The following is a 142,319-nucleotide window of genomic DNA, read 5'->3' as shown; positions in this document are numbered from 1 at the left end:
TGTGGTTTCCATGACGACTGTTGGCTACGGAGACATGGTCCCCACCACCATCGGGGGGAAAATAGTGGGTTCCTTGTGTGCCATCGCTGGCGTATTAACGATTGCCTTACCAGTGCCCGTCATAGTGTCTAACTTCAATTACTTCTACCACCGGGAGACCGAGGGAGAGGAGCAGGCTCAATATTTGCAAGTAACCAGCTGCCCAAAGATCCCCTCTTCCCCTGACCTAAAGAAAAGCAGAAGTGCCTCTACTATTAGTAAGTCTGATTATATGGAGATCCAGGAAGGTGTAAACAATAGCAATGAGGATTTTAGGGAGGAGAACTTGAAGACAGCCAATTGCACCCTAGCTAACACAAACTATGTGAATATCACCAAAATGCTAACCGATGTCTAGTCGCTAAAATCTAGTCCCGTATTTAAAGCTGAAGTGGAACAATTGCAGATATTGAGTGCTGCTCTGCATTGTAGTTAATACAGTATTTTCTACGGTGTATATTTGGTTCTGCATGGGAAGCAATAGCTGTGTAAGTGACTTTAAACCTTTGATTTCTGCACCAAATAAGCGTCCGTGCAAAAAAAAAAAAACAAACCATTTCGTTGCACTTCTCCCATCCCAGGCTCGTGGGTTTCCAAAGATACGGAGGGGACGGGCACTTCCAGCAGCGGGATGGGGATGGAAGGGGCAGGTCCAGGGCTGAATCCTGGTGCCTGCCCAGGCACAGGGAGCAGCTGGGAAAGGTCAGGCAGGAGTTCCTGGAGGGTGGCTGTGGCTGTGGGGCCGGGCTGCTGGAGGGCTCGGCTCCTGCCCCGGGAGAGCCGAGCGCGAGCGCGGCGCCCGGCTCGTGTTTCATAACTGAAAATGCTGCATGCTGCAATAGTTTCAGCCACTGCAGTGTGCCAGTGTGAGGCCCAGGGGAGGGATAATTAGTGTGACGGCACATTATTTATTAAGTCTTAAATTTTCTATGCGAGGCATCGGGAGGGACGAGTAAATAAATCAAGAGCTTGGAATTTATTTATTTATTTACATGACACTTCCATCATCAATATTTCCAGGATCACCAAAGACACCTCCACTGACACATTGAAAATGAGTTGGAAAAAGCATCTCTTTTTATATCTATATATAAAACTGGAGCAACTATGCTGTGGCCTATAATATATTTATACTGCAGTGAAATTTAACCAGTAATACAGTACAGCTGCATGGATATTTGTTGCATGAATCTGAATATTTAATACACACACAAATATATATTTTCTTAGTAGACTATACAGTATTCATGTTTATAGTGTTTATAGATTCTCCGGTGGCTCGAAGGAGATTCGTGGGAATTAAAAAAATCTCCATTATAGTTAAAAACCGGATGGGGAAGGCGTGTGCTGACAACAGTTGGATAGATAACAATGCAAAGCCTGAGAGATAACAAGGCAGAGCCTGAGTGTCCGAGCATCCAGACACAAGAGCTGACAAATGCATGCCAGGGAAGGTGAGCTGAAAGTTAAACACCTGCGCTCATTATGGGGCGAGTAATTAGTCATTAATCGTGGTGTCAGGAGCAGAAACCACGGCAGATCGGAGAGGGCACGAGGAGCAGGTGGAATAGTAGGTTCCAGCTCTCCTGACTTGTTTGTTCAGCAGTTTTCAGCCGTTCCAGTAGAATTCCTGAGTGTGTGTGTGTGTATAGATATTTAGAGAGCGACTACAGGGCCGAATCCTCAGCAAACAGAGCTCCTGGGGTATCAGGGATGTCCCAGCTCAGGGCTGCTGGGCTGGTGGGACATGGGCTGGAGCAGGGTGGCCTGCCCCTGGAGCCCGTGGGGTCACCAGGGCAAGGTGTGTTTTGGGCTTGAAAGGTCCTTTTCAACCCCCTCAGGGCTGGGGTTTATTCCTTTATAATGGAGTGGGCAGGTGCTGAAGTGGCACCTCTGAGCCTTTGCTTTGCCTTCTTTCAGGGTGTTTGAGAGCAGTGGGTCAGGGTACAGCGAGCCTGAGGTTCTCTCTCTTCTTCACCCCCAGTGTTATTTGGGGATGGGTGAGAGCGGATGGTCCATGGGGAATCTCACCTGCTTTCCCCATCCCTGTGTGGGTTTGCTTGTGTTTTCCCCATTGCTGACAATCCTCAGGGAGAGGTGCCCTGCTCCTCTTCCAGGCCAGGGGAGATGCAGGAAAATCTCTGCCAAGGTCACGGTGGAGCAAAGCCTCCCTGGGCTGTGGAACAGGGTTCACCTGGGGTGAATTTGGGCTGAACTGGGGCGTGATCAGCCCTGAAACATTGCATGAAGGGTGAGCACAAGGAGCCTGGGGAGGGCTCAGCCAGACCCTTCCTTCCTCAGAGAGGAAACCCCTGCTCCTGCCAATAATCCAACTGGTGCTAAAGTATCTACAGCAATGGCTCCAAATGCCACTCCAGAGCAGGATCCACCTTGTGCTGATGGGGCTCCACTTGGCCAGGTGGAATCACTCCTCAGTTTTATTTGACTGATTGATTGATATTGATTGAGGCCTGGCTATAATTAATTCCAAGTGCCCATGGTTTGTGCATGGCAGTCCCTGCTCCTGTGTGGGGCAGAGGACCAGCAGCATGCCAGTGTTGGGATTCAGGGATGCTCAGGTCCCCCGTTTGTTTTTAATTGGATCTCGTTATATTGGGAGTCCTGCACTCCACTTTGCTGTGGTAGCCTGGGAATGGGACACCCTGAGCGCCTTCATGCACACAAAAAAGCCAACACAACCAAAAGCAATAAATCCTGAGTTCTGAAGCTCATCCTGTTGGGTGGGACAGGGCTGGTGAGAGTCACCAACTCGGGCACCATTCCCAGGCAGGTCGGCCAACTTCCATGGATCCAGCTCCTGGTGGCTCTGTGGGGACATGGGCTCACACAGGGGAGCTGCCTGATGGTCTGGGATCCTCTGGGTGCCCTTAGCACCAGGTGATCCCATTCCTGGTCAGGGCTGAGGTGTTTGGCTGGTGGTTTTGCTGCAGGTTCTTTGGAGGATGCTGGTGCTCGGTGAGGCTTTGAGAAGTGTCCAGTTGTTGAACACCCACCGTGGGCTTGGGGTGGTTTGGAGCAGCGTTGGCCAAAGCTCTGGGTGTGTGTTGTGGTGGTTTGGTGAGGAGGAAGGTGAGGTTTTCCTTTGGGCAGGTGGGGTTTTGGGCATGGTGCTCCTGTGGGCCCTCCAGGGCCAGGCGGGAGGGGAGAGCAGATCCATGAGCTGGATCCAAACATCCAAACCCAATCTCCAAGCTGGGGTTTCCTGGGCACATTGGGAGGCTCCACAGCCACACAACAGGGGCAAATGGGGATGAAGAGCAAGAGGCCACACTCCTGTTGTCGCTGAGTGAGGTGATGAGTGTCCCCATGGCAGGGCCAGCACAGCCAGTCCCTCCCTTGGGGCAGCTCTGGCACCTCCTGCCCTGACCCTGGCAGATGTTCCTGGGGAAAACAAGCCCTGGTGGGAGAGCTCTGGGCTGCCCTTGTGTGGGGCACAATGGAAATGCCCAGGCTCAGTGCTCAGGTGTTTGGCTCAGGGTGGGTGAAGGCCATGGCTGGGAGGGATCCGTGGCTGCACAGAGCAGAGGGGTCCAGACTTCTGCCTTACACAGAGAAATGGTTCCCCTACAGCTTTTAATGGGATTTGTGCCTGCAGGTCGGAGCTCTAGTGCTATTTCTAGCTTTGCTTCTGACTCACTGATGTGATCTTGAACCAGTTTTTCAGGAGGAGACTGTGATATTTTTTTCTTTTTTTATTTTTTTTTTCTTAAGGAATATGGTTTGAGAGAGTCTGGGCCTGTTTCTGTGGAGATGCTGAGCATCCCCATCTCCTCCTGACTCTGAGAGGTGCAAAAATGAGCTGCAAAGTGGCTCAGACTGAAGATGCTAAATTAGGGATTGGGAAAGGGGATGGTCCCATAGCTGTGTTAGAGTCCATCAGGCCCCTAAACAGAGGTAGTCTGGTTCCTTTCCTCCTCCTGAGGAGCCATTTCCCTCTCTCCAGGCCTGGAATGGAAGATTGGAGCTCTCTGGCCTGTGGAGGTGCTCCTGCCTTGGCACCCGGAGGAGGCAGCGCCTCTATTTTAGTTTTAGCCACTGTGCCACGGTTTTGGAGAGCTGGAAAGCTGTGATTGCAGAGCGAGTTGTCTCCTAACACCCAGCCTCGTGCCCAAGCCTGCAGGCAGCCCATCAGCCCTTTCAAATCTTCCAGAATATCTGCTGGGGGCAATGGGGTGAGGCTCGTGTGCCAGCTGGATGCGACCAAGTGATTAGGAAAAAATGATCTCTCTGGAGCACGATGTTTTATTGGGAAAATTAATCCCTGCAGTGACTGGGTCAAAGTCCTACAGATCTGAACGCTGAGCTATAAGAAGAAAAGGATCTCTGGATTGTCATTATGAGAGTGTGGCACGTGGGTGTATAAATATGGGCATATTTGTGCATAAATACACAGAAGGAGAGAAAAAGACAGAGGAGGAGGAGGTATTTCAGGAAGGACCTTGCTTTGTTATTAGATAATTCCTGGGTCAGCCCTTGGAACTGCTGCCAAAGCCTTTTCCAGAGCTTGCAATATACTTGGGGATGGATCCAAGGGAAGGAGATGTGGATCTTGCCTTGGGAGTGGAAGCATCCTGGGGGTCTGGTGGCATTCAGCTCCTCACACCCCCTGCAAGCAGCAGCTTTGCAGTGTCTCTGCTCCCAGCCCCAGGTCCTGGCTTGTGCCAGTCACAGTTTCTGTGACAGTGCTGGGAAAGCCAAGCAGGGTTGAAGGGATTTGGGTGAGTTGCAGGTGCTGTGCTGCATCGAGTGGCCTTTGGGGTTATTGTTTGTAATGGTTGGGTTTTTAAGTCTCTTGAACTATGGTGACTTTTGGTCCCAGTGTGGTGGCTCCTTTCTGGAGCCAGGGTGGTGTTATCACAGAATCCTGGAATGGTTTGGGTTGGAGAGACCTCAAAGCTCACCTTGTTCCACCCCCTGCCATGGACAGGGACCCTTTCCACTAGCCCAGGCTGCTCCAAGCCCTGTCCAGCCTGGCCTTGGAACCTTTTCTCAAGATCTTTCCCATGAGACCTTATCCCAAGGTCTGCGTCCTTGGGGGTGTTTATCCATGGGAGTTATCCATGGTGGTCACTCATGGGAGCTGGTCAGTCTGCTGCAGGGGTCAAGCAGGCTGAGGAAAGAAGGAGTCAGCCTCAAACCATTTTGGTTTGCTGTGGCTCTTTCCTCAGCCCCTGGCAGTGTTTGACCTTCTCCATGTGACATGCCTTGGTCCCTCCTGTTGGGGACCAGCTGCTGCCCCTGCCAGGAGCCCCAAGGGGGACAAGGGTTACCCCCAAGCATTGGCCACTGCTCTGCCCTTCCCCAGCCCTGTCAGCACCCCTGGCCTCAGTGTCCCTGGGATGTTTCTGCTGCCCAGAATTCACCCCCCTGCTCAGAAATGGGTGCTCCATCCTGCTCCCATCAGGGACAGAGGGCCCAGCCCAGGGGTGAAGCAGCCCTGGGAGCACAGCACTGACTTACACCCGGGGACAAGATCCCCCAGCCCAGTTATGCATGAGGAGAGATAAATCCCTAATTCATGTTTTTCCTCCAGAGAGGGGGTGGTTTGGCTTGTAGGAGCTGCTGGACATTGTGTAACCACGCCAGGTCCACACACATGGACACACCACATCCTCTCCCCAGCCCTGCCTGGCTGTCCTGAGCTTGGGGTTGGTATTCTGGGGTTTGGTTTTTTTGATTATTATTATTTTTTATTTTTTTTTCTGCTGCCTATAAGATGTAATTATCCATTTGCACTTGCACCCTCACTGTTTGAGACTGTGCTCTTGTCCTCCAATGTCATCCCCGAAGCGCGAGGGGAAAAAATGGGTATTGGATCAACCCTGCATGTGGTGCCTAATTTGAGCAAATCAATAGGAAGAGGAAATCCAAGAAGGACTCATCCTAAGGATGCTGGAGCTGAACCTTTTGTTTCCATGGTTACGGGAGAAATGGGACCAGGAATGGAGAGAGGCCTATAAACTGTTAAAGGAGGACTCGTGGGAATTTCAAGTCATTTAACCATGCATTTGCTAGACACAACTTTAGACACCAGCTGGATCTGAATTGCACAGTGTTTATAGAAATTCCTGCTTTATTGACATCTGGGGGGGTGTGGGAAGGGGCTGGGGGCCCCCGAGTCAATAAGGCTGCCTGTTGTATATAGGTATACAGAGCTGTGTACATACATCTCCAAATGAGCATTTGCTGTCTGGTTTATCATCAGTGTATATAATTTATTCTTCACAGAGTATCACAATTTTTGTAAATATCGGCACTAATTAAGAGAAAATAAATATGTATATTATTGAGGAGTTATTTTGATATCAGTTCTGTGGAGGGTGGGAGAGGAAAAGGACAAGTAATTATGTTTTTGATATGTTTTTCTCTACAACTAAACCCTCTGTGAGAAGAGAAAGAAACAGCCTGTACCAGGGGAAATCAGTTTGTGCTCCACCATCAGCCAGGCTGCAGGAGCAGAGTCCCAAAAACCCCTGGGAGGAAGGAGCTGATGGGCCTTGGTGATGTGTACAGCATCCCCATGGGATTTGCTCCAAAAAAGTTCCAGCGGTGACTCCAGCAGAGGGGAAGGGGCTGGAACCTGGTCAAGGTCACATTCCTCATGGCTCCCCACTCCTGCAGCTTGGATATCAGCCACATCCACGCAGGTAACGGGTTGGGTGGTGCTGGGGGTCAGGCTGCTCTTGGAGAACTCGTGGGCAGCCAGTGGATGGCTTTGGAAAGCAAGTGATCCCTCTTGGAAGAGGGAGAAGCAAACAGACAGGGAACGCGCTGGTAGCACATCATCTGTGGGGTTGTATCCGTGGATCTCTGGGAGGAAATGGGGATGGGATCCCTGGGATGACTTCAGCTGTCCTTGCAGAGGAGTGGTTGGTTCATCCAGCCCCAGGGAGCGACTGCAACAATTTTTTCTCTTGATATTTTGAACACCTTGGGGCAGCAAAGGGCAGGGAAGGTGCTTGGGGCACTTGGTTCTTGTGGTTTGGGGTTTTCTTGGTGCCTTTCACAGGCAACGTGGCTGCTCTGGGCTTCCCTTCTCATGGGCAGAACCCACTCTGTGTGCAGAGGATGGAGGGGAAACACAAGGAGAACAAAGAGATTCTCCTTCTGCCATGGTGGGGTGGCCCTGCTCGGCTCTGGGATGTGGCACCCCCTGGTAACCCAGGGATTAGTGCCAAACCTCCTCCTCAACCATCCCTACCACTCATGGAGGAGCCCCTGGTGTGGCTCAGAGTCAGGCCTTGGGTTCGAGTGTCACTGTGTCACCCAGGGGATGTCATGTCCCATTCCATGCCTCAGTTTCCCTGTCTGTAACACAGTTTGCTAAGCTGGACCCAGCAAATCACAAATCTTAATTCAATATTGGGACAGTGAAAATGCAGAAACGGGTGGCTGAACCCATGGACAGCTCTTGTTGGGGGCAGAAGAGGCGTCCAGGAGCAGCTAAATATGAACATTTACGTGTGGAAAACCATTGGAGTGCACAAAAAGTAACAGAAGTGCTTATGAGCAATGCACCCTGAGGGAAGTGCCACACCATTTGCTGCAGAGCTGAGTGGAAGCAATCCCCAAACTGGGCCACTCTGTGCTCCTCAGCCCCCTCTCCAAGCCCCGGAGAGGCTCCAGCTGGCTCTGGCAGATGCCAAACCCTTCCCTTCTTGGTGTCCTCTTGGCTTGTGGGCTCATAAATGTCTAAGCACAAAGTGGTACCAGGAGTTTGCAGCAGAGGCTGCTCTGCACGGGCTCTCTCAGCGATGGCAGCGGAGGCTGCGAGGCAGACTCGGTAATTATTTTAAATTGCCGGGCTGTCAGCGTGCGGCACCGGCCCTGCCGTGCTCCGAGCGGGCAGGAGATGCCCTCAGGGGTGTGCATCCTCCTCCAGCCGGGCTGCGTGGGCTTTTACTCCGTTCAGAGAGGCCAGGAGGGGCTGGGAGAATCACCCAGACAAGGTGGAGACCTCCCCTCTCCCAGGTGCTCTTCGTCCCCCAGTCTGGCACCTCCCCGCCTGTTGGGGAAGATGAAACAGGAAAGTCTTATAAATATGATTGTCTGGCAAAAGATTTTGAGAATATAGAAACTCTAAGCGAGATTGAAATGAAAGCAAGCTTTGAGATTCCTCAGTTACTGAACAACTGGAAAACAATGGTGTGGCCAGCTGAAGGTGATCCCCTTTTGATGGAAAAACACCCTCTGCTTGCAGACAGCTCCAAGGGTCAGAGCAGACCCTGCCAGCTTGGCAGAAGGGGCCCAAAGAGGAGTTTTTAGGGTTTAAAATGTAACCCAGTGTGGTAATGTAATGATTCTTATAGGCTGTATGGAAATGCTATAGGATTTGTATCTTGTACCAGATTGGTTAGTGAGAATTAGAATATTCAGCACAGAAGATGATTTATTTTATTGTAACGAGAACTTTGCTCTCTTAGCTCTTGCCTTTTGCTCTCTTATGCTTTTACTTCTTTACCCTCTCATCCTCTCTCCCCCTCTCTCTCTCAGTCCTGCTCCAGCTGTGGCTGGCAGCTCCCAGCAGGGCCCTGCACCCAGGCCCTTTGCAATAACCCACAAGTTCCCAGCCCTGGCTGCAGAGATCTCTCATCTCCATCTGTCCCGACCGTGCTACCCCCCGATGCTCCAACACCCGCCTGCAGTCCTGGCCCAACCCCGCCAAGCCTGGCTGGTTCTGCTGTGCTCACTGACCTCATTCCTGACACTTTCCTTTCTCTCTGGCAGCCAAAACGCCACAAAACCTCTCCTGCATCCAATCCAGAGCTCACAGAGACCCCCGAGATGGGCATGGCGATGCTCCCCATCATGCCACCACAAAAGTTGCAGGGGTTCTTCTCCCTGCCAAGGGCTCAAGCCCTCCAAATCCTGCTCATTTCCATCGAGGAAGGAGAGGGATTCAAATGCCAACAAAGCACTACCTCTGTTGCTCTCCTGGAAAGCCTGGGATGCTCAAACCCCATTACAGCCCATCGTGTGTGCCTCAGGGACCAGCAGGAATTTTTAGCCCTCCTGACTGCCTGTCAGCAAATCTGCTTCCATTTGGCAAAGTGGGCACTCGGATCATGAAAGCACTTCCTGGGCTGGAGCTGGAGGAGGCCATTAACCGAGATGCTGAGAGTGGGAAATGGAAAATGATGCCAGAGCCAGGGATGCTGCCGCCCTCCCGGTGGTGCTTGGTGCCTGTCTGAGGTGCTGGGGCTCAGGTAGGAGCTGGTGCTGGGTTGAGCCAGCCCTGCTGCAGTGCTGGTGATTTCAAAGAGCCTTAGCCAGGCAGCTGGGTACAAAACATTTGCAAGGGTGGGCGTGTGAAGTGGGGCCCCCACAGTCTATCTTTAGGTAACCTCTAGGCAAAGGTTTGGAGCTTGCACAGCTCCGAGTTGAACATTTATCCTGCAGCTCTGGAAATCAGGCCAGGTCTCTCTTGCTCCTTCCCACTTCCTCCTTGCTCCTTCTTCTCCCTCCTTTGCATTCGTGCTGGGTGTTGAAAATCCTATTCCTGGGAGCAGCTCTCTCATCTGCACCTCAGCACAGTGTCCAGGGTGGGAGAAAGGGGGGTTAGGCAAAGGAGAGCAACATTTGGGTGTATTAAATATGAATCTTTGGGTGTATTAAATATGAATCTGTGCTTTTACAGAGGCAGAAGTGAGTCTGCTGAGGCCCCACATCTACAAAGCATTAGGGCAGACAAATAAGATCCAAGGACTAAAGCCAGCTGTGCCCAAATATTGGAGCTCTCCCAGTGCTGAGGTCCCTTGTCCCAATGTCACCACAATCTCATGGAGAAGGCACTGGTGCCTTCCTCAGCCTGGAGTGCACAGGTCCTGCTTGGACATCTCAGTGCCCTGAGCCTCCCCGTGCTGGGGACAAGCCACAGTGAGGCTGCCTCATCTTTTTAATCTAAAAAAAATAGTGGGACAATCTGGGCCCAGGGGATCTGGGAAGTTTTCCCCAAAGGCTCAGCAGAAGCTTTGCCCCTCTCCTGCTCTCTGTGGCTGCTGCTGCTGGGGCAAAGCTCGCTCACCAGCCTGCCTGGGCCCAGGAGCTGTGGGTGTTGATCCACCCCAGAATTCCATGATGTTCTTACACAGAGGAGTCTCTGGGAGGTTGTTGGTTTAAAGGATGCCTTGCTGAGTTCACAGGGACCCAAGGGCTCTGCAGAGAAACCCCAGGGCTGGCGAGAGCTCAGAGTTTGTTTTGCTGCTGCTTTCATGCAGCCGAAACCCGCTCCTGGCAAGAGCTGTGCTGGGGTTTGGGGAGCTGGGGATGCCAAGGTCACCCTGCTGCTCACATCCCTGTGGAGCCCAGCCTGGCACAGCCCACCACAGCTACCATCATCCCCCAGCACCTCCAGGGCAGGGTCAGGCCCCAGGGATGGGGTGTTACGCAGCGAGAGGGGAAGGTTTGGGGCAGGCAAGGGAAGCAGAACAAATTTCTTATGCCAGGCACCTGCTCCTCACATCCCCATGGAGCCCAGCCTGGCACAGCTGCCATGCCCTCCCTGCTCCCCCAGCACCTCCAGGGCAGGGTCAGGCCCCAGGGATGGGGTTTTACCCAGTGAGAGGGGAAGGTTTGGGGCAGGCAAGGGAAGCAGAACAAATTTGTTGTGCCAGGCACCTGCTCCCTGCCTGGGCAGAAGTGCCAAGGGCAGCGTTTGAGAGCGGAGCCTTTCCTGCTGAGGAGCGGGCTTGTCTTGCACTGTCCTTTTATCCTTGGCTAATTAAAGGCAAATGTCTGCTGAAGGAATGCAGTTCTTCATAGCTGAGCTTTAATAACTAGAAAGTGGCTGCAAATGCTTGGAGGCAGCTGCAGAAATCCTGGGCAGAAATAGCATTTTTATCTTGCAGCTTACCAGCTTTGGCTGCGGGGATAATAAATTCCTGAGTTGTAGAAGGAGGCAACAGAGGATACAGCCCCGTATTGTCCGAGTTTACAAAAGGATCACTTGGATGGATCAGCTAAACTCCCAACTCCTCCCTGAGCAGGACAGCGGGGATGTCATGGCAGGGGATTGGAACAAGGTGGCCTTTCAGGTCCTTTCCATCCCAAACTGTTCTGTGACTCCATGAAGCCATGGTGAGGGGCCACCACTCCCGGGGGTGCTGTGGGGAAGGGCTTGAGTGAATCATGTCCCAGCAAATAAAGGTTTGCTGCTCTCTGGGTGGCTGGTTCTGGATCCAAGTCCTCTCATCCCAAGGAGGGGTCTGCAGGATCCCATCTGGCAGGAGCATCACCCAGCTCCAGCTGTTGCAGGGGAAGGCGAGGGAGGCTGGTCCCATGTCCCACATGTTGGCTGAGGTGTTTAAGATGGATCCTGTGGAGCTCAAAACCAGGCTGGAAGGTGGAAAGCATGACAGAGGCCTTGCTCCACATCAACCACCCAGCTCAGCTCATGCAGAGCAGCAGAGCCTTAACAAGACCTGGCTTTGTGCATTCCTGGTGGAAGGATTCAGGGAAACGAGCTCAGCTGGTCCATGGATGTTGGTGCAAGAGGTGCCACCCTGCAGAGCCACTCAAGGACTTTATTGTCCCCTAAACCTGGTGTCCCATGCCCACACTGGGGTCTGTGGCAGGGCCCACACTGAGCTCCAGCTGTTGCAGGAGCAGGCGAGGGAGGCTGGTCCCATGTCCCACATGTTGGCTGAGATGTTTAAGATGCCTCCTGTGGAGCTCAAAGCCAGGCTGGAAGGTGGAAAGCATGAAGGGAAGATGGATCACAGCTCCTGCTTTCCCCTTGTGCAGCACCTGCTCTCTGCCCCCTGCCAGCCCTGCACGGTGGGAGCTCTCTGCTCCAAGCCTTGTGTTTTATCCCTGTGGGAGGGCAGGGAGAAGGAGCAGGGCTGGAAGTTGAATTTGCAGCTTCAGCTATCTGAAGCCGAGCAGTCTGGCCTGCTGGGGTCACCTGGGGCTCAGGGTGCTCCATGGAGAGACTGGCACCTCACAGGGATGCAGGGATGAGGCTCCCCTTGGCTGTTGGCCTCCCTCCAGCAACTGCACAGATGGCTGCGACTTCTTCCACTTGCAGACTGGTCTGATCCATGCTCTTGAACATTCACATGCTGGTTATTTCCACTCTGTAAAAGGCAGAAGAATTTAACCCTGAAGGACCTCCATCAAATGAGAAAGAAGGATGCTCTGCACTTGTATAACATCTCCCAGCCAGGCAGCCCACAGCACTTTACTCACAAATGTTTTTAAAGGTTTTGGGTTACTGTAATGCCCTGAAACCCTTAAGGATGAAAAAAACCCTCAGAGCAATGGAACATTTGGTATAACAGGGCATAATTTTATGAAGACAGACACCAAAAAAAAGGATGTGGCATCCAATAAGACTGGCAAGGAGCAGGCACAGAGTAACTATTATTATTCTGATGCTGATGTTGCGTGGCTCTTGCACAGTGCTTTTCATTAGGAGCTCTAAAGTGCTTTAGGAAAGAAGAGACTCAGATGTCTGGGCAGTCTGCAGTGATTTCAGCAGAGGGGGGCAGGCAATGGTCTGATGCAGAAGCTCTTACTGCAGCTCACTGGTTGCAGGGCAAGGAGCTCCTCTGCTCAGCTCCTAATGGCATTTTAGTTATTCTTCAGCTTCCAGAAGTCTCCCCGTGCTCCACACAGGGCTGTGCTCCTGACAAACCAGTGCAGAGCTGGGGGACACCCCTCCCCACGAGCATCCCCTCCCCTCCACCCCCAGCATTCCCATTCCACTGCAATGAATGCAGCAAACACGCCAAAATCCAGCATTTCTCATCCCTGCAACAGCATCCTTCCCACGGTGGGAGGAGGCACGAGGTCCCCGGGGGAGGACACTTGGTGCTCCAGCCCTGAGGGGTTTGTGCTGCGCAAGGACGGACACAAAGGGCATCACAGCGCTCCTGGCACAGCTCTGCGGCACAAAGTCTCCTCTGGTGTTCCTCCCCGCCCTGGCCCGGGGCCAGCAGGGAACAGGAGCTGCCCTCCAGCCTGGCCCTGCGGATCCCTGGCCCCGGACACACCGGGGCAGCAGCAGGGTGGGACACCCTCCGGCACCACAGCCCCTCAGCAGCTCCGTCCTTGCATCCCCCGAGGGCAGCGAGGAGCTGCTGGAGTGCCGCAGGCATCTTTTCTGGAAAATCCTTTCCTTAGGATTGTTTCCTCCTGAGAAGCTGAGAGGCCTCAGGAACAAAATGTAAACAATGGTTATCTGCTGCTGTGGAATGCAACAGGTGCATCTGTGATTGGTCTCATGTTGGTTGTTTCTAATTAATGGCCAATCACAGTCCAGCTGGCTCGAACAGAGAGTCTGAGACAGAAGCCTTTGTCATCATTCTTTCCTATTCTATTCTTAGCTAAGCCTTCTGATGAAATCCTTTTCTTCTATTCTTTTAGCGTAGTTTTAATGTAATATATAACATAAAATAATAAATCAAGCCTTCTGAAACATGGAGTCAGATCCTCGTCTCTGCTCTCATCCAAGAGCCCCTGTGAACACGGTCACACTGGAGGAGAGCTGGGTTCCTGCCCTGGCTGCTTGGGAAAGAGCAGAGCCCAGCCCGGGGCGATCCTGGGCCCTGCCGATGTCCAGCCTGCGGGGAGGAAGCAGCCTGGATTTGAAGGGCAGCACTGGAATTGCCCTCTGGGGACTCTCTTGGGGGTTTTGCTGTGAGCTCAGCCTTGGCCTGGCCTCCCCCACCTGAGGCTTTTGGCTGCCTTTGCCATTTGGCTCCTGAAAGACTGGAAAATTGCTCTGGTTGGAGGGGGTTATCCCAGACCAGGCCACATTGAATGTGCAGGACACATTCCTGTATGCAGGGACGTGGAAATACCCCCATTAAATCCCAGTAAACACTGCTTTGAGATCCCTCCATTCCCTAGTTCAGTGTAGTGATGCTGCTGAAGGGGAAAACAACCCATGGGTTTAGCTCAAGTGGTTCCCTGTGGGATAGGGGCACTGTGGCCATGGTGGGAATTGTCACAACAATCCCTGTCAGCTCCAGAAAGAGAAGCCAAGACACCTTTGGCCAGAGCAGAGGCATTGCTGTGGATAAGTGGGATTGCAGTGGGGTGCCCTGCTGGTGGGAAAGTGTGAAAAACGCCAATCACTTGGTTTTAAAAATTTAAAAGTTTAATAGTAATAAAATGGCTATGAAAATAGTAATACAATTAGAGTAATAATAATTTGGACAATTTGAATTAGGACAATAAGAGACAATAGAAACAAAGAGTTATGGACAGTCCAGTTACCTTTTTCTGGGCAGCATGAGCCCAAAAAAGGAGCCACGTTAACAGAGGATTAACCCTTAAAAACAACAGCCTGTTGCATATTCATACACCTCATCCATGATGCATAAATTCCATTCAAACACAGGATTCTGTCTGAGCAGTGTCAGCTTCTTCCTCTGAATCCTAACAGCACCTTCAAGGTGGGCAGAAGTTCGTTTCTCATGATAATGGAGCAATAAATTCTCTTTCTCTGAAAGATTCAGGCGTCCTGTGGCTGATATCTCAGTGCAAGTCCTTTCTTTACAAAAAAAAATATCATACATAGCATAGTTTCTATTTCAACATTTTTGATAATCTAAAGCTAGATTTAACACACTACTTAAGAGAATTAATACAGCATTATTTTCTAACACAACACATATAATATTCATTTTCATATTTGCGAAAAGCCAATCATAAAATACGCATTTTTCACAGAAAGGGTTTGCTCAGGTGGGCTCTCCCTGGCAGGGGCTTAGGGAAGGCTCGATTTGGCTCTGCTGTGAGATGGAGGCTCCCAGGAACTCCTCCTCTCCCTCCCCAGGCGCATCCCAGCAACTCTCCCCTCTTGTTACAGACATCTTTTATGGAAAATCCTTTCCTCAGGATTTTTCCTCCTGAGAAGCTGAGAGGCCTCAGGAACAAAGTGTAAACAATGGTTATCTGCTGCTGTGGAACGCAACAGGTGCATCTGTGATTGGCCCATGTTGGTTGTTTCTAATTAATGGCCAATCACAGTCAGCTGGCTTGGACTCGCTGTCCAAGCCACAAGCTTTTGTTATCATTCTTTCTTTTTCTATTCTTAGCCAGCCTTCTGATGAAATCCTTTCTTCTATTCTTTTAGTATAGTTTTAAAATAATATATATATCTCATAAAATGATAAATCAAGCCTTCTGAAACATGGAGTCAGATCCTCATCTCTTCCCTCATCCTGGGATCCCTGTGAACATGGTCACACCCTCCCTCCCCAGCAGCATCCCAGGAACTCTCCCTCTCCCTCCCCGGCAGAGGCACCGGCTCTCACAACGCTGCAGCTCCACGAGGATCAGCCACTCATTTGCCATAAATAGAAAACGGGGGGAATGTGTTTTAGTGTATGAAATGTACCCCGGGAGGCCGCTGATGCACGGGAAGATGAGCGTGTCCTATCGATCCCCATCCTCAGCCCACTCCCTCCTCCCTCCCAGCACAGGGACCCGCCTGCCCTGTGCTGACCCCGGGGCCAGGCCCTGTGCTGGGAGAGGGGATTTATCACCCTGGTGGTGTTCCTGGGGAGGGAGGAGCCCTGGAGGTACCGGGCTGGTCCCCCGGGCACGGCTGATGCTCATGGAAGCGTCCCCAGGAGGAACTCTCCATCGGTCTCGGTGTTGGGAGCCCCGTCACGGTCAGCAGAGAGAAACTCCTCCGCATGATTCATCCGGCTTAATTTAGCCATTTGCCTCGGGGTAAGAGGAGGAAAGCCTGAAAAGAACCTGGTTTTTTGTGTTTGTGGTGGAAGGAGTCAGGGAAACAAGCCCAGATGGACCAGAGATGCCCACTCATGATGCAAGGGGTGGCACTCAGATTTCCAGGACACCAGTGCCTGGAAAACCCTTATTGAGACCTAACTGTGTGGGGTGGCATGACTTTGATAGGTGTCCAGACAGAGCAGAGCTGGAATGTGGAGTTTCTCTGCCTGTAACTGCTCCCCACCACCAGCTCCATGCATGGATCCATATTTCACAGTGGAGCTGTGAGGACATTCCCTCCACACTCTCAGCCAGTGCCTTTCATGCCCACAGAGAAGAGAGGAGACCCCTCTGGATGCTCCTTTCTGGAGCCTTTGGCTCTTGGAATCTCTGCTGATCAGAGTGACCCCGAGATATGTACAAGTCTCTTTTCTCAGCCTGGCAATCAAAGAAGGAGTCAGAGCTCTTAATTTCTCGGTCTCAAGGTTGTTTATTGTTCCTTATCTATAAAATTCTTTCTCCTGTCCCGCCGAGGTCTGCTCAGCAGGTCAGACAGAGGCACTCTGCCTGCTCCCAGGGCAGTGTTATCTTTTTATACTAAAAACTACGTGTACAATATTTACAATGACTTTCCAACACCTATCACCTATGTTAGACAGTGAGCTTCTACTCTAAACCAATCTAAAAGTGCCAACATCACAGCAGAAGATGGAGGCCAAGAAGAAGAAGGAGAAAGGCTGGACATGCCCAGATTTCTCCATCTTGCCCCCTGAACCCCCATTCTAAAAACCCCCAAAATCTATTTTTCACCCTGTGATAAATTCACTATCATTCTACTTAAACTTTCATGGCTTGTAATTCTTCATATAAAGGTTGGTAATTGTTTTTTCCAAGGGGTAAATCAAAGGCACAGGGGTCTGGGGCTCTGTGCCAAGGTCTCTGAGCCCCCTGGACAGGGGCTTGAGTCCTCCAGGGCAAGCAGAGGCATTTCCTGGGTTCCCACATTTGGTGTGCAGGGTTGAGCTTTCCTGGCCGCCCGGGCTCCCTCTGGCCATGCTCTGACCCCAGAGAGCTCCTGCCAGGGCAGGACGAGCTGAATGGGCAACCAGCACAGCACTGCAGGTGACCCCAGCAGGCCAGACTGCTCGGCTTCAGATAGCTGAAGCTGCAAATTCAACTTCCAGCCCTGCTCCTTCTCCCTGCCCTCCCACAGGGATAAAACACAAGGCTTGGAGCAGAGAGCTCCCACCGTGCAGGGCTGGCAGGGGGCAGAGAGCAGGTGCTGCACAAGGGGAAAGCAGGAGCTGTGATCCATCTTCCCTTCATGCTTTCCACCTTCCAGCCTGGCTTTGAGCTCCACAGGAGGCATCTTAAACATCTCAGCCAACATGTGGGACACGGGACCAGCCTCCCTCACCTGCCCCTGCAACAGCTGGAGCTGGTTGTGGGCCCTGCCACAGGCCCCAGTGTGGGCATGGGACACCAGGTTTAGGGGACAATAAAGTCCTTGAGTGGCTCTGCAGGGTGGCACCTCTTGCACCAACATCCATGGACCAGCTGAGCTCATTTCCCTGAATCCTTCCACCAGGAATGCACAAAGCCAGGTCTTGTTAAGGCTTTGCTGCTCTGCATGAGCTGAGCTGGGTGGTTGATGTGGAACAAGGCCTCTGTCTGTCTGTCTGTCTGCTGCCCATGATGTGCTCCTGGCAGCAAGGCCTGTGAAGCTCTCCTGGGAATGTCCCCATGTGTGAGAGATGAAGGGATGAGTCAAGGGCTCCGTGTTCCCATCTTTCCCCACCCCAGAGTCATCATCTTCTCGTATCCTCGAGTCATCCCTGCTCGGAGCAGCGTTTCTGGTGCTGGAGGAACCCAGAGGAGCCCCAAGGTCCCACCCATGGCAGTGTGAGGGTCTCCAGGGCTTTGGGACAGCTCAGGGCTGCATCTTCAGGGCTGCTGAGCTTGTTCATCTCCAAGAACACAGCTCAGACAGCCTTTGGTTCCCAGCACCCTTCTGGTATTCCAACCCTGCACATGTCCCTGGACTGACTCCAGTTTTATGCCTGATGAGGCTCAGGCCTTACGCTGGCAGTTAATGGACCTTAAAATACCTGGAGATCCTGGCCCTGCTTCCCTGGCTTCACCCAGGCTGGAGTTCTGCTGCAGGGGAGTGATGGTGGGGGTGTGGGTGCCCAAATCCCCTGGGATTGGGGATGCTGTTCCCTTGGGTCCCCTGGGAGTGGGGAGGCTCATCCCTCTGATCCCATGGGAGAGCCCAGGCTGTCCCTGGAGGTGAATATCTTGCTCACATTTCCACACAGACTCCTAAGCAGGAGCCACAGGGTGTCCTGTCTCAGGGTATCCCATTCCCTGTGTAGGAGTGATGGGGGGTAGGACGGTGGGGGTGGACAGAGACGAGAGATCTCTGCAGCCAGGGCTGGGAACTTGTGGGTTATTGCAAAGGGCCTGGGTGCAGGGCCCTGCTGGGAGCTGCCAGCCACAGCTGGAGCAGGACTGAGAGAAGAGAGGGGGAGAGAGGATGAGAGGGAAAGAGAGCAAAGGGGTAAGAGTGCGACGTTCCCGTTACAATACCATAAATCTTCTTCTGTGTTGAATATTCTAATTCTCACTAACCAATCTAGTACAAGATACAAATCCTACAGCATTTCCATACAGCCTATAAGAATCATTACATTACCACACTGGGTTACACTTTAAACCCTAAAAACTCCTCTTTGGGCCCCTTCTGCCAAGCCAGTAGGGTCTGCTCTGACCCTTGGGCCTGTCTGCAAGCAGAGGGTGTTGTTCCATCAAAAGGGGATCACCTTCAGCTGGCCACACCATTGTTTTCCAGTTGTTCAGTAACAAAGGTATCTCAGAGCTTGCTTTCATTTCAATCTCACTTATAGTTCCCATATTCTCAAAATCTTTTGCCAGACAATCATATTTATAAGGCTTTCCTGTTTCATCTTCCCCAACACCCTGCTCCCAGAATATTGCCTGTATGCCCATGGGATTTGCCTCATGGCCACACCTTCCCAAGCCAGGGTGCGTCCTCTCCACCAGATCTGTCTACAAGAGGATTTCTGCGTGCAACAGAGGAGGAAAAGTCCTTGCAAGGGATCTGGTGAGACATCTGCAGGGAAATCAGGGTGAACCCAAGAGTCTCAGGAATGAAGAATTTCCTTCTCAGCATGCCCTGGTGATGTTTCCACCCTGGAGCAAAGCCAGTCACTTTTAGTGACTTCCTGCTTAGGTCTTAAAAGCATTGGGAAGGATTGGCAGATTTTCAATGGCCTTGGGAGAGACAAGAAGTCTCATATGGTTCTTCTTCCTATTGATCCAGCCCTCCAGATAAGACTTTCCTTCAAGACTATTGCCTTGGCTGTCCATTTTTCCTCCCAAAGCCTCCTGCAAGGACGTGGCTCCAGCGGTTCTGCTCACGCTCTTTCCATCAATAAAGGATGAGGATTGATCAACCCCTTCCCTCCACCCCCAGCCCTCTCACTCCTGACCATTTCTTGGTTAAATGGAAGAGGCTCCAACCTCTCTGAGGTGATACCAGGGTGCAATTCCCCTTGGGACACAGTGGGAATGCTTAAGAATCAGGAAAATCTCTCCTTCCCCTTTGTTCTTTCCGTGGCTGTGACATGGGGCTGGTTTTACCCTTGCTCTCTCACCCTCCCGTGGGATCCCATTCCTCCCTGGAGTGGGATGAGGAGGTGCCAGTGGGATGGATGTGCTCTCCCTGGGGTCCCCCCTGCTGGAACTCAGCCAGAGTTGGGGGTACACAAAGGCAGGAAAGGATATTCTGACTGTTTTCTTCCCCCTGGGCAAGTTCCTTTTGCACAATCCTCCAAAAATAAAAGGATTCAGTGTCCTGGGAGGCTTTAAAACCCCATCCCTGCAGCAAGTCCCAGCCTTTCCTGGGCTGTGTCCCCCCATCAGCCCCTGCCAGGTGTGCTTGGAGGAGGACAGGGCCAGGCCAGCAGCCCCAGAGTCTGTGCCCTGTCCCCTACGTCAGCCTTGTATCTCTCACCATGGTTCATGTGCTGCATCTTCCTATTTAGAGGAAATCTATAAAACCACTTAGTACAGAGTGAACCCTCCCAGGCCTTCTGTGGACAATTGATCAGCCAAGGCTTTCAGCTCCCTGATTTCTTTTTTTTTTTTTTTTCTGTCTTTTTCTCTGTTTTTGTGGAGCCACCTGGGCTCCCCTCGGGCTCCATCCCGCCCCAGGTTTTGTGCAGTGGTACAAAGGCCCACAGCTCCTGTCCCTGTGCCCATCAGTCCCAGGATTTTGGAGACAGCTGGAGCCTGCTCAGCAGCCAAGGTCCCATGGAATGGGAATCTCAGCTGCTGCTGGGCTCTGGAGCACCTGATGCCATCTCTGGGCCCAGAGGGGATGGGGTGACCCCATGGGGTGCCTCAATCCACACAGGCTGGTCCAATCTCCCCAGTGCACCAACCTTTCCCTCCCTCTTCATTTCCAGAGGTAGAAGGACAGCCAAGAGCTGGGAACCACTCCCTGCTGCCCAGCACTTCGGTGCTTAGTCCATCTTCACTCTCTCCTTCTCCTTGGGCAGCTCCAAAATCTCTGTGGGGAGTGGAATAAGCCAAGAAGGCAAAGCCCACTGTGCCCCAAATGTTGGAGATGTTGCCACCAGCCTCAGATGGAGGACCAAACCCTGCCCAGACAGCCTGAACCTGCACCTACACCCAGGAAACCTCCACATCTGGCTGGGAGCTGCCACAGCTGCTTCAGCCACAGGGGCTGGTGCAGAGATTTGTGCCATCCCTGAGCAGGGAATTGGGAAAATGTTTATTTTTGTTCACAGAAAAATGATGACTCATTGACTCCAAGGCTTTTGTTGCTGTTGCTGTTGTGGGAAACATATTGTTTTGATGAATATCTTGGCTTGGGAATGGAGATGAGGAAAAAAGATTTGAAGTTATCAAAGCATCCCATTGGGAAAACAAAATCTCTTTTGTTTCAGATGTTAAGTTGGTTGAGAAAAGGCTTTTAAAAGGTTAAACTGAGTTAAGAGCTTGGCTTAAGAGCAACAGTCATTCAAATACTCAAACTGCGAATTGCTTTGGTGTCCCAAAGTCTTCATTTACTCTGATTCCAGAGGAGGAAGCCAAAGAGTCCCCAGAGGTGGGAAAGCTGCTGCATGGAATCCCAGAATGGTTTGTGTTGGAAGGAACCTTAAAACTCATCTCGTTCCACCCCAGCCATGGCAGGGACACCTTCCACTGTCCCAGGTTGCTCCAAGCCCTGTCCAGCCTGGCCTTGGGCACGGCCAGGGATCCAGGGGCAGCCACAGCTGCTCTGGGCACCCTGTGCCAGGGCCTGCCCATCCTCATAGGGAACAATTCCTTCCCAATATCCCATCTAAACCTACTGTCTTTCAGTTAAAAATCATTCCCTCTTGTTTCCAGACCAGAAGTTGTCTTTAAGAAAGGATTATAGGGTTATTATTAGGATTATAGCTCTGTCGAGGTACCTTGGACCTGGTATTTATCCAAGGATGGCCCCAAAGCCTCTGCAGTGATGGATCTCAGGGGGGGCATAGGCAGGGTGTGCTGGAGCTGCCTGGTCCCTGCTCAGGGTCTGGGACACCCCACCAGGCTGTGGAGCAAGAGCACAACCCCTCCTGGAGTTGTTTTTTTGACCTTTGACGGGAGGATGATGAAGGAATTTGCAACCAGAGCGGGGAGGAGGACCAAGAGCACCACAAACACATTTTCAATGTGCTGGTGCAAGGACACACGGAAGAGTGAAGAGCACTTGGTACATTTAAAATTGCTCTTGCAAAACCCCTGGTCCTGGTGAAACCCACTGAAATGCCCAGGAGGAAAGTGCTCAGAGTTCCAGCAGCTGAGCACGTCCCCAGAGGGGACTCAAAGCAGAGCCCTGGGGAGATGTGGAGGTGTGGGGACAAGGTGGCTGAGGGACACATCAACTTAGGACCAGGAGTCCCCATCTCTGCAGCTACAGTGGCAATAATTGCTCCAACAGCTATTTGATGTCTTGGTTTGAAAAGCCAGGTGTCTGCTAAGGAGGGCAGGAGCCTTCCTTGAAATGGAAAATGTAAACCCTCTCCCTCCAAATTATTATAATTTTGAAATTAAGGGGCTCTCAGGCAAAGGTATGGCAGTAGGAATAACAGTTCTTTATTAGGAAAATTAAAATTACAAATGCAATAGTACAAAAAAGAAAACAAACCAGTGCCAGAGTCAGAGCAGGCCCTGCCCCCCTGTGTGTCAGGGGGTGGCACAGCCCCATCCCATGGGGGCTCAGCCCTCCTGCAGTGCCAGCTGTGCTGCTGCTGGAGCAGGGATCCTGCACAAGGGGGGAGTTTTCCTCTGCAGCTCCAGGGCTGCTGCAGATGGGCCTGGGCTCCCTCTGGCAATGCAGGGCAGCAGAAAGCTGCTCCTCTGGCAATGCAGGGGGCAAAGGCTGCTGTGCTGCTCCAGGCTCAGATTGGATCCAGGTAGGAATGCTTGGCTCCTCCCCTGGGCGCAGCATCTCCCCATGGGATGCTGGAATTGGATCAGCCCTGCAGGGACACTCAGTGGCCATGGACAGCAGAGATCTCCTGGAGGGAGGATTGGCTGGGGGACTGATAAAGAAAAAACTGCCCAATGACCAGGAGAGAACTGCCCCATGTCTGACAGATGGGGATAGAATGCACACCCCCATTTCTAACCTAAGACTTTTGGGAAGTCACTGAAGTGATGCTGAAGCAGGAGAAGATGCAGCCACTCAGCAGCTGCCCAGGGTTGTGCTGTTCTCCTCCACACTGACAACAAAACCAACAGAAACCCACTGCTGGGACAGGGTTTGTCCCTGGAGGCATTCCTGATTCCTGCAGTGAGCTCCCAGCTGTTCCCAATCCACTGGGATTAGGTAAATAACTCGTGTCCAGGCTGGATGCTGCACTGGGAGCTGGGAGCAGGCCCAGGATCACATGTCTTCGTTTTAATGTCAGATGTTGTTTTCTTGTTTTCCAGGTGGAGAGCAGAGCGCAGGGAGCTGCAGACCAGAGGAATTTGCTGATCTTTTTTTTTGGCAATCATAAATTCGAGTGAAATTCCACTGAGGTTTTGAGCCAGGGGAAGGCAGCAGAGGAGAGGGAGGAGAGTTGAACCATGTCCTTTGGATACTCCTGTATCCTACCGTGGAAATGCTTTCCCTTCTGAACTGCCTTTTTCCCTTTTTTATTTTTATTTTTTAGTTTGGAAGGGCAGAAAGGCTTGGAGATTTGCTCCTTATGGAGATATAAATCAGTTTTTCCACCATGGAGCTCACTTATCCCTTCCCCAGTGCACACAGAGAGCCAAAAAAATACCCCCACAGCATCTGCCACCCTCCCTGTACTCCATCCCCAGCTCATCCCCCTCTCCACCGTGCTGCTCCCCGAGCCCCAGGCTCTGCTCAGGTTCATCCTCCCCAACTTCAGCTCTAGACATCTTGGAGCTATTTAAATATTTACAGCAGACGGTGGTAAAAAAGATTGAAACATGAATTATTCACAGCCTCGCTTTTATCCTGGCAGGGGCTGTTGTGTTGGGCAGGGAGGATTCCTCTGCCAAGGGTGCTCGGGAATGCGGGGAGGGAGGCAGGGGCTGCGCTGGGCGAGGGGAAACCGGGTGGGCACAGTCAGGGCACGGTGAGAGAGACCTGGCACCAGTGAGATGGACCTGGCACCAGTGAGATGGACCTGGCACCGGTGAGATGGACCTGGCACCGGTGCCAGGGGGGTTTTTCCCTCCTGCCGTGCCTCGGTGCCGGGGATGGAGCCGGGCAGGAGATGCTGGAGCAGCATCAGAGGAGTCCGGCTGTGGCAGAGCCGCTGGCACGGGGCAAACCCTGCCCCAGGCTTGTCCCTGTGGCCATCAGTGAGGAGGTGACTCCTGAGGGGTTGATCTGTGACCGTGTTCACAGGGGTCCGAGATGAGGGAAGAGACGACGATCTGACTCCATGTTTCAGAAGGCTTGATTTATTATTTTATGATATATATTATATTAAAAGTATACTAAAAGAATAGAAGAAAGGATTTCATCAGAAGGCTAGCTAAGAATAGAATAAGAAAGAATTATAACAAAGGCTCGTGTCTAGGACAGAGAGTCTGAGATAGCCGGACTGTGATTGGCCATTAATTAGAAACAACCACATGAGACCAATCACAGATGCACCTGTTGCATTCCACAGCAGCAGATAACCATTGTTTGCATTTTGTTCCTGAGGCCTCTCAGCTTCTCAGGAGGAAAAATCCTAAGGAAAGGATTTTTCATAAAAGATGTCAGTGACATTGATCCCCATGGCTTTGGGCATCCCTGGCGCCAGGTGAGCTTGGAGCTCATCTGTGTGGCTGGAAATGTTTCTGCAGGTAACGCTGTGCTGAGAAGATGCTGCGGGTCCCTTCTCTTCCTGCTCACTCCCGAGCAGTTTTTTCGCAGAAAACATCACACAACACCCTGCGAGACACGAGACACTTTTTTTCTGGGTCCCCAAGGGCTTCAGTTACACCCTTGAGGCAGAAATAAGTGTTCCAGATCTCGGCTGCAGGAGGGGGCTGAAAAATCCTGCGTGCCTCTCAGTGCCTGGCAGCCTCTCCCTGGCAGGGCTGACTCCCACCAGCCTGCAGATGGATTTTGGCACCATTTCGGATCCCGAGAGGAGCAGGTGACACAAACTGGAGTTTTGGGAGGGGAGGAGTGGGGGTGAGATGCACTGGAGGAGAAAACCCACAGTCCTGCATCTCCTCTCCCTGCTCTCAAACTGGTGCCATCCCAATAAAGCCGAGCTTGGGGCCAGTCTGACCAGTAGGGCAGAACCCAGAAGTGTTGGGAAGGATGAAAGTTTGACAAGGAAAGTCTCACAGATATGTGTGCTTAGCAGAAAGATTTTTAAATGTAGAGTCTGAAGAAGGAATAGAGATGGAAGCAAGTTTTGATAGAGAAGAAACGAATTGCTGAGCCAGTCTTACTGGATAACCAAGGAGGCAAAGGGTGTGTTAGTTAGAAGGGGTTTTTATGGCTTAGAGCAAAGGATAAACCCACCCCAAACAAGAAGATGTTTTTACCAAGCAGAAAGATAGCACAGGCAAACAAGTCAGCGAAGCTGCAAGTAGAAAAAAGGTCTCAGAATTTTCCCCTGCAAGAAAACAGAAAAACAACTTCTAGCTTAAACTGTAATGTACTGACTTTTAGTGACTGGAGAAGAGTAACATGAATATGGTAATTACAGTAGTTATGATAGGCTATAGATAAAAGTTAAGGTATAGATTGGTTCTGCTGTGTTAAGATGCTCAGGAAAGAAAAGTATATAATGCATTGTAACCAAAAGAGATGATGGGCAGAGATGATGGGCCAACCCCCAGAGAGGGTCCAGCACCTCCATGGATGATCCAACATCTCCATGGATGATCCAACTCTCCATGGATGATCCAACATCTCCGTGGATGATCCAAAATCTCCATGAATGATCCAGCATCTCCATGGAAGGTCCAGCACCTCCATGGATAGTCTAGCATCTCCATGGATGATCCAACATCTCCATGGATTGTCTAACATCTGCATGGATGGTCCAGAATGTCCATCATTCCCTTTCACCCTCTGAGTGAAGCCGTGGGGACTGATTTTCTTTTCTCCTGAAAATACATCCAAATCAACCGTACTGTGTGGAGGCTGAGTGCTGTAACCGTGTTCCACTGGGAATATAAACCCTCCTGGCATTCAGGAAAAGTGGATTTTGAAATGCTGGGGAATATGGTCACAGGACATCAGAAATGTGGCACAGGTGAGATGGGTGCTGAGCAAAGCCAGGGGAGGTTCAGAGAGCCATATTATCTTGCACGTGAATTTCATTATTTCACCATTTCAGGAATTATTGGGAATGAGGAATGCGGAGTGGGGAATGGGAATGGGGAATGGGAAGGGAGGAGGCTGCAGCCCTGGATCTCTGGGGTCAAACTGCAAGTCCACCTTCATCACCCTTTCCTTCCTCTTTTCTATCCAGTTCCTAGATTTTCACCCAGATTTTTACCCCACCAGCAGCAAAAGCTGCTCATTTGCATTATCAGGGGATCTGGAGCCTTCCCCAGCCCTGGGTTAGTTGGGCACCTGAGGAATGAGGCAATAATCTGGTGAGCATCTCCACCTGCCTGAGGTTGGGAAAGGACCTTTGGCAAAAGGGAAACCAGTTTGGGAGCATCCCTTGGGGCTTCTGGTCTTACTGGGACAGCCAGGAATGTGCTGGTCGCAGGGTGGAGCAAGTGAGTGAGGCCAGGCCGAGCTTAGAGGGAGGAAGGGTCAGGTTTAGGCGGTTAAAATGATAAAATTTAAAAACTCAAAATTTTAAAATATAAAAATTTAAAACATAAAAATTAAAAAAATTTAAAAATATTTTTAAATAGAAATTTAAAAATATAAATTCAAATATTTTAAAATACAAATTAAAAAAATAATTTTTTTTAGGAATAAAAGGCAGGATGTGAGTGTGGGATGCGCGCGTCTCCGGCAGCGGTGCTGGGGATGTTGTGACAGATCCCTGGCAGCTCCTGTCTCATCCTCCTCCCCTGCGGGGTGCCGGGAGGGGGAAGGAGGATTGTTAATGGAAGGGATGAGGAGAGGTGGGCTCCCGTGGGCTGGTTTGTTTTACACCAGTGAATTTCACTGTCTCGTTTCAGGGCATCCACCGTGGAGCTGGGGGCGGTGCTGCCTGCGGAGCTGGAGGGAGCAGAGGAGGGCTGGGGGGCTGGAAGGGAAGGCTGGGGGCAGCAGGGAGGAACCAGCCCCTCAGGAGGCAGTTAGGTAAAATACTTAAATTTTTCTTGTTTCAAATGCCTCTTTTAAAATACTTTACCCCAGGAGGGAGAAAACAGCCCCTCAGAAGCCACCTGCTGTTAGGTAAAATACTTAAATTTTTCTTTTTTTCAGATGCTTCTTTTAAAATATTTTAGCCCAGGGTAAAATATTTTTCCCCAGCAGGGAGAAACCAGCCCCTCCAGAGCCACCTGCAGTTAGGTAAAATACTTAAATTTTTCTTTCTTCAGGTGCTTCTTTTAAAATATTTTACCCCAGGAAGGCTGTGGGGTGGAAAGGCCACTGGGGTGATGGATCTATCAGTGCTCAAGTATTGCCCTGTTTTTTAAAAGTTTTTCTAAGCCTTCTGATGTTCACATTATTGTAATGAACTTTCTCACACACTTTCTGTAAATAACTTATTGATTAGTATTCTTTTATGGAGGAGGAGAAATTTGATGGACTGTTGGTTTGTCCAGTGTCATTGGAGAGGTGGCACTGTCACCCTCCAATCCAGAGTCACTTCTAGAAATCTATAAATGTTGGAGTCAAAAATTAAACACCTTCTTTTTTACCTTAAAAAGTCCAGTATCTGTGTCATTTTATTTTGTGTCCTAAAGCAACACCGAAGATCTCCTGAGGATTTATCCACGTTAAAGTGCCACCTCTCCAGCCCAAGGCACCACACAAAGGGGCTGAGTGAGTGAGGTTCCCCATTTTCCCCCAAAGAGGGTAAATTTTACAGAGGATCCTTGTCCCACCTTCACTGCCAGGAGCAGCTGTTGAAAGGGGCAGGCTTTAAACATGACACGGGGATGGAAAAGGAGGGAAGGGCTGAATGTGAAATCCAAAGCTGTGTTTCGTGTCAGGTACAAACAGGCAACGTGTGTATTTGTGATTGTGAGATGTGTGGAGACCGACCATGGGACAGCTGTGAATTCTAATAATAACTGAGAAAAGTAAGGCATGGAAGAAGGGCTTTGAACCCATCTTCTGTTTGCAATTAACGTTAGTTGATTTAAGAGCATTGGAATTAAAGTGTTAAGGATGTTGCTTTTTGCTTTTAAAGAGTTCTGCACTAATAACATTTTGAAGTATAATTTTAGAATATTGCTTGCATCCTTGAAACTATAGCTTTGGAATATATATAAAGGAAATATGCTTATCTCATGCCTTAATAAAGCAGAGAAAGACAGCTTGAGAAAGGAAGATGAACATCAACTCAAGGATTTATAGTTTCGACCAAGGGAAGCTGGACATCACTGTTATGAGATTTATAGTCTTTGCAATTAAAAGGTGGACCCACATCTGGGGAGCTGGACCTCACCAGATGGGATTCTTCTTCCTTCTTTCGGAAACCAGACCCCCACCATCTGGGGATACTCCTTTTGGGACACATCCTGAGAAAAACTAAATCACAATAGTGTATAGAAATGTGATGTAAAAATTGGGAATAGAAACTGCTGATGAGTAAAAATTGGAATAGAAACTGCTGAGAAAGCTGATGAGTACCCCTATAAATACCTGTAAGCCTCAACTCTCAGTGTGCAGTTGGAGGGAAAACTTCCCCCACTGTACCCAGCGCTGTGTTGCTCACACTTTACCATATTAATTAATAAATGGATTGCTGCTTGAATATTGGCCTAGGCAAGCTTCTTACTCATAACATGAAGGAAGGTGGAGGGGCTCCGTGTGTCAGGACTTTTCCCATCACTTGTGCCCATCGGAGCGCGCCCAGCCGGGGCTGACGGAGCGGGATGTGACAGCTCATCACGAGGATGAGCCCAGCTCGGGGACTTCTCTCGGCTTTTGCATCACAAAATGGCGCTTGGGGAAAGAAAACAGCATTTTGGGAGAAGGCTGGAAAGCCTCGTCTCCACTGAGACCCTTCCTGAGCTGGATCTTTGCCCTTTGCATCCAGCCTCCATCATGGGAGGGAGCTCCAGAGAGACCCCTGAGCTCTGCAGCAGCAGAAAAGTGAGGGTTTGGAGAAATTTGAGGGGAAAATGGGACCTTTCCAGCTCCTGCAGCACCCAAATAATACATGTTTCAAGTTTTTATGCTTCTGAAAAAGAACTTCTGCATATGCACTGAGTAGAAGCCAGTGAAAGCTCATGCATAGTTATCTTTTTTAAACTACAGAACACAAAGTATTATATTATATGGTTATATTTTATATATATATAATTATTTTATATATATTTATTATTATAAATATTTTTAATTTTGTTTATTTTAAATTTAGATTTATTTTATAATTATTATGTCATTATTTTATATATATTATGATATATAATTATATATTATATATAATATAACTATATATATATAAATATATATATATTATATATATTATATAGTTATATTTTAAAAGACAAAGTCTAGCCCTTTTCACTTCAGTTGGTGTTAACACATGAACTTAATGATAGTTTATGTGGTTGACATTGAAATATTTCTCAGAAGTTAACGTTAAGGAAAGATAAAGATGCAAACTGGAGAGCTTTGTATTAAAAAAAAATTAAAAGTGCATACATTTTGGGGGAAAGAAAATCAGAAATATCATGCATATCTATAAAGCATACCTAAGTCTGTCAAAAATTTTTTAAACTCCTGTGCAGTCAAAGTGTGGAGTTTAAACAATTGAAGAGGAATAGATCCATCTGGGAAAGTGTTAAGAAAAGAGCTGTGTTGAATTCTCCATCCCAGCTGCACACAAGGCTGACCCAGAGTCTCCTGGGGGTCTCCCAGTTTTAGCCACTTCAAAGGCATAGTGCAATTGTCTTGGTTTGGAAAGACAGGTTCTTGCTAAAGAAGGCAGGAGCCTCTCTTGAAATGGAGAACGTAAAACTCTCTCTACCTTTCTGAATTGCTATAAATTTGAAATTAAGGGGCTCTCAGGCAAAAATATGGGAGCAGGAAGTAACAGTTCTTTAATGGGGAAAGGAAAAAAAATAAAAGGATAAAATAAACAATGCAGTACACTAGAACAACACTGACAGAGTCAGAAGTCGACACGCTGTGGGTCAGGGTGTTGGTGGCAGTCTGATTGGAAATGTGGCTGCAGTCTTTTTGAAGTATCAGGTGTGGTTCTGTTGGAGCAAGGGGGTTCTGCAGAGAAGGATGTATTTTTCTCCTGAAGATTTAGTGGAAGAAGAGACAGCTGCTGTTCCTCTGGGCAATCCAGTGGAGAAAGCCGTGCTGGTGTCTCAAAAACTTCTGGATTATATCCGGGTAGGAATGCTTGGCTCCTCCCTCTGGGCTCACATCTCCCAATGGGATGCTGTAGTTCTTATCAGCCATGCAGTGACATCCAATGGCTGTTATCAGCAAGTGTCCCCTCCCAAGGGAGGAGTGATTGTGATCACTCAGAGAGAGATAAGGCAAACTGCCCACTTGACAAAAGATAATCTGCCATACAGATGGTAATGGAAAACATCTTGCATGGCAATCTTCAACAGTAATATTTCAGAATAAGTCTATCACCAAGAGCCCCCTCTGCCCCTGCTCCAGAAAACCCCAGCATGGGACAATTCTGGCTTTCCACCCCAGAGTGAATCCCAGACTTTTAGAGGAACAAATTTAGATTTGAGGTTCAGCACATGAAAGAGCTGTGAATCAGCGCCTTACTGCAGCACCTGAGAGCTGGTGCCAGATCCCTGGGACATTTTGATCCTAGATCCCTAAATGTGGTGATTTTTGGCAGCAGAAGGGTCTCTCCCTGTGTTTCCACCCTTGCCTTCCTCCCCAGAGCAGGAGCAGCAGCAGCACCCTGCTGCACGGCTGGGGCCTGGCAGGTTCCCAGCTCTGCTTTCACTTTAATCCTCATTTTTTTTTAAACTCCAAACAAGAAATTACCCCTGCAGCCTGTGCCGGCCCCTCTGCCAGGGGCAGCTCTCCTCTTTGGGGTTCATTTTGGGGTTAGGAAAATCTGCTGAGCTGCAGGGAACAGCTTGGATACCTGTTCCTGTGCAGTTATATGATATTTACCTCCATATCAACGTGCAGGTAAGTGTCATATTGAGATTCACGTTGACAGGTAGGTGTTTCCATTCTCTTTTGTCTCTGCCCACAAGAGGGACATTTCTGTCACATTATTTATCTCTTCCCTAGAGGGAGATGGCACAGCTGAAGCAGCTCCCTCCTCACTTTTCCCATCAGCCCAGTAACTCCTAATTTATCTGAGGCAGAAATTTTCCCCAAAAGCTGAATTCTCTACGTCCTCAGGTTCAATCTTTGCTGCAGTATCTCCCTTTGCTGCAATATCTCCCTGTTCTCTCCCAGCAGCCAGAGCCCAGCCCTGCTGCAGCTGATGTCCCCTTGAGCCCCTCTGCACCCACACCTGGAGGGGTTTTGTCACTGGGAACAGCCTGGACCCCCTCAGAGCCTGGCTTTGTGTTGGGAAGGGGGATTTGAACAGCAAAAAGGGAGCTGGAGCCTTTCAACCCCTCATGGTGCAGCCCTAAATAAAACACAGGCACCACTGTCCTCTTCTGGCCGGAGCTGTGATATCACAGCCGAGATCTCCAGGAGCCTTTTCTGGGGTGAATTTTCTGTGTTCAATCCCTGCAGAGGGTGGGGTGGGGAGGCCCCACTCCCTCAGCAGCACCACCCTGGGCTTGGGGTTCTGTGTTGGAACCCAGGACATTCCTCTGGCTGCCCTGGAGGGCTCGAGACTCTGACAAGGGGCTCAGAGACCTTGGCACAGAGTCAAAACCACCTGTGCCTTTGATTTAGCCCTTGGAAAAAACAATTACCAACCTTCTATGAGGATTCACAAGCCATGAAAGTTTAAGCAGAATGATAGTTAGTTTGTTACCAGATAGGAAAGTAGAATTTTGAGGTTTTAGAATGGGGGTTCAGAAGCCAAGGTGGAGGGATTTGGGTGTGCCTCGTCCTTCTTCTTTCTTCTTCTTGGCCTCCATCTTCTGGGTGATGTTGGCACTTTTGGATTGGTTTAGAGTAGAAACACACTGTCTAACATAGGTGATAGGTGTTGGAAAATTATTGTAAATAAAAGATACTTAGTTTTTAGTACAAAAACATAACATGACCCGGAAGGCGGTCAGTGCGCCACGAACTGACCTGCTGGACAGATCTCAGTGGGTCAGAGAAAGAATGTGATAACAGCAAATAAACAACCCTGAAAACCAAACCAGAAGAATCCTGACTCCTTCTTCGGCTGCCAGGCTGGGAAAAGAAACTCTCTGACACATCTCGGGGTCGTCCTGACCACAGACACCAATAGTGCAGGTCCTGGGGGGCACAGGGTGTACCTTGGGCTGTCCCCAGTGCTGGTGAGATTAAATCATTATTGTGGTGTGTGGGAGAGGTTTTACAGCAACTCCTGTGAGCCACAGAGAAGTTTGAGGAGATGATCCATCTTTAACCCTGAAAGAATTTTCAACAAAGGTCATTGACATAGAAACCAAGAAACAAAGGATAAATAAGAGAAACCTGCAACTGCCTGTTCCAATGAGCACTTTGTTTGTCTCTCCTGATCAATGAGTGAAGTGTAAACTTGGTTCTTTGTAAGAATGCCTAAAAAGCATTCATGCTAGAATAAAAACAGTTTGAAGCCTTCTGAAAATTGAGCGTGTTGCTTTGTATTGTCTCCATCTCAGCTACAGCAGTGGTGAGCTGTGCAAACCCTCCTGGATGGAGCTGCTGTGCTTCCCTCCCCCAGACTGTGGCACTGTTGGATTTCATTCCCTGTACTGACAATTTTGTGATTTTTTTTTCCATTTACGGTCCACTAAATCTTCTCCAGGAGGGGCACAAATTCCCCTGCAAGGTGAATTTAGGATTACTGACAGTAACTTTAATTTTCTTGGTCATTTTTTCAGAGTCACCCGTGGCCAACAAGACGCATTAAGCACAGAGCAGACAGAAGCTGCTGCTTTGGAGGCACCAGCAAACACTCGGGGGTGTTACCAGGCTGCAGCTGCTGCAGGGACCTGATTTGGAGACCCAGCTGGAAAACCCTGAGCAGGCAGAGCTGCTGCCTCAAGCTGTGCATGGGAAGAGGAGCAAAGGGAGCAAAGCTGCTCCTCCCTTGTCCTGTGGGAGGGGGTGTTTGGCAGCTCAGCCCTCTTGTGCCTCAGTTTCCCTATTTATAATCCCGCTGTGGACAGGATTTTTGTGATGATGAGGTGATGCCATGCTTGGCCTCGTGACTCCACAGAGCAGGAATATCTACTCGGGGTGGATGTTGGCTCAGGGAATTTTCCCCTTCTGTGGTGCTGATTCCAGTGAGAGCCCCAGAGCCTCCTCCTCACCTTCCTCCTGCCTGACCTAAGCACGAGCAGGGAGAAGAAAGGATGCAGCACAAGTCTCAATTTCCCATTTTCCTCCTTGCTCCTCCATCTTTCCTGGACTTTCAGGGGCACCAAAGGGAAAGCATTTAATCACCAACTTGCTCCAGCATTTGTTTTCCATCTGCGACTTTTTTGCTGATTATCTGAAAAGAAACAATTTCCCTCTCCTTTTGCTCCAGCCCAGAGCAGCTGTGGCTGCCCCATCCCTGGAAGTGTCCAAGCCAGGCTGGACAGAGCTTGGAGCAGCTGGGGCAGTGGGAGATGTCCCTGCTCATGGCAGGGGGTTGGAGATGTGCGTTAAGGTCCCTCCCAACCCAAATTATTGTATGATTCCACATTGTAGGAACATCATGGGGCAGGACGGTGGGGATGGATGGAGACAAGAGATCTCTGCAGCCAGGGCTGGGAACTTGTGGGTTATTGCAAAGGGCCTGGGTGCAGGGCCCTGCTGGGAGCTGCCAGCCACAGCTGGAGCAGGACTGAGAGAAGAGAGGGGGAGAGAGGATGAGAGGGTAAGAGAGCAAAAGGGGTAAGAGAGTGAAGTTCTTGTTACAATACTATAAATCCTCTTCTGTGCTGAATATTCTAATTCTCACTAACCAATCTAGTACAAGATACAAATCCTATAGCATTTCCATACAGCCTATAAGAATCATTACATTACCACACTGTGTTACATTTTAAACCCTAAAAACTCCTCTTTGGGCCCTTCTGCCAAGCCAGCAGGGTCTGCTCTGACCCTTGGAGCTGTCTGCAAGCAGAGGGTGATGTTCCATCAAAAGGGGATCACCTTCAGCCGGCCACACCATTGTTTTCCAGTTGTTCAGTAACTGAGGAATCTCAGAGCTTGCTTTCATTTCAATCTCACTTATAGTTTCCATATTCTCAAAATCTTTTGCCAGACAATCATATTTATAAAGCTTTCCTGTCTCATCTTCCCCAATACCACATCATTTGGCTGGACAAACAGCACCTCCCCTTCCCCCCCAAGGAGGAGAATGTTGTGGGGATTAAATTAGGGCTGGATCTGGACGCTGTGGTGTCATCCCCATCCTGGGGTGAGAGGCTGCTGTCCCCAGGGAGGGAGCAGCGGTAGGAGCAGACACGAGAAGCGCCGGGAGTTTCCTATTACCGATACAGAATAGCCCGATTTTGGTGACCAGGAGCTGCTGTGACGCGGGCTGGGGTTATCCAAACCCGCCCGGAAGGTGACAGAAATGGAACAGGAGCCTGCCCGGAGCTGGAGCCGCAGCGGGCGGACGCTGAGTGCCGGGAGCTGGGAGTGAGCGGGGTCGGAGCGGGGTCCGGGATCGGTGACGCTGTTTGCAGACAGTCTGATGGGGGGGTGGCGATCAGATTGCCCAGCCCCACCCAGGCACGAGGGATTGCATAGCCCGGCCCGTGAAATCAGAGCGGGCAGAGAAAGTGATAATGGAGATTAGAGAAGGGGGAGTGCTGGGAAGATGAAACAGGAAAGCCTTATAAATATGATTGCCTGGCAAAAGATTTGGAGAATATGGAAACTATAAGTGAGATTGAAATGAAAGCAAGCTTTGAGATCCCTCAGTTACTGAACAACTGGAAAACAATGGTGTGGCCAGCTGAAGGTGATCCCCTTTTGATGGAACAACACCCTCTGCTTGCAGACAGCTCCAAGGGTCAGAGCAGACCCTGCCAGCTTGGCAGAAGGGGCCCAAAGAGGAGTTTTTAGGGTTTAAAATGTAACACAGTGTGGTAATGTAATGATTCTTATAGGCTATATGGAAATGCTATAGGATTTGTATCTTGTACTAGATTGGTTAGTGAGTATTAGAATATTCAGCACAGAAGATGATTTATGGTATTGTAACCGTCTTACCTTTTTTACTCCCTTATGCTCTTACTCTTTTACTCCCTTACCCTCTCATCCTCTCTCCCTCTCTTCTCTCAGTCCTGCTCCAGCTGTGGCTGGCAGCTCCCAGCAGGGCCCTGCACCCAGGCCCTTTGCAATAAACCCCAAGTTCCCAGCCCTGGCTGCAGAGATCTCTCGTCTCCATCCATCCCCACCGTCCTACCCCACGACGCTCCTACAGGGGAGTGCTGGGGAAAGGGACGATCGTCCTCTGCTTAAAGAGCTGGGCCAGGGGCTGGGGTGCTGCTCCTGGTGATGCTCTTCACCTCCTCGGTGCTTTGGGGACGTGGCTGTGCCCGGACCTGTCCCCGAAGTCCCCAAGCAGGAGCGCGGGTTTCCCCGTGTGAGCATTCCGTGCTCTCCATGCTCCTGGCTGCCGGGAGCCGGCCCTGGGGCTCAGGGAGGGTGGGATCCGAGAGATTCAACCAAGCACACTCTCATTCAACCAAACACACCCTTGCACAGCCTTTGGCTCCCTCTGGCACGCTGCGTGTGCGCTCCCGGCCGGGTTTGGAGCATCTGCGGGGAAGGAGCGCAGCGGATCAGCCTAGAGGGAAACGGGACTCGGGAAGCGAGAGGGGAATTGCTGTCCCAGCTGAAATAGGAGCGGGTGGCACTCCCTGCCCGCCAGCAGCCCCAGCAGCTGCTGCGTTATCCGGCTGCAAATGCATTGACAGGACACATCCGGGCCCGCCCCGGGCCGCGCAGCGCTGCGGCGGCGGTGGAGCCGCGCAGGGAACGGGGACACCCCCAAAGCTCCTTTTCCGAGTTAATCTCAGCTTTCCCCTCTCCTGGTCTGGACTTTGGGGGTGTCGGGAACCCGATGTCCCTCAATACATGGAGACATCCCGCTTTTCTCCCTCTCCATGGCCTCTCCCAGCTTTCCCCAAAGGATTAAAGTTTGACAAGAAAGTCTCACAGATATCTATGCTTGGCAGAAAGATTTTTAAATGTAGAGTTTGATAAAGGAATAGAGATAGAAGTAAGTTTTGATATAGAAGAAAAGAATTGCTGAGCCAGTCTTACTGGATAACTAAAGAGGCAAAAGGTGTGTAAGTTAGAAGGGGTTTTTATGACTTAGAGGAAAGGATAAACTTACTTTAAACAAGATATTTTTACCAAGCAGAAAGATAGCACAGGCAAACAAGTCAGCAAATGTGGCAAGTAGAAAAAGGTCTCAGAATTTTCCACTGCAAGAAAACTGGAAAACAACTTCTAGCTTAAACTGTAATGTACTGACTTTGTGTGATTGGAGAACAGTAACATGAATATGGTAATTACAGTAGTTATGATGGACTATAGATAATAGTTAAGGTATAGATTGGTTCTACTGTATTAAGATGCTCAGCAAAGAAAAGTTTATAATGCATTGTAACCAAAAGAAAAGCATGCATTATATAATATATATATACAATGCATTGTATAATGCAATGTAACCAAAACCAAAGGGTCTCCAGGCCTGCCTGCAGCTGGAGCTGACAGCTGTAGGCACAGCTCTGTCACCCACCACCCTGGACTGCTGTGACATCTTGGATGGAATAAACTGCATTTTGAAGAGCTGCCTGGAGTCCCACATCTCTCATTCAGGCTCTTACAGTGATGCTCAACATGAGGTGCCATTAGTAAGAGCCTGAGTTAGGGGATGTGGGTCTCCAGGCCTGCCTGCAGCTGGAGCTGACAGATGTAGCACAGCTCTGTCGCCGACAACCCTGGACTCCTGTAACCTCTAGGATGGAATAAACTGCATTTTGGAGAGCTGCCTGGAGCCCCACATCTCCCATTCAGGCTCTTGAACCCGTCCCTCTCCTGCCCAGGAGCTGCTGGAGCATGGCCAGCACGGAGCTGCTGCTGCCTGGCTGCCCTCACCACGGGCAGCTCGGGCAGATGGCAGGCAGGGCACAGCACATCCTGCAGAAAGCCACGCTGGGAGGCTTTTGTTTTGCTGCCTGAAGCTTCTCTTTCAGGTTTCCAGGGCGTCAAGGGGTCTCTGGGAGAGGGAGAAGCTCTGCTGGGATGGGAGAAGTGTCCAACCTTCCCCAGAGAGGGCTCAGGGTGGTGCCTGATCCTGCTCTGGCATCACCCAGGGACAGGCTGGACTTGGCTTTGAAGCTTTTGGCGATGGGTAAAGACATTAAAAATCCTGCCAAATGCAAAAATAAGGGGAAGAAAGAAGCAGGTGGGACAGAAAGCAGAGAGCAGGGGGGTGATGGGGGTGTCAGGGTGCAGTGAGGAGGGAGAAACCCAATCCAGCCGAGTGGGTGCATAATTTATTCCCCCATTAGCTATTCATAAGGCAGCCCTTTGTATCAAGTCTCCTGACGTCCTTGTAACAACTTCAGGCCTTTCTGTGGAGCATCACCCTCCGGGGGTGCTCCTGTGCCACTTTGCCATGCGAACATGATTCTTGATGTGTCCTGGGCCTTCGTTACCACCATTCAGCAGAACCAGTAATTAATGAGATTCCCATGGCTGCAGTGTAACAGGAACCTCTGGGAAATACCCAGGGCAGTGCCACCTCCGAGGGTGCTGGGCCTGCACAGCCCTGCCTGGTGCTTGAAGGATGAGCTTGGACTTTGGGGTTTCCTCCTGAGCTGGGTTAAAGCCCAGTGGGCAAGGCGTGGAGCTTTCCTGCAGCACCTGCTGGCCCTGATTTCTGTGGGGTTGGATGTGAGGGTGAGCACCGAGGTGTGGGTCAGCTCAGTGTGGCAAGGAGAGGTGGGGGAGGCCCATCCATGCTGCTCTGCAAGCTCCTGGTCACGCTGCAGCCTCAGCCTGGGATGGTGTTCACAGGAGTCCGAGGATGAGGGAAGAGATGAGGAGCTGACTCCATGTTTCAGAAGGCTTGATTTATTATTTTATTATATATATTACATTAAAACTATACTAAAAGAATAGAAGAAAGGATTTCATCAGAAGACTGAGAATAGAAAAAGAAAGAATGATAACAAAGGCTTGTGGCTCAGACAGAGAGTCCAAGCCAGCTGGGCTGTGATTGGCCATTAATTAGAAACAACCAACATGGACCAATCACAGATGCACCTGTTGCATTCCACAGCAGCAGATAACCATTGTTTAAATTTTGTTCCTGAAGCCTCTCAGCTTCTCAGGAGGAAAAATCCTGAGGAAAGGATTTTCCATAAAAGATGTCCGTGACATCAGCCTGTACCTTCTTCCCCCAGGAGAAGAGGGGTTTAACACATCCCGCATATTCCTGGCATAAAGCTGACCAGGACACCACACTACAGGCTTGGAAGGAGCCACCAGAGCAGCCAAAATCTCCTGCAGCACCAAGAAGTGCTCAGGGAATGAGCTGGGTCTTGGCTAAAGGGAAGACCCTTCTGCACCCTTGGGGTTTTTGTCACCTCTTCCCCAGCACTGCCTTTGAGCTAATGTGGGGCCCCTTTTCCTGTTCCCCACAGTGTGGGATGCTCAGAGATGAATGCAGGGCCCCTTTTCATGATCCCCATAGATTGGGGTGCTCAGAGCTGATGTGGGGCCCCTTTTCCTGCTCCCCACAGTGTGGGGGGCTCAGTGTCTCCTGGAAACCCCCTGAAAATCTCCCAGAGCCTCTTTGGGACACAGACAGGTCTCAAGTCAACCAAATCCCAAAGTTTTGGCCTCGTGGCCCTAAAGCATTGCACAGGGAAGAGGTCAAGGCCAGATCCCAAAGCCTTGCAGCCCCCATTGAGGCAGCAGCACACCCTGGTGGGACCCAGGGCCTGGACTACAGCCCACACCTGGGCAGGGAAGAGCTCCTGGACACTTGGGTGTCGTTTGGTCTTAAAATGTAAATGTTGATCTTGAAAACAGGGGGAAATCCCTCAATGCCAAGGGACTCCCTCCCTCCATAAGAGTCCTGCCCATGGAGCAACAATGGGATAAATCTGTTCCCAGGCTCTGAAGGGATCCCTGGGGGGACAGTAGTTATTGGTAATTAATAGGATTCCAGTAGTAGTTATGTGTAATTAATAGGATTTAGCACTGATAAGTGGTAGCTTTGTAGCTGTGTGTAATTGCAAGCGAAATAATGTAAATCGGACGCAGTTGTCTGTTTATTAGTTAATTAAACTGGTTTATTATTTATGTTGATTAATTATTAGTGATTATTGGTTAATTCTTATTAGTATATATATTATATATTTATATATAATATAAATATATATTAGTAGTATATTTATATATAAGATATATATTCATAATATAATATAATATAATATAATATAATATAATATAATATAATATAATATAATATAATATAATATAATATAATATAATACTATATAATACTATATTATATTATATAAATATACTATATACTATAAGATATATTATATTTATATATAGTATAAATATATATTATTAATATATATTATATAGTTAACTAATTAATATTATTATTAGTTAATTAAACTGGTTTATTAATTATGTTGATTAATCAGTAAGAATTAGAGACCCTATCAGTTCTAGCTCCAGCTTTCAATATAAAGGAGGAAAGCCAGACCCTGAGGCAGCAATCCAGAATGTGATTCTTCTGAAACTGGACCTTGGATGGCTGCATCTCTGAGGAACCCAAAGGGGTAAGGAAGTGTTGTAAACATGTTAAACACCAGCCTGGTTACTCTTCCACTTGGACTGTCTTCCACAGTAACCTGCAACCCTCAAGGTGATGTATTTAATGTAAAAGTTCTTTCATTCCCATTTTTAGCTCATTAGTTCCTACGTGGTCGAAGTCCTCCCCTGGGGGTGGCAGCTGGAGGTTTGGGGGGGTTTGGGGCATTTTGGGGCTGAGTTCCGCCCTGTGTGGAGCCGCTCCCAGCCCTGTTTGCAGCACCACATTTCTCCCTGTGTTTCCTTTAAATCCAAGGGCAGCGAGGCAAGGTAGGGTTTCACTGGGGTGTAGGATTTCCGAATCTGAGTCTTTCCTGAGACAAACCCCAATCCTTACCTGTGTGTCAGAGACGTGCAGGGACCTGCCATGTCCAGAACCCCTGGGATCCTCCTCTTCCCCGAGGAAGGGCTGTAAGCTGGGCTGCCTGAGCAGGGCTGCAGGTGAGTGATGGCTTTTATTGTGTTTTCTCTGCTTGTAGACTCCACTGATGATATCCTGGAAATGAACCTGAGCCCAACACCCAGCTGGGAAAGTTCCCACCTATATTAAGCCATTTATTTTACTTTATTGACAGTAGGATGTGGAAGAATCACCTGATTGAAAAGGTTTCCATTTTATCTCCAGCTAAATTGGTGCTGGGTTCGTGGTTTTAGACCAACTTGTGCTGATACAGGAGTTTTGGCTGCTCTTGGGTCTGTGCCCAACCCCAGACAGAGACACTCTGTGCTTTGAGCATTTACAGCCTCTCTTTCTCTTCCAAGACTTAAATAAAGTGGTTACCTTTGGCTGTGATCTTTTTTAATGGCTTTGAATGCTTTGCAAGGCTTCCATTAGAAAATCCTCAGCTGCTTTCTGTAATCTGCTTTATGGGAATGTGTGCAAGGAACAGCGAGGGCATTGAACATTCAGAGGAAATATTGGTTGCCTTCAGCCTGCTCCAATTAAACTGTGAGGACCTGGAGTGAAATAATTCATCAGGATTTCTGACAGGCTGAAATCCATGGCTGCCAAGGAGTCACTTCAATCCCGAAGCAGTGTTGGGATGAATTAAACTGGGAGGGGATGGGGTGCAGGAAAGATGATGTCAGGTTCAGGCTGCAATAATGATGATGATGATGATGATGATGATGATGATGATGATAATAATAATAATAATAATAATAATAATAATAATAATAATAATAATAGTTAATGGGATGTCTCTTTTTAGGTTGGCTTGGGAATGAGAGGGACATTTTAGGTGATCACAAGGAGGGAATGTGGGAATCCCCAGTGACACAGAGCTGGGTGTGGGGTGGGAATATTGGCTCAAAACTGCTGCTGGTTCCATGGATTTGGTACAGTTTGTACTTCGAGGTGAGGAATAACCTGATTTTCTGAGGGTCTGGTTTAGGATGTCCTCCCTGGTGCTGTGGGTCAGTGCAGGAGCCAGTCCTGGTTCTGGCTCAGCGCTCACTGCTCTCTCTACCAGTGCTTCCATCCTCCAAACAACTGCAAAAGTCCATGGAAAACCAGTCCCTGGGGTCAGGGATGGGTGGCAGAGCTCAGAGGGATCAGAGGCAGGTTTTTAATAGGGGAAAAATTATCATCTTGCTGATTCTCAGAGAGATAGGATTGGGGTTCCTGGGCTGAGCTGCTCCAACCCCAAAATGGGTTAAAACTGCAGCTTTGATAGGCAAGGCTCTGTGTCTGTGCCCTGTGACTGATGTCCCATTGCATCCCAAGGTGGAATTCAGCTCCTGGGATGCAGCTGTGCCTTTGGCCTGGCTGGGCAGTGGGGACCAGGCCAGCCCATGCCAGTGCATCTGTTTGTAAAGGTCATGGGAAGGAGACTGGTAAACTGCTCGGAGGCAAAATCAGCTCCAGCTTCCCGAGAGGAGCCTGGGGCTGCCAGGGGAGCAGGGATCCACAGGGAGGCTTTTTGCCTTTTTTTTTTTTTTTTAGATCTTTTTTCCACATTTTGGGGGTGATTTTCCAGACCTGTTTTTCCAGGATTCCTTTTATTTCCTTGGGTTTTCTCTGGAGCAGCATCTTTGGGAGACCCCAGCTTTGCACACCCCACTGCCTCTGCAAGGGCTCCGTGCAGGCTGATCTCAATATTTTCCTATCCCAGTTCAGCAGCACAGCATGGAAACCTGCCCCAATTACACAGGCTGGAATAGAGCTTGAGGGAAAACTCTGCATCCCAAGATGCTGGCAGGAGGATTCAGGATGCAGATGACTTTTGGAGGTCAGTCAGGAAATGCCCTGGCTGGTGCTCCCCCATCCCTGTGTGTCCAATCCCTTCCCAGGGTGATGTTTTCGCCTTTGTTTGGGAAGTTTTGGGGCAGGGAAGGAAGGCAGAGCTGGGGGAACACATAGGAAGGGAAATTGTTGTGGTTTCATGAAATCCTGCTGGAAAAACGGGCAGAGGTTTGGAACAGCAGCTGGGCTGCCTCACATGGGCTGGTGGGTGATGCTCACAGTCCCATTGGAATAACAGAGGGGTTGTGGCCACATCCAGAGCTCTGCCCAGCACCTGCTGGACCTGGAGCTGTCCATGGAGGTGTGCCACCCCCAGAGGGTCTCATGGATGAACAACTCCCCCTGGCCATAGAAAAACAGGATGGCAAAAGCCCTGGGGAAGCAGCTCTGGCTCCTGGAGCTTCAGCAGTGTGGGAGCTCAGTGCTGGCAATCACAGCTCTGGGAACAGAGGATTTTCCTGTGTCCCAGAGAAAAGCCAGGCCTGGGTGAGGAAGTGCCTGGACAAAGGGCCAGAGGGGCCCCGGGGGTGCCTCCACCTGCCTGGTGCTTGCTGTGTGCCCATGCTGGTGCTGGGAGCACTGCAGGCTCCTGCTTTTCCAGATTTTCTCTCTGTGGAAAACAGCAGGCTCCTGCTTTTCCAGATTTTCTCTCCATGGGTGCAAAAGAACCAGGTCCCTGTGAGCCCCGTCCTGCTGCCTGCGCAGAGCAGTGAGCAGCCCTGCCCAGAGGGGACACAAAGGGTCACATCTGGGCATCACCTCCTCTTCCTCTGCTCCACCCTGCTCCTCACAGGGAAAGCAGAGGCCTCAAACCTCTTTGTAGACATGAAAGAGGAGCGCTGGAGCCCTGGCTGCCGATGCTGCTGCCAGGCAGGACCAGCGAGGGAGCATAAAAAACCCATTTCAGGCACAAGGAGAACGAGGGCAAGGAGTCCCACCGGGCTCACGTGGGCACCGGCATCGCCTTTCCGCAGGAGAGGCTGGAGCATCCCCGCGCTGCCCCGCAGGAGAGGCGAGGCTGGAGCATCCCCGAGCTCCGGCACGGGCGGAGGGGCAGCTCCGCCGGGCAGCCCCGGCCGGGAGGCGGCCATGGGAGCACGGGCACCCCGCACGCCCGAGGAGGATGAGGACGATGCCAAAACCGGGTTTGTTGCTCCCCTCTTGGGCTCAGCTGCCGTCGTGGTCAGGGGAAGTTTGGGGGCAGAGGAAAGGAGAGTTTGGTGATTGGGTTTGGGGCAGTCAGATGTTGGTTTTTCTCTTTTTTGGTGGGTATTTTTCGGATGGTGGTGACAGGGGGGAAGTTTAGTTTGTCCTTGGAGATGAGGACGATGCCAAAACCGGGTTTGTTGCTCCCCTCTTGGGCTCAGCCGCCGTCGTGGCCCTGGGGCAAATTTAGAGGGAGAGAAGAGGAGAGTTTGGTGGGTGGGTTCGGGGCAGTCAGATGTTGGTTTTTCTTTTTTTTGGTGGGTATTTTTTGGATGGTGGTGGCCGGGGGGAAGTTTAGTTTGTCCTTGGAGAAGCAGGAGGGTGAAGTGTTCCTGAGCATGGGGTGAGTGCTGTGAGGAACCCCGGAGAGGAGTGATGCTAAAACCGGGTTTGTTGCTCCCCTCTTGGGCTCAGCTGCTGTCGTGGTCAGGGGAAGTTTGGGGGCAGAGAGGAGAGTTTGGTGGGTGGGTTCGGGGCAGTCAGATGGTGTTTTTCTTTCTTTTGGTGGGTATTTTTCGGATGGTGGTGACCGGGGGGAAGTTTAGTTTGTCCTTGGAGAAGCAGAGAGGGTGAAGTGTTCCTAAGCACGGGGTGAGTGCTGAGGAACCCTGGATTTACCAGCAGTCAGAGGCTCTCACTGGCGTCATCTCAATCACTTTGAGTCCTGATTACTTGTGGTGGGTCCGAATTCCCATGTCCTCTCCCGGGGGTCGCCGTGGGGGTTGCTGGGCTGGGCTGGGGGCTGCCCTGACCTCTGCAGTGGCTCTGGCTCAGCACATGAAGCCACCAGGCTGGAGTGACACCGGGACCCCAAAGCTGCCACCTCTCAGGCTGCTCTCAGTGCTGCTGCTGCAGAAACCGGGATCAATGCAGGATCTGTCTGACCCCATTAGCGGCTTCCTATTGCTTTCCATTTAAACCTTCTCTCCATTTTTGGCTTTGGCCGCCGACCTCCTCCAGGGTTTGCTGCCGGTGCAGATTTCGAGGGGGGGGCGAAGTCCTTTGCTCACCGCCGGGAGCAGAGCGAGGTGACAGCCCCGAGCTCGGATGCTGCCCTGGGGTGGGAGCAGGGGGCGGCTCTGCCTCTGTCCCAGCGCTTTGGGACACGCTGGGAAAGTTTCCCATCGATTCGGGCTCGGGTTCTTTCTCGTGTTACAGGGCAGTAAGCAGGAGGGGGGCAGCCTGCCCCGGCCCCAGGCAGGCGCCGGGATGCTCCAAAGGGAAGAGGTCACTCCATGCACCTCCTTTTCCACACCTCTGCTGGTTCAGACCTTTGTGTCCGTGTGTCCATCCATCAGCCGCTTCCGGAGTGCGTCCAACACTTGGCAGCAGCAACTGCTCCGTGAATCCCAGGGGGGGCAGAGCCCCAGCCCCCAAAGAGCCCGCTCAGCATCCCCAAAGAGCCACTGCAGCACCTCACAGCCAAAAATCCATTTCAATCTTTTCCTGAATCAGGCTAAAACCCGGCTCGGAGGGCAGGGAAGATGAGCAGGGCTCAGCTGGAGCCAAGCCTGGCCGGGTCCCAGCCTGTCCCTGTCCTGTCCCTGTCCCTGTGCCTCGGTGGAGCAGCCGGCACCGCCGCAGGGCTGATTTGATCCCATCTGGCTTTTCCTGCTCCCTGCGCTGGGCTGGGGCGGCTCTCAGGACACACCCGGAGCGAGCGGGACCCCGCCGGCTCCCTCCGAGCAGGAGCTCGCCCTCGCTGCTTATTAAATTACATCCTGACCCGGTTAATCCAGAGCTGATTAATTTTGGACTCCATGGCTGGGTATAAGAAAGGGTTCATCTGTCTCCTTGTGTGTACTGTATGTACTGAGCTCTCTGATAATCAGATTTTTAAAATATATATATTTATTTAATATCTTTATAAAGATATATGTATCTCTATAATATATAGATTTTTATATATACCATATTATATCTATATAATATATAGATTTATTTACTATATATATAAAGATATATACATTATACCTCTATAATATATAGATTTATATATACACTATATTATATCTCTATAATATATAGATTTATTTACTATATATATAAAGATATATACATTATATCTCTATAATATATAGATTTATATATATACTATATTATATCTATATAATATATAGATTTATTTACTATATATATAAAGATATATACATTATATCTCTATAATATATAGATTTATATATATACTATATTGTATCTATATAATATATAGATTTATTTAATATATAGATTTATTTAATATATATATAAAATAAAATACGGGCGGAGAAATCAGAAGGAGGTATGAAAAGTGGGGAGGGCTGCAGGGGTCTGGATGGACACATCTCTGTCTGCAGTGATGGACACTGGGAATCCTGCTGGGGGCCTTCTTCATGTACATCTTGTTCTGGGGAGCTCCTGCCTGGCTTTATGGACACCCACAGCCCTGGGGAAACTGAGGCACGGAGATGGAAGCAGCCCTCAGGAGCTGGTGGCTGCTTGCTCAGGCTCATAATTTGTTGCCTGGTGCAATTTCATGGAATCTCAGGGTGGTTTGGGCTGGAAAGGACCTTAAAGCCCATCCTGTCCCAGCCCTGCCATGGCAGGGACGCCTTCCACTGTCCCAGGTTGCTCCCAGCCTGGCCTTGGGCACTTCCAGGGATCCAGGGGCAGCCACAGCTGTGCCAGGGCCTCAGCACCCTCCCAGGGAAGAATTTGTCCCAAATACCTCATCTGAACCCACTTTCTTTCAGTTTAAAGACAATTTATGTGTTTAAATGTTGAGGTTCATCCTGCCCCCCTCCCTTGCCACAGACAAACTTTAACCTCTGCTTTTAGCAGCAAAGAGAATTCAGGTCTGGCTGCTCCTAAGCCCTGGGCTCTCCTGGGGCTGCACAAACCCTGGGATTGCTCTGAGCCACACCATTATTTCAGTGGATTTTGGCCCCTTTTCCACTTCTCCACTGTTCCCACAGTCAGAACTCGAAAGCAGAGGCAGCTTTTGCCAGATCCCATCATCCCCTGGAATATCTGAATTATTCTTTCCTGTGTTTTCATCATTCATGAACTACCACCATCTCCCCTCCTGCTTATTCCCTCACAGCTGCACACATTTGCTTGGGATTTAAAGAGTTCCATTTGCAAACTCCTCTCCTGAGGAGGAGGAGGATGAGCCACAGGTTCTCACAGCAAACCCAGCAGCTCCTTGTTTTCCTTCCAGAGATGATTCCTGCCCCGCTCCATCAGTGCCAGATGCCCAGGGCACCTCCCTGAGCCTCCAAGGATATCCCCTGCTGCAATCAGAGCTCCAATATTAATTACCCAGCCCTAATCGAGGGCGTTCAAGGGTCTGGGGTGTGATTTTACACCCTGCACCCCCCAACATCCAGCCCTCCTGATGTTGCTAATTGAGGGGCGCTTCAATTAGCTGGGATGAGAAATAAGAAAAATTCCCTTGGTGGAGACGCTGTGGAGCCACCTGAGCTCCATCCCAGAGCCGCGGGGCTGGAATTAGCGAAGCCCAGGTAATTAGTGCCGCAAAGAGAGGACAATTAGCAGAGGCTCATTAGTGCCCTGAGCTGCTCCGTGGCCCGGAGCCGGTGCAGGCTCACACGGATTTCACAGTTCTGCTCGGGAATTCAGGGAAAGCAAAGAAAGTGTCGCTGTGTTCTGAGGAGATAATCGAAACTCCACAACTTTTGTTAAAGTTGTAAAGCCGCTATGTTTGTTATTACAGCGCTGGATGCGTGTGGGAATCCGTGTGGGAATGGTTCCCCTCCAAATGACATGGGTATTTCTGGGGACTTCAGGTCCCTTTTTATCCCCCTCTCAAATCCATATGCGTACAATTTCACAATAGGTTCATACATATTCATTTTTAGGAATTTCGCGTGACATTTTGCTGCTAGTTCTTCTTTATCGGAAAGAATTCCTAGGTCAGGTTGAGCTGCTCTCACAGCAGTCTCTGTCTCCATCTGTCTCCCCCTCATTATCTCTGTCCTTCACTGAAGCAGTTTCTCTGAGCTTAGGTTCTGCAGTCAGGCTAAATAGCTGTGTTTTCTAACCACAGACTCAACTCAAAAATGTACATTTCACCTAAATCAAAATGGATTTCTACCCTGGAAAATTTCCACTCTGCCTCAACTGCCTGGTTCCACTGCAGGACAGGACCTGCAGGACCCCTCCAGCCTCCTCCAGCCCATCCCATGCCACATCAAAGGGAAGGGGAGGGATGAGCTCCTCAGTCTCCAGCGCTATTTCCCACAGGGAAAGTTAAGCTCCCTGTCCAAACAATAATTCAGGGACCTGCTGCCAAAAATTCCTCCTCTGCCAGCTAATCCCTCTGTGCTCTCGGACAGGCTCGGGGGTGTTTTGTCTCCCCTCTGGTGTCAGAGTGATCCCGCACAGGACTTGCTGGATTCTGCTCCATCCCGGATGCTGGACACCCTCAGGGCCCGAATTTGTCTGGGGGATAAATCCCAGCAGAGCCGGCGGTTCCAGGAGCGGGGATTAGAGGGAGAGGAGCGCCTGGGGCAGCCTGGCTGGGGGGGAACTGAAATCCTTGGAGCCAAGCGGGTGTTTAGAGTCACCTTGGCGGGATGCAAAGGCAGAGCTGTCCCGGGGGTGTCCCGGAGAGGAGGGAATTGTGTAACTGCCCCGTTTCTGGCAGGCAGGGATGTTATACCGGGCATCTCCCCCCGTGCCCGTGTGCCCTGGACCACAGCGCTGCTTTCACTCCAGGGATATCCCCGTTATCAGAGAGGTCTTGCTAAAACTCCTTAGCCCCAGCACAACCCAGATCCACTGCTCTTCTGGATGCTTTTTATGCTCTGCATTTCCCTCAGCCACAGCTGCTCTTTGCCCCGGTGCGGGAAGTGACCCTGGCTAGTTCCAAGTAGATTTTGGGGAAAAAACAAAAAACCAACCACAAAAATAAACAAAAAAACCCCACAAAAACAAAAAAAAAAACCCCCCAAAAAACAAAACAAAAAAAAAAAACAACCAAAAAACAAAACAAAAGAAAACCAAACAAAACCCCTACAAAAAAAACCCCCAAAAAAAAACAAAAACAAAACAAAAAACCCCCAAAAAAACCCACCCCCCCAAAAAACCTACAAAAAACCCAAAACCAAAACTAAAAACAAAACAGAACCCCCCCCCCCAAAAACCAACCAAACTAAACCAAACCAAAACAAACAAATTAAAAAAAACCAACAACAACAACAACAAAAAAAGACCCCTAAAACAAAACACCAAAAAAGGTCAGATTTTACCTACAGCCCCCATCACGCTGTGGTCAAAGCCCTTCCAAAACTGGGATTGGAGGTGAGATGGACACAAGGTGCCAGGAATAGAAATTGAATTATTTTTTTGTTAATAGATGCCCTTGCTGGGACGAGGGTAAATACAAGGGCTGTGGTTTGTAGGGGTAGAGAAAACGGTGTATAAAATCATAAAGCCTCCCTGAAGGACCTGATCAAAGGTCCGGATAATCTCCTGTCCCCTTTCCATCACGGGAGGCTGGAGATGTCTGTAGGATGCTCCAAGCCGGGCTCTCCTCGGGGACAGGGCGGTTTAATGTGCTCATTAACGCCATGAGAGGAGAAATAGCTCAGAGGACAGAAAAGGATGCTGGAGGGGGGGAAATCGAGGTGAGCGGGTCCCTCAAGAGCAAAGGAACGTCACCGAGGAGGAATTCAGGAATTCAGGCTGAAGCCTGCGGGTAGAAATGTGCCAACCCCTGGAGGGCGAGGAGGGGACGGAGGAGGAAGAGGAGGGTGGGGAGATAACCTGGGTGAAGGTAGAGGCGGGGTCCAGCCCTGGGTGAGGCCAGCGGGGATGAAATCACTCTGGAGCACCCAAGGCGAGATAGCCGTGAGCAGTAGCAGGCTCCGGAATGGAAAGGAAGAAAAAAAACAGGGAAAGAAAACAAAAGTCCCGGTTATTTTAACGACTCCTGATAACCTGCCCGGTCCTGTCCATTAATAAATAAATATTTACTTATTTATCAATTCCTGGAGGTGACAAGCCCGGTGGCGCTGGGGTCGGAGCCAGCACCCAGCTGCCCCCAGGCGTGAGGAAGGGCCAGGTCCCTCCTCTCCCTCTCCCCGGCACCGATGCCCTTTGCTGGGCTGTGCCAGCTGTACCCACTGCTGCAACTGGTCCCAGTCACCCCGGGGCGGGGACGGACATGTCCCACGTGGTGGTGGTGGCACTGTCCCCTCCTGGAAAAGCGCCCGCTGTCCCCACGACCACAGGCGAGAGGTAGGTGGGCAGCGGGGGATGCTCCAACCCTTGGGCTTTCCCCTCCCCTCCTCCTCTTTTTAAAGCCATTTATTTTATAATAATACCTACAAAAGAGCTGTAAATCCCTCTCCCGGGGTGGCAGCGGTGTGCGGGTCGCTGTCCCCCCTCTCCCGGGGACCAGCTCAGACCTCGCCACGTCACGGACAAGACTTGTCCGCGCTGGACCATCCGCAGCATTATTGGGGATTAAAGGTGGCATCCGCCAGAAGGGCACGTCCTCCTCCCCCGTCTCGCCGCCGGCGGGTGGGGACAGGAGGTGGGAGCCCGAACCCCCCTCCCTGGGCGATGGGGAGTGGGGACAGGGTGTCCCCAGCGCCTTTCCATGGAGCCCCGGCTGGTTCCGGGGCTCCCGGGGGGATGGAGGGGCCGAGCCCCCACGGCCGCGCCTGCCAAAGCCCGGCTTAGGCGCGGGGCTGCCAATTCCCCGCTGGAGCAAAGACAGACAGGAGCCTTTCCAATGACATTGTCCGCCCAAAGGCGCCTTCCCAGGGTATGGCTGGGCTTTTTTCTCACCCTACACATCCCTGTCTGTGTTTGATCACTCTCTCCCCAGATGCTGAGAGCCTTGGCGCTTCCATGCCCTGGCCAGGTAAGTCCTTGCAGGTGCTGGTGTGGGTGTGGGAGGGCAGAGGAGACAATCTCCTCCTTTCTCATCCCACCCAGGGATGATGATGGGGAGGGCAGGGGACAGGACAGGGGGAGAAGAGGCTCCACACCTCCAACAATCTGGAAAAAACCTTGGGGATGTGTCACAGACACCTTTTATGAGGATTTTTCCTCCTGAGAAGCTGAGAGGCCTCAGGAACAAAATGTAAACAATGATTATCTGCTGCTGTGGAATGCAACAGGTGCATCTGTGATTGGTCTCATGTGGTTGTTTCTAATTAATGGCCAATCACAGTCAGCTGGCTCGGACTCTCTGTCCTTGTTATTCATTCCTTCTTTTTCTATTCTTAGCTAGCCTTCTGATGAAATCCTTTCTTCTATTCTTTTAGTACAGTTTTAATATAATATATATCATAAAATAATAAATCAAGCCTTCTGAAACATGGAGTCAGATCCTCATCCCTTTCCTCATCCTCGGACCCCTGTGAACACGGTCACAGGGATGGACATTGTTCAGGAGGTCACAGGAGGAGGAGGAGGAGGAGGAGGGGACTGCAGGGAGGAAGGTTTCACTGGGTGCGGAGAGCCTGGTGGAAACCACAGCCCCGACTCGCTGGGATGTGATGGGTAAAACACCAACTCTCCCTCCAAATGACCTTTCTCTTTCACCGTCGCTCTCCCTCGCGTGGTTTTTTTGTTATTATTATGATTTTCCACGGGCAGGGATTTCCGCTGAAGGATATTAGTTAATCAGATTCTGAGAAGCAGATGTTGGGTGATTTAGGAGGAAAAAAAGAGGCAACTTTCTAGTTCATGCCTCAGCTGGAGCCTGGTGCAAGGCTCAGGGAGGATGTTTTGTGGCTTTGGGATGCACTGTTAATTTTGGTCTTAATTAAAAATGAGACAGATAAGGTAGTTTAGGGTCAGGTGGGGCACCTCCCTCCAGACATCAGCATGGTCTGGGGATTTAAGGTAAGGAAAGGAACCTCAGAGCCCTGCATCCCATGGGAAGCTGTTCCAAGGACTTGCAATGGAGCTACAGCTCTCTGGGAATTCCATGGTCAGCTTTAGGTGCTCAGCTTTGTTCCACTGCCAAGAGAAGCTCCTGTACCTGTGGTCCCCTCTGGGTCCTCCCCCTGGCTGGAGGTGTGGTGGGTCAGGTCAGCTCACCCTGCCACTGAACACTGAACTCTGATTCAAACTTTATTTTATTCTGATTTAAAAATCAGCTTGGGATTTATATTAAGAAAAAACAAGTAGGCAAGAAGGGAACGATGTGTGCTGCTTTTCTTCTTTCCTTTAACACTTATTTTTCCCTTGAAAGTGCTTTATCTGGGCCAGGTTTGTTGCAGTATCCCTTTGTAGGCCTCCTGATGCTCCTGAAACCAGGGTTATCCTCACCTCTGATGCCACAAATCATCCTGCCAGCACCAGCTTCTCACAAAGCCACCAAATAGTCCAGCCTGGGATGAATCCAGCCCCATGGAGAGCAGCTGCACCTTGGGCATGTCCAGCTGGGGCTGGAGGACTCAGGTTTGGAGTCCTTGAGGCTCCCCAGCTTTGCCTGAGGTCACTTTGAGGACACAACCACACTGCTGCTGCTGCTGCTGCTGCTGCTCCAGACATCAGTTCTGTCCCTTGCCCCTGACACTCCTCCCTACACGTCCCCAAGAGGGAAATTCGGCTCAAAGCCAGCCTGAAGCAGCTCCTTAGGGCTGGGTTTCTAAGAACAGCCAAGCTTTGTGGGTTTAGCTCAAGCAAAGAGGCCTGGTCTGTAAATAGCTTATGATAAATTGTAGGATTTGTCCCCAAAATCCAGAATCTCTTCTAGTGAGGAGCGAGCGAGTTTGACCCCTGGATGCTGGGTCCTTTATGAGCTTCTGCTGCTGGGGCTGTAGAGCTGAGGGGAGGAGAGGGAGGATTTGTAGCAAATCAGGCTCTTCATGCCCATTTCTGCAACAGACTGGGGAGGTTTTGGGCCTGTCCTACCCCAGCTGTGTGTCACCTTATGATAAATTGTAGGATTTGTCCCCAAATCCAGAATCTCTTCTAGTGAGGAGCGAGCGAGTTTGACCCCTGGATGCTGGGTCCTGTATGAGCTGCTGCTGCCAGGGCTGTAGAGCTGAGAGGAGGAGAGGGAGGATTTGTAGCAAATCAGGCTCTTCATGCCCATTTCTGCAACAGACTGGGGGGGTTTTGGCCTGTCCTACCCCAGCTGTGTACCAGCAAGGATGGAACCTCAGCTTCTGGGGAGGAAAAGCCTTCAGCACCCCAAATGAGCTCGGGGACCAGCTCAGGCCCCATAAGGGTTGGGTGCCTGCCCAGCTCTGGGAAGAAAACCCCACCCCAGCTGTGTGTCAGCAAGGATGGATCCTCGGCTTCTGGGGAGGAAAAACCTTCAGCACCCCAAATCACTCCAGTGGAACAGGGAGCTCGAGGCACAGGGAGCAGCTCAGGCCCCATGGAAGGATGGGTTCCTGCCCAGCCTGGAAGCAAACCCAGCACTGGGGACCATCCTCACCACAGGACCAGCCCTGGCACCACCGCTGCTGCTCCGTGGCCTAAATTGTGTTGCTATTCCTGGCAGTTGAGGGCATTTGGGTTTTTTGTGTCCCTCTCGCTGGAGCTGGCTGGGTAAGAAAGCCAGAGTGCCCTTGGTGAGCAGCGGTCACGCAGAGCAGCTCCACGTGTCCTCCTGTGGTGCCTCATGTCTGGGAAATACATTTGGAGGGGAAATAAATCAGGGCACTGAATTTACTTGGAAAGTTCATTCTGGGGAAAATCTCCGCAGAACTGCTCCCTGTTAACACCTAATTTCTCTCTGTGCTTCTCCCTGAGGCAGGACAGGTAATTTCCCAGCTCCGTAACTTGGCCTGGTCCCTGGGCTCCTCTTTGACTTTGCTGAGTTCAGAATGATGTTGGTGTGTGGGGAGATGTGTGCCCTGGAATATTTGGGGACGTAGGGACTGTTCCTGAGTGCCTCTCAGAGCTGGGCTGGGAAATAATCCACCCCATGGCCTGAAAGGTGCTCTCCAAGGGATCCAAGGTCTTAGTCCTGAGCTTAGTCCTGAGCTTCTTCCTGGGGCTGGGAATATCAGGTCTGTTGTGGAGGAGGGCTAGGACAGCTCTGGGGGATGTCACCCCATCCTCTGCCTGCCCCAAGGCCAGGGGTCCTGTTCCCACCCCTCTTCCCAGACCAAAGGGGCTCTCCAAGGCTGGTGGACATTTCTCCTCCTGGCCTGCTTCCTCCTGGGCTGCATTCCCCACATTCCAGTGTGGCTCCTGCTTTGGGAATTGTTTCCAAACAATGCTTGACCCGTCTACAACGTGCCCAGGACCTCCCTGGGGTTTGACCCAATGCCTCTCCCACCTGGATCAAGGGCTGCTCTTAGCTTGGGACAGCCGTGTTCAAAACCTCCAAATCCTGCTCTGAGCTTTGGATCCACACCTGGAAACGGACGAAATGACCCCTTGCTGTGGGATCACTGGGGAGAGGCTGGGTGGGACACCTGGATTCACCCCCATCCTCTACTGCTGCCTGACCTTTCATCCTTGGGTTCTGTAGGTGGTTTGGGGAGGGTTAACAATGGCAAAGCCGTGCCAAAAGGGCGTGCAGGATCCAAAAATGAGTGACTTGCTGGAACTCATTTCGCCACTAAACAGCATTAATGCTTCCATTTAAAAACAGAACGGGGCGGTGTGGCCTCTCAGGGTTTGTTTTGCCCTGCTCATGCACAGTTCAGCTCTGTGTCCCTGTCCCTTGCAGATCCTCCTAGCGTGGGCAAGGCGCGGGCAGCCGGCGTCAGCCGCGGGGGTTTCTGCTGCTGAGCTGATTAGCGTATGATGGACGTGGCCAGTTGGAAGGAGATGGAGGTGGCACTAGTCAGTTTTGACAACGCTGATCAGATCGTGGAGGATCCCTGCTACTCCAACGACCTCAGCCCCGCCGGGCAGTCGCGCAAGGGCCACCCCAGCTGCGCCAACCTGCTGTCCAACCTGCGCATCCTCATCAACAGCGAGAACGCCAACAATGAGACCATCTTCTCCAGGTTCTCCGCCGAGTTCAGCGACCACCTGGTGGGGGAGAGGGTGGGCATGGATGAGGGGGACCAACGAGTCATCATCAACATCGCTGGGCTGAGGTTTGAGACACGGCTCAAGACCCTGGACCAGTTCCCCGAGACCTTGCTTGGGGACCCGGAAAAGAGGATGCGTTACTTCGACTCCATGAGGAATGAATATTTCTTTGACAGGAACAGGCCCAGTTTTGATGGGATCCTGTACTATTACCAGTCTGGGGGGAAAATACGGCGCCCGGCCAATGTCCCCATCGACGTCTTTGCTGATGAAATCACCTTCTATGAGCTGGGTGATGAAGCCATGGACCAGTTCCGGGAGGATGAAGGGTTCATCAAGGATCCTGAGACCCTCTTACCAACCAATGACTTTCACAGGCAGTTCTGGCTGCTCTTCGAGTACCCTGAGAGCTCCAGTGCAGCCAGAGGCGTAGCTTTGGTCTCTGTCCTGGTCATTGTCATCTCCATCATCATCTTCTGCATGGAGACCCTGCCGGAGTTCCGGGAGGAGAGGGAGTTTAGATCCACCCAGGAGCTTTCTAAGAATGTGACAGACACCTTGCTGTCGCACAGCACCTTCACGGACCCTTTCTTCGTCATAGAGACTGCCTGCATCGTCTGGTTCTCCTTTGAGCTCTTCGTCCGGTTCATCGTGTGCCCCAGCAAGACCGAGTTCTTCAGGAACATCATGAACATCATCGACATCGTGTCCATCATCCCCTACTTCGTGACGCTCACCACCGAGCTGATCCAGCAGAGCGAACTCAACGGGCAGCAGAACATGTCCCTGGCCATCCTGCGCATCATCCGCCTTCGTCAGGGTCTTCCGCATCTTCAAGCTCTCCCGGCACTCCAAGGGGCTGCAGATCCTGGGGCAGACCCTCAAGGCCAGCATGAGGGAGCTGGGCTTGCTCATCTTCTTCCTCTTCATCGGCGTCATCCTCTTCTCCAGCGCCGTTTACTTTGCGGAAGTCGATGAGCCGCAGTCCCATTTCTCCAGCATCCCTGACGGCTTCTGGTGGGCCGTGGTCACCATGACCACCGTGGGCTACGGGGACATGTGTCCCACCACGCTGGGCGGGAAGATCGTGGGGACCCTGTGCGCCATCGCGGGGGTGCTGACCATCGCCCTGCCTGTGCCCGTCATCGTCTCCAATTTCAATTATTTCTACCACCGGGAGACGGAGAACGAGGAGAAGCAGATGCTGCCCGGGGAGGTGGAGCGGCTGCTGGCCAGCGTGGCCACGGGCAACGGCAGCATGGAGTCACTCAATAAGACCAATGGGGGTTACCCTCGAGACAAGGCCAAAAAATGATGGTGGAGGCCCTGAGGGACTGGGCACGGTCAGCTGGGATTGGCTGGAAAAAGCATCCAACATCTGCATGCTCTGATTTTTTTTTTTAATAATGTGCTGCTGCTTTTTTTTTTTTTTTAAGCATTTTTCAATCTCTGATTTCCTGTGGCTGTTCAAATAAATACCATCTTTCTTATCTCTCTGCCCTGCCCATTGGTCTGGTGTTTTCTATTTGATGCTCATCTGCTTGACATTTGTCTTCTCTCTTCTTCCACACTCCCTGGCTTCAGAGTGGAATTCCCCCACATACAGAGATTTCCCCATTTACTGGAGAGGAAAAAGGGCAAAATGACATGCAATGCTTGGCTTGGTGACACCCAGCTGCCCAGGGATGAAGGTGGGTCCAGCTCCCTGCTTCATTTATAAAATTAGTTTTCAATATTTTAAATAGTTCCTCCCTGCCCACCACTTCAGATCTGAGGGTCTGACAAATTCCCAGGCCTGCAACAGCAAAAATAAGCTGGCGAAAAGAAATGAGAAGGGATATTTTTAGCTGGATGAATTCCCTGGTCTGCTTGACTCATTAATTCTGATGGCAGAGCAGGGTGGGCAGTCAGGGATGGAACCAAGGCAGCAGGGGCGGATTTGGGGTTGCTGACCAGACACAGTGGCACAGCCACCCCAAAGGTCCAGGGCACTGCAGCTCAAAGCCCACCGGGGTTTCTGCTGGAAAACTGAGCTCTGAGAGAGGGAATGGGATTTCTCCTGCAACAAATGCTCATTATCTGGTTTACAAACAGCCCTGGGGATGAGCCACTGTGACCTTGTAGCTTTTATTGTCACTTCTGGTGCTGCAAAGGGGGCAGAGAGCAATGAGAGCCAAGATTTCCTGACAGCTCCGCTCCCTGTTGTAACAAGGCACTTCTGCTTTCCTAAAAATGCAAATTTCCACTGGCACTTTGGATGGGAGCAGCCAGCAACAGCTCATTTTGCCATTCTCTCCAATGCCAGCAGGTTTTCTGACAAAAACATTTTGTTCCCACTTCACTGTTTCGCTCGTTTTTTTTTTTAATGTTTCTGCCTCCATTGAAATCCCAGCTTCTCGTGCAGTGTCTCATCCACTCTGATGTCCCACACCTGCTGCACAGATGTCTCATCTCCTGACACATCCCCCTGATCACCACACAGCGTGCCAGCATTTCTGGTTTGCAATTTCATTCAGAAAGCAGTGGTGGAACAAGGGTTGGATTTATTGCTCCTGCTCTGTTGGAAAATGCAGCTTTGGCCTCGCTGGGATTTCCCCTGTAGCAGAAATCCCACAGCCCGGGTGGGAGGAGTTTTTATTTTGGTTTTAGGGGATTCTGTGCCCTGTCTTTCTGCAATGAGGTGTTTTGCACCCCAGGAGATGGATCTGAGACATGACCAGTACAATTCCTTTTCCCTCTGGGGCAAATCCCACTTACCACCTGCTCTCCCTGTTGTTTTTTTCCCATCCCTCCACCATCCTTTTTCCCTCCCTTGCAGCCCTCACACTATCATCTCAGACAGGAGGAACTGTCAGGGCTATTTAATCTCCTTCCCGCTGTGTCCAGGTTCTGTGGGGATGCTTGGAGAGCACACAGCTGGGCACAGCTGGAGGAGGCACAGCTGGGAACAGCTGGGGACAGCACTCAAACATTCCCAGCTCCTCTCTTTTCACCCCTCAATTCTCTCCAGCAGTTCTTTCACATCACTATTTTTATTTCATAGCAGGTTCTTTCTTCTTTTCTTCTAGAAAACTTGATTCGTTTTTCCATTCTTTTGTATTTTTATTGCTCCCCTCCCCAAATTCTCTCCCAGCCTCTCTAATCTGAAGCACTTTTGGTGATTTTTCCTTGGGAAATCACCATGAAAAACTCTGATGAGAAGGTTTGGGCTGGGAAATATTCAGCCTGATCAGCCATGAGCACATTTCCATTCCTCCTGCAAACATGGACTGTAATGGTGCTGGGATGGATGATGGATGGATGGATGGATGGATGGATGGATGGATGGATGGATGGATGGATGGATGGATGGATGGACGGACATCCCAATTCTTATAAACTTGTAAACTATCCTCAAATAAAAGAATAAATGCTTCAAAATCTGGTATGCAGAAAACATTGTTGATTTGGACTCAACTTTTTTTGTTCCTGGCTTTGTGCTGCTCCATGGCAACGCAATTCCAGCTGGGAATTGCGTGTGGGAGGGTTGGGACATGGGGCAGCATAGAATCCCAGAATGGTTTGGGTTGGAAGGGACCTTAGAGCTCACCCCATTCCACAAGACAGGGACAGCTTCACCTATCCTGGATTGCTCCAAGCCCTGTCCAGCCTGGCCTTGGGCAATCCAGGGAAGGGGCATCCACAGCTGCTCTGGAAAGCAGAAAATTGCAGCTCTCCAGCTCTGTGAGATGAGGACAAACTCTGCAGATTGGCTCACACCATCCATTGTGGGAGATCAGGTCCAAGGGGGATCCCTGATTGATGCCATGGGGAGGGGATCAGAGGCATGAAACCTCCCCAGACACACCAACCTATTTCCAATTTGCCCCAAAGAGGAAGGAAAACCAGGCTATGAACTCCCAGGGTCAACACTGATGAAAACCTGCGAGAAACCCCATTTTCCTGCACAATTTGCAGCTTTGTCCCTTTCCAAACACAGGCCCAAAGCTCAAAGCTCAATGAAATCCATACAAAGCCCTCAGTAACTGTCCTGCTCCAGAGCCAAGCCCTAATGAGCCAATCTGTCATGTCCCTCTGCACACAGGATTAATTCCCTCTTCACATTTTTACTGCCTCAGGAAAACCTAAAAGGAAGACAAGAATCCCCTTTGCTCTGTCAGAAAGGTGTCCTGGCCATGTTTTATCCTTGGAGCAAGACACAACCTGCAGCCAGGTGTGAAATATTTGCAGGTAGGAGTGACTCCCTCCTTTGAGCTGAAATTCCCGAAAATCCCAGAATGGTTTGGCTTGGAAAGGACCTTAAATCTCACCCTGCCATGGGCAGGGACACCGGGACACCTTCCACTGCCTCAGCTTGCTCCAAGCCCTTTCCAACCTGGCCTTGGGCACTTCCAGGGATGGAGCATCCAGGATTTGAGGGTTGGCACCAGAGCCACGAGATGGCAGTCCAGGATCGGCATTTCCCTGCCACGGGCAGTCTCTGCTCTCCAATCCGCTCTTGGAAGCTTTTCCTTGGTTTATCCCTTTATTGGAATGCGAACACGGCTGCGGGAAGGGCTGCCCCAGCCAGGGGGAGGAATCCCTTTGTCGGGAATTCTCAGCACCAATGCAGGCGGAGGATTTAGGAACTGCTGGATTTAGAAATGGCATTGAGGCCAGCCAGGTCGGTCCTGCCTGGAATAAGGACCAACATCCCACTCCCAGCACTCTGAAAGGGGAAATCCAGCCCTGGCTGCTCCTCCAGGTGTTACCTGTCCCTGCAGGGCTGATCCTTGGAGTCACTGTTCCCCCTGCACCTGCCTCATTTATTCTTGGCCATGGTGGTGCCTTGTGCAGGCTGAGCTAGAACAGAGACCAGACAGAGCTAAAGAATAAAGCAGGGAGTTAATAAATTATATAAAAATAGAGATAAAAAATAAGGGGGATAAAATAGGGATTAAAAAAAAAAAGGGGAGTAAATTCGGAGGCCTCAATGGATCCACCTTGGGCAGCACAAGAGCCCAGCCCAGGTGAACCCAAAATGGCCACAAAATGCTCGACAGGTCATGGGGTCTCTCACCTTGATCAGTTCTGCTCCATTTGCATATTGCAGTTAATTGTCCAATTAGTTTTAGCCCATGAAGTCCCATCCTGCTTGTTTTTCTCTCCTCAGTCCACGTTGATACTCTTGGGCCTGAGATCTGCATCATTTGTCCTTGGTGCCCAGCTAGAGCAGGAATTGTTTTGTCTCCCTGCTCTGTGCACAGAGCTCACCATCCCCTCATGTGAAGCCCAGACCCACACACTAAAGCAGCACAGAATCTGAAAAATAGAAAAGCTAAACCTGAGGCATCAATAGTAATGAGAGAATTCCTGTGATGGAGCTGAGGGCAAGTCCCAGGTGCCCAAAATCCAGGGCTGGATCACTCTTGTTCTTGGGCACAAGGGATTCCCTCCAGGGATGTTGGGGGGTAAATCCCACTCCCACCATCCCATATCACATCCTCCTCTACAGCCAGCTCAGTTTTTACACCGTGCAAGAAGACAATAATTAATTTCCAACCCCAATCACCTGGATCTCCCCCTTCACATCCCTGTTCCTGCTGGGCATGGAATCTCCAGGCCCCACCAGTGGTGGAGCCTCATTCACCAATAAATAAAGCAAGCAGTCCCTTGTCCCTCAGCACTGCAGAAATGAAAACACAGCAGGGACCTGGATCTCTCTCCTCGCTTCCTGCTGAGCAATTCCACTGCAGCTGCTCCTGAGGAAAGAGGCAGCTCTGTTTTTAATAGGGTTGGAGGGGGTAATTTCCTTCACAAAACAGAACTGTGCAGGTTCTGTGCCTCTGTAAAAGCCTCACCATGGGAGGCACGGGGTGAAAGCTTTTTCCTGCCCTCTTGGGTGGTCCAAGGAAAATCTCCAGCTGAGCCATATTCTCCTGGGGACTCCCTGCCCTGGGGTGGCTTTGGGCTGTCAGACACCTTGCAGGGAAAGTGGGAACAAGCCCTTTGCCCAGGGATGGGGAGCTAGCAGGACAGTAAGTGGTGGGATGTGGTTGTGGGTCTGGGGTGGTTTGCGCCTGGGGTAGAAATTTGGGGGTTCCAGTGTCGGAGCGTCGGGGGGTAGCACGGTTGGGATGGACAGACACGAGAGATCTCTGCAGCCAGGGCTGGGAACTTGTGGGTTATTGCAAAGGGCCTGGGTGCAGGGCCCTGCTGGGAGCTGCCAGCCACAGCTCGAGCAGGACTGAGAGAAGAGAGGGGGAGAGAGGATGAGAGGGTAAGAGAATAAAAGGCTAAGAGAGTAAACAGGGCAAGAGCTGAGAGAGCAAAGTTCCTGTTACAATACAATAAATCCTCTTCTGTGCTGAATATTCTAATTCTCACTAACCAATCTAGTACAAGATACAAATCCTATAGCATTTCCATACAGCCTATAAGAATCATTACATTACCATACTGTGTTACATTTTAAACCCTAAAAACTCCTCTTTGGGCCCCTTCTGCCAAGCTGGCAGGGTCTGCTCTGACCCTTGGGCCTGTCTGCAAGCAGAGGGTGTTGTTCCATCAAAAGGGGATCACCTTCAGCTGGCCACACCATTGTTTTCCAGTTGTTCAGTGACTGAGGGATCTCAAAGCTTGCTTTCATTTCAATCTCACTTATAGTTTCTATATTCTCACAGTCTTTTGCCAGACAATCATATTTATAAGGCTTTCGTCTTTCATCTTCCCCAACATTCCAGAACCCCCCACTTGTTGTAGCCCCACTAAAAGAGCCAATCTTGGCTTCCATCCCTCAGCCCTGCAGTGATCACAAGCTCCCAGGGGCTCTCAGCAGAGCTGTGATGGACAAACAGTCCTTGGCCACCACAAAGCAGCTCCTCCCTGCCTCCTGTCCTTCCATCAGAAATACACACACAGCCACCAGCTCAGAACCACCAGCTCTTTATTTGTGCCAAAAGCCTTGGTTGGGGCTGGGTGTGTTCAAACCCCAGCAGCTCTCGCATCGTGGTGGATCTAAACAGCCTTGGCCAGCCCAACACGGTTGTTGGCCCGGTCAAAGATGCTGTAGTACACCCTGATGAAGACATCTCCCAAGATCCAGAGGTCCCCAGAGGTGTCCTGGAAGCTGCTCATGCAAGATTCTTCACTGTGCTGTGTTTGAGCACGAGAAGGAAATTGGGGAAATGTGGGCTGGAATCTCTTCTTGCCTTGCCCTGGAGGCCCTTGGCCATCCATCTCCCAAGGGAATGGGGGAAGCCAAGGTGACCAGAGCCACTGGAGAGAACAGAAGGACCTTGAGAGGGGCTCCTGCAGCCAGGAGCAGCTGGCTCCCACTTACCTGCTCGGTGTAGGCCAAGGCTGGCACGGGGTACTGGACCCCGTCGATGACAAAGATGACATCGGGCATGGCAGGGATGGAGCTGCAGTTCACACTGTGCTGCAGGGAGCAGAGGGAAGGGCTCTCAGCAGGGAAACGTGTTCAGAGGGTGCAGAGTGAGGGGAGACCTCACTGGGGCCTCCAACCTCCTCCTGAGGGACAGCTCCAATCTCTGTGACAGGGACAGGACCCAAGGAAGGGCTGGGGCTGTGCCAGGGCAGGATTTCAGGGAAAGGTTGTTCCCCCAGAGGGTGCTGGCACTGCCCAGGCTCTGCAGGGAATGGCCACGGCCCCAAGGCTGCCAGAGATCTAGGAGTGTTTGGGCAGCACTGCCAGGGATGCCCAGGGTGGGATTTGGGGGTGTCTGTGCAGGACAGGGGTTGGGCTGGATGATCCTGGTGGGTGAGGATCCTGGCTGATCCTGGTGGGCAGGGGTTGGGCTGGATGATCCTGGTGAGTCAGGATCCTGGCTGATCCTGGTGGGCAGGGGTTGGGCTGGATGATCCTGGTGAGTCAGGATCCTGGCTGATCCTGGTGGGCAGGCTTGGACTGGATGATCCTGGTGGATCCCTTCAGCTCAGGACATCCTGTGCTTCTCTGTCCCACTGACACAAACCAGAGAGCCCCAGGGTGTCTCTGTCAGGGTTGCCCTGAGCATGGGGCGGTTTCCCCACGCGTGCCAGCAGCCTTGGCTGGGCTCTGCTGTGCCAGCTGCCTCCAGGGCCAGCAGGGCGAGCTCTCACCTCTCCATACTCGCCCTGCCTGGCCCCAACTGCGCTCTGGATGCTCCTGATGCCCGAGGGGGGCCCGGCCACAAGGGAAGTGCCGGTGTCGATGATGGCCTGGCAGCCACCAGCACACGCAACCTCCTGGCTGCCCACAATGATGCTGTGGGGAGAGACCAAGCAGGGGCTGTGAGACAACCAACGGGGCTGTGAAATAACCAACGGGGCTGTAAGATAACCAGTGGGGCTGTGAGATAACCAGCGGGGCTGTGAAATAACCAGCGGGGCTGTGAAATAACCAATGGGGCTGTGAAATAACCAACAGGGCTGTGAAATAACCAACGGGGCTGTGAAATAACCAACGGGGCTGTGAAATAACCAATGGGGCTGTGAGATAACCAATGGGGCTGTGAGATAACCAATGGGGCTGTGAGATAACCAATGGGGATGTGAAATAACCAACGGGGATGTGAAATAACCAATGGGCCGTAGGGATGGTTTCTAACTTCTTTTACAAGAGTTAAAGCTGGGTAACCCCAAGTGCTGCCTGTGAGCCTGCTCCTGTCTGGGGTTGCAGAGCCACCATTGCAAATGGGAGCACTGAACACAGCCCAGCAGCTGAGATCCACTCCAGCCCAACCAAACCCATGATTTTGCTCTCCTCATCACCAAAAACATCCCTAAATCACAGGACAAGAACTAGGCTGTGCCCCAGGCACAAAGCATCCTCATTTTGGGTGTCGAATACCAAAGTACTACAGAGTTTGTCCCCTTATCCCCCCGCATCCCTCAGCCCTGGGGTGGGGATGTCACTGGAAGCCTCTGGTGCTGATGGGCCCAATGTCTCTTTAGAAGCAATGCTTTGAGGTGACCAGAGAGCAACAGAGCTGGTTTGTCACCTGTCCATGGAGATCTGCCAGTAGCCCTGGTAAGAGACAGGGATCCAATTGATGGGGCCAGTGAAATAGGACACGTCGATGCCCCCGAAGATGACCACGCTCCCTGCTGCCTCCCTGGATGGTGCAGGAAACAAAAACGAGAGAGGTTTGCCTTGTGGTTCAGTGCAGGGCCATGTGTCCCATTGTCCCCACCTCCTCACACAGCACAGCAGCAGGGCCAGAGCCTTTGGCACCAGGAGCCATGTGCTGGGAATTGCTTCCCAGTGAGCCATGAGCCCTCTGGGGAGGCTGGTGGCCCCCTGAAATAGGAGCCTCCTCCAGCCAGGTCTCATAAGCTCCTGGAGGTCTATAACACACCCAAGATAGCTCAGCTACCTTAGAAGGCATGAAATCAGCAGGATGGCTTCTGCTGCAGTGTTGGAAACAAAAAGGTTCTAATAAAAGGGAAAATAACAAAACTCTTTACAGAGAAAAACTGATCCAAGTGCAAGAGGCCCTCCTGCCCCTAGTAAAATACCTCACAAAAGCAATTAGTTTCTTTATTCTCTTCTTTTTCTAGTAAATTGCCTAAGCAGGACTTTCTGTCTCCTGTCCAATTAACCATCCTTTAGTTTGAGGTGAAATCCCCCAAACCTATGAGGAGCCTTTTCCACCTAATTGAAAAGAGAAATTTCTGAGCTTATTTCCTTTTTAAAGAGACAAAAATTAGTTTTGCCACTCCATCAACAAGAAGGACAGTCCTACAGCCCCCAGCCCTGACACAGACACAACATCTGATGGCAGCAGTGACAAGGAAGGAGCCAGAGCCACCAGCACACCGTGCATGAGGTGCATCCCTGTCAGAATTCAGGACATCCCTCTGTCTGTCCTGGATTCCAGCACATCCCCCTTCCCCAGCCCCACAAGCCCACGTGGCTCACCGGGACAGGTAGACAGAGAAGAGGTTCTCCTGCAGCAAGCTCTGGTTCACCAGGTTATCAAAGACAGGCGTGATGCCATCAGCAGCCAGGTTTGGGTATCCCAAGCCCAGGATTCCATCGAATTGGACGTGGACAAAGAATTGGCCGGGCTCGGCGGTGCTCAAGCCGAAGAGCTGGTTGGTGTCCACCAGAGAGGCCACCTGGGGACAGGGAGGTGAGGCTTGGAGCAGGCACCGGGATTCTGGTGTTAATCTGGTTAATCAGGGGATCCCCTGCTGTCGGAACTCAGTGCATCCCTCCAGGTGTTCAGAGTTGCCGAGGACCCCACCAGGGGTCTCGGAGACCCTGGCACTCAGCCCAGAGCACCTGGGGATTTGATTTTGACCCCTGGAGCAAATAACCAGCTTTGTATGAGGACCTGAAAGTCACAAAGGTTTGAATAGTGTAATAATAAAATGATCACAGGGTGAAAATGTAGATTTCAGGATTTTTGGTATGGGGGTTGTGGGGACAAGATGGAGGAACTTGGGCATGTCCAGCCTTTCTTCTTCTTCTTGGTCTCCATCTTCTGCTGTGGTGCTGGCACTGTGGGATTGGTTTAGAGTAGAAGTGCACTGTCTAACATAGGTGATAGGTATTGGGAATTAAGTGTAAATATGTTATATGTAGTTTGTAGTATAAAAAGACAACACCACCTCAGGGCCGGTCAGAGTGCCTGTGGCTGCCCTGCTGAGCAGATCTCGGCTGGGCAGAAAGAAAATTTTACAGATAAGAATGAATAAACAACTTCAAGACTGAAAAGTGAAGAGCTCTGACTCATTCTTCGGACGCACTGGCCGAAACACAGACATCCAGCACATCTCAGGGTTGCAATTAAGAACCAAAAACCCGAGACCCTGCTGCAGGTGGAGCAGGAGCTTCAGATAAAAGTTATTAAAGAAGTCCAAAAACCAAGGTAGGAGGGGCTGAGAGAGCCCCTGGCTTTCTGAGCCCCACCTCAGAGACGGGAGTCTGGAGGCTGCTGGAGCCAATCTTACCTCAGACTAGCAAGGGTTTGAATCCTGCAGCCTCGTCCCACAACTTTTAATGATGGCAAATCACATGCATTTAATAAAAGATGAGATATTTTATATCTCATTTTATATCGTGCTGAATATTCTAATTCTCACTAACCAATCTAGTACAAGATACAAATCCTACAGCATTTACATACAGCCTATAAGAATCATTACATTACCACACTGTGCTACATTTTAAACCCTAAAAACTCCTCTTTGGGCCCTTCTGCCAAGCTGTAGGGTCTGCTCTGACCCTTGGGCCTGTCTGCAAGCAGAGGGTGTTGTTCCATCAAAAGGGGATCACCTTCAGCTGGCCACACCATTGTTTTCCAGTTGTTCAGTAACTGAGGTATCTCAAAGCTTGCTTTCATTTCAATCTCACTTAGAGTTTCCATATTCTCAAAATCTTTTGCCAGGCAATCATATTTATAAGGCTTTCCTGTTTCACCTTCCCCAACAGACTGTCCTACCCCTGTTGCTCCTACAGGTGGGATGTGGGATGTTCCCCATGGATGTTCCCCATGGATGTTCCCCAGCCGTGCCATGGGGACACTCACAGTGACAATGTCCAAGCCGACGGTCCCCTCCATCTCTCCTGTGCCATAGTGGATGGACAGACTCAGCCCTGTGCTCTTGTAGGTGGAGGACTGAGATGGGTCAAATACCCGGTGGGTTTCTAGATAAGTGGAAAAACACAGAATTAAAACGTTTGGCAAAGCTAAGCCTAAGGGAGGTGTGGGAGGAGGAGCCCTGCTGAATTGCTGTTTATTATCCTGCCTTCAGGAATAATTCAGCTGCAAGCATTTGCTGCTCATCCTTTCCCTCCTCCAGCAACCACAGGCATTCCCACACCCCTTGGGCACATGGGGAAACTGAGGCACCAAGCAGTAATCCCATCACCTGAGGAATGCAGCCCTGAGCAGCCCCTACACCCCTACAGCTGCCATGGGCCCAGCTGCATGACCCCCTTTCCCTAGCAATACCACCCCAATTTTTGGGCTTGGTGGAGCCGTTCTAAACCCAGAACATGCAGCTGGGCCCGGCTCCTACTCACGGCAGGCCAGGCTGGGGCAGGACACAGAGGGGACCCAGAGGTCGGAGGAGCCGGTGTCGAAGACCACGCTGAAGTCCTGTGGGGGGGTGCCAATGGAGATGGTCCCATAATATTCCACCTGCAGGCCAGGGATGGATTTGGAGGCATGAAACCAAACCTGGACCTTCCCCAGGCTTGGTCCCCTGCTTCCTGGAGACCCCCTGTGTGACCGTGTTCACAGGGGTCCCAGGATGAGGGAAGAGACAAGGATCTGACTCCATGTTTCACAAGGCTTGATTTATTATTTTATGATATATATTACATTAAAACTATACTAAAAGAATAGAAGAAAAGATTTCATTAGAAGGCTAGCTAAGAATAGAATAAGAAAGAATTATAACAAAGGTTTGTGTCTCAGACAGAGAGTCCGAGCCAGCTGACTGTGATTGGCCATTAATTAGAAACAACCACATGAGACCAATCACAGACGCACCTGTTGCATTCCACAGCAGCAGATAACCATTGTTTACATTTTGTTCCTGAGGCCTCTCAGCTTCTCAGGTGGAAAAATCCTAAGGAAAGGATTTTCCATAAAAGATGTCTGTGACACCCCTGCTTCCAGCAGAGCTCCAGGGGGATATTCCTCCATTCAGAGCCACCAGCGTGGGCAAGGAGAGGTGAAGGATGTGAGCTGAAGGCTTTGGGATGAAGGATTGGGTTTGGACAGAGGGATGGACGTCCCACAGACCCCGCCAGGGCTGTGTTCCTGGGGATTGGAGCCCATACTCACGTCCAGGGCGTTCAGCAGGGGCTCGGTGGCCACCCTGGTTCTGTTGGGGAAAGCGTGTGGGAACTTGGTGCCGATGTCGTAGTGGTGATGCTGGAAGAACTGCCGCAGCAAATCCTTCTCCCTTGAGGACATCTCTCAGCTTCTTCCCCCTTTCCAAGGGCAGCCTGGCACAAGCAACAAGGGAAAAAGAAGGGTGAGATGGGATTTTGCTGCCTGCAGCTCCAGTTTGACACCTCCAATGCTCTGATCCAACAGCAGGAGCACAGGAAACTCCCCCAAAACTCTGAATCTGGGATTTCCTCAAAATCCCAAAACAGCCCTAGAAAGCAGCCCCTTCCCTGGCACGTCCTGCCCGCCTGGAGCAGCTTTCTGCAGCCTCAGACCTCCCCAAAGCCATGAAAAGCCTCCAAATTCTCATTTCCCCCCCACTTTTCCCAGTGGCCCTGACAGTGATGCTGCTGTGGCTCACCTGGTGACTCCCTGGCATAGGGCAGAGGCAGCACAGAGGAGCACGAGGGACCACATCCTGCCAGGACAGCCAGGGCCAGTTCCCTCTGGTTTATAAAGCCCCTGCCCACGCCACCTGCCGTGCCAAGAGCAGCCAGGACCAGCGGGAGCTGCCCCCTCCCCTCCTATGGGCACCCAGCCAAGGCAGGTGACAGCCAGGGGCTGAAGGACACAGCACACACGAGCCACACGTCACCTGGCGGGGGGGAACTGTCCCCTAATGCCTCCCATGGCCCTCTTCTGGGGACCCCATGCTCTCCTCTAGATCCCAAATCCAAACTCTCCATCCTTGAGGCCCCAAATCCTTCATCAGGACCAGGCACTGCCTGGCCGTGGGCATGGATCCTGAATTCCAGGATAATTCATGTTGGAAGGGACCTTAAAGCTCATCCAGCCCCAAACCCTGCCATGGACAGCTTCCACTGTCCCAGGCTGCTCCCAGCCCCATCCAGCCTGGCCTTGGGCACTTCAAGGGATCCAGGGGCAGCCACAGCTGCTCTGGGCACCAGACCCAGGCCCTACCCACCCTCCCAGGGAACAATTCCGGCCCAATATCCCATCCATCCCTGCCCTCTGGCAGTGGGCAGCCATTCCCTGTGTCCTTTCCTTCTATCCCTGGTCCAAAATCCCTCTCCAGCTCTCCTGGAGCTCCATTAGGCCCTGGTATGGGCTCTGAGGTCTCCCTGGAGCCTTCTCTGGATGTGGCACTGGGTGCCAGGGCTTAGTTGAGGTGTTGGGGTGTCACAGAAACCCCAAAAACCCTCACCGAATCCTGAAATTCGGTGATTTTCAGGATGGTTCCCAGACCCAAGCTGGCACCAGTGGCAACTCGGGCTGGTTTGAGAGTGCAAGGGACTCCTGCAATCTGCCATAAAGAACCAGGGCTGGTGAGTTTTCCTTGGAGGGAAAAGGGCCGATGTTGGTGTCTGGGGTCCTGTGGCCGGGAGTGCCAAAAGGAAAATTCCTTAGGATATTTCTTCCTTAAGAAGCTGAGAGGCATCAAGAACAAAATGTAAACAATGATTATCTGCTGCTGTGGAATGCAACAGGTGGATCTGTCGTTGGTCTCATGTGGTTGTTTCTAATTAATGGCCAATCACAGTCAGCTGGCTCGGACTCTCTGTCCAAGACAAGATTTTGTTATCATTCTTCTTGCTTGCTACCTTCTGATGAAATCCTTTCTTCTATCTTTTAGTATAGTTTTAATATAAAATATATATCATAAAATAATAAATCAGCCTTCTGAGACATGGAGTCAGATCCTCGTCTCTTCCCTCATCCTTGGACCCCTGTGAACACCACCACATTCGGGCTGGGTTGGACTCCATGGTCTTTAAGTTCTCTTCCAACCTGGTGATTCTGTGAATTCTGTGAATTCTCCTCTCCAGGTGAGCACCCCCAGCTCTCCCAGCCTGGCTGCAGAGCCGAGAGCTCCAACCTTGGGATCATCCTTGTGGCCTCCTCTGGAATTTCTCCAGCATCTCCACGCCCTGATGCTGCAAACCCCAGAGCTGGGGGCACCATTTGGGCTTTTCAGCCTGGCACCCTTGGCCATTGCAAAGAGCACAGGGACTCTGTGTGCAGGACATTCCTGTGTGCAGGACATTCCTGTGTGCAGAACACCCCTGTGTGCAGGCCATAGATCTTGGAGAGAGGCCGAGTAGGAATTTATCATAGAATTTGTTTTATTTTTAGGGTTGTGCTTTGTTTTAGGGGGGTTGGCAGTTCATCTAACCCCTCCCCTTATTACGAGGCGCTGGGGCTGGTTGTAGCGGCAGTTGCAGGGTGTGGTTGGCTGGAAGCTTGGGGGTTTTCTTTGTGTCTTTGGTGCTTGTTATGGTTTATTTAGGGGGGATGTTGGTAGTGTTTGTTTATTCAGTGTCGTTGGCGGCGGATCCTTACCCAGAAGCCTGGGCCAACTGGGGTGTTGTTGGTTATGGCCTTGGGATGGGGTTGGTTGTGGTGATGGGGCTTGCTATAGGGGGTGTGTTGGGGTTACTAGCAGACGAGGGGACAGTGAATAGTGGGGGTCTATTGTCAGTCTGATCAGACTTCAGTGGAGTGGCCATGCTTTACTCAAACTCCTGTCTGTAGGACACCCCAGTGTGCAGGACACCCCTGTGTGCAGGACTCTCCTGTGTGCAGGACACTCGTGTTTGTAGGACACCCCTGTGTGCAGGACTCTCCTGTCTGTAGGACACCCCTGTGTGTAGGACACCCCTGTGTGCAGGACTCTCCTGTGTGCAGGACACTCGTGTTTGTAGGACACTTATGTTTGCCAGAGTCCCCCCGGGCTGGCACGAGGGGGCCCCTGTGGCTGCTGACGTGGGTGACCCCCCCCTTATCTCTGACCCCGGGATGCAAACAGGACAAGGTGACCCCACGGGTGCTGGGCTGGTGCCAGGCTGTGCCCAGGACACAGAGACCCCTGCCACTGGGGTATTTTATGAAAAATCCCTTTGCTAGGATTTCTTCTCTTGGGAAGCTGGGAACCTTCGGCTTCTTCTTGTTTTGCTGCTTTGGAATGTGATTTGGAGAATTGTTTACTCAGCGTGTGAATTGTTTTAATTTAATGACCAATCTCAGTCCAGCTGTGTCAGGACTCTGGTCAGTCACAGGTTTTTATTATTCATTCTTGTTTGGCCTTCTGAGGGGTCCTTTCTCTTTCTTTAGTGTAGTTTTATAATATAATATAATATAATATAATATAATATAATATAATATAATATAATATAATATAATATAATATAATATAATATAATATAATATAATATAATATATAATTTCTATTATCATATTATATTATATTATAATATATAATTTCTATTATCATATTATATTATATTATAATATATAATTTCTATTATTATATTATATTATATTATAATATATAATTTCTATTATTATATTATATTATATTATATTATATTAACATATAATATATTATTATAATAAATATATTATTATAATAAATATCTAATTATAATTATTGTGTGATTATAATAATATAATTACTATTATTATATTAATATAATATATAACAATATCTATATTATTATAATTGATATAATGGCATATAATGTTATAATATAATATAATTCATATAATTAATATAATAATTTCTGATATATGATGTGATATGACATTATATCATATTATATTAATACGATATTGTATTATAATAATATAATATATTGTATCATATTACAATTAATATATTATAATCATTATTATATTTATTATGTAATTATAATTATATAGTTGTTATTATTATATTAATAGAATACAGAATGATATCTATATAGTTATAATTAATATAATATAATATAATATAATATAATATAATATAATATAATATAATATAATATAATATAATATAATATAATATAATATAATATAATATAATATATTATAACATAATATAATATAATATTCCTAGGATATTTCTCATTTCATAGGATATTTCCTATTTCCTAGAAATTAAAAGGATTTTCCCTAGGGTATTTCCTATTTCCTAGAAGTTAAAAGGATATTCCCTAGGATATTTCCTATTTCCTAAGATATTTCCTATCTCCTGTAAGACAAAAGGATATTCCCTAGGATATTTCCTATTTTCTAGGACATTTCCTATTTCCTATAAGTCAAAAGGATATTCCCTAAGATATTTCCTATTTCCTAGGATATTTTTTATTTTCTAGAAATTAAAAGGATATTTCCTAGGATATTTCCTATTTCCTAGACGTTTCCTGCTAAGATGTTTTGTGTCTTTTTGTTATGGTGGGATCAGCTGGGAGAAAATAATTTGTAATATTTTCCACCGGGAGATGTCCAAAAATTAAGCAAAACTCCCGCATTTATGGCACGTTTTGCATCCACGTTCACTCTTCAAATTGTCCCATCCTTGGTTTTTCCTGGATGAAATAAAGAGGGGATGTGGAAACTGACGGGCAGCACCCGCGAGCCAGCAGCTGGGGAAGGGATTTGTGATGTCATGGAGAAATTGGGGCATCCCAGAATCGGGGCATCCCAAAATGGGGCGTCCCCAAATCGGAGCATCCCCAAATCGGGGAGTCCCCAAATCGGGGCATCCCAGAATCGGGGCATCCCAAAATGGGGCGTCCCCAAATCAGGGCGTCCCCAAATCGGGGTATCCCAAAATCGGGGTATCCCAAAATCGGGGCGTCCCCAAATCGGAGCATCCCCAAAATCGGAGCATCCCAAATCCGGGAGTCCCCAAATCGGGGAGTCCCCAAATGGGGGTATCCCAAATTCGGAACATCCCCAAACCGAGGCATCCCCAAAATCGGAGCATCCCCAAAATCGGAGCACCCCAAATCCCCAAATCGGGGAGTCCCCAAATCGGGACATCCCAAAACCGGGGCGTCCCCAAATCGCGGCATCCCCAAATCGGGGAGTCCCCAAATCCGGGAGTCCCCAAATCGGGGCACCCCCAAATTGGGGCGTCCTCAAAACCGGGGCGTCCCCAAAATCGGGGACTCCCAAATCGGGGCGTCCCAAAATCGGGGTATCCCCAGAATCGGAGCATCCCAAAATCGGGGAGTCCCCAAATCGGGGCGTCCCCGCGGAGCCGAGCGCGCCCCGAGCGCTTTTGGCCCTGCGGAGCCGCCGTGGCGGGGTCACGTGGGCGGTGCGGAAGTGGAGGCGAGGGGCGATGGAGGGAACGCTGGAACAGCACCTGGAGGAGACGTGAGGGGCCGGGGGGACAGGGGGTATGGGGGATGTGGGGGACACATGGGGGGGAATGGGGACACGGATGGGGGGATGTGGGGGAACGGGACATGGGGACGTTGAAAAGGAAGGAAAGGATATGGGGGACACAGGGGGATATGGAGGCATGGGGAGATATGAGGGACATGGAGGGACACGGGGATATGAAGGGATGAAGGGGGACACGGAGGGTTATGGGGGCATGGAGGGACACCGGGGACATGGGGGGACACGGGGGGATAAAGGGGACATGGGGATGGGGGGACATGGGGACGATGTATGGGGGACATAGGCGACACGGGGGGATCCGGGGGGACATGGGGAGATATGGGGACAAGGAGTATGTGGGGGGACACGGGGGAACGGGGGTAACATGGAGGCACGGGGGGATATGGGGGACATAGGGGGACACGGGGGTGTAGGGGACACGGGGACGTGGGGGCACGGAGACGTGGGGACATGGGAGATATGGGGGACGCGGGAAACACTGGGGGTGTCCCTCACACGGGGGGATATGGGGGAGACACGGGGGGACACGGGGGCCGGGCTGTCCGGGGCTGTCCCAGGCTGTCCCGTTCTGTCCCTGCCGGGCTCTGATGGCCGCTCTCTCTCTCTCTCTCTCTCTCTCTCTCTCTCTCTCTCTCTCTCTCTCTCTCTCTCTCTCTCCCCGCAGCATGAAGAGCCCGGCCGTGGTGGGTGTGCTGTGCACCGACTCCCAGGGGCTCAACCTGGGCTGTGAGTGAGGAGCTCCGGGCATGGGGGGCACCGGGGGGGGGCTCCTGGCACTGCACGGGCCCTTCCAGGCCTCCTGGGGCTGGGGTACCCCAGCTCCTGCCCCATGGGGGGGTTTGGGTGCCCCAGCTCCTGCCCATTCCCTTTGGGGGGCTCCCCAGCATGGGACCACCAGGCCCAGCCCTAGAGACCCTCCCTGGGGGTGCCCTGTCCTGCATCACTCTGGGGACACCTGCCCTGCCACCACCTTCAGGTGTCCCCAAGGGCCACCAGCTGCCTGTCCCTACCAGGGCCAGCTCCTCCTGACACCTCAGGTTGGGATTTTTGGGTGGAGGGAGAGGAACCATGTGGGGAGATGCTGAGTCAGCCCTCAGGGAGGGAAATGGGGCTGGGCAGGAGCAGGGAAAGAACTGGGCAGGACCGGGGAGGGAAATGGACTGGGGCAGGGGGAAATGGGCTCAGGCAGGAGCAGGGAGGGAAATGGGCCCAGGCAGGAGCAGGGAGGGAAATGGACTGGGGCAGGGAGAAGGGCCAGGGCTCGAAATGGCAGGAGCAGGGAGGGAAATGGGCTCAGGCAGGAGCAGGAAGGGAAATGGGCCCAGGCAGGAGCAGGGAGGGAAATGGACTGGGGCAGGGAGGGAAATGGGCCCAGGAAGGACCAGGGAGGGAAATGAGCAGGATCAGGGAGGGAAATGGGCCCAGGCAGGAGCAGGGAGGGAAATGGGCCAGGGCATGAGCGGGGAGGGAAATGGGCCCAGGCAGGAGCAGGGAGGGAAATGGGCCCAGGCAGGAGCAGGGCAGGCGGGAGGAGAAATGGGCCGCTGGGGCAGGGGAGGGAAATGGACTGGGGCAGGAAGGGAAATGGGCCCAGGCAGGAGCAGGGAGGGAAATGGCCGGGTCAGGAGCACCCCCTGGGCCTGGGGGTCAGTCGGGGCTGTCCCAGGGCACTGCCCTGGCACAGGGGGGGTTATCCATGGCCTCCCCCTGCAGGCAGGGGCACCCTGTCAGATGAGCACGCTGGCATCATCTCAGTGCTGGCCCAGCAGGCGGCCAAGCTGACGTCGGACCCCACGGACACGCCCGTGGTGTGCCTGGAGTCAGACAGCGGGTGAGCCCCAGCCTGAGCCCCCTTGAGCCCCCTGTGCCCTCCCCCAGCCCTGGCAGCTCCTGCAGGCACAGCCCTGGAGCAGCGTGGGGGCGGCACTGCCACAGGCATGCGGGTAATGGGGATGGAAAAGCAGAGGGAAACCGTGCGGGGCTGCTGGTTACTGCAGCTCGGGAGCTCTTCCCCCTTGGGGTCCCTGTGGGTGACACAGCCTGGGGTCCCTGTGGGTGACAAATCTGGGGATTCCTGTGAGTGACACAGCCTGGGGATGACAAATCCTGGGGTCCTATGGATGACAAATCCTGGGATTCCTGTGGGTAACAAATCGTGGGATCTCTGGGGATGACAAATCCTGGGGTCCCTGTGGGTGACAAATCTTGGGGTCCTTGGGGGTGACAGAGCCTTGGGTCCCTGTGGGTGGCACAGCCTGGGGACGAGAAATCCTGGAGTCCTGTGGATGACAAATCCTGGGATTCCTGTGGGTGACAAATCCTGGGATTCCTGTAGGTGACAAGGTCTGGGGTTTCTCTGGGTGACAGAGCCTGGGTCCCTGTGGGTGACAGATCCTGGGGTTGCTGTGGGTAAAATAGCCTGGGGTCCCTGTGATAACAAATCCTGGGATTCCTGTGGGTTACAAATCCTGGGGTCCCTGTGGGTGGCACAGCCTGGGGTCCCTGTGGGTGGCACAGCCTGGGGTCCCTGTGGGTGGCACAGCCTGTCAGTCAGTGGCAGCAGGGATGTCTCCATCACTGCTCCCGGAGTGAGGAGATGGAGCAGCCAAGCTCTGGGGTGGGGATGGGCCCTGGGGCTGCTCAGGGATTCCCCTGCCCACTCCCCAGCGCCAGCAGCTGCTGCTGGCCCAGCTGCCCCCTCAGCCCTTTGTCCTTGCTGCAGGAACATCATGATCCAGAAGCACGACAGCATCACCGTGGCAGTGCACAAGCTGCTGTCCTGAGCGCTGGGGACAGCTCTGCTCCAGCTCCTCCCTGCACTGCCGCCCTCCCTTTGGAGCTCCTCACCTGGGATGAAGGCTCTCCCTCCCTCCCTGCCTCTCCAGATCACATTTCAGCCCCTGTGCTGCTGAGGATGAAGCGTGGGCACCCCCCAGGCCCTGTAACAAGCAGATCCTCCCTGCTTTGTGTGGGGGGCCTCATTTGATGGAGAAATTAATAAATGACCTGTAAAAACCTTCCTTCCTCCTCTTTGCTCTGGCTGGGAGAGCTGGGCCTGGCAAGGTAACTTCTCCCACTGCCTTCATTAGCATTTCTCTGGAGAAAGATTGGAACTCTGGAGGCTCCTCAGTAGAAAAGGTACACAAAGCTTCCCAAGGAATTTCTCCTAGGAAACATTGCACTTCCTCAAGTTAAACATTCTGTGGGAGTTCTTGCTCACTGTGCCTTGGGTTGAAGTTCAAACCTGGCCCTGGGAGCTGGGAAGGGATCTTGGCAACGTCCTCACAAATCCAGGCCCCTCTTCCTCTCACAGATTTGAAATGCTGCAGGGGAAAAAATCCTGCAAAAAAATGGGGAGCTGCTGCACCCCGATGGTTCCTGTGTGCTGGGGAGGGAAAAGGAGCTGGGCTGCAGCTGCAGGAAGGGGAAGGGGAGTTTCACAGCAGAGCATGAGGGAAAAATGTGAGATTGTCACTGCTAGAAGTGAAGGGATGGGACTTTTCATGCTAAGAATGATTTGTTGCTCAGATAAACATCAGTCTCAGAGGCTGTGAGATTTTAGAGGAGCAAGCACTCAGCCATGGCTCAAGAATAGCACAAGATTTTTTGTTATAAGGCAATATAGAACTTTCTAACCCAATAGAAAAAGCCACAGGATTTATTTTGTTTTTCTGACCTATCACCTTTATTATTTCTGCAGATGCTTTCATCTAATGGGCTTTTAACTCACAAGTTTTAACTTAATATTTCTGTTATAACTTCTAAACTCCCAACCTACTCCATACTATTTTATTACTACACTATAAACTCTTCACCATCTTACCCATACAGTTTCTCACTTCAGGCATATTGTTACTTACAACTATAGAAACATAAGAAATATAAATATTATATAGAAAATATTATATAGAAAATATTATATAGACAATATTATATAGAGAATATTATATAGAAAATATTATATAGAGAATATTATATAGAAAATATTATATAGAAAATACTATATAGAAAATATTATATAGAGAATATTATATAGCAATATAATTAGGATTTTTCTGCTTAATATCTGTGTATTGTATTTTTACACCAATCCAAGCTTCTCCCAAGGCTGTAAATCAAACCTTTCAATGTCTGTGGAGGTTTTTCCAATTCCCACACTTGGGCTGGGTCAGTGCAGTGCCATTGTCACTGCTCTGACTTCACTCTGCTGGGCAGTGACAGTCATAGGCTCACACAGGAGTATTCCCTGCCCAGCCAGGCTCCACACTCAGCTCAGTGTTCAGCTGCAGCAGAGCCCTGATCTTGACTTATCCAAGCCCTGATCTTGGCTTATCCAAGCCCTGTGCTGGCCCTGGGAGTGCTGCTCCCCTCTCCCTCCATCCCACCAGGCTGGCAGCAGCTGGAGCTGCAGTTTCCCCCTGATCCAACAGCTCTGAGTGCTGCTGCCCCTCTGCCCCCTCCTCAAAAACCTGATCCTGCCCAAATAAAGCTCAGGGTACTTATTGAAACCCCTCCTGCAGGGAAAGCTCCCAGAAATCCTGGGCTCCAGCAGGAGGATGCATTCAAAAACCAGGAGTTTTTGCATTCAGTGCCAAGGGACAGCAGAGAGCATCACTGTCCCCACTGATGGGAGTTTTCTGTGACCTTGGGAGTGAATCCCACCTGGAGTGGCAGCTCAGCAGGGGCAGCAGGGCTGTGCTCACCCAGAATTTGGGCAGATCCACAGCGAGGCAGGGAGCTGTGAAAAACGCCAATCACTTTGGTTTTTTTTAAATTTTAAAAAGTTTAATAGTAATAAAATGGTTATAAAATTAGTAATACAATTAGAGTAATAATAATTTGGACGATTTGGATTAAGACAATATGAGACAATAGAGACAAAGAGTTACAGACCGTCCAGGTACATCTTTCCGGGCAAAATAAGCCCGGAAAAAGACCCACGTTAACAGAGGATTAACCCTTAAAAACAACAGCCTGTTGCATATTCATACACCTCATCCATGATGCATAAATTCCATTCAAATACAGGATTCTGTCTGGGCAGTTTCAACTTCTTCCTCTGAATCCCAACAGCACCTTCGAGGCAGGAAGAAGTTCGTTTCTTCTGATAAGAGGGCAATAAATTCTTTTTCTCTGAAAGATCTGGGTGTCCTGTGGCTGCTATTTTGCTGCAAGTCCTTTCTTTACATCCTTTATCGATATACTGAGTCCTTTATCTTGACATCTTCAGCGTCATGCTTTTTATAAGCTACAAGAACGTAAAATTTGGTGGGTGATTGGTTGATGATTTATGATCATGGTTTGTATTTTTGTTTGGTTTTTTGGGGGGAGGTTAGTTCTGGGGTTAATTCTATGTTTGTTTGGGGGTGGTTGTGGAGTGATGATGACAGTTGGTTATTGTTTTTGATACTAGGAAATATAGAGGCAGGGTAATTGAAAGCATATTGATGACAAATGATTTGGATAATGTAGGGATATATGGTTTAATTATTTGACAAAAAAAAAAAAGTCAAGATAAATGTCTGTAGGATTGACGGGGGGTTGCACAGTCGGGATGGGGGGAGAGGAGAGATCTCTGCAGCCAGGGCTGGGAACTTGTGGGTTATTGCAAAGGGCCTGGGTGCAGGGCCCTGCTGGGAGCTGCCAGCCACAGCTGGAGCAGGACTGAGAGAAGAGAGGGGCAGAGAGGATGAGAGGGTGAGAGAGTGAAAGGCAAGAGCTAAGAGGCAAGTGTAAGAGTATAGAAAGTAAGTGAGCGAAGTTCCCGTTACAATACAATAAATTCTCTTCTGTGCTGCATATTCTGATTCTCACTAACCAATCTAGTACAAGATACAAATCCTATAGCATTTCCATACAGCCTATAAGAATCATTACATTACCACACTGTATTACATTTTAAACCCTAAAAACTCCTCTTTGGGCCCCTTCTGCCAAGCTGTAGGGTCTGCTCTGACCCTTGGAGCTGTCTGCAAGCAGAGGGTGTTGTTCCATCAAAAGGGGATTACTTTCAGCTGGCCACACCATTGTTTTCCAGTTGTTCAGTAACTGAGGGATCTCAAAGCTTGCTTTCATTTCAATCTCACTTATAGTTTCTATATTCTCAGAATCTTTTGCCAGACAATCATATTTATAAGGCTTTCCTGTCTCATCTTCCCCAACAAATGTCAAGATACATTAAAGAAAAATATCCTACATAGCACAGTTTCTATTTCAACATTTCTGACAACCTAAAACTATATTTAACATGCTACTTAAGAGAATTAATACAGCATCACTTTCTAATACAACACATACAATATTCATTTTAATCTTTGTGAAAAGCCAATCACAAAATACATATTTTTCACAGAGCCAAACCGCGGGGCTGCAGCACGCTCAGTTTTCCATCCTGTCCCCGCTCAGTGATGCTGCTCCCGGCCAGGACAGGCAGGGACAGGGCTCTGCTCGGCCGGGATCCGGAGCTTTCCCCGCGCTCAGAACTTTGCAGGCTCCCCCTCCTTTTCCTTCCCAACAGGATTTCTGCTCCGAACGCCCCGGGTTTCCTGTTCCCAGCTGCGCAAGGGGAGGGACTGCCGGCCTTGGGGCCTCGCAAGCCGAGCTCTGCCTCCAGAGAGGAGGAGGAGGAGGAGGAAGAGGAGGAGGAGGAGGATGGGTCCGTCCCCCCAGCGCTTGCCAGGCTCCGTGTCCCGCTCAGCACCGGCACCATCATCCTCATCCTCAGCGCATGGGAATGAAGGAGCAGAATCTGGGCTGCCAGGTCAGCAAAGGGGGATTTAATCTCTGGGGCAGATGAAGAAGCTCCGAAGATTTTGAAGAAGCTCTGAAGATTTTGAAGAAGCTCTGAAGATATTGAAGAAGCTCTGAAGACATTGAAGAAGCTCTGAAGACATTGAAGAGGCTCTGAAGAGACTGAAGCAGCTCTGAAGAGATTCCTCTTTGCTGTCGACAGTCCCGGGGAGGATTCTCCAGCATGCCAGGCGGTAAGGAAAAGTTCCAGTTCATCACCGCAGGTGCTGCAGGGTGTAGCTGCTGCCTCGGGCAGGATCCTGCCTCTGCCACGGGGCACGGGGTGGGTGAGAGGATGGGAGCAGAGAAAACTGCAGTGGGAGAGCTGGCAGAGAGCTGTGAGTGACCCCCGGGCTTCTGGCACAGCCCAAACTGCCAAAGCAGTACTAAGGCACTTAAAGCTGAAGTGGTTACAGTGATTCAGTGGGATTGAGAAAGAATATTGAACTGTTTTCAGACAGGAATAATTGGAATAGTCAGAAAGTCTGGTGGTAGCATGACCCAAGTGAGTGCAGGGTGTGGGGTCTGCTCCAGCACAGCCCCGGGGCTCCAGGGCATGGTTGGGAATGGGTGGGATGGTTGGGAGTGGTTGGGAGTGGTTGGGAATGGTTTGGAATGGTTGGGAATGGTTTGGAATGGTTTGGAATGGGTGGGCAATGGTTGGGAATGGTTGGGAGTGGTTGGAAATGGTTGGGAATGGTTTGGAATGGTTTGGAATGGTTGGGAATGGTGATTGGAATGGTTGGGAATGGTTTGGAATGGTTTAGAATGGTTTGGAATGGTTGGGAATGGCTGGGAATGGTTGGGAGTGGTGATTTGGAATGGTTTGGAATGGTTGGGAATGGCTGGGAGTGGGAACAGGAGCAGTGGAAGGTGTTCACGTGTCCTGACGCTCTCACCAGCAGGAGAGGGGAAGGAGGATGAGGAGCTGGAGGCTCCCGAGGCTCCGTCAGCCAGGAAGAGCCGAGGCTCAGGAGCAGCAGGAGCAGGGTGGGCGTGGGGAGTGGTGTTTCACTTCTTCCTGGTGAGTGGGGAATGATCCAAACCCTCCCGGGGCTGGGGCTGGGCAGGGGGATCTCCAGGACAGGCTGACCCCAGCACAGGACAGAGTGACCCCAGCACAGGACAGACTGACCCCAGCACAGGACAGAGTGACCCCAGCACAGGACAGAGTGACCCCAGCAAAGGACAGGCTGACCCCAGCCATCCCAGGGCACCCCCCAGCCACGCCATTCCCTGTGGAATTCCCCCTGCAAACACTTCAGTGATGGACAGGAGGGTCCCCTTGCCAGGACGGCTTTTCCCCTGGTCAAACACATCACCCCAAAGAAGTGTCAAACCCCAAAAGGGTGTCAAACCCCAAAAGGGTGTCAAACCCCAAAGGAGTGTCCTGTCCCCTCAGCAAGTGTATGATCCCACCTCGGGCAATGAGGGACTGACTGGGAGCAGCACTTGGGCGCTCTCTGGGAGGACCTGGCACCTCAACACCCCTTAAAGGCACCAATTCTCTGTGCCCCAGGCTTTATCTTCCCACCAGTGAGGAAACGAGGAATTGTGAAGCTTGGAGAAGACCTTTAAGGTCGCTGAGTCCAACTGTAAAAAGGCACCATGCCCCAAGCTAGGAGAGCTTTCCTCCCTTCAAACCCACCCCGAGTAACTCACTGCCAATCATTAACCACCTGCCAGCAGGGAGACAACAGCAGTTAAAATTCAGGACACAAACTGTCTGTCCTTTGCCCCTGTGGCAGAGAAATCCTGGGAAACTGCCCCTGTTAATGTCCATCCCTGCTGCTCTCATCCCCTCATCACCTCCCAGTGATCTCCGAACTGATCCATTTGACCATTGCTGCAGTACTAAACAGTGGCTTCAAAGGTAAAAGCATCCTATGAAAACAGAGCTCTAGGATGGGAGGGAAAGGGAAAAGGAAAGGGAAAGGGAAGGGGAAAGGGGAAGGGAAAGGGAAAAGGAAAGGAGAAGGGGAAAGGGACAGGGAAAGGGAAAGGAAAGGGGAAAGGGAAAAGGAAAGGGAAAGGGAAGGGGAAAGGGGAAGGGAAAGGGAAAAGGAAAGGAGAAGGGGAAAGGGACAGGGAAAGGGAAAGGAAAGGGGAAAGGAAGGGAAAAGGAAAGGGAGGGAAACCTTGCTCCTTTCCTTTGGTAAATCAGTTTGCAAAGGGTTTTCTGAGGCCAAACTGCAGCATGGCCACGACCAGACCACTCTGCTGACATTTCCCAACACCAGCTCAAGTGTCCCCATTTGTTTGTCCCACACCACCCCAAAATCAGCAGAAGGAAAAGCTTTCCCTCCCTCCTGATGCCCTGTGGCACCTCCCCTCCACCCCCTCTCATCCCAGGTCAATGTGCTCGTGATGGGGACGCTCAAGACCTTTGGGATTTTCTTCGTGGCTTTCCGAGAGGAGATGGGGGGATCCTCAGAGCAGCTCAGCTGGATCGGCTCCATCATGTCCTCCCTGCGCTTCCTGGGAGGTGAGCTCCTGTCCCAGGGCACTGAGGGGGCTCTGTGCATCCCCATCCCATCCCATCCCATCCCATTCCCATCCCATCCCATCCCATCCCATCCCATCCCATCCCATCCCATCCCATCCCATCCCATCCCATCCCATCCCATCCCATCCCATCCCCATCCCATCCCATCCCCATCCCATCCCATCCCATCCCATCCCATCCCATCCCATCCCATCCCATCCCATCCCATTCCCATGCCATCCCCATCCCCATTCCCATCCCATTCCCATCCCAGACTGCTCCAAACTGGGCATGGGCTGGCACCCACACGGCTCTGAGCAGGAATGGGCTCTAAACACTGGGATGCTCAGATGGATAGTGGGAAAAAAATTGGAAATTGGGAAGAAATCCTTCCCTGTGAGGGAATCCTTCCCTTGAACGAGGACCAGGAGGGACTCTTCATCAGGAATTGGATTGACAGGACAAAGGGGAATGGATTCAACTGAAAAAAAGGGAAATTCAGGTTTATTGGAAGAAATCCTTCCTTGAGAGGGTGGGCAGGCCCTGGCACAGGGTGCCCAGAGCAGCTGGGGCTCCCCCTGGATCCCTGGAAGTGTCCAAGGCCAGGCTGGACAGGGCTTGGAGTAGCCTGAGATAGTGAAGGTGTCTTTGCCCTTGGCAGGGGTGGGACTGGATGAGCTTTATGGTCTCTTCCAACCCAGATTATTCTGGGATGCCCTGAACTTCACTGTAGGTTTATTGTACAGCTCCAGAGCAAACAACACTCTTGTCCCGGCTGTGGCACACCTTGGAGCTGCTGGGCATGGTGTGACTGAGGAAGGAGGCTCAGGAGAGCTGAACCTTTGGGCTTTGCCTCCTTCCCTGCCCCACTCCCCGAGCTCAGGGCACAGACAAAGCCTCTCTGCTGAGCATGAACCCCTCGCACAGCCCCTGACAGGATTCCTGCCCAAATCACTTCTCATTCCAGAACTGACTAAGCAAGACACAGCCCCAGCAGCCACACTGACCTCCCTCCTTTCCCTGCTGAGCCTGTTCTTTTACCTGTGTCTGGAATACTGCACAACAATTACACTCCCCCCATGTGACCGTGTTCCCAGGGGTCTGAGGATGAGGGAAGAGATGAGGATGACTCCATGTTTCAGAAGGCTTGATTTATTATTTTATGATATATATTACATTAAAACTGTACTAAAAGAATAGAAGCAAGGATTTCATCAGAAGGCTAGCTGAGAATAGAATAGCAAAGAATGATAACAAAGGTTTGTGGCTTGGACTCTCTGTCTGAGCCAGCTGACTGTGATTGGCCATTAATTAGAAACAACAACATGAGACCAATCACAGATGCACCTGTTGCATTCCACAGCAGCAGATAACCATTGTTTACATTTTGTTCCTGAGGCCTCTCAGCTTCTCAGGAGGAAAAATCCTAAAGAAAGAATCCATTTTCCATAAGAGATGTCTGTGACACCCCCACTCACCACAAACCACATGAAACAATGTCACACTAATGAGCCAACCAGCATCATCATTGCCATCTTCACCACCATGTCCGTCATCCTCCTTCCTGTCTCCCCTAGAATCCTTCCCATCATCTAAGAAATTTAGGATTACCTAAACCTAAGGCCTTCAAAGCCTTAAACAGGAGTTAAACCCTCTTAGTTCCTGCTGAAGTCCGCATTACCCTGCATGCCCTAAATGCAATCCCCTGGCTGGGACCACTGGGAAGCTTTGGGAGCCTCCTGCCTCCTGAGGCTTCCCGGTGGTGCCAGGCAGGTCCCCAAGCCCTGGCAGAGCAGCCTGTTGAGGCAAAGTGGAAATTTTCCAAGGGGGAAATCCATTTTGATTTAGGTGAAATGTACATTTTTGAGTTGGGTCTGTGGTTAGAAAACACAGCTGTTTAGCCTGACTGCAGAACCTAAGCTCAGAGAAACTGCTTCAGTGAAGGACAGAGATAAGGGGATGTTGCTGTTGAGGTGCTTACGACACAAAGCAGAGATTATAAGCAGTCTTAGATGGCAACTTTTTATTATTGAACATAGCTGATTTTTTATACACTTTTTAATTGTTTATGCTTCTTTTACTTTAACTATTAGCTACAGTAAGTTAACATAACACTATTGGTGAAAAGTTACAGTAACTTCAACTAACTTTCTAAAAATACTTCGTCTAGCTGCAAAGTTTTCTTATTTTTCTTCTCTCAGTCTCCTTAGTTACAGCCTTAGAGAGAGCTCTTTATCAGCTTCTTCTTACTTCTCAGCTTCTTCTTATTTCTCAGCTTCTTCTTGCTCTTTTAGCTAACAAACCTGCTGTTAGCCCCTTGCACAAGGGGAGGAGAGACAGAGAGACTGCTGTGAGAGCAGCTCAACCTGACCTAAGAATTCTTTCTGATACAGAAGAACTAGCAGCGAATGTCACGCGAAATTCATAAAAATGAATATGTATGAACCTATTGTGAAATTGTATGCATATGGATTTGAGAGGGGGATAAAAAAGGACCTGAAGTTCCCAGAAGTACCCATGTCGTGTGCAGGGGAACCATTCCCACACGCGTCCAGTGCTGTAATAAACACCCCTGTTGCAGACATCTTTTATAAAAAATCCTTTCTTTAGGATTTTTCCTCCTGAGAAGCTGAGAGGCCTCAGGAACAAAATGCAAACAATAATTATCTGCTGCTGTGGAATGCAACAGGTGCATCTGTGATTGGCCCATGTTGGATGTTTCTAATTAATGGCCAATCATAGCCCAGCTGGCTTGGACAGAGTCCCAGACAGCTGCCTTTGTTATGATTCTTTGGCATTCTATTCTATTCTTAGCCAGCCTTCTGAGATGAAATCTTTTCTTCTATTCTTTTAGTATAGTTTTAATGTAATATATATAATAAAATAATAAATCAAGCCTTGTGAAACATGGAGTCAGATCCTCCTCTCTTCCCTCATTCTGGGACCCCTGTGAATGCTGTCACACACACTGGCTTTACAACTTTCACAAAAGTTGTGGAGTTTTGATTATCTCTGCAAAACACTGTGTCCCCTGTACTGAGCTGTGTCCCCAGGTCTGTATCCCCAGGACTGAGCTGTGTCCCCTGTGCTGTGTCCCCTGTGCTTTGTCCCCCTGTACTGAGCTGTGTCCCCAGGGCTGAGCTGTGTCCCCAGGGCTGAGCTGTGTCCCCAGGGCTGTGTCCCCAGGGCTGTGCTGTGTCCCCTGTGCTGTGTCCCCAGGGCTGTGCTGTGTCCCCAGGGCTGTGCTGTGTCCCCAGGGCTGAGCTGTGTCCCCTGTGCTGTGTCCCCGGTACTGAGCTGTGTCCCCAGGGCTGTGTCCCCAGGTCTGAGCTGTGTCCCCAGGGCTGTGCTGTGTCCCCAGGGCTGTGTCCCCAGGGCTGTGTCCCCAGGGCTGTGTCCCCAGGGCTGTGTCCCCAGGGCTGTGCTGTGTCCCCTGTGCTGTGTCCCCAGGGCTGAGCTGTGTCCCCAGGGCTGAGCTGTGTCCCCTGTGCTGTGTCCCCCTGTACTGTCCAGCTGAGCTGTGTCCCCTGTGCTGTGTCCCAGGGCTGAGCTGTGTCCCCAGGGCTGAGCTGTGTCCCCAGGGCTGTGTCCCCAGGGCTGTGTCCCCAGGGCTGTGTCCCCAGGGCTGTGTCCCTGTGCTGTGTCCCCAGGGCTGAGCTGTGTCCCCGACTAGCTTGCCCCGGGCTGTGCCCCAGGGCGTGTCCCCAGGCTGGCTGTCTCCCAGGGCTGAGCTGTGTCCCCACTGTGTCCCCGCTGGGTCCCCAGGGCTGTGTCCCAGGGCTGAGCTGTGTCCCTCCATCCTGGGGGGCGCGCTGGGGCTGGGCTGGTGGCTGGGGGCTGCCTGCTCAGCACCCAGGCCACCAGTGTCCCCTTCCTCTGCTTCTCCATGGGCTTCCTGCTGGGTGAGATGGGCATGGGTTACTGCAGGGGCAGGAAATCGGCTCCTTTAGCCTTAAACCTGGGGAAGGGGGTTTTGTTCTGCGGGGGTTGGTTCAGCTGGAGGAGCCTGAGGTGATCAGGGACAGGACCCAAGGAAGGAGCTGTGCCAGGGGGTGGGGATGGATCTCAGGAAAGGTTCTTCCCCCAGAGGGTGCTGGGCACTGCCTGCCCTGCCAGGGGCACCCTGTACCCCCAAACACAGCCCTGGGCCCTCCTGGGTGTGTGAGGATCAGAGACTCATGTAAAAGCTGTGTCAGGGGAGATTTAGGCTGGACCTCAGGAAAGGTTCATCCCCAGAGGGTGCTGGCACTGCCCAGGCTCCCCAGGGAATGGGCACAGCCCCGAGGCTGCCAGAGCTCCAGGAGTGTTTGGGCAGCACTGCCAGGGATGCCCAGGGTGGGATTGTTGGGGGGTCTGTGCATGGTTGGATGTGACCCTGGTTGGATGTGATCCTGGTTGGATGTGATCCTGGTGGGTCCCTTCCACCTCAGGATATCCTGTATTTCCTTGAACCTTCAGTGCCAAAGCCTCCCCAGCTCCTTTGTTACCGTGTGAACTCCCAAAGCTTCATGCTCAGAATAAAACACCGGTTTCAACATCCCAGTCCCAACCAACCTTCATTTTTTTTTCCCTGGACCTACACGGATCCTGGCCTTTAAAAATCCCCTATAAAAGGGCAGAGCCTCCAACCCCCAGACACCAAACCCCTCCCAAAAATCTCGCTCTGCCCTGAGTGTGAGAGCAGAAATCCCCTCTGCTGCAGAACCAGCTTGGGACAGCAGCACATGGAACCCCACACAGGAGCCCATTTTTGGGACTGGAAGGGGTTTGTGGCTTCCCTTGGCCCCAGTGGATGTTTCTGAGGAGGAGCTCTCTGGGGTGGGTTTCTGGAGCTTTCCCAAGGCTGGGTCAGAGACATCTCTGCCATGGGGCAGCACGAGTCTCTCTGTGGTGGGAGCCTTTATTCTCATTTCCCCCCTTCCCCAGGGATGGAGTCTCTCTGTGGTGGGACCCCCTAATTCTCATTTCCCCCTTCTCTCAGGGATGGGCTTTGCTTGATGGAATCTCTCTCTGGTGGGAACTTTTTATTTTCATTTTCCCCCTTCCCACAGGGGGGAAATCTCTCTGTGATGGGAGTCCCTTATTTTCCCCTTTCCCACAGGGATGGGCTTTGCCTGATGGGAGTTTCTCTGTGGTGGGAGTCTCATATTCTTATTTTCCCCCTTCCCACAGGGATGGAGTCTTTGTGGTGGGACCCCTTATTCTCATTTTCCTCTTCCCCAGGGATGGGCTTTGCCTGATGGGAGTTTCTCTGTGGTGGGAGCCTCTAAGTCTCATTTTCCCCCTCCCCTCAGGCAGGGGCTTTGCCTGATGGAGTCTGTGGTGGGAACCTCTTATTCTTATTTTCCCCCATCCCACAGGGATGGAGTTTCTCTGGGGTGGGACTCCCTTATTCCCATTTTCCCCCTTTTCTCAGGGATGAGCTTTGTCTGATGGGAGTTTCTCTGTGGTGGGAGCCTCTAAATCTTATTTTCCCCCCTTCCCTCAGGGAGAGGGTTTGCCTGATGGAGTTTCTGGTGGGAGCCTCTTATTCTTGTTTTCCCCCTTCCCTCAGGGATGGAGTTTCTCTGGGGTGGGAGTTTCTTTCTCTCATTTTCCCCCTTCCCACAGGGGTGGCCTTTGTCTGATGGGAGTTTCTCTGTGGTGGGAGCCCCTAATTCTCATTTCCCCCTTTCCCCAGGGCTGGGCTTTGCCTGATGGGTTCTCTCACTCCCATTTCCCCTTCCCCAGGGCTGGGCTTTGCCTGTCTGTACCAGGCAGCTGCAGTGGTCACAGCCAAGCGCTGCCGGGCTCGCCTGGGGCTCAGCAACGCCCTGGCCCGCTCGGGCATGGGGCTGACCTTCCTCATGGCCCCCTTCACCCAGCTCCTCATCGAGGCCTATGGATGGCAAGGTGAGAGGGCTCAGGCTGCCCAGAGCCGCTGTGGATTCCTGGCAGTGCCCAAGGCCAGCTTGGATGGGGTTTGGAGCAGCCTGGGACAGTGGAAGGAGAACCAGAACCATCCCATGGCAGGGGTGGGATGAGAGCAGCTTTAGGGCCCTTTCCAACCCAAACCATCATTTTTTGTTCCCTGCCCTCCAAATCAGCTGCCCCCAGCCTGCAGAGGCACCCAGCTCACCCAAGGGTTCTGTAAATTCCAGCTCCATGCACAGGAATAAATTAATATTCCCAATCAACATCCCTGGGCTGGTCCTGCTCTGTGTGTGGATGCAATTTCAAGGAGCCAAAACATTTCATGGACAAGGAGCTTGCCAGTGTCAGGGTGATGCAGAGCCTGGATTGCAGATCCCCTGCTGCTGTACAGGGTGTGCACTGAGCACAAAACAATCCCTCAGTTCCCCTGTGGCTGCCCCTGCATCCCTGGCAGTGCCCAAGGCTGGGCTGGGAGCAATCTGGGGTAGTGAAGATGTCCCTGCCATGGCAGGGGTGGCATGGATGAGCTTTGAGGTCCTTTCCAACCCAAACCATTCTCCCAGGATATCTCTGGATACCCAGGATTCCCTGATCCAGGCACCATTAGAATTTGGCATTTCTCTCTGGAAGCCATTCAGGTTTCAAACTCTTCCTCCAGGTCTGGGCAGCTGCAGGCAGAGAAGCCTCTCCCATCCCAGTCATTCCCACTGCTGCCTTAGGGACACAAACTGGTTCCAGGCTGGATCAGACCTGCAGGGGCAAAGCCCTTCCAAAGCTGCAGCTGAATCCTGCTCCTCACAATTCATCAGCTCTGAGAGGGAATTTGGGGAGATCTGGAGGCTCTAAGAGGCTCTTCTTAAAAATTCAGCACACCAAGGAATAATTCTGCCTCTTCTAGGATAGTCTGGGGACATCTTGTTAATAATGAAACACTTAATCACTCATTAAAATCAGAGTCAAAGCACAGATCTCAGAAATCAAACCCAGAAATCCCTCATTAAAATCAAAGCACAGATCTCAGAAATCAACCCCAGAAATGCCTGATTTTACTGTAGTGTTTCAAGACCATCTTCAAGGTCCATCCTGACTTTAAATGAGGAAAAGCAAAACAGATCCCAGAAGTAGCTGTGGGTTTGTCCTGTGCATCACAGCAAAATGAACTTCCAGTTAGAAAAACAGGAATTAAAATCCCTGCAGAAGGAGAAGGCAAACAGAGCTTTCTCCATGGTCTGTGAAAACCATACCCTGTTCTAAAAGGCCATTTCCTGCTGCTCCCCCCTTTCCAACCCAAGAACAAACCCCCTTTTGCCTTCCCTCAGGTACTCTGCTGATTTTTGGAGGCATCATGCTGAACCTGGTGCCTTCCAGCATGCTGCTGTGGCCTGCCAGCCCCCAGCTGCGCCGGCAATCTGCCAAAAACCAACACCAGGGCTCTCCAGGGGAAGAGAAGGATCCAGAAACTCCTGGTGGGTGTTCAGATGGAAGCACTCAGAGGGAATTACAGCTTCTCCATGCACAGGAGGCTCTCAGCACGGAGAGACTCGTGGTGCCCCATGGCAGAGATGTCTCAGAGCCAGCGAATCCATCTGCCTTGGGAAAGCTGCAGATGGAGAGCTCCTCCTCAGAAACCCCCACCGAGGCCAGGAGAAACCACCAAACCCCTGCAGCCACCACAAAGGAACCTCCCCAGCCTCTCCTGGACTTCTCCCCACTGAAGGATCCCGTTTTCTACATCTTCACCTGGTCCTTCCTCTTCAGCCACCTGGCCTATTTCGTGCCCTTCTTCCACCTGGTGGCCAGAGCCAGGACCCTGGGCTTGAGCAGCAGGGATGGCTCCTACCTCATCGCCGTGGCTGGTAGGCACAGAGATCCTCACACCCCCAGCTCACAGGAAAACAGCCCCAGCTCTGCCCAGAAACGGCCCCAGATATGTCCTGGGATGGATCCTCCTGGGTGCTTCTCCCAGTGCCAGCTGGATGATCCCACACCCTCCCTGCTCCCAAAAATCCCAAATCTCCCCTTACAAGGTGCTCTGTGCCCACCACAATCCCTGCTGGGCTTAAACCCACAAGTCAGAGGGGCATCCAAAACCCTCCAGCCTGACCCAAAAGGGAGAAATTCAATAGTGGGGGAAAAATCTCCTACATTGATGTGGATCCAGGCATTTGGATTTGGCACATCCATCTCCAGGTGGGGGGAAAAAACAAGGCACACTCCCCAAAAATCAAATTAATGCCTGGCTTTAAGGCACACTCCCCAAAACCCAAACCCCAAATCCCAAACCCATGCCCAGATCCAGGCATTTGGATTTGGCACATCCCAAATTCCAAGTAGGGGAAAAAACAAGACACAATCCCCAAAAGCCAAACCCATGCCTGGTTATAAAGAACAGTTCCCAAACCCAAACCCATGCCTGGCTTTAAGGCAAACTCCCCAAAAATCAAATCCAGGCTTGGGTTTAAGGCACACTCCCCAAAAACCAAACCCATGCCCAGATCCAGGTATCTGGATTTGGCACAACCACCTCCAAGTAGGGGAAAAACAAGGCACAGTCCCCAAAACCAAAACCCATGCCTGGTTTTAAGGCACATTCCCCAAAACCAAACCCATGCCTGGTTATAAAGAACAGTTCCCAAACCCAAACCCATGCCTGGTTTTAAGGCACACTCCCCAAATCCCAAACCCATGCCCAGATTCAGGCATTTGGATTTGGCACAACCACCTCCAAGTAGGAGAAAAACAAGGCACAGTCCCCCAAAACCAAATTCATGCCTGGCTTTAAGGCACACTCCCCAAAAATCAAACCCCAAAACCCAAACCCCTGCTTGGTTTTATGGCACGCTTCTCAAAACCCAAACCCGTGTCCAGATCCAGGCATTTGGATTTGGCACATCCCAAACTCCAAGTGGGGAAACAACAAGGCACAGTCCCCAAAAATCAAACCCATGCCTGGTTATAAAGGACACTCCCAAAACCCAAACCCATGCCTGGTTTTAAGGCAAAACCTACCCATCAAACCCATGCCTGGTTTTAAGGCACACTCCCCAAAACCCAAACCCCAAAAACCAAACCCATGCCTAGATCCAGGTATCTGGATTTGGCACAACCACCTCCAAGTAGGGGAAAAACAAGGCACAGTCCCCAAAAACCAAATTCATGCCTGGCTTTAAGGCACACTCCCCAAAAATCAAACCCCAAAACCCAAATCCATGCTTGGTTTTAAGGCACACTCCCCAAAACCCAAAGCCATGTCCAGATCCAGGCATTTGGATTTGGAATATCCACCTCAAAGTGGGGAAAAAACAAGGCACACTCCCAAAAACCAAATCCATGCCTGGTTTTAAGGCACACTCCCCAAAACCCCAAACCCCAAAAACCAAACCCATGCCTGGCTTTAAGGTACACTCTCCCAAAACCCAAACCCAAGCCTGGTTTTAAGCCAGGATTAAAACTAAAGCCATGCTGGGTAAGAAAGTGGCTCCAGCCTGAGTCAGCAGCAAATATTTTATTGTAAAAAATTGATTTTATTTCTGCAGTGCTGGGGGGAATATTCAGCAGGGAGGGGTTGTTGAGGTGTTAGGATTCCCAGGAATTAATGGGATATTTGGGATTAGGAGTGGGAGGGACACAGAGGTCGGTGGGACACGAGCTCACTCGAGAGCTCCTTGAACTTTGCTTCATAAAAATGTACCAAGAAATGTAAAAAACAACTCTCAAAACCCCAACAACTAAAAGGCTGCTAAGCCTCTAAAATGCCTGGGTTTGTAGAAAATACCTGGGGTTTGTAGAAAAATTAATATTTAGAATTGAACTAGAAATAATTTTAGAAAAAATTAAAATCTCAGCTGCATTTTTCTTCTTAATATTCAGATTTTTCTCTTCAGCAAGTCCCTCTATCCTGATTTAGGGCATTTGAGGGTGCAGACACCCCAAAGGGTGAAATTCCCCCCAAAGGGAAAAGGGAAAATCCCAATCCCTGGATTTTGTAACAGCCTAAAAACACCTGGAACTTTCTGGAATTTTAGCCCTTTGTGGTCACATCCTCCCAATGAACAGGGAAATTGGGATGTGACAATAACAGAAATAATACAGAATTTTTAAAAAGAGTAATATTATAAAAATCAGAAATAAAAAAGAAATATAATAATTTAAAATTATATTAACATATATAAAAATAATGTATATAAAATAATTAATATTATAAAATAATATTATAAAAATTATATAACAATAACAATTAATAATTAAAATAATTAATATTAATATTAATATTTATTAAGAATATTAATATTTCTTAATTAATATTAATATTGATATTATAATTCCAAATAATTAATATTATAAAATAAATAGAAGAATAAATTATATTAAGGTTAATATATATAATCAAGTATACTATGAATAATGTACAATAATAATATATTATAAAATACTGTAAAAGAACTATATTAGAATATATAATATGTAGTATAATGTATAGCAAAAATATAAAAATATTAAAAATATGCAAATACTAAATAATAAATATAGTAATGTGAGGATAAATATAATTTAACTAGATTAAATACAATTAATTATAGAAAATAATATAGATAATATAAAAATATAATATATACTAGAATATATAATATAATATAATATAATATAATATAATATAATATAATATAATATAATATAATATAATATAATATAATATATATTATATTATATTATATTATATTATATTATATTATATTATATTATATTATATTATATTATATTATATTATATTATATTATATTATATATTATGATTGATAAGAAACGATAATATTAGTAATATAAAAGATAGAATACTGTAAGTATAAATATAATAAATATACTACAAATAATAAAAATAATATTAAATACTATAAAATACAGTTAAATTTATATCTAATAAATTTATATGAAGTAATAAAATGTAAAAAGATATAGAAATAATACAATTTCAACATTACACAAAGTGTCAATATATTAAATATACTACAAATAATAAAAATAATAATAATAAATACTATAAAATATAGCTAAATTTATAATATATAATAAATTTATATGAAGCAATAAGATATAAAAACACCTAGAAATAATAGAATTTCAATATTGCACAAAGTCAAATCTTAATATATTACATATACTACAAATAATAAAAATAATCATATGAAATACTATAAAATATTGCCAAATTTATATCTAATAAATTTATATGAAGTAATAATATATAAGAATATCTAGAAATAATAGGATTTAAATATTACACAAAGTCAAGTCTCAATATATTGCATATACTACAAATAATAAAAATAATCTTACTAAATACTATAAAATATAGCTAGATTTATAATATCTAATATATTTATATGAAGTAATATATGTAAAAATACCTAGAAATAAGAGAATTTTAATACATTACATATACTACAAATAATAACTATAATAATATGAAATATTATAAAATATAGCCACATTTATAATATCTATTAATTTTATATGAAGTAATAATATATAAAAATATCGATAAATAATAGAATTTCAATATTACGGAAAATCAAATCTGAATATATTGCATATACTACAAATAATAAAAATAATAATATAAAATACTATAAAATATAGCCAGATTATATCTAATAAATGTATATAAAGTAATAATTTATTAAAATATCTAGAAATAATAGAATTTCAATATTACACAAAATAAAATCTTAATATATTACATATACTACAAATAATAAATACAGTCTTATAAAATATAAGTAGATTTATAATATCTAATATATTTATATGAAGTAATATACATAAAAATACCTAGAAATAAGAGAATTTTAATATATTACATATACTACAAATAATAAAAATAGTCATATAAAATACTGTAAAATATAGCCAAATTTATAATATCTATTAAATTTATATGAAGTAATAATATATAAAAATATCAATAAATAATAGAATTGCAATATTACAGAAAATCAAATCTTAATATATTACATATACTACAAATAATAAAAATAATAATTTTTTAAAATAAAAAATAATAAAAATAATAATTTTAAAAAATAAAAAATTAAATACTATAAAATATAGCCAAATTATATCTAATAAATGTATATAAAGTAATAATTTATTAAAATATCTAGAAATAATAGAATTTCAATATTACACAAAATAAAATCTTAATATATTACATATACTACAAATAATAAATATAGTCTTATAAAATACTATAAAATATAAGTAGATTTATAATATCTAATATATTTATATGAAGTAATATACATAAAAATACCTAGAAATAAGAGAATTTTAATATATTACATATACTACAAATAATAAATATAGTCATATAAAATACTGTAAAATATAGCCAAATTTACATCTAATAAATTTATACGAAATAATAATATATAAAAATATCGATAAATAATAGAATTTCAATATTACAGAAAATCAAATCTTAATATATTACATACACTACAAATAATAAAATAATAATATAAAATACTATAAAATATAGCCAATTTATATCTAATAAATGTATATAAAATCTTAAAATATTACATATACTACAAATAATAAAAATAGTCTTATAAAATACTGTAAAATATAGCCAAATTTATAATATCTATTAAATTTATATGAAGTAATAATATATAAAAATATCAATAAATAATAGAATTGCAATATTACAGAAAATCAAATCTTAATATATTACATATACTACAAATAATAAAAATAATAATTTTAAAAAATAAAAATAATAATTTAAAAAAATAAAAAATAAAATACTATAAAATATAGCCAAATTATATCTAATAAATGTATATAAAGTAATAATTTATTAAAATATCTAGAAATAATAGAATTTCAATATTACAGAAAATCAAATCTTAATATATTACATATACTACAAATAATAAAATAGTCATATAAAATACTATAAAATATAGCCAAATTTATATTTAATAAATGTATATGAAGTAATAATTTATAAAAATCCCTAGAAATCATTTCCAGCTGACACACAGCGCAGTCCTGGGTGCTCCTGTTCCCCCAGGCATCACGGAGATGCTGAGCCAGCTGCTCTCGGGCTGGCTGGCCGACCACAACTGGACCAAGAGGTACCATTTCCATGTCACCTACCTGCTCCTGAGCGGGGCCACCAACCTGCTGGGGCCGCTGGCCACCACCTTCCACCTGCTGCTGGCCTACACCGTGGCCTTGGCCGCCTTCTGTGGAGGCTTCATGGCGCTGGTGCTGCCCGTGCTGGTGAGTGCTGGTGGGCCCAGCAGGGCTGGGGGTGCTGCTCCTGTCCCAGAATCACCCAGAGCCATCCCAAAACCATCCTGGGACATCCAGAACTATCCCAGAACCAGAACTATCCCAAAATCACCTGGGAGGGACATCCAGAACTATCCCAGAACCAGAACTATCCCAGAATCACCTGGGACACCCAGAACCATCCCAAAACCATCCTGGGACACCCAGAACCATCCCAAAACCATCCTGGGACAACCAGAACCATCCCAGAATCACCTGGGACCCCCAGAACCATTCCAGAACCAGAACCATCCCAAAATCACCTGGGAGGGACATCAGAACTTACAATGCCATGAGCATCACCTGGGACACCCAGAACCATCCCAAAACCAGAATCATCCCAGAATCACCTGGGAAGGACACCCAGAACCATCCCAGAATCAGCTGGGACACCCAGAACCATCCCAAAATCACCTGGAACACCCAGAACCAGAACCATCCCAGAATCACCTGGGACACCCAGAACTATCCCAAATCACCTGGGACAGCAGAACCAGAACTATCCCAGGATCACCTGGTAAACCCAGAACCATCCCAGAATAATCTGGGACACCCAGAACCAGCTCAGAATCACCTGGGCCACCAAGAACTATCCCAAAATCACCTGGGATACCAGAACCATCCAAAATTACCTGGGACACCCAGAGCTGCAGCAGGGTCCTGCTGGACACCACGGGGATGCTCCCAGGGCTGGAGCCAGCCTGGAGAGGTGAAGGCTCCAGGGAGAGCTCAGAGCCCCTGCCAGGACCTAAAGGGGATCCAGATCCCCTTAGAGCCCCTTCCAGTGCCCAAAAGGGATCCAGGAGATTCCCTAAGAGCCCCTTCCAGAGCTAAATGGGATCCAGATCCCCTAAGAGCCCCTTCCAGAGTTAAAAGGGGCTCCAAGGAGAGCTCAGAGCCCTTTCCAGAGCTAAAGGGATCCAGGAGATCTTAGAGCTCCTTCCAGTACCCAGGGGATCCAGGAGATTTCCTTAGAGCCCCTTCCAGAGCCTAAAGGAGATCCTGGAGATCCCCTCACAGCCCCTTCCAGAGCTAAAAGGGCTCCAGGAGAGCTGGAGAGGGACTGGGGACAAGGGATGGAGAGACAGGACACAGGGAATGGTTCCCACTGCCAGAGGGCAGGGATGGATGGGATTTGGGAATTAGGAATTGTTCCCTGGGAGGGTGGGGAGGGGCTGGGATGGAATTGCCAGAGCAGCTGTGGCTGGCCCTGGATCCCTGGCAGTGCCCAAGGCCAGGTTGGAGCACCCTGGGGCAGTGCAGATGTCTCTGCCATGGCAGGGGTGGCATGGATGAGCTTTGAGGTCCTTTCCAACCCAAACCATTCTCCCAGGATATCTCTGGATTCCCTGATCCAGGCACCATTAGAATTTGGCATTTCTCTCTGGAAGCCATTCAGAGTTTCAAACTCTTCCTCCAGGTCTGGGCAGCTGGAGGCAGAGAAGCCTCTCCCATCCCAGTCATTCCCACTGCTGCCTTAGGGACACAAACTGGTTCCAGGCTGGATCAGACCTGCAGGGGCAAAGCCCTTCCAAAGCTGCAGCTGGAGAGGAAATTCCCCAGAAAAAAAAGAATCAAATCATCTCTTGTGCTTAAAAAAAAAAAATCAATTAATCTCTTGTGCATATGCATTCCTATGAAGCCAATCACTAATTATCCATTTTGGTTTCCAAACAGGTGGATCTGGTGGGTGTGGAGAAGCTCCACAGCTACCTGGGCTTTGCTGCTTTCTTTGCAGGGATAGCAGCCATGGGAGGACCCCCTCTAGCAGGTGAGTGATGTTTTATAAAACCCACAGCCACCCCAAAAATCCAGGGATAAACCATGCTGCTGGTTCACTCTCCTGCAGGGATCCATCCCAGGATGGGTTTTCTGTTCAAACAGAGAGAGAGAAAAACCAAAAATCCTATTTCAGAAATGTATTTTTATAGGCAGGCAACATTTTGCTTGGGAATTTGCAAAATCCAACCAGCAGCTTGGAAAATGCTACCTGGAGTATTTAGAAAATGCTGCCTGGAGTATTTAGGAAATGCTGCCTGGAGTATTTAGGAAATGCTACCTGGAGTATTTAGAAAATGCTACCTGGAGTATTTAGAAAATGCTGCCTGGAATATTTAGAAAATGCTACCTAGAGTATTTAGAAAATGCCGCCTGGAGTATCTGGAAAATGCAGTGAAGCCCCAGGTGCAGAGTTCAGCCCTGAGCACAGCAGGGTAACAAGCACATTTCCATGGATTTTACTCCCAGTGGTGCTAAAATAACACTGGACTTGGACTGGAGGGGAAGCAAGGACAGACTCAGCAGGATTCCCACCAGGCAGAGGCACTGAAACACCAGGAGAAGCCTCAGTAATCTCTTGTTTTGACAGAGATTACACAGCTCAGCCACCACAGCTCTGGGCCCAGAGATAAGGAGCATGAAAAGCCTTTGCTCTTCTCCCTCTGCCAGGAAACCAAGGCAGCTGGGAGGATTTGGCAGATTTCAAGTGCTTGGAAATGAGTGTCCAGCCTCTGCTAAGGAGCAGGGCACTTGTTCTCCTCCAAACAGCTTGGCCAGGACAAAGCTTTCCCTTCCCTGCAGCACAACTGCTCCTGGGCTGAGCCCCCAGCATGGGGAGGGGGGATTCTGCCCCTCTGCCCTGCTCAGGTGAGACCCCAGAGCTGCCCCAGCCCTGGGGAACAACATCAGGAGGACTTGGAGCTGCTGGAGAGAGTCCAGAGGAGCCCATGGAGATGCTCCAAGGGCTGGAACTTCTCTGGAGCCAGGTTGGGAGAGCTTGGGGTGCTCACCTGGAGAGGAGAAGGCTCCAGGGAGAGCTCAGAGCTAAAGGGGATTCAGGAGAGCTGGAGAGGGATTGGGGACAAGGGAGGCAGGGACAGTGTCACTGTCGTATTTTCTGAAATATCCTGGCAAAAGGATTTTTCATAAAATATAACAGTGACAGGACACAGGGAATGGTTTCCACTGCCAGAGGGCAGGGCTGGAAGGGATATTGGGAAGGAATTCTTGGCTGTGAGGGTGGGCAGGCCCTGGCACAGGGTGCCCAGAGCAGCTGTGGCTGCCCCTGGATCCCTGGCAGTGCCCAAGGCCAGGCTGGATGGGGCTTGGAGCAGCCTGGGGCAGTGGAACTGTCCCTGCCCATGGCAGGGGTAAAATGGGAAGAGCTTTAGGGCCCTTTCCAGCCCAAACCATCATTTTTTTTGTTCCCTGCCCTCCAAATCAGCTGCCCCCAGCCTGCAGAGGCACCCAGCTGGAAGCTGCCAAGGGTTCTGTAAATTCCAGCTCCATGCAAAGTTTCAGCAACGCTGCTGTTCTTTCTATAAAAATTAATATTCCCAATCAACATCCCTGGGCTGGTCCTGCTCTGTGTGTGGATGCAATTTCAAGGAGCCAAAACATTTCATGGACAAGGAGCTTGCCAGTGTCAGGGTGATGCAGAGCCTGGATTGCAGATCCCTGCTGCTGTACAGGGTGTGCCCTGAGCACAAAACAATCCCTCAGTTCCCCTGTGGCTGCCCCTGGATCCCTGGCAGTGCCCAAGGCCAGGCTGGATGGGGCTTGGAGTAGCCTGGGGCAGTGGAAGTGTCCCTGCCCATAGCAGGGGTGGAATGGGAGCAGCTTTAGGGCCCTTTCCAACCCAAACCATCATTTTTTGTTCCCTGCCCTCCAGATCAGCTGCCCCCAGCCTGCAGAGGCACCCAGCTCACCCAAGGGTTCTGTAAATTCCAGCTCCATGCACAGGAAAAAATTAATATTCTCAATCAACATCCCTGGGCTGGTCCTGCTCTGTGTGTGGATGCAATTTCAAGGAGCCAAAACATTTCATGGACAAGGAGCTTGCCAGTGTCAGGGTGATGCAGAGCCTGGATTGCAGATCCCTGCTGCTGTACAGGGTGTGCACTGAGCACAAAACAATCCCTCAGTTCCCCTGAATCCCCTGGTACAGCAACACAGCAGGGGCTGAACACCCTGGTTGTCACTTAGCCACACTCACATTGCAGTTAAAAAAGTTAAATTTCCATCCAGCTGCAATATTTCTGCACTAATGGGAAGGTTTTTGCTCTCTGCAGTGGGTTTGTAAAGCAAGTTCCCTGCAAAAAGCTTTCCACAGAATTCAGGCTTAAGGCAGGTGGGATAAATAAAGGGCCAAATAAAGCCAAGAAGCAAAACAATTCCTGATCCATGTCCTTACAGGCAGAGCAAGATGGAAACAACCCAGAGCTCAGGATCCAGGCTTGGGATCCAAGAAAAATTCTGCAATTTTCTCTTGCAATGCAGTTTTCAATGTGAAAACTGAGTGAGACCAAAAACTCCTGATGAAATGTCCAAAACCATTCTGCTCCTTGCAGAATGCAGCATTTAAATACTCTGTGAGACCCTGGGATTTGGTGCTTTTACCTCCCAAGAACTTTGAGTTTAGAATTACAATTCCATCAAACTCAAGTGTTTTTACACAGTGGAAATAATGATGATGGATAATGAGAACTGCAAAGGTTAAAAGTGCCTAATTTACATATTAGACCAAAGCCTAATGCAAGGAAAAGGTGACTTACCTGCAAATCTGTTCAGCTGAAAGCCCTGAAATCCAGGGGCAGGACCCAAAGGGAAAGTTTGGAGTCTCCTTCCGAGCTCCCCATCCACTGGCACCTCTGGCTGCTGAAAAAACCCAGCCCAAAGCAGAATAAACATAATTTTGGCAGCCTGGAGCAAGCTGAGGAGAGAAGGACACAGTTTACTTCCACAAGCAGTACAAATCACTGACTCCAAATGCAAAAGAGCTGAACCAAAGCATGTAAAGCAAATTGTAGAAAAGATTCCAGTCCCCAGAGGACAAACTCCAGTCCCAAGAAATTTGGGTGGTGAAAAGGGAGAGGATGGAGTCATCAAAAGCTCTGCTGCCACACGTATTTAGATGTTTGCTAAATTTTACCTTCACCTTCCCACTGAATTTTACTCCTCAGGGCATCAAGAATAAATAAAACTTCTGATTAAAGATCAGCAGCACCATTTAAAGAGCCTGACCCAGCTGGTAGCAGCAGCAGTGCTGGGAATGTTTAGTTTGGATTACATTGCTGGGATTTACCAGCATTCCTCACAAAACTGCTGCTTTGCTGGGGTTTGAACAGCACAAGCTCCCAGTTCAGCTTTCTGCAGCAGGAGTGATTCTTGTTTTGTTTTGGAAATGAATTTGGGGCACAGAGACTGGAGTTGCTTCAGAAGGTTGGGGTGTGATGGAAGTTGGTGGCTGTGCTGCCAGTGAGGCAATGCTGGTAAATCCCACTGCACCTAAATCCCATCCAGCACCAAAAAAATCCCCAGGAAAATTAAAAAAAAAAAAAAGAAAATTAAGAAATATCCTGAAGGATATTTTAAGGATTGCAATAAATCAGAGCTCAGCTGGAGCACTCTGTCCTGTTCCTCTCACAAATAACTACATCAGCATCCCCTCTCCAAATCCCAGAGACTTCCAGGCAGCAGAAACAGATCCCAGGCCTGGGAATGAACCCCAGGGTCGTGGGAGAGTCCCAGAGTGCAGCAGCAGGGGATGGATCCCATGAGGAGATGGGTCCTACTATGGGATGGACCCCACCAAAGGGTGGATCCCACCATGGGATGGATCCCAGAAGAGGATGGATCCCACCAGGGCATGGATCGCAGGAGGGGATGGATCCCAGAGGGGATGGATCCCACCAAAGGGTGGATCCCACAAGGCATGGATCCCAACATGAGATGGATCTCACGAGGGGAGGGATCCCACCAGGGCATGGATTCCACCAAAGGGTAGATCCCAGCAGAGGATGGGTCCCACCAAGGGGTGGATCCCAGCAGGGGATGGATCCTACCATGGAATGGATCCCACAGGGGATGGGTCCCACCAAGGGGTGGATTCCACCACGGGATGGATCCCACCATGGGATGGATCCCACCATGGGATAGATCCCACTATGGGATGGATCCCATCAGGGGATGGGTCCCACCAGGGCATGGATCCCATCACAGGATGGATCCTATTATGGCATGGATCCCACCAGGGCATGGATCCCAGGAGGGGACAGATCCCACCATGGGACAGATCCCACCAGGGACTGGATCCCAACAGGGGATAGATCCCACCACAGGGTGGATCCTCCTCTCCAGCTGCATCTCCTCCAGCACGTGGCTCCCAGGCCATCCCTGAGGAGCAAACAAACACAGGGACTCCCCAGAGGCAGCAGTGAGCCAAGAGAAACTGAAACTGGGCAAAAGCAGCTGTGCTGTGCTTTATAAAACCTTCTGTGGAAATCCACAGCAGGGAATGTCAGTGCCTCTGCTCCAGCACAGATCCCAAACCTCACTGGCACCCTCCCTGAGCCCAGGACCTCAGGGACTGTATCCTGTCCCTTCCTGGGCTTGAGGAGCCCAGGTTTGGGTCAGATCTGCTGTCTGTGGAACTCAGGACTGTATCCTGTCCCTTCCTGGGCTTGAGGAGCCCAGGTTTGGGTCAGATCTGCTGTCTGTGGAACTCAGGACTGTATCCTGTCCCTTCCTGGGGTTAACAAGCCCAGGTTTGGGCCAGATCTGTGGAACTCATGGAAGCCTGTGGATGTCTGGATTCCATGGATGTCTCCAGAGGAATTGCATTTCACACCAGCAGCAGATCTGGCTCAGCTGCTGCCCCCACACCCACCCCACATTTGGGACTGGATTAGCGTTTTTATGTGCAGCAGCATCTCCCAGCACTTTGCAGATTTCAGATTCAAAGAGAGGAACTCTCCACCTTTCAAAGGACAGCCCAGAGCCCAGATGATTTGCCAGGACCAAACCCAACACTTGGAGGTCACTTTAAAAGGTGACCTGAATCCTCCAGACATTCCTGAGGCTCAATGGAATTCAGCTTTTCCTTTGAAGTCCTCCCAGAGCTCCTTTTATCAAGTTCACTTCCAGCTCCTGGCCTGGGGTGTCTCCTGTTAGACAAAGGACATGAAACTGGGTCTGCTCACAAGAAGACAAGGCTGGAGAACAGAGGGTTTGCAGCCCAGATGTTGCAAATACCAACATGTGCAAGTCATCCCTTCAATCCAAGAGAATCTTCCATCAGCCACTTTTGGCCCACTTACTTAAACAGGAAAAAAAAAAAAAAATCAGGGATTAAGTTCAATCAAATTAAACACCATGTCCACTACAAGGATCAAAGTTGGCTCTGGGAAAAACGACCTGCATGTCATTTCCTTACAGGAAATGCTGCCCAGGAAGAGTTAAAATAATTTAAGGGAAATATCTGAGCAATTCTTAGATGAGAACACACATCCTTTGCCGCCCACCCACCTCCTTGAATTATTTTTTTCACTGAGAAAAATCGCCCAGCTTTAATAACAACCTTCTCTCCTGCAGGGTGGCTCTATGACTACACCCAGACCTACGCCTGCTCCTTCCTCTTTGCTGGAGCCTGTGCTCTCATCTCACCCATCTCCTTCTTCTTCGAGCCTGCAGCCCAAAAATGGAAGCTAAAGAAAGCCAATTTGAACAAAAACTAAAGTTTTAAAGGCTGGGCTTTGATCATATCTCCGTGGGAAAGCCACTGCCTGTACTGGGAAGGATCAACAGCAGCAACACTGAAAATATCAGAATATTCCAAAATAATTGGAAATTTTGGATGTCAGACTCATTTTGGATACCTGGATATTTGTGCTGATTAAAGGCAGCTGAGAAATGCACAGTGTGAAGTGTATGGGGAAAATGCAGCCCGTGGTGCCTCTGCTCCTGAGCTGGGTTTTTGTGCCTCTCAGATTGAATCCTCAGCTCCGTCCTGACTCACTCACCTCGTGGGATGAGCAGCTCTGAGTGCCAGAGATTCCAGCTCATTCTGTTCACTGGCCCTGGGGAGGGATGAGAGCAGGGACAGGGAGGGCAGGGTGATCCTTCCTTCCATGAGATCCTCCAGGAGCTCCTCTCTCTGGGGGCAGGATGCTGCAGTGGGGCCATTCCACATCCCATGCACAGTTATTGCCACAGCACACAGGACCTGGAGGCAAAACCAGTTTTAATTAAAGCCAGAACCACAACACAGCAAAGGCAGAGACCAAATCCACCCTGCCCAGCTTCCCAACCCTCCAGAGACTCCTGTCACAGACATATTTTATGAAAAATCCTTTCATTAGGATCTTTTCTCCTGAGAAGTTGAGAAGCCTCAGAGGAAAAGAAAAACAATAATTATCTGCTGCTGTGGAATGCAACAGGTGCATCCTTGATTGGTCTCATGTGGTTGTTTTTAATTAATGGCCAATCACAGTCCAGCTGTCTCAGACTCTCTGGTCAGTCACAAGATTTTATTATCATTCCATTTCTTTCCTTTCAAGCCTTCTGATGAAATCCTTTCTTCTATTCTTTTAGTATAGTTTTAGCAGATCATTTTCTTTTCATATAATATATATCATAAAATAATAAATCAGCCTTCTGAAACATGGAGCCAAGATTCTCATCTCTTCCCTTGTCCTGGGACCCCTGCAAACACTCCCAGGGATTCCATTCCAGAGGCAGCTCCAGTGCTGAGCCTGGATCCATCCTGCATCCCACAGATTTCATTTGGGTGGATAAGACACAAAACAGCAGCCTGGACTTTCTTTCCAGTAGCGAAGGTGCGATTTTTTGAAATTATTATGGTAAAAAAATTGATATTTGAAATTATGATGGTAAAAAATTTGGTAATTGAAATTATTATAGTAAAAAGATTGGTATTTGAAATTATGATGGTAAAAAAATTGGTAATTGAAATTATTATGTAAACCTGGGATATTCATTCCAGCCAATGGCATTATCCTTCTCTTTACCTTTCCTTTTTTATTATTAAGGAGATTATTATTTATTATTAATAATAAATATTAATAATTATTATTACCTTTTATAATAATAATAATAATAATAATAACAACAACAACAACAACAACAACAACAACAACTTCCTTTTAATTTTTAAGGAGATTTAATTATCCTAATTTTTTTTCTTACCCCTTTTATTCCTCATCCCCAGTTGCAGGGGGATGAACCAAACTCAGCCAAGCCCTTCTGCAGCAGGGATGAAGCTTTCATTTAAAAAAAATTGAGTTTTCACTTTGTGAAACAACAAAGTTCCTCACTCTCACCAACTCAAACATTACCAGCAGCTTTGGTTTGCTGCTCTAACAGGAACCACGTGGGAGGTTTTCCAATCTTAAAGCTGTAGGATTTTAGCATTTCTTTCTGGAAGGCATTTTAGGATTTTAGGGGTTTTTTCTGCATCTCCCCAAGAGCAGCTGTGCTTTTGGCATTTAACAGAGTGGGACCAAAGCTCTGTGGGGATGGAAAGAGCCACCCCAGCAGCTCCCACACTACACAATTCCAACACCTTTTCTGCTCTGCTCTCTCCCTCTGCTTCTAAATGAAGCCTCTGCTCAACACCTTCCTCCTTTCTACACAAGCCCTGTGGTATTTTCACCTCTTTTGCCACCAAGAAACAACTCAGCAGGATGTGGTGTCCACACCTCCCACCCCATCCATACCCACTGGAATTATTTTATATTATTTATACATGATTTTAATTCATTTATATATATATTATTTAAAATGTATATTATTCTATATAATTTAAAACATTTTAATATATAATCATTTCATTTATCTATACATATTACTTATATTTTATATTATTCCATATAAACGTCTATCTATTAATATATAATTATTTAATTTATCTGTACATAATATTTATATTTTATATTATTCCATATAAACATGTATATATTAATATATAATTATTTAATTTATCTGTACAAAATATTTATATTTTATATTATTCCATATAAACGTATATATATTATTTATTATTATTTATATTATTCCATATAAACATATAAACAAATATATTATTCCATATAAATAATTATTTTATTTATTTATAGATATTACTTATATTATATAATTTTATAGATTTTTATGTATTTTATATATAATTATTTATTTATGCATATTACTTGTACTTTATATAATTTTATAGAATATTTTATATATTTTATACATAATTATTTAATTTATTAATACATATTATCGCTATTTTATATTATTTATAAATATAGTTTCTATATTTATAAATATATTTATAAAACCATATTATTTCTATTTTTATAATAGATAATAATTTATTTTTATAATTTGTAATAATATATTTTATATTATTTATATTTATTATTTATACATTGTACACCCCTGAGTGTCCTGGCTAGCAGCTGCAGGTTTCCCTTCCTTGTTCTGTATTCTGCCTCCCTGAAAGGCAGGGTACAGCAGCTAGAACATGGATTTAGGCATTTCAAAGTACACAAAATAAACCTCTCCCTGCCCCACACTCTCTGTGGTCAGGCTCTGCCCTTGATAAAAACCATAATCTACTGAAAACCAAGGCTGTGACTTTCCCATCTAACAAAGTCCCCCCCAAACCTGCAGGATCTTAAGGAGTCCTGCCCTCTCTCCCTCAGACCAATGTCACCAATTCCTCACCCTCATTTAGCAAAACTGGAGTTCTTGTCCCCCAATGTCACCAATTCCTCACCCTCATTTAGCAAAACTGGAGTTCTTGTCCCCTCAATGTCACCAATTCCTCACCCTCATTTAGCAAAACTGGAGTTCTTGTCCCCTCAATGTCACCAATTCCTCACCCTCATTTAGCAAAACTGGAGTTCTTGTCCCCTCAATGTCACCAATTCCTCACCCTCATTTAGCAAAACTGGAGTTCTTGTCCCCTCAACGTCACCAATTCCTCACCCTCATTTAGCAAAACTGGAGTTCTTGTCCCCCCCTCTTTCCTTCTGCAGAGGAGCAAACAGCTCAGGAGCTCCCATTTCCCACATCCCAGCCCATGGATGGGCACCACCAGCTTTTATTTCCCCGCAGAATAATCCTGCACAGGATTATTATTAACTACTGATTATTAAAGCACCTTTCTCCAGCCACAATTACCTCTTATCTATCCAAAATTGTTGAGGAAACCAATGCCCCGAGTGAGAAACTCCTCCCAGGGGCCCTGCACCATCCTCTGCTGGGCTGGGAGGGGGTGAAGAGTCTTCAAACTTTTGTTTTTTCCACTGAGCAGCCTCAGGCTTGGTGGTCAAACACTCCTCTGCTCACACCTGGGGCTGGGAAGGCAAGCACAGAACAGATGGTTCAGTCCCCTGGCAGCTCTGAAAACCAAATGCATTTATTTACTGCAGGATATAACACGTGCATGGGAGACAGCAGCAGTGAGGATGGGGAACACCTGCCCCAGGAAGGTTTTTCCATCCCACTGAAGCCATGGTGCAAATAAATCACTTCCCAAAGCTGTTTTTTTGCACGGTGCAGAACACCACAGGGTGTTCATGTGTGGGGAAATGCAACAGCAGGGGTGGCTGGGACACAAATGAGGTTAAAAGCTGCGATCTGAGGTGGACTAGAAAATCCCTTTTGTCCCTGCTCCTTTCACAGAATCCCAGAATTTTTAAGGTTGGAAAAGCCCTCCTGGATGGTCAAATCCCAGCTGTGCCTGATCCCCACCTTGTCCCCAGCCCAGAGCCCTGAGTGCCACCTCCAGGCATTCCCTGGGCACCTCCAGGGATGGGCACTGCAAACCTCCCTGGGCAGCCCCTGCCAAGGCCTGACCCCCTTTCCATGGGGAAATAATTCCTGAAAATTTTCCCCTTACATTTCCCTTAATTTTCCTTACATTCCATTTTCCTTACATTTCCTTACATTCCCCTTACATTTCCTTAATTTTCCTTACATTTCCCTTACAATTCTTACATTCCCCTTACATTCCCTTAATTTTCCTTACATTTCCCTTACATTCCCTGAATTTCCCTTCCATTCCCTTAATTTTCCTTACATTTCCCTTACCTTCCATTTTCCTTCCCTTCCCTTTATTTTCCTTACATTCCCTTAATTTTCCTTACATTTCCCTTACATTCCCTTTACATTTCCCTTCCATTCCCTTAATTTTCCTTCCATTCCTTTACATTCCTTACATTCCCCTTCATTTTCCTTCAATTTTCCTTCCATTCCCTTAATTTTCCTTACATTTCCCTTACCTTCCATTTCCCTTACATTCCCTGAATTTTCCTTACATTTCCCTTCATTTTCCTTACATTCCCTTACATTTCCTTACATTCCTTTACTATTTCCTTACATTTCCCTTACATTCCCTTAACTTTTTCCCTCCAAAGGAAATTCTTCCCTTACTCATCTGCAGCAGAAAAAAATCAGCAGCAATGACTAAAAACGATCCCGAGCATGAAAAATATTTTATGGAAGGGTGGTGGCCTCCCAGCCATCCCTCCTGCTCCTGGGCAGGCAGTGGGGAACTGGATCCCTCCTGTACCTCACAGGCAGCATCTCCACCCCTTGCACTGGGAAAAAATCACCAAAAACCTCCTGGATTTTTCCAAGATTTCACTGACAATAAATCAAAGCCCTTGGAAAAGCAATGCCAGGCTCAGCACTGTGCCCTGAGTCACCTGGGTGACATTTTCCTGCCCAAGGGATGATCTGCCATGGCCAGCTGGATCTTGAAGGGAAATCACATTTGGAAGGACTTTAAGCAGGATTCATTGGTTTAAAAACCTTCTAAAAATCATGGTGCAGAGAAACCAAACACTAAAGAATTCTCCCAAGATCCAGAGACCTGCAGGGAACCAGAGCTGGCTGGAAGGAATCTGAGGGACCAAAGGAACCCAACAATTTTTACTGTACCCCAACAAGGACCTACTAAAAACATCTGAGTCCCTTTGGGAAAAAACCCTTAACAACTTCATTTAGAAATTTTTTTTTTTGAGCCCTGACAGACAGAGGATTGATACCCTGAATCCTGATTAATTTTAGCACCACAGGATTAAGAAAGCAAGAAGAAAATATGGAAGTGGCTTCTCCAACAAGACAAGGATCACTCCTGGGGTTGTGCCATCCCCAGAGCTGGGCTGCAGGGGTGCCATCCCTCCTGGGAGGGAAACGCTTCTCCATTGCTACCAGTGATTTACTCCCAGGTGTAACCCTGCAGGAGGAGCCTGGGCAGCCCCCAGGACCTGCTCCCAGTGCCTGCCAGGCAGGATTGATTTATGGGGTGAGCACCTGCTGGGTCTTAAACCTGCTCCAAGGGATGTTGCACATGCCAGGATAAAAAGCTGCTAAGGCTCAGCTCGGGTCTATCAAAGCAAAGTCAGTGCAATCAGAGATCACAGCAGGAAGCACACTGCATGCCCCAAATCCATTGGAATTATTTTGTATTATTTATACATTATTTTAATTTATTCATATATATAATTTATATATTATAAAATTTTATTTAATTTATATATATAATATTTTATTTTTATATGTATTATTTATATTTTATATTATCTTTATATAAATTTTTATGTATCTATATATACACATTTATTTCTAAATATTACTTATATTGTATATTATTTTATAGAATTTTAAAAATATTTTATTTATCTACACATATTATTTATATCTTATATTATAATTATTTAATTTATTTCTACATATTACTTATATTTTATATCCTTTATAGAAATTTTCATATATTTTATATATAACTATTTAATTTTCTATACATACTATTTACATTTTATATCATTCCATTAAAAAGTTTATATATTAATATATAATTATTTATTTCTACATATTACTTATATTCTTTTATAGAAATTTTTATATATTTTATATATAATTATTTTATTCATCTATACATATTATTTACATTTTATATTATTCCATAAAAACGTTTATATATTAATATATAATTATTTCTACATATTACTTATATTTCATATTCTTTTATAGAAATTTTCATATATTTTATATACAATTATTTAATTTTCTATACATATTATTTACATTTTATATTATCCCACTAAAAAGTTTATATATTAATATATAGTTATTTAATTTATTTCTACATATTACTTATATTTTATATTATTTTATAGATTTTTTATATATTTTATATATAATTATTTTATTTATCTATACATATTATTTACATTTTATATTACTCCATAAAAAACGTTTATATATTAATATATAATTATTTAATTTATTTCTACATATTACTTATATTTTATATTATTTTATAGAATTTTTATATATTTTATATATAATTATTTTATTTATCTATACATATTATTTACATTTTATATTACTCCATAAAAACGTTTATATATTAATATATAATTATTTAATTTATTTCTACATATTACCTATATTTTATATTATTTTATAGAATTTTTATATATTTTATATATAATGGTTTTATTTATCTATACATATTATTTATATCTTATATAATTCCATATAAACGTTTATATATTAATATATATTATTTAATTTATTTCTACATATTACTCATATTTTATATTATTTTATAGAAATTTTTATGTTTTATATATCATTATTTAATTTATTTCTAGATATTATTTATATCTTATACTATTTTATAAAAATTTCTATATATTTATATATAATTATTTCATTCATTAATACATATTGTTTCTATTTTATATTATTTAATATTATTTATAAATATATTTATATACATTTATACAGAATAAATATATTATTTCTATATTTATAATTTCTACAGTCATTGTACACCCCTGAGTGTCCTGGCTAGCAGCTGCAGGTTTCCCTTCCTTGTTCTGTATTCTGCCTTACTGAAAAGCAGGGTACAGCAGCTAGAACATGGATTTAGGCATTTCAAAGTACACAAAATAAACCTCTCCCTGCCCCACACACTCTGGGGTCAGGCTCTGCCCTTGATAAAAACCCCTAAATTCCATAAGAATTAAGAATTAAAAGGGAGGGTTGTACATTAGAGGGGAATCTTTGGTATCAGGTGTTTTGGGAAGTCTGGGCCTCTCAGGTACCTCAGAAACGGGGAAAGAGAGAAGGGAAATGTGGGAAATTGGGATAAAAAGGAGGCTGCATCCTCCAAAAACCTGAGAGACCCCAGGGGAATGCCCCATGGCCTCTGCCTTTAATGGAATGAAGCCAAAGGACTCCTCTGCCTCCTTTTTGGACACAAACCTCTGGTGTTTGTGGATTGATTTTCCTGACAGCAGGGTGAGGGGTGACAGCTCAGGGTTTAACCCCATCCCTGGGAACCCCACACCCCTGAGCTGCCTGAGAGCAGTGAGAGGAATGGCAGATTTGTCTTTACAAACAAGCTGGGGGGTCTGCTGGTAAACAAAACTAGCTCTGGAAGATAAAAGAAGCAATGGGAAGGATTTCACTGATTGATAAATGGAAAAAGGTATTTGCCTTAACGAATAAACTTTAGGTTTGCTGATAAATGAAATTAGACATTGAGAGATGAAAGAAACAATGGGGAAAATCCCTGAATTCCTTAAGAATTAAAAATTAAAAGGGAGGGTTATACATTAGAGGGAAATCTTTGGTATCAGGTGTTTTGGGAAGTTTGTATCTCTCAAGTACCTCAGAAATGGGGAAAGAGAGAAGGGAAATGCAGCTGGGAATTGGGAAAAAAAACCCCCCCCCCCAACGCACGCCCCCACCAAAAAACCTCAAGATGAATCCTAATAAAAAGGTTGCTGGTAAACAAAACTGCTTGAAAAAGGAGGCTGAATCAACTTTAGGTGCCAAAAAAAAAAAGGGAAACTAATCTGAGAGACCCCAGGGGAATGCCCCATGGCCTCTGCCTTTAATGGAATGAAGCCAAAGGACTCCTCTGCCTCCTTTTTGGACACAAACCTCTGGTGTTTGTGGATTGATTTTCCTGACAGCAGGGTGAGGGGTGACAGCTCAGGGTTTAACCCCATCCCTGGGATCTCCCTCTTCCCAGGGTCTGAACCCAACGCACTGCAAAGCTGCTCCTCTGCACTGCTCCCAGCACACTCTTAACCACGGGGGGAAATCTCCATTATTCCCATTTTAAAGGGGAACAGGAGGCTTTTCCACAGCACAAAAACCACCTCAGACAAAGTGCTTCAGCTACCAACACTGCTGGGGCTCCTGTGCTCACCTTAAACCACATGAAGAAAGCCAAAAGCAATTTAAAATAGCTGGGTAAGGATGTGACACCAGGGCCTTCCAGCAACAGGAAATGTGGCTGTTCTTCCCTCCCCTGTTTGGCAGATCCCTGGTGGTCTGGGCTGTTTACTTGCCCTCACACACACTGATAACAGGAACACTCTTTTACTCTTTTTTTGGTGCTGGTTTCCCCCTGACCTGCAACATGTCCTGCAGCTGTGTTTATGAAGCAGAGCCTTATATGGCTGCGTTTCACCAGAGCCTGAATTAAAAAGTTTCATTTCTGAGGAGCTGGAAGCCTTCATAGTTGTTTGGAAAACAAAAATAAAAATCTTTAAAGATACCATAATGGTTCTCACTGAAGTCCATGGGAATTTATCAGCGACTCTAATGAACAAAAATTCAAGCAGATGTTGAAAACCCAGAAGTTTGGGCTTTAGCTGAGATCCTCATGGGAAAACTTTCCAGCCTGCAGAAACCACAAAGGGGATGGAAGCTCTTGCTCATGGCCATGGACAATTCCAGAAGTAATTCATGGGTCAAAGTCTCTTTTCCAAAGCAGACTTTGCCTCTGAAGCCACCACCAATCTTTGCAAAACTTTCCCCTACAGATATCCCTCATGTGGACAAGATAGAGGATTGTACTCTGGAAGAGGCAAAGGGTGTCTTTACAACACCCCAGGGACAGAGAGAACACCAATGAACTGAGCTCCAGCCCCTCAAGCCTTGGGACAAGCTGGGAAGGAGTCACAGCCACCCTGGCTGCACAAGGGTGGTGACAGGGATGGGGTTTTTGGGACTGGGCTCTCCCAGCCTCAAGCTGCTCTTGGGTGCGGCTCTGAGTGCCACAAGGAACCCAAGGCACCCTCAGACAGCTGAGAGCTCAGAACAGGCTGTGCCTCAGTGCCAGGGGGAAAGCTGGGCTGGCACAGGTGAAACACAAGGTCTTACAGTCACAGAGCCCTGGAATGGTTTGGGTTGGAAGGAACCTTAAATCTCATCTTGTTCTTCTTCCTGCCATGGCAGGGACACCTTGCACTAGCCCAGGGTGCTCCAAGCCCTGTCCAAGCTGGCCTTGGACCCTTCCAGGGGTGGGGCAGGCACAGCTTCCCTGGGCACCCTGTGCCAGGGCCTGCCCACCCTCACAAGGAAGGATTTCTTCCAATATCAAACCCAAATTTCCCCTTTTTCAGTTGAATCCATTCCCCTTTGTCCTGCCAGTCCAGTTCCTGATGAAGAGTCCCTCCTGGTCCTCGTTCTCAGCCTTGTCTTCACCCACCCGAGAGGAGCAGCATGAGAAACACCAACATCCCCTTTTCTCAGCGTCCCACAAGCCTCAACAACAGCAGCTCAGGTGGTTCAGGACCTCAACCTGCCCTGCACCTCTGCCCAGGTCAGAGCTGGAGCAGCCCAGGCTGGCAACAACCAAAGCAATCCCTTGGCCAAGGGGGCTGCAAACACCTCCATGGCCCAAAGGACATCTCCTCTGCATGGGCAAACAGCTCATTAGCCACCCCAGGAGACCTCACTGGCTTCCCTTCACTCAAACCCTTCCACACCCACAGTGGGTCCTCAGACACACATTTGTGTCCCCAGTCATATCTAAAATGTGCACAGGCTGCACAGTTGCACATGTGCAGTAAATGCGCACATTTTACTTTATAAAATGTGCAATTGTACAGCCTGGAAATGCAGCACATGCATCTGGAAGGAGAGGCTGGCTACAGGAACCAAGTGCTCCCCTGCACAAAGGGCAGCAGTGCCAGGGAACGCTGCCAGCTCGGGGCTGGGTCAGGCTGTGTGCATTGCTAAACCTTGGCCTGACCTCTCACTGCATCTGGGGACAGGAAATACTGAAGGGAGCTCAAAACCTCCAGCCTGATCTTCAGATGCAATAGCAGAACTAGGCATGAAGGTCAAGGCAGGCAGATAAGGAGATGAAATAGTTGTGACCCACAATTAATGCACAGCTCATCTGTGGAGCCCAGCACATCCCATCCCCATCCTGGGACAACACACAGGAGCTCAAACCCAAGAGCTGGGCTGGGAGGTGGCAATTCATTAATGCCCAGCACCAGCAGCATGTTTGACAGCATCCACACCCCAGGTTCCAATGTTTAATTAATACATCCCTGGAGTGGGGTACAAAGCGGGAAAAAATAGGCAACCTTTGTGCCACCATCCATGTTCTCTGCTGCTGCTGCAAGCACCTCCAGCACGTGGACAAAGAGGGGGAGCAGCAGGAGGCTCCTGCAAACCCATCAGAGCACGTGCACTGACCCAGTCCCTCAGAGTTTACTCTCCTTAGGAGTTTACCTCACCCAGTTCTCAAGGCAGCTCTAATTACACTCAGGCACAGGGCTCCGAGCCAAGAACCGCAGGAAACACAAGGGGAATCACAAAGCCAGCAGCCCAAGAGCCTTTCCAGTGCTCTGCCTGTTTGACCAAACCCTTCTCAGGCTTTGCCCCAGACCTCAGGACACGAGGTGGGAGCATATCCTCCAAGAGCATTTGCCATTTTATAGTAAATCAGCAGCATGAGGCCAACACAAGCTTGTTATTGGCCATGAGCAGAATCTGGGCCATCTGATGTTTTAAACTTATTAATTCAGCTGCAGCTGGTAAAAGCACAGTTCTAAAAAAATGTGTGAATTCAAATAACCTGCTCCCATCTAATCCGCTCGCGCTGCTCTCTGCTGCAGTGCAGTTAATTAAATGGTTCTCGTTATAAATCCACTTTCCCCAGAAGTCTCATTAGCCAAATTAATATGATGCATATAGAGCACTTAACCCTTCCAAGAGACTGGTTTTAACAACAGCCTGGCTCTACCTGGCCACTGGAGCATCCCTCTAAGCCCTTCAGAAGGCAGAGGGGCAGAGCCAGCACCCAGAAAACAACTCGCTATGGCAAAGTGACTGCAGGAGAACCATCCCACAGCACATCCCACGGTACCTCTGAGTCTCTGGAATAAATGCATGATGTAAAGGAGACAGGGAACCATCTCCCAGTGAAACACACAGAGATATCTGACTCAGAGAGGCAGAACTCTTCTGGAACAGCCACTGATATGTCGAAGCACACCCAAAAAGTGGGATAGTGCCCAAAGCCTGACACAAACACCTGGATACCTGAGCAGGTGACCAGCTTGCCAAAAAGAGCCCCTTTTTTGGAGTACACTGACAGATCACCCATCTCCTGTCAGCATCAACCCCCCAGCTGAGGTAAAGGGGCTGAAACACATCTCCCATTATTGCTACCAGCCCCAGACCTATTGTACAACACTTTAAAGGAGATTCAGAGGTTGTATCTCAACAGCACAAGAAATACATTGCAAAAAATAGGAATTTTAACTACAAACACCAACTTCTAGAAGAAAAGGCATCTCCTGAGTCTCCCCTCTCTAATTCCCTTCCCTCATAACCAGCAATATCTACAATTGCTCCCATTTACAACAAAAAGCTTCATTTCAATTATTACACCAGCATCCCACAAACAGAGATAATTTGCCAAATCATTGGCTTGGCTTTCCTTATCAACACATACAAATTATAAACACTACTCTGGGTTAAAGCAGTGTTAACTCAAGCAGTTCATAAAGTCAAAATAACAACTCCAGCTTGCCAAGCTGAGAACATGGAGCTTTCTGTGCAGGGCCCTGTTTCTCAATGGGACTCCCCAACAAACAGGGAAGCACATCCAAGAGTCGGCTCCTTCGCCCCCATTCCCAAGCAGGAGGAGCAGCACGGTGACTGAAGAAACCACAATTAGTAAGCATTAATAAACTGCAGAATCAAGGCAACAAAAGGTGAACAACAATCTTCTTTTACATTACAACTCAGTCCAACCTCTTCCAGCCCCTTACCTGTTTTAGGGATTTACACAGCGCTTTGACACCTTGCAGAGCACAACCACAGCATCCGTCGGCTGAGAGGCATCTGCGGCCTAGCAAAGCTCCTGCCCGGCTGCAGGGGGTTATCCATGGAAGTTAAAGTGTGTCAAGGCAAACAGGGCAAACGTTCAAGGTGTCTTCATGGCAAATCACAGGAATTCTACCACGAGCGCAGCACGGGAGCTCCTGAAGCCGACGACGCAGCAGTTGCGGCTTCCTCTCGACGGCCGCGGTCCTCCTGCAGCAAACACGGAGTTGTGCTCCTGCACGGGAACAGCTTTCCAAAGCTCAGGAACCCCCGGGACAGGAGAACTACAGCACACAACGTTTTCAGGCTGTTCCTCTCCCCGTCTGCACTACACCGGGAGCGACTGCACGGAGCGCGCGGCGGGGCCGGGACGCGAGCAGGGCACATGCACATCCGAGGCGTGTGGAACCACTGGCTTCAAAACCGGTCAAAATAAGGCACTGAGACACCACGCAAAGGTTTAAATTACCGCCTCCAGCTCTCAGGAACTCTTCATCCATTCAGCACTAAACCCACAACTGCTGAAAAGCCCCTGGAGATGGAGGAGCGCCTCGCGTACGGCAGGAAAGGCTTTATTAACAGCATTTAAACACTTTTAAGGACTCATTTCTCTTTTTCTTTTGGCAATTTTGGTGCAAAGGTTTTACGTGCAAGATTCAAAGCAATTTCAAAACTTTTTTTTTCTTCAAAATTAAAAAAAAAACAAAAAACCAAGAATCAAAACTAAAGGCAAACATGTTGGGTGAACAAAATAAATCAGAGAAACTTAAAATTCAGGAACTCCAGCTCTTCCAACCAGCGAAGCCCCAGACTTGGCCACCGTTCCGAGGCGCAGGGTGGTGCTTCCCTGCTTCTTGCGTGCCCCGTCCCGCTGAGGAGAAACGCAGCAAGTGACCCCATTTTCACTGCAAACACGGGGGCCACAGCAAGGCCATCAGACACAAATTCTTCTGACTGGTACCACAGGTCGATCAACGCAAAAGTGTCGGTGCTCTCCCTGCTTCTTGCTCAAGACCCACAACTATCAGCTCAATTGGGCAGCAGCAGCAGGAACCCCTCCGCTGCCAACACAGGGGGGGCCAAACGTTTGTCGTCAATTCACTTCCAGGCAGAAAAACCATTTTCCTCAAAAGAAACAATTTATTTAGAATGAAACAAAATCAGCTCAACTGTGAGCGCATGTTTGAGTGACAGCTACTTTTAAGCTGTGTGAGCCATAAAAAGGGTATTCCTTTACTTTTCCAGCAATCTTGTGTACACAGCACAAAGCAAAGAGGTCATTTTTTTTTTCCACTTAAAACACGGGCATTGGCATCACAATAGCAGATACACAACTTTTTTTTTTTTTTAAAGCTGCCATTTTAGTAAAATGCACAAATACTAAACAGATAAGCTTTCTTCCACCAGGAGGCCCATGTAAATTCCACATAAGCCACAGCTTCTCTTCCCAAAGGTCCATTAGAGCTTGGTATCCCATGCGGTTGTCTTCTGCAGTCCACCAGATTTGCTTGCAGGAGGAAAAAAAACGTTATTTCAATACAAATGTGTACACCAGATTTGGGTTTTTCCCTTCCCTACATTATACAGATGAACATAAAGAGCTACGAGGCCTTTCTGAATATTCTACTTGGACTTCAAAAAGCACCAATACCACCCATGGGCAGGAAACCTCGGAATGAAGTTGCCTTCTAGGGACAGATGCAAAACAAGTAGTGCAGGGTTTCTTTTTGGACCAGGATAAAACTAGGCTGACAGTACTGATGATTACTCAACTTGCAGTAACATTTGTTGGGGCACATCGAAATCATTAACCAGGAGAAAAACCAACCTAATTCTTGCTAATTCGGTTGACTTTCCTCACTGGGTATTTCCTGAAGGCAACTTATCAACAAAACCATGAAATGTAGTGTTACACAGCTCTTTTGCTCTCCTTCTGCTATGCAGTTCTAACAGCAGACAATGCCAATATTAAAAGGTCAAATCAAAGACACACCCAATAAAATTTAAAATTGTTACTATTCAAGTCATATCTCCTAGCCATCGTTTTCACACAATGGGAACTGTGGGAAGATGAATATTCAATGAACCATTCTCTGCACCACCCGGTCTGCTTTAAGCCTGATACAAAAATCACCTCATCGTTCAGTCTACCAATCATTGGAATATCTGTCCTTCAGTGCTATAAAGAAATAAACAGGGGGACAAAGGGGAAAGAACCCCAAAAGCTCTAGAGCCACATGGCAACCATTTCTTCCCCTCTGGGCACTCCCCAGGAGCACTGCCCTCCACACTGCTTTGCTTAGAGCCAGGAACTATCATTTTCCAAGGCATTTTTCCCTGAGTCCTCAGAGTTTTTGAACTTGTCTTCACAATTTTGATTCACTCCTCCTCCCCATTAACACCTCAGGCCTTTCACCTCAGTTACCATCAACCAGAGGGTTCCCAAAACCACACAAGAAATTAAAACTCGTTCTTTATAAAACTTGGCTCTCCGTAGAGGCCAAGAAAGTTGTCACCGAAATATTCCATCTTTAACATCCTTGAAGGAAACAAAAGAGAGAGAGGGCAAGGTTTGTCTGCCTGGCAATAATGCCCTTTTCTCTCTGGGAGGCTGACAAGGATGTGTTGGTATTTGTGCCCCTAAAACCTCTGGATTGAGGATAACCTCAGTGTTCCTGTGGCAAACAAAGCCACTGGCCAGGGGCCAAGGAAGTTACGCAAAGTTTCCAATTGAAAGAAATAAACAACAAACTAAAATCTCAAACAGAACCACGAGTCATTTGAGGTTCTTTCCCCAAAGCATAAAGCACAAGGATGAAATGATTCAGGAAAAGCACATCCTTTTTCCAGGCTAATTCAACACACTAATGAAACAGAAGAACATCAGCTGCACACAAGGTCGGGAGGGAATACTGAGCTCTCACCAGAGCAACTTAATGCCAGACACAAGGAGAGAGCCAACAACTGCTACATCTGGTTTGCTCTACACACAGTGGTATCACCCACAGGCTTCTAAACCTTCAGCCCTGGCTAAGCCAGCTTCAGTGGACAGTTACTCCAATGGGGAACACCTCAGACCAAGGAGGAAAGCACAGCCCGCCCAGCCAGGATGGCAGCACAGGAATTCAGTGCTGGCAAAAAAAAACCTTTCAAAGTTTTGCCACAAGAACCCTCAAAGGGTGTTAAAATCCTTGCTTACAAAACAGAGCAGCAACCACAAATAAACCAGATTCAAAGAAGCAGGTGCTCCATTAAATAAGGAACCAGAAAACCTGGAGTCAAACACAGCCTCGCCTGCTCCTCCTCGCCCTCCAGCACAGCACAATTTCACAGCCAGGGGCAGGTGGAACCACCGTGATTTCCCAAGGAAAAATGGAAGTGCACCTAGCATGCTCTTCCCAGAAGGCTTCCCAAACCAAGCTGGCTTTAACAAGCTATGTTGACCCCAAGTTTTATGGGTTTTTAAGCAGGTGCCTGCTGCGGATCAGCAGAACAAATGCTGCTCTCAGTGTCCAACACAAACTTTAGTGCTTTTATTTCCCCGGTTTTGGGCAGATTTAAATTCTTAGCTGTTCAAGTCTCTTTCCTAGAAAACTCTTGCAAGTGATTTCTGTCAGATGACAGAAATCTCCCAAAAAACACCCTCTGAATGCAAGCAGCACTTGCAGCATTGATCACCTGCTGACACACAACAGGCACCTGCTCCAATTAAAACATTCTTTGCAGTAAGTGGTAAACACGCAGTATCTTCTTAAACACAGTGATTTGCATTTCTGCTGTCATTCCTAAAAATTCTCCTTGTTAATAGTAAGCTGAACAGCTGAATTCTGCCATCTCTTACATTCACATTGAAGGACAACCCAGAAAATCCTGGATTTTACTCTCAAATTTAAGAGCATTAAGTGAGGCTTTCACCTTTTCATTTAGAAAGAAAAGTAGCTATAAAAAACAAAATCTGTGTTTAAGAGATGCTGCCACATTGGAATTCTCAGTTCACCATGATGTTTGAGATGCTGGGTCCACTCATTCTGGGCAGATAAAGGAACCAAAGCCCTCTTAAACCACAGCCCTCTCTGACAAGTGGTGCAGTAAGAAAAATCCCTATTTTTGTGACAGAAACTCAAGCAAGTTCAGTTACACCCATAAAATACATTCAAGACATTTCCTCCTTTGTCTCCTATTCGCATCCTATTCCACACTTTGAATTTGATTTTTGCCATGCAAGTTGTAACAGAAATCAACTCATGCCTGTATCAGTTATCCAAGGAATCTACTGGAGCATGGACCAAGAGAGGCAGCGTCGCTTCTCCGTTGCCCAAATCCCTGAAAACATGGCTAAGTGCAAGATTACATTCTGGGTTTAAGTGCAAGATTACAATTTTAGGGCCTGTAAAGAGATACAGTGAGATTTACACTTCAGTTTAGAAGCTGCTGTAACATCCTTTTGGTTGTTAAACAGAGTATCATGGAATTAGATCACATCAGGGATTGAGATCCCTTCTCCCCTCCTAAATGCCTGAATTACCAAAGGTGCTAAGACAGCTGGAGAAAAGTGCCCAGTGATTGGGGAAATTAAGAAAAAATTAACTATGTTCTTTGGAAAAAAAAAAAAACAACCTGCAAACTGTTTCATCCTTGAATCACAAGAACAAGAGCTCAAACCTCAGCATCTCGGAGTATTTTGCATATTTCTCCAGGATGCTAAAACCATTTTACTCCAGGTGCCCATGATAAACCTCATGTAATGCCCACTGCACACTGTACCTGAAAAGTCCCTAGCAGACAGCAGTTCCTTGCTATTAACAAAGAGGTAAAATGTTAATGAGAACTTTTATGTAATTAAATTATCACAGAATGAAAAGCATCTCTGGAGAGAAGCACTTACTTGCTCAGTTTGCATTGTGGAACCAGACCCCACTGAACCTGCAACTCTTAGAAAACAAAACAAAACAACAACAAAAAAGGCAGTAAAACCAAAACCTCACAATATAACTCAAGTTCTCCTTAAAGCACCTCCTTGTTTCCTGCACACCAGAGTGAGCACAAGACATTCCTGGTTTGCAACAAAGTCCTCAGCTCTTCACCAAACCTAGTCACTGCTACAAACCCAAAGTGCACATATGGGATACACCGGGAAATCAGGGAAATACACCTGTTAAAAAGCCCAGTTTCAGTGCATGCACCCGGGGGGGCTGGATGAAAAAGGAATCCCTTTCCAAAAAGGAATTCAGTGTTCTGCTGTGTACCCGAGAGCAGCTGCTGCTCACCTGAAAAATGTCGACCTTGAGCCACGCGACTCAACGGGGAAACCACTGCGGCTCCCGAGGGAAGGGATCCCAAAGGGCCCCTGGCCTGAGGCCCACACGGAATTTCAAGGACTCAAAAGAGGAGGTGACACCAGTCTGTTATTAAAGTTATGGTTTTCCATTTCCACTGAGTGCTTTAAATCTGGTCTGTTCGGTTTGGAGCTCTCTCGAGGACGAGCTCTTGGGACTTGCTTTAAAATACATGAAATGAAAAAAGGACATGAATCTAAATTAAGAAGACAGGAGTTTTTCTTTCCCCACCCCTCCCACCCACCCCCAGTTTTTATTATTTTTCTATTTTCTGTAAATCAAAGCAGGCTGAGCCTCCCTGCTGTCCCCATTGATAGGGAATTCTCAAAATATCCTATTCACACTACTCCTAACCAACCTCTCTGGATTCTATCTTTATAGAAAAATGTAGCAACAGAAAATCGGCCCGGGAAAGTCACCTACAAACAAAGATCTATTTAAAATAACGACAGGGCTGGCTAAGGCTGTATCCCATAGCACCTGGCACACGCTGGAGGGGCTGCATGGAGGAGTAGGCAGGGTTGGGAACAGAACACGAGGGCCTTAGGATGCCCCACGGACAATGATCATGACCAGATAGTCGTCCTCTGATTTGGCCAATGCCTTGGCCGTGGAGTCCAGGAACTGCTGGGAGAAGTCGCAGGGCGGAAAGGCGTGCAGGACCCCGCTGTTCTCCTTGTCTTTGTTCCCCCCTACAGGGAGGCTGATCACCCCAGCAGCCTGCTTTTGCTTTAGGTAGGACACCAGATTCCTGAGCGGCCTCTGCGTGGAGGTGGTGGCGGCCTCGGCAGCCCCGGCTGCGGAGCGGTTGTCGGAGGCGCCGGGCACGGCCAGCAGGATGGCGTATCCATTGGGACCTGCCACCTTGATGCGCCGGTTGACCTCGTCCAGCTTGGGCTGGTCCAGACGGAGACGTTGGGTGATCTTGAGCTGAGCCACTTTCCCCCCAGTCGCTCCCTCCACCAGGAGGCTGCTGGCGACTCCGAGGTCCCCCTGGAGCAGGTGCATGTTGGATGGGAAGTTGCTGTTCTTCAGCAGGAGCATCCCCTGCCAAGCCAGGCACAGCTTGGGCGCCACCCCGGCCTGCGCTGCTCCATCCTGCTGCTGTTTTTGGGGAGGAGGTTTGAGCCGGGAGCCTCCGCCACCTCCCTCCGCCGCCCGCTCGTCCTTTTTGGCCGGACTTTTGCACTCCTGGGCGGCAGCGCGATGTTTGCGCTCCCGCTCTGCGGAATTCTTGCGGTCGCGCTTTTCGTTCTGCCCCCGCTCCAGGCTGCCCCGGCGGGACTCCCGGATGGGGGAAGGTCGCTCCAAGAGGAGCAAGCGGGATGAGCGCTCAGGGTCACTACCATAACGCTCCCGGCCTCCGAGGAGCTCGGGGCTGCGGTCCGGGGGAGAGGTCGTGGCCAAGCAGTGGCGCTTTCGGGAGGAAGAGGAGCGCTCGCTGTCAGGGGAACGGTCCAAGTGCCGGCCTCCATCCTCCGCCAGCCTCCGTTTCCTAGGCTGATCCCTACTGCTACTGCCCAGCTCCCTCTCCCCGCGGTCCCGCTCCAAGGACCACCCATCCCGGCGGCGCTCCAGGCTTTCCAGTGGGTCATAGGCAGCTGCCCGATTACTCCGGTCCCGCACAGGGGGTGGTGGGGGCACCCACTCTGTCTCAGGATAAAGGTCTCTGTCACGGTCTCTATAGAGCAATGGTGGCGTCCTGTCCCTGGCCCCCCGTAGAGGGTCAGGGGGGGCTCCCCGGTGAGCCCCAAAAGCAGCCGCCTCCGCCACGAGCTCGTAATGAGCCGGGGGCGGCAAGGGCAGGGGCTGCAGGTAGGGCTGCTGGTACCGATGCTCCGTGTCGGCAAAGTCCACGCGGAGCCGGCGATCCGGCCCCCACAGGGGGAAGCCCCGCATGTGGGTGCAGGCTGCCTGCGCCGCGTCCAGGCTCTCGTACTGGATATAGGCCCAGGAATCCCCTTTGCGGTAATCGATGGTGCGGATGGTGCCAAACCGATCAAACTCCCTGGCCAGGGCAGCCAGGGGCACCCAGGGCCCCAGGCCGCCCACCCAGAGCCGGGTGGTCGGGGTGGCTTTCCCGTACCCAATCTTGATGGGGTTGCGCAGCAGCACCTTCCCTGACATGGCCAACTTGGCCCGGTGCGCCATGTCCAGATTCTCAAACTTAAGAAACCCATAGGTGCTGGTCTGCCCACGCCCCGGCCTCTTGATGTCCACCTCAGTGATGACCCCAAAACGGTCAAACGCTCGCCGCAAGTCCGACTCGCTCACGGTGATGTCCAGGTTGCCCAGGAACAGCGTGCGGTTGGCTCTCTGGTCATCCTCGGGGCTGATCTCCTCCTCAGCGGCCGCTCCGGCACCTCCTCCTCCTCCTCCGCGGAATCCCCGGCCGCCGCCACACCGGCCACGCGCTCCAGCCCGTAGGCCGGCCGCACCCGCGCCTCGTAGAAGCCGCCATAGTCCCGCTCCCTCTCCAGCTCCCTCGGCAGCGGCGGCGGCGGCGGGAGCCGGCCCAGGGCGAGCTGCTGCAGCCGGTAGTCCCGGTATCCCAAAGCTCCTCCGCTGCCCGCCGGGGACAGCGCCCGCTGCGCGGCCCCGGCCGGCGGGTGCCGCACGGCGGCCGCCACCGCCCCGACCGCCGCCGTGCCGTAGGGAGACTCCTTGTCCAGCAGCGCCGGGGAGCGGCTGCTGCGCCGGCGGCCGCTGCCTCCGCCGACATAGACGGCCTCGATCTTGAGCGGGCGGTCGTAGAGCACGAGGCGGCCGCGGGCGTGCTTGGCGGCCCGCGCGTCCTCGGGCCGGCGGAAGTTGACGAAGGCCACGCGCTCGTCGGCGGCGCCGGCGCCGGGCGGGAGCCGGCTGATCTTGACGCTCACGTCGCCGAAGCGCTTGAACTCGTGGAAGAGCCCGTCCTCCACCGCCTCGTCGCTCAGCGCCGAGCCCAGCTCGCTGATCTTCAGCGTCTTGTACTCGCCGCCGCCCGGCTCCGACGAGGAGGAGGAGGAGGAGGCGGCGGCGGCGGCCGCTCGCGATTCGCCGCCGCGGCTGCTGCTGCTTCGCGACGCCTCCGCGGTTTTACCGCTGTAGCCGTGCCGGCTCCCGCCGCCCGCGGCCGCCGCCGAACCGCTCTCGTACTCGCGGCTGCCGGCGCGGCCGCCCTTGTCCGCGTGGGCGCCGCGCCGGCCGCTCCCGCTGTTGCTCTCGCCGGACGCCGCCGCCGCTTTCCCGCCGTTGGAGCCGCCGCCTCCGCCGGACGAGCCGCTCGGCTTCTTGCTGCCGCGCGAGGAGGAGGAGGAGGACGCCGAGTCCTCGCCGCCCCGGGAGCGCTTGGCCTTGGCGGGCGAGCGCTCCTTGCCCTTCATGGCGGCGGCGGCCGCGCTCCCGCCGGGTCTCCCCGACAGCCCCGCTCACGCACCCGCCGCCATCTTGGGAGCCGCGCCGGCAGCGCGCGCCGCCCCTCCCGCGCCCATTGGCTGCCCAGGGCGGCGCCCTCGCCCATTGGCTGCCGTTGCGGGGATGTTCCGCCCACCTCCTGGCGCTGCGCGTTCCCATTGGTCCGCTGCGCTGTCGGTCTGCCAGCCAGCCCCGTGCTCCCGCGGGGGGGGCGAGAATTGCCGCCGTCGCGCGCCTCCCAGTCCCGCTCGCTCATTGGACAGTTAGAAAGGGCGCGGCGATCTCATTGGCCGGTCATACCTGTCAATCGCGGCTGTTCAACCATGGGAGGATTTTCGCTGCCCATTGAACACTGAGCCGAACTTAGCTCCGCCTTCTGATTGGCTCGCTTACCTGCCAGTTACAATAATGGTTCTGCGCCCCCGCCCCGCCCTTTGCCATTGGCTCTCTCGCTTAGATTGGGTTCCCGTCGTACCTCTCAAAATCTCGCGAGTTCCTCTGTCCCCGCCCCCTTTGCTCATTGGTCACTAGTCAACCCACCGCACTGATCTGATTGGCTGATTTCTACGCCGCTCACGAAAAAGCGCGCCCCACCTCGCAACTCCGTTCCTCGTTTATCATTGGGCGAGAAAGCGTCCCCAAGCGTCTGATTGGGCGCACACAGGCAGAGTGCTGATTGGCTACTACAAAAATCAATCAGGCCTGTTGTGGCGCTGATTGGTCGCCGCGGGAAGGAAGGCGGTCCCCGGCAGAGCTCGCGGTGCGGCGGCGGCTGAGGGCTCAGAGCGCGGCTGGCCGCGGTGGGGAGCGGAGCTGCGTCAGTGCTCCCTGTCTCTGCCTTCAGCCCGCTAGTGCGCACACCGGGCTGGGCTGAACCCACCGCGGGGCGAGAGGAGGGAGCCCGGCTGCATTCAGTGCCTGCCTCACCCTCTCCCTGTTTCTTATGCGTGTCCGCACCAAGCAATGCAGGGACGCGCTCCCGGTGGATGCGGCAGCCCCGCAGTTCCCTGCGGCTCCCCGGGGCCGGGCCCGCGCTGCTCTGCCCGGTGTGGAACCCTGCGTAATGCAGGGAGTGTCTGACAGCGCGGTCACTCCTTGCTCGGGACCCGCAAACCGCTTGAAATAGTTCCCATTTAAAGGTTCACATCACAGTGGTTATGCTGCTACATTCCTGCGCTCACCTGCAGTCCCATGTTTCCATGGGGAGTTGGAGCTCCTCGGAGATGAGGAAGAAGTTTGGGTTAGGTCTGAGGTGAAGGAGGCCTCAGGATGAGGGAATCCCAGCTCCTGTGGAGCAGGTGTGCTTCTAATGCCTGTGTTTTGTGAGGATCCCTCTGTAGTCCCTGAATTTTGTGAGGATCCCTCTATAATCCCTGAATTTTGTGAGGGTCCCTCTATAATCCCTGTATTTTGTGAAAGTCCCTTTATATTCCCTGTATTTTGTGAGGATCCCTTTCTATTCCCTGTATTTTGTGAGGGTCCCTTTATAGTCCCTGTATTTTGTGAGGATCCCTTTATAAACCCTGTATTTTGTGAGGATCCTGCTATAGTCCCTGTATTTCATGAGAATCCCTTTATAATCCTTGTATTTTGTGAGGATTCCTTTATAAACCCTGTATTTTTGTGAGGATCCCTCTACAATCCCTGAATTTTGTGAGGATCCCTCTATATTCCCTGTATTTTGTAAGGATCCCCTTGCCACCTGGAACCCTGGGTGCTTCCTCCTCTTCCTCCTGCTCTGCTCTGCTTGTGGGAAATATAGATGAGAAAAATAAATGTTCAAAGGGGGAGAAAACTGGGGCAGGGCTGGGTCCTACAACCCTGCTGGAACTGCTGCCCCTGCATCCTAAAATCCCATAAATCATCCCCCTAAACACCAATTTCCCCCAATAAAAGCATAAATTCAACAGCCAAACTCCAATTTCACCCTCAACCCTCCAATTTCACAACCAAGCTGGATTCCCCCAACCCCCAATTTCACACTCCAAACCCTCATTTCTCCACCCAAACCCAAAATTCATCCCCCAAGCTTTAATTGTCCTGCCTAAACTCTGATTTCACACCCCAACCCCAATATCATCTCCCCAAACCCTAATATCCACAACCGCCTCCTGTTCCATCCTTCAAACCCCAATTTCATACTCCAAGCACTCATTTCACCCCCTAAATCCTAATTTCATCCCCTGTAACCTAATTTCACCCACCAAAAACTCATTTCACTCTCCCAAACCCTAATTCCAACATCCCAAATCCCAATTTCTTCCCCCAAGCACGAATTTCATCCCACCAGATCCTGATTTTTATCCTAAACCCCTATTTTCATACCCCGAATATTAATTTTGTGCCAACAAACTCTAATTTCAACCCACAAACCCTAATTTTACCCCATCATACTCCAATTTGATCCCATCAAACCCTCAGTTTCACCCCCAAACCCCAATCTCACTCTCCAAACTCTTAGTTTCACCTTTGAAACCCCAATTTCACCCATCAAACCCCAGTTTCACCCCCAAAACTCACTTTCACTCTCCAAACTCTTCATTTCACCTTCTAAACTCCAATTTCACCCCACCAAACCCCAATTTGATCCTCCCCAACCCCAATTTCACCCTCCCAATTGCCATTTTCATTCCCCAGGGCTAACTGGAGAATTATCCAGTCATTCTTTTTGTCTGCCATCTAAACACATCGAGATCCAGCAGTTCCTGAGGAGGAATTCCCTGGATTGGGAAGGACTCATGGAAACCTGTGATGCTCCAGCTCCTCTGGACCACGTGTGACAATCCCAGCCAGAGTGGTTGGAAATCAGGAGAGCAGGAGGTTAATGTTCCCTCACTGGGTGCAGTGTTTTCATATCTTTGTGTCACCCCATGGAAATCTGCTGGCTCCCAGGAGTTAATCCAGCACAGGGAGGATGGAATGGGGTTTTTTAGCAGCGGCAATCAGCAGTGACTGTCCCTGCCCTGTCATCTTTTGGCACCCTGAAGTCGTGGGAGGGTTTCAGTGGTGGGTAAATGGCTGATTGTGAAATCATCCAAGGTTGGAAAAGCCTTCCAGGACTATTGAGTCTGACCTGTGCCTGATCCCCAGCCCAGAGAATTGAGTGCCATCTCCAGGGATGGGCACTCCAAACCTCCCTGGGCAGGCCTGAGCACCCTTTCCATGGGTTTGACAGCAGCACCTCCCTTCCAGAGCTGCTAGAAAGGGTTTTGGAGTTGACTGAGGAGTGAGACCCAGCAGCCAGCATGTTTTAGGCAGCAGAATATCCCAGTGTAGAAGAAGAAAGCATCACTGCAGTCTGGGTCAGATGCTCCCACATCCCATGCAGAGATCCCTCCCCTCCAGCTCCTCTCCTGCATCTCCAGTTGTGTCTATAGGATTATGGAACCCCACATTAGTTTGGGTTGGGGGACCTTAAAGCTCATCTTCTACCCCCTTCCCTGGGCAGGAGCACCTTGCACTAGCCCAGCTTCTCAGAGAAGCTGAGGAATCACTCAATGAGACGAGAGAAAAGTGCACAGAAAACCATAATGTGCCATATTTCAGCTTCATCTGAAATTTTTCAGTTACATCTGGTAAAACCTGGCCCAGCTCCATGGCTGAAGAAGAAATGCATCGCTTTAACAACAAGTGATAGAGACTTCTGTCTCCAAGGTCCTCTCCTCTTCCCAATGGTGCCTGGGGTTGGGAGAGAAAGACAGGGATTAAAATTCCTCAGCAGATGAGTCACAGGGTAAAAGACACCTTGGGGGGAGCACTGGGCCACATCACCACAGGAACGGGCCCTCCTGATAGACATTTAATCTGATTTCACTCCTGAACTGCTCCTTCCAAGGGGAGACTTCTCCTCCTGGATTTTTCCACCTCCACATCAGCTGCTGGGGATGTGGATCTCTGTGGGTCTGCATGGATCTCTGTTTGGCAGCTCTGGTGTGTTTTGGAGCAGGTTTGGTGCTGGGAAAAGGCATCTCAGCACTGGGAAGGAGCTCTGGAGAGGATCACGTTTGTCAGGCCATGAAGAACGATCTGGCACAAGCAGGAATCTTCCCCTGGGCCCAGGCTGGAGAAGGAGCGCTGTGCTCTGCTCTGCCTGTGCTTAGATAAAAGTGTATGAATAATTCAGGTGCCAGATGGCCCTTGAGCCCCTGGCCTAGATCTAAACATCTAATTACAGCTGGTGTCCCTGGGACTTGGGCATGCAGGTCCCTCTGCAGAGCTGGGCTCATCCCACAGGATACTTGGGTGTCGCAGAACCACAGAAATTGGCTGTTCCCTGGGAAGAAAACCAAACCAACAGCAGAAAAGAAAAACGAAACAACAAAAACCCCAACAACAACAACAAAATCAAAAATATTATCTTGGGGTTTAACTGTGTGTTTTCCTTTCCAAACCCAGCTGGAGCAGATCTCAGAGGAGCAGGTGGGGCTGATGGAGGAGGAGATGCAGTGGGCTCCTTGGAGGGATCCCAGAGCTCCCTCTCCAATCCCACAGATCCAGGCAGGCTGCGAGCCCCTCTGCTGGGCAGGCATTTGCCTGTTTGCAGTTTTGCATTCAGCCCAGCTGCCGAGATGTGCTCGTATCCCAGCTGGCTGTCAGAGACATGGAAATCCATTAGCTCCACTTAGGCGAGGCCACAAGAGCCCTCCGGGGAGCGGAGCTGCCGCGATCTCCGACCTGGAACGGAGGCGAAGCTTCCCCTGGAACGGTGGCAGCGATCCCCGCAGTGGCCCGGCCCTCGCCTTGGCCAGCAGGACAGAAACTGGAGAACATCCACGCTGCGGGATGCCGGGGAGCTTTGGCAGCGAGCAGCGAGGCGGCACCTCGAGGAAAGACGGGAGGGAGAGGATTTCTCCCCGCAGCCGGGAAAGCGCTGCCTGGCGGGATGGGATGGAGACAGCTCAGCATTCCTCACCTTGCCCGTGCCGCTGACGGGTTAAACCGCTGCTAAAGCCAAGCTCGTGTTGCCCTGAGCTCTGCTCAGCATCGTTCCCGAGGGTTTTGGGTCTGCAAGCAGCGGAGCATCCTCAGCAGCAGCAGCAGCCGACATCCCGCGGCTCCCCAGCCTCGTGGTCCCGGGGATGCCGGGGCTCTGCCCGCAGAGCAGGGGGAGCAGGGCAGGGCAGGGAGAGCAGAAAAGGGAGAGCAGAAAAGGGAAAAGCAGGGCAGAGAAGGGAGAGCAGAGCAGGGCAGGGAGAGCAGAGCAGGGCAGGAAGAGAAGAGCAGGGAGAGCAGAGCAGGGCAGGGAGAGCAGAGCAGGGCAGAGAAGGGAGAGCAGAGCAGGGCAGGGAGAGCAGGGACGGCAGGCAGCCCCTGCCCGTCCCGCTGCCGGCAGAGGGCAACGCCAGCCCGTGAATTTCCGCGTCTGAGCCGGCCCTGCCGCCGCAGCCCAGCCCGAGACCCTCTGCCCTGGCTCCTCATCCCCCTCCGCTCCCTTTTCTTCTCCATTTCGTCTCTTTTCCTCCGCTGCGTGGGGAGGGCTCGAGTTTAATAAGTAATGAAGGAATTTATGGAGCCATTAGCACTGTAATTGCTCGCTTTCCACCTAATATTCAGAGATTAATGGAGAGGGAAGAATAAACCCCCAAAGTACAGGAAGAATTAAGGCAGGATCAGGGATTGCATTGCAGGGCCACATCCTTCTCTAAAGCCCTGTGTCCTGAGGAGACCTGGTGCATGGAACCCAGAATTCCGGAGCTTTGGGCACCCAGGGATTCTCTGTGCTCCTGGTCCCGTTTTCCTCCCAGGGACTTGCTGAGAACGGCCCCACTCAGGATGATGATGTCTGTACAGGATGGAGCCACCTGATTTTGGGTGCCCAGCCCCGATCCCTCATGGTGGCCGGGCCCTGCGGCTCCTCCGGCAGGGATGGAGCCCGAGGAAGCCAAGCAGAGCCCCGGGAAGCTGCGCACACATCCACGGCCTTCAGGTGCTTTGGCTCCACTCTGTCTCCGGTCCATCTGCCCCCTGCAAGCTGCTGCCTTTGCCTTCCAAGCGTTACCTGTGCTCAGAGGAGCCCAGATTGACATCCTGCTCCCCCCCAGAGCCTTGCAGGGAGAGGCAGGGAGCTGGTCCAGCCTGCCTGGGTTCCTCCCCGTGCCCGGGAGGAGCAGCAGGGCCCGGCAGAACTCGGCCCATCCGCAGCGATCCCGGCAGGCAGGCGCCTTTAAACGCTGGAGCCTCCTCTGGAGCCATTTCCATGTCACCACACGGTGACACGGCCGGGAATGACGGACGAGCTGGGGCTGGCTGGGCAGACACCAAACAGGTGGCAGCTCTGGAGGGGGCACATCCCATCACCATAGGCTCCCGAACACCAGAGGCTCCATCCCAGCCAGGGCTCTTGGCTGCCTTGGGCAAAGGATTCTCCTTGGATAGGGAGAGACAGGGGAAATGGGGGAGACCCCCCCAGGCCTGCTCTGAGCTATAACGTCACCGCTGTGTGTGACGTGTTTGCAGGACAAGTGGCACTGGCTCCGGGAGGGAGAGGCAGCGCTGAGGATGCTCTGAGGAGCCAGACAGCGAGACCAGCAGCGAGACCCGCGCCCTTCCCCGCGTCCCAGCGGGGAGGAACAAGGACACAGCCTGCGGCAAAAGCCATTTTCCAGCCATTTGCACAAGCAGCCGGGAAGGGAGGCGCAGGGCAGGAGCCTGCGGGGCGCCCGGCACTCACACAGGGGATGGCCCCAGGAGACAGCTCCGTGTGCCAGCCGGCTCCAGGCACCTCACACGTCTCTTCCACACCTCTAAGGATCATCCCCATCTCCCTTCACCTTCAGGGGTGGTGTGTGTCACGTCTGGCAGCTCTTCCCTGTGACAGGCTCCAGCCACGGGGGGAGTGCAGCATGCCATGCCAAGCAGCACGTCCTCCCCTGTCCCTGTCCCTGTGCCTGTCCCTCCAGGGCCTTGCCTGCAGCCCTGGAGAACAGACAAATCCTCCTGCCACCTTCCTTTCTCTCCACCACCTTCCCAAGTGCAAAAGGTGCTGTGCTGAGATGCTTCACCCCAGGGCACAGGTGAGAGCCCAGAGAAGGTGCCTGGGATCCCTCAGCTCTGAGGATGTGTGCTCAACACAGAACTCCAGGATTTTTCCTACTTATCTGCCCTTCCCATCCCCTGCAATGCACAGGCAGCCCAAAACTGCTTTTTCACCCCATTCACCTGCAGACAATTTCCCACCTCCTCCTAACCAGCTCCAGTGCCTCAGTTTCCCCACACTGGGGGGGTTCAGGGAGCAGTTTTTCTGCAATGCCCCCACCAAGCCCCCAGCACGTCCTGTCTCAGGTGCTCCAGCATGGATTCATCACACCTTTGTGTCACCAGGAGAAGGGAAAAATGGCGATTAAAATAAGCCAGAGGCTGGCAGCTCCATTTATCATCTCGAGGGGAACAGTTCCAGCCTGGATGGGGAGGGAACTCAGGCAGGAGACAATCAATAAGGCCGTAGGTCTGTAAGGAGACACCCACCAACCTTCAGTCAGGGCCCCAAAGTCAAAACCTCGCCTGACTTTGCTGTTGGAGCAGCGCTGGACCTGAGGAGGAAATGTGTGAGTTCAATTCCCTCAAGATCTTGTGTTTCCAAGCTGACAGCTCTGGGCAAGGCTGTGCTGCTCAAGGAGACCCTTCTCCAGGTGTAAGGGGATCCTCCACCCTATGGAGGAGCCGTGAATAATTCATGGTGCTGGCTGGTGGCACGGCTCCTGGGCAGCCCTGGGCACTGGGGGCTGCTCTGCACAGGGGGTTTCAGCCGAGGATGATCCTTGGAACAAGGGAATCTTCTCATTCCCAGAGAACTGGGAGCTGGGCAATGCTTTGGGATCTCAATCCCAACTGATACCAAGAGCACAGTGTCTCTCCGGGCCACCCAGGTGATTCACACCCACCAAGCTCCATCCCCATGGTGGCTCCATGCTCCTCATCCCATGGGACCACACCTGCCCCTTGTTTCTCCTCATGGATGCTGCATTATGGATTTCATTCCATGCTTTCCCATCCTCTGGGTGGCCCAGCAGCAGTTCACTTCCAGAAGGGCTGGGCTTGTCACAGACATCTTTTATGGAAAATCCTTTCCTTAGGATTTTTCCTCCTGAGAAGCTGAGAGGCCTCAGGAACAAAATGTAAGCAATGATTATCTGCTGCTGTGGAATGCAACAGGTGCATCTGTGATTGGTCTCATGTGGTTGTTTCTAATTAATGGCCAATCACAGTCCAGCTGGCTTGGACACAGAGCCCAAGCCACAAACCTTTGTTATCATTCTTTCTTTTTCTATTCTTAGCTAGCCTTCTGATGAAATCCTTTCTTCTATTCTTTTAGTATAGTTTTAATATAATATATATCATAAAATAATAAATCAGCCTTCTGAAACATGGAGTCAGATCCTCATCTCTTCCCTCATCCTTGGACCCCTGGGAACACGGTCACACTGGGCTCACTCCAGCACCTCCTCATCTGCTCCCAGCCTCCATGGGAAAAAAGACCCAAACCAGGCTGTCCTTGTCCAGCAGAGGCACCAGGAACTGTTACTCCCAAAGGAGAGCCATGAAGAACAGGGGGATGTCACCACAAACCTGCCCTGGTGGGATGTAGGAGCGTTGGGGGGTAGGATGGTGGGGATGGACGGAGACGAGAGATCTCTGCAGCCAGGGCTGGGAACTTGTGGGTTATTGCAAAGGGACAAGTGCAGGGCCCTGCTGGGAGCTGCCAGCCACAGCTGGAGGAGGCTGAGAGAGAGAGGGGGAGAGAGGATGAGAGGGTGAGAGAGTAAAAGGGTAAAAAGGTGAGGAGAGTGAAGTTCCCGTTACAACACCATAAATCTTCTTCTGTGCTGAATATTCTAATTCTCACTAACCAATCTAGTACAAGATACAAATCCTATAGCATTTACATACAGCCTAAAGGAATCATTACATCACCGTACTGTGTTACATTTTAAACCCTAAAAACTCCTCTTTGGGCCCCTTCTGCCAAGCCAGTAGGGTCTGCTCTGACCCTTGGGCCTGTCTGCAAGCAGAGGGTGTTGTTCCATCAAAAGGGGATCACCTTCAGCTGGCCACACCATTGTTTTCCAGTTGTTCAGTAACTGAGGGATCTCAGAGCTTGCTTTCATTTCAATCTCACTTATAGTTTCCATATTCTCAAAATCTTTTGCCAGACAATCATATTTATAAGGCTTTCCTGTTTCACCTTCCCCAACCGTGGGACCCACTGGGTCTCACAGGCTGGGTGCCAGCCCTACCCCATCAGCAGGACACCTGCTGGGAGATCCTGGTGGAAAAGGATCCTGTTTTAGAGACCCAAAAGGTTCAACATGTGTCTTTATGCAGTGTGGGGGCAGTTCACAGGCACGGGAGCAACCCTGCAGCCTCCTCCTGCCCCGGGATCTCCCTCAGCTCCATCCCATCTCCATTCCTCCTTCTTCCCCCCTAAGCTGTGATAAATCCTGTGGGTCTTTATCAAAAACCACACTGTACATTTGGTGCCTGGAGCTCCTTCAGCCATGGACTATGAATTCTTGCTAAATATATATTTAAGGCAGTCGTGGGGATATTTTTAAATGACCCCTGAAGCTATTTCTGCTTAATTTCCCTCACTTTTTCTCTGTGTCTCTCCCTGATCTTCTCCTCCAGAGAGGACGAGAGCTCATTTTCATCTCTCCTGTCTGGGAGATGGGGTGCCTGACTGGCTGAGGACAAAAACCAGCCCAAAAAAGAGCAGACAGGGCTGAGCAAGAATAGCAACAGGGCCGGCCCAGGGCAGAGCACAGCAGATCCAGCCCCCCTCTGGCTTCAGGGTGCTGCTAATCACCAGTCAAGAGCACCCAGCGTGGAATATTCCCCTCTGCAGCCTCGTCCAGGCACCAAACAAGGCTTTCAGAACCTCTGTAATCTTAAATTAGATTAAACCTCCGTGGCCAGGATGAGATCTACTCCTGGTCCTGATGCTCGGGAGCAGCCCCTGCTCAAAGGCAAAGGCACATCCCAGCCTGCCGTGAGAAAACAGCGGGGCCAGTTATAGCCCCAAACCCAATTTATTTTCCACCTTGGGCCAAGCTGTTTCTCTGCTTTACATCTCAGTTTTCTCATCTGACACCTGTGGAAAATCACCCGTTCCTGGAGCTAATGAGGCCCCGCAGATGGGAGAGGTTATTTTCCAAGGCAGCCCTCGGGGGAAGAGCAGCGTGTGTGTGTGTGCACACCCGGGTTAGTGCACTGAAACATGTGTGTGTGTGTGCACACCCAGGTTAGTGCACTGAAACATGTGTGTGTGTGTGTGTGTGTGTGTGTGTGTGTGTGTGTGTGTGTGTGTGTGTGTACACTCGGGTTAGTGCACTGAAACGTGTGTGTGTGTGTGCATACCTGGGTTAGTGCACTGAAACGTGTGTGTGTGTGTGTGCGTGTGTGTGTGTGTGTGTGTGTGCACACCCGGGTTAGTGCACTGAAACGTGTGTGTGTGTGTGTGTGCGTGTGTGTGTGTGTGTGTGTGCACACCCGGGTTAGTGCACTGAAACGTGTGTGTGTGTGTGTGTGTGTGTGTGTGTGCGTGTGCACACCCGGGTTAGTGCACTGAAACGTGTGTGTGTGTGTGTGTGTGTGTGTGTGTGTGTGTGTGGCACACCCGGGTTGGTGCACTGGAACGTGTGTGTGTGTGTGTGCACACCCAGGTTAGTGCACTGAAACGTGTGTGTGTGTGTGTGTGTGTGTGTGTGCACACCCAGGTTAGTGCACTGAAACGTGTGTGTGTGTGTGTGTGTGTGTGTGCACCTGGGTTAGTGCACTGAAACGTGTGTGTGTGTGTGTGTGTGTGTGTGTGTGTGTGTGTGTGTGTGTGTGCACACCCAGGTTAGTGCACTGAAACGCTGCCAGGGGAGAAACACAAACCAGCAAAACCCCAGGCTGGTGCTGAGGACAAACCAGTTCGTTGGTTTAACCCTTTCATCTCCACCCAGTGTCCTGTCCTTGGGAGCCTTCATTCATCTGCAGCCACTGGCTCATTCATCTTCCTTGCTCTCGGATATTTGGTTGTTAATTGCTGCCCCAAGATGTGCAGGATGTCTCTGTTTCGGCCCACGTGTCCAAAGAACGAGTCTGGACTCTTCACTTTTCAGTCTTGAAGTTGTTTATTCATTCTTATCTATAAAATTTTCTTTCTGCCCAGCCGAGATCTGCTCAGCAGGGCAGCCACAGGCACTCTGACCACTCCTGGGGCGGTGTTGTCTTTTTATACTACAAACTACATATAACATATTTACACTTAATTCCCAATACCTATCACCTATGTTAGACAGTGCACTTCTACTCTAAACCAATCCCAAAGTGCCAGCATCACTGCAGAAAATGGAGAAGAAGAAGAAGAAGAAGAAGAAGAAGAAGAAGAAGAAGAAGAAGAAGAAGAAGAAGAAAGGCTGGACATGCCCAAGTTCCTCCATCTTGTCCCCAAAACCCCCATACCAAAAACCCCAAAATCTACATCTTCACCCTGTGATAATTTTATTATGATACTATTTAAGCATCTGTTACTTTCAGGTCCTCATACAAAGCTGGTAATTTGCTCCAAGGGTCAAAATCAAATCCCCAGGTGCTCTGGGCTGAGTGCCAGGGTCTCCGAGCTGAGGGTGGGAAACTATGGCTTGCTGTAAAAGTTCCCAGCTGGGGTCCTTTGAAAGTCCTGTTGCACATCCAGCCCTGGAGATTCTCCATCAACTCCTGCATCTGTATTTCAGCACAAATCAATCTGGGATGGATCCAGGATCCTGCTCTGTCAGGAGCTCAGCAGCATCCATGAGCTTCAGGCTGACAACCAGAGCTACAGGTGGGGTGAGATGCCCCAAAATGTCTCTCAGAGGGAGAGCCTGACCCCAGGAGACACCCAGGACATGGAGAGGAGATCCTACGGCTTCAGAAAATGCTTTATCAGGTGAATGTCAAGTGCCACAGCCTGGACTCTGGATCTATCCCCTTCCTCCCATGGCCAGGTCGGTCACTGGGACAGCCCCACCGAACCCTTGGAGCAGCCAGCCTGGCTGCCAGGAGCTCTGGGAAGGTGGATTGCTTCAGATGCTCTTGGGGGAGGTGCAGGATGCCCAGAGCTGCTGCAAGCCAGAGCTGGGCACGTGGGCCAGAGCAGAGCCAGGTCACAGCTCCTGCCGAGCTCAGAGCAGCGTGGGTGTGAGAGGGGTGTGAGAGATGGGGGAACACAGGGGCCAAGGGAGGAAAGGTGGCCTTGGTCACCCCTTACAGCATCCTCGGCCTGGCCAGGCCAGGGATTGTCCTGCTCTGCTCTGCTCTGCACCAGAGCAGCCTCACCTCCAGTCCTGGGGCACTTTGGGGCAGCACAACACAAAAAAGATGTGGAGCCACTGGAGGGCATCCAATGGAAGGCACGAGGATGGGGAAGGGTCTGGAGGGGCATGATGAGGAGGGGCTGAGGGGGCTTGGTCTGTTCAGCCTGGAGAAGGAGATGAAGGAAGGAAGAGCTCATTGGTGTCTGCAACATCCTTCCAAGGGGCAGCCAAGGGACAGCAGAGGGACAGCAGAGGGACAGCTGCGGTCTCTGCTCCCTGTGACAGGGACAGGACCCAAGGGAATGGCTGGGGCTTGGCCAGGGCAGGTCAGGCTGGAGATCAGGGAAAGGTTCTTCCCCCAGAGGGTGCTGGCACTGCCCAGGCTCCCCAGGGTATTTCTCATTTCCAGCCCTGAGGCTGCCAGAGCTCCAGGAATGATTGTACAGCTCTGCCAGGGATGCCAGGGTGGGATTTGGTGGTGTCTGTGCAGAGACAGGGGTTGGACTCGATCCTTGTGGGTCCTTCGCACTCAGGGAGTTCTGTGATCCTGCCCACCTTTATCCCAGGCAGGGTGGGTGTGCTTCGCCTGTCAGTGGCTTGCTCAGAGCCACAGGGAGCAGTGCACAGCTGGACAGAGGTGCTCCCCAAGGGCACTGGGGAGAGCTGGGGACACAGACACCACTGGGACACTGGAGTGGGTAAATTCTGCCTTGAGGACCAGCATCCATCCCTTCCCTGGCTTCCCAAGGCGATGGGTTTGGGGTGTTGGGTTTAGGGGCTGGATTTGGGGTGGTGGGTTTGGGGTGTGGGTTTGGGGGCTGGTTTGGGGTGATGGGTTTGGGGTGATGGGTTTAGGGGGGTGTGTCGCAGACATCCTTTTCACTAAAAAATACTTTCTTAAGATTTTTTCCCTTCTGAAGAGCTGAGGCCTCAGAGACAAAATACAAACAATAATTATCTGCTGCTGTAGAATGTAACAGGTGGACCCGTGATTGGTCTTGTGTGGATGTTTTAATTCATTGACCAGTCATGGCAGAGCTGGCTCTCTCTCTCTGTCCAAGCCAGCTGCTTTTGTTATCATTCTTTCTTTTCTATTCTCAGCTTAGCTTAGCTTCTGAAGAAACCCTTCTTTCTATTTCTTTTTAGTATAGTTATAATATAATATATATATATATCATAAAATAATAAATCAAGCCTTCTGAACATGGAGTCAACGTTCTCATCTCTTCCCTCAATCAAGAACTCTTGTGACCACTGTCACGGGGGTGGGCTTGGGGGGCTGGTTTTGGGGTGTTGGGTTTGGGGGCTGGTTTTGGGGTGTTGGGTTTGGGGGCTGGTTTTGGGGGGCTGGCGCAGCATCAGGTGCTGCACTGGTGGAGAGGGGGCAGCTGGGTGTGTTGCTGAGTGTGACACAGGCTGAGAGAGCTGGGAATGTCCAGCCCGGAGAGGAGAAGGTTGTGTGGAGACCTCACAGCTCCTTCCAAGGTCTGAAGGGGCTACAGGGAAGCTGGAGAGGGACCCCTCAGCAGGAACTGCAGGGGCAGGACAAGGGAAAATGGGTTCAGACTGTCAGAGGACAGGAATAGGTGGGATATTGGGAAGGAATTGTTCCCTGGGAGGGTGATGAGGCCCTGGCACAGCTGTGGCTGCCCCTGGATCCCTGGCAGTGCCCAAGGCCAGGCTGGGCAGGGCTTGAAGCAACCTGGGACAGTGGGATTTTTCCCTGCCCGTGGCAGGGGGTGGAACAGGATGAGCTTTAAGGTCCTTTCCAGCCCACACCATTCCAGGATTCCATGGCACTGGCACAGCGTGGCAGGGGCAGGGGACATTCAGTGCAGCTCAGCCAGGGGCTGGCAGCCCTCGCTGAGGGGACCTGGCTGGGACCCCTAGCAGGGTCTGGGGGAGCCTCTCAGCTGCCCTAAGAGAAGAAGATCCTTCTCCACAACCATGAGTGCCCAGCCAGGGCAGGCTGAAGGCATTCCTGGGGAACCAGGAAGGTGAACAAGAGGGGGAACAGGCAGGAATGGAGCAAAATCCCACCCTGGGCTAATCTGGGTCCTGCTCCAGCCTCGGGCTGTTGTTCCCCATGGCTGCTCCACCCTCTCTCCTGGTAAAGCTGCCTCCCCTCCTTCCTCTGAGCCACAGCACCGTGGTCAGAGCTCTGATCTCTCGCTCTGGAGCTGCTGCCCGGGAAAGGACTCCCAAGGACAGCGGGCAGGGAAGGGCACAGCACGCTCAGCTTGATTGGATGGATTTGAGGCTGGCTCTGAACCCTCCTCCAGGGCCAGTGGAGCAGGGCTGTGACCTTCCCAGGTGACTGGTTCTGGGCACACCGAGGGGCAGATCACACCCATCCCCATGGCACCCACGCTTCCCTCGGGGCCTGGGCCAGGGGTGCAGCCCTCCAGCATTCCCCCCCTCTCTGGCCACAGTGCCCACAGGGAGAGGAGCAGCAGCTGGGATAATTCACCATTTAATGTGACCAGATGGCTTAATTTCAACCAAATCAGAGGGGACAGAAGCAGGTCTGAATGTCTCCAGAAGTTCAGCCCGTCCTCCTGCCTCTCCCTCTCCCTGCAGCAGGGAAGGATCCAGCCCCAAAGCTCCTCAGGTCCTGTCATCCTTTCTCCTCCCCAGGCACCACTGTGCAGGAGGGAGGGAAAATATTCCCAGGTGTAGCAAAAATTCCAGCCTCCCCCAAAGCCCTTTGCACCGAGTTTTGGTCTGCAGAAGCCCTTGAGATCATCACTCTGGGGGTTTGTGTTGAGTGGTGACAGGTGCTGGTGTGGCTGGAGGTGGTGGCACTGTCACCCAGAGGTGCAGGGGCAGAGCTGAGAGCCATGGGGAGGTGGGCAAGGTGGGCACGGGGAGCAGAAGGATGGAAACCAAAGCTCTGGCTCCTGTATTAAATGTGTCGTGCTCCTCAGGAACACCCCAGCAGCCATGGTGCCCATGAATCCCTTCCCAAACTGCCCTCCAGGCTGTGCTGCCCCGAACCCTGGGCCCACCCCACTGCCAGGGCTAGTCCCTCTATCGAGAAGGGTGGGAAGTCCCTCTCACAGGACTATGGAAGGGTGGGAAGGTTGGCCAGGCTGGGAAGTTCTGGAGATGACCCAGCCCAACGCCCTGCCAAGGCAGGGTCACCTGGACACAGGAACCCCCAGGTGGGTTTGGAATCTCCAGGCAGAGGCTCCACAGCTCCCTGGGTGTCTGTTCCAGGGCCCATCTCCAGCTCTTCCCTTGGCTCTTGCCTTCCACCCAGATCCAAATCCCACTCTGGCTTTGGCCTCATGCGTCCCATTTTATGCCCTTCAAGCCCCTCACACCGTAAAATCCTGCCCAGACCAGAGCTTTCAGTGCTAAAAATCAGTGTTTTCAGTGCTAAAAATCAGTGTTCTCTTGGTCAGCAGGGGTGGAGGAGGCAGCTCTGAGCCCAGGGCACGGTGTGAAGGCGGAAGATGATTGGGGAAGGTCTGACCAAGGGTTCAGCCCTGCCTTTTCCTACCCAGGAATTAGCCCAGCACGGCCCCTGTGCCCACAGGGAAAGCCAGGCAGCCAGCCCTGCTCCTGGCAGGCATCACAGGAGCCAGCACAGCTCCTTGGGCTGCCAACCTCCACCATCCCCACCTGCACGAGCAAAACAACCCTGCCATGGGGGGGAAACACCTCCAACAGCCGTGCCCACCCCCCTCATTTCCAGAACAAACACACCGTGCCCTTCTCTGTCAAGAGAGGTTGACTTCCCTCTAATTACCAACATAACAAATTCATCCTGGTTATGCAGAGCTTTCATAACAGGTTGCATGGCCGTAGGTGATTGCTTTAAAAAGCTTCCCCACCCATGGAGCTGTGCTGTTCCCTCCGCAGTAATAAATGCTAATAATAAGGCTCAGCACCACCACGCAGCATTTTATGGCCTGTCTAATGCAGGAAGTCAAAGTTACTGAACACAATGGGCTCCTCCAGCCACAAAAATGAGCAGGATCCAAGGGAAAAGCCAAAGCAGCTTTTTGGAAGCGGCAGAGCTCGCCAGCAGCCTTGATTTGGGCTATCAAAGCTGGATCTGGAGTTAAATGATGGCCCCGAGGCATCGGTGGCAGGAGTTGGGCTGGGATCTGCTCCTCTGCCACCCGTGCCCACCCGAGCCTGCCTCGGGCACAGGAGCGGATGGATGGATGGATGATTCCCATCCCCTCGCAGCAATTTTCTCCCTCATTAGGCTAATTAGCCCCCTGTGAGAGTCTGTCCGAATTTTCCCTCATCTGCCTCACGATCGTCATTTGGAGACCACTGGAGAGAAGACCCCCCCTGTCTAGAATCTCTGGGTCTGAAGGAGAAAGTCACATGCCAACAAGGCCCTGAGATCTGAGAGCATTGCTAGGTTATTGTTCACAGGTGTGTTTGCTGTATGCTACACTGAGCCCAATGAGAAAGAAGAGGGCACCGTGCCCTTTTTGCAACAGCAGCCTTGGGAGCTGTCCCACCTCTCGGCCTGGCTGGACTTCTCCTGAGTTCTGGGTGGTCTCCTGCAGAAGACCCTCACCTGTTTTACAACCACAGTGACAGACAGACTGAGATGGAAGGAGCCTCTCCATCAAAGACATGGAACCCCCATGTGAAAAGGCCCCTCTGCTCCTCCCAAGGACTGGGACTGACACCCCCAGCCCGGGGCAGGTGTGTGGGGGAGGCAAGCTGACCAAAGCGAGATGTTTGCCTGCAGGTTGTGACCGCTGGGCCAAGAAGACAATGGCTCTCGTTTACTGCTGAGAGCATGGACTACCTGTTACAGCTATTCCTTATTGTATCTGTTTCCTCCACCTCGCAATTTTCAATAGAATTATCATAATAAAAACCTCTGAGTTAGCTAGAGATTTTGAGATCTCCCCAGCATAACAGGCAGATCCTCGACTGGACTGGACCAAAGGACTTCGTCTCTACATTTGGTAGCGATACTCCCCTCTCTCTCTCTCTCTTTTCTCTCTCTTTCTCTATATTTTTCTCTCCCTCAATCCCTCTATCGCATGTTGCTGTGTTCATTCCATAAAGGTGCATTTGTTTTGATTATCACTGCAAACCCCCTGTGCCGTGTCGGTTCTTTTTGCACCCTGAGATCAAATCCACGAACCATCACAAACCCCGTTTGTAAGGACGGATCGTGACACCCCCAGCCCAGCAGGTCCCGCCCGTTCCCAGCCCCATTGCCCGGCCGGGGCTGCTCGGTGCCGTTTCAGCCGCTCCGAGCCGACTGATCGCCAGCCAGGCTGTGCTGAGCCGAATTTCAATCAGGCCAGGCAAAACCCATCCACCTGCATCCTCCACGGGGGAAATCTGGAGGGAAAAACCCTGAGAATGGTTCTTGCAGCGTCTTGGGAAGGGCGTGATCCCAAGGAAATGCAGCAGCACTGGGGTGTTGAGGGGGGCAGCTCAGGAGGTGATTTTATCCTGCAGGCTGAAAACGTGCACGGAAAAAGCAGCAATGAAATGTGGGGAGAGGAGCCAGGAGTAAAGGTTGGGGCTCACAAAGGATGGAGCTCACAAAGGAATAAACTCACTAAGAAAATTCTGTTTTTCCTCCCTCCAGTGAGGTTTTAAGGATGGGCACAAACCGTGACCACCAGAGACAGGAGCCCTTCCCTCAACAGCAGCTCCATGCCCACTGTGGAAGTCGAGAATCCCTTGTTGCACCTCTTTTAGGATCAGCTGGCACAAGGATGCACCGGAGCCCCTCGGGAGCCATCCCGATTCAGCCCTCGCTCCTGCCCGTGGCCCTCGGGGCGGTTCCGGCTCTGCAGCGCAGACAACGGGATTAGCATCGATCCGCCGAGAGCAGCATCATCCTGGGCACGGCCGAGCGCCCACCGCCCCCCCTGCCCGCAGCTCCCCCGCAGCCGCAGCCGAGTCCTCTGCAGAGTCCTGGCCCCATCCTGCCCCCAGAGCTGTCATCAGAGGGGACAAAAGCGGGTCCCGACCCTAATAAACCATGACCCAAACAGGCGGTGCAGATTGGAGAGCTGAACCCCTCTGTGCATCACCTTCCTCCCCTGGCTTGGTGTTTTGGGTACAGCTGGTTTAGGAACACGGCCATACCCCCCAGCAGTTGCCTTTTTACACACCAGAGAGAGGAAAACATCCCTGGTTTATCCCGAAATGCCTCTCTGGCTCCAGCAACATCTGTGCAGTTTCAGAGGGAAATGGGGAGAGGGGATGAACATGAAAAAAAGACAATTCCTACTGCATGCTATATTTTGGGGTGGGGAGATCCCAGCCCAAGGAGCTCCTGCATTTAAATCCCTTTTCCTAGGAGCTCCTGCATTTAAATCCCTTTTCCTAGGAGCTGGGTCCCTGTTGTGTTTCCTGATGAGGAGGGGAAGGACCAGCACGGCCAAGGCCCTGTTTAGAATCCTGGAATGGTTTTGGAGGGGAGGCTCCTAAAGCCCATCGTGTTCCAACCCCCTGCCACGGGCAGGGCCACTTTCCACTAGACCAGGTTGCTCCAAGCCTGGTCATTGGCAGCAATTTCAAAGAGGTACTGAGGAACAAAAGCTCTTGAACATTTTTAATGATGCATGTTCCCTGTCGGCTGAACAAGGAGCCTTTAAAGTCGGGCTCCCTTTGATTAGACAATGAACCCAGAGAGAAAGAAGTGCTTCTCCTCCTCCTTATCTATCATCTGCCCTCCTCCATACCCCTCCTGCCCCAAAAGGGATAAATTTAGAAGCAAAAGCCCAAGAATTCCGAGCAAGGGGCAGGAGGGGCTGCCTGAGATCAGAGCAGCAGCGCCACAAACAGGAATTTTAATCCACGGCGTCTCTTGAGGGGTTTTAGCAGAGAATGGGGGACACCAAGGGGGTTCCTCACCGTCTATCCCCAATTTATCCCCATCATTTTCTGCGATACAGGAGCTCTCATTCTGCTGCACGGAGACAACACAACCCCCCCATCATGGCCACAGCCAAGACCAGAGAGGAGAACTTGCCCCTTCCCTTCTCCTCCTTAATCTCTTCCAAAGTGCTGCTC

The 142,319-nt window shown here is 49.8% G+C and overlaps 6 protein-coding genes and 1 long non-coding RNA gene across 10 annotated transcripts in view; 4 read left to right on the top strand and 3 right to left on the bottom strand.

Annotated features, from left to right (window-relative positions):
• Nucleotides 1-6,353, top strand: part of KCNA2 (potassium voltage-gated channel subfamily A member 2) — a 9,666-nt gene extending 3,313 nt beyond the window's left edge. For all 3 annotated transcript variants that reach the window (XM_030965919.1, XM_030965918.1, XM_030965920.1), the window contains exon 2: nt 1-6,353. This exon is cut by the window's left edge and continues 2,343 nt beyond it. In XM_030965919.1, the coding sequence (XP_030821779.1) occupies nt 1-397 (397 nt within the window). In that variant the 3' untranslated portion in view covers nt 398-6,353.
• A 47,126-nt stretch (nt 6,354-53,479) lies between these two features.
• Nucleotides 53,480-55,104, top strand: KCNA10 (potassium voltage-gated channel subfamily A member 10). Its single transcript, XM_030965801.1, is given in 2 exon segments — nt 53,480-54,602; nt 54,604-55,104. Coding segments are annotated over 2 exon segments (1,551 nt in total). The 5' UTR covers nt 53,480-53,552.
• Nucleotides 55,105-60,785: 5,681 nt separating this feature from the next.
• LOC115913671 (embryonic pepsinogen-like) lies at nt 60,786-67,099 on the bottom strand. Its single transcript, XM_030965830.1, is given in 10 exon segments — nt 60,786-60,923; nt 61,111-61,209; nt 61,893-62,037; nt 62,774-62,887; nt 63,694-63,893; nt 65,309-65,427; nt 65,806-65,923; nt 66,575-66,697; nt 66,699-66,738; nt 67,044-67,099. Coding segments are annotated over 10 exon segments (1,152 nt in total).
• A 4,613-nt stretch (nt 67,100-71,712) lies between these two features.
• LAMTOR5 (late endosomal/lysosomal adaptor, MAPK and MTOR activator 5) lies at nt 71,713-74,833 on the top strand. Its single transcript, XM_030965813.1, has 4 exons — nt 71,713-71,788; nt 72,483-72,544; nt 73,532-73,649; nt 74,541-74,833. The coding sequence occupies exons 1-4, from the start codon at nt 71,754-71,756 to the stop codon at nt 74,599-74,601; spliced, it is 276 nt and encodes a 91-aa protein (XP_030821673.1). The 5' UTR covers nt 71,713-71,753; the 3' UTR covers nt 74,602-74,833.
• Nucleotides 74,834-78,478: 3,645 nt separating this feature from the next.
• Nucleotides 78,479-102,442, top strand: SLC16A4 (solute carrier family 16 member 4). The gene is given in 10 exon segments (XM_030965665.1): nt 78,479-78,801; nt 79,510-79,631; nt 80,960-81,102; nt 84,743-84,764; nt 84,871-84,994; nt 86,823-86,984; nt 88,325-88,861; nt 94,083-94,294; nt 96,023-96,116; nt 101,717-102,442. Coding segments are annotated over 10 exon segments (1,569 nt in total). The 5' UTR covers nt 78,479-78,791; the 3' UTR covers nt 101,860-102,442.
• Nucleotides 97,488-119,849, bottom strand: LOC115913567. Of its 2 annotated transcripts, XR_004061391.1 has the most exons (4): nt 114,238-119,849; nt 105,311-105,486; nt 102,145-102,347; nt 97,488-101,289 (listed from the first exon to the last, which is right to left on the bottom strand). It is a non-coding gene; the product is annotated as an uncharacterized LOC115913567 (long non-coding RNA). The 2 variants fall into 2 exon arrangements; XR_004061390.1 differs by having other exon boundaries at nt 97,488-102,347.
• A 28-nt stretch (nt 119,850-119,877) lies between these two features.
• Nucleotides 119,878-123,062, bottom strand: RBM15 (RNA binding motif protein 15). The gene is given in 2 exon segments (XM_030965664.1): nt 119,878-122,018; nt 122,021-123,062. Coding segments are annotated over 2 exon segments (2,820 nt in total). The 5' UTR covers nt 122,994-123,062; the 3' UTR covers nt 119,878-120,171.
• Nucleotides 123,063-142,319: the final 19,257 nt, after the last annotated feature.

This window comes from Camarhynchus parvulus, chromosome 26, assembly GCF_901933205.1.
Source record: "Camarhynchus parvulus chromosome 26, STF_HiC, whole genome shotgun sequence".
Classification (NCBI taxonomy): domain Eukaryota; kingdom Metazoa; phylum Chordata; class Aves; order Passeriformes; family Thraupidae; genus Camarhynchus; species Camarhynchus parvulus.
The sequence above is the reverse complement of the archived record's forward strand: the minus strand, read 5'-3'. Positions and strand labels throughout refer to the sequence as shown.

Coding starts and splice junctions, on each gene's coding strand:
- LAMTOR5 (XM_030965813.1), top strand. CDS start 71,754: ATGGAGGGAACGCTGGAACAGCACCTGGAGGAGAC. Junction 72,545..73,531: donor CCAGGGGCTCAACCTGGGCT/GTGAGTGAGGAG, acceptor CTCCCCCTGCAG/GCAGGGGCACCCTGTCAGAT. Junction 73,650..74,540: donor TGCCTGGAGTCAGACAGCGG/GTGAGCCCCAGC, acceptor TCCTTGCTGCAG/GAACATCATGATCCAGAAGC.